This window comes from Salmo salar, chromosome 22 (assembly GCF_965601325.2).
Source record: "Salmo salar chromosome 22, fSalSal1, whole genome shotgun sequence".
Taxonomy (NCBI): Eukaryota; Metazoa; Chordata; class Actinopteri; order Salmoniformes; family Salmonidae; genus Salmo; species Salmo salar.
Genome location: NC_138312.1, coordinates 62,706,284 through 62,833,375, shown reverse-complemented (window position 1 = coordinate 62,833,375; position 127,092 = coordinate 62,706,284). Strand labels below are relative to the sequence as shown.

The 127,092-nt window shown below is 45.1% G+C and overlaps 3 protein-coding genes across 3 annotated transcripts; 1 reads left to right on the top strand and 2 right to left on the bottom strand.

Moving 5' to 3' along the window:
* Window positions 1–32,470: 32,470 nt before the first annotated feature.
* il10 (interleukin 10) lies at window positions 32,471–40,661 on the bottom strand. The gene is made up of 5 exons (XM_045705802.2): window positions 40,360–40,661; window positions 38,579–38,638; window positions 36,784–36,945; window positions 34,706–34,768; window positions 32,471–34,580 (listed from the first exon to the last, which is right to left on the bottom strand). The coding sequence occupies exons 1-5, from the start codon at window positions 40,531–40,533 to the stop codon at window positions 34,485–34,487; spliced, it is 555 nt and encodes a 184-aa protein (XP_045561758.2). The 5' UTR covers window positions 40,534–40,661; the 3' UTR covers window positions 32,471–34,484.
* A 19,596-nt stretch (window positions 40,662–60,257) lies between these two features.
* Window positions 60,258–64,296, top strand: pde12 (phosphodiesterase 12). Its single transcript, XM_014187083.3, has 3 exons — window positions 60,258–61,615; window positions 61,765–61,843; window positions 62,606–64,296. Exons 1-3 carry the CDS (start codon window positions 60,377–60,379, stop codon window positions 63,046–63,048), a joined length of 1,761 nt encoding a protein of 586 aa, XP_014042558.3. The 5' UTR covers window positions 60,258–60,376; the 3' UTR covers window positions 63,049–64,296.
* Window positions 64,297–77,538: 13,242 nt separating this feature from the next.
* On the bottom strand, window positions 77,539–117,106 carry dennd6a (DENN/MADD domain containing 6A). The gene is made up of 18 exons (XM_082967759.1): window positions 116,773–117,106; window positions 116,473–116,511; window positions 116,327–116,369; window positions 110,432–110,544; window positions 102,645–102,725; window positions 102,292–102,397; window positions 101,966–102,045; window positions 101,131–101,190; window positions 100,642–100,697; window positions 100,168–100,290; window positions 98,898–98,993; window positions 95,853–96,013; window positions 93,191–93,255; window positions 92,946–93,035; window positions 85,391–85,554; window positions 84,286–84,388; window positions 82,209–82,283; window positions 77,539–80,883 (listed from the first exon to the last, which is right to left on the bottom strand). The coding sequence occupies exons 1-18, from the start codon at window positions 116,995–116,997 to the stop codon at window positions 80,752–80,754; spliced, it is 1,812 nt and encodes a 603-aa protein (XP_082823885.1). The 5' UTR covers window positions 116,998–117,106; the 3' UTR covers window positions 77,539–80,751.
* Window positions 117,107–127,092: the final 9,986 nt, after the last annotated feature.

Sequence of the window (127,092 nt, the reverse complement as noted above, 5' to 3'; positions counted from 1 at the left end):
GAAACTCCTCTGGTTGGTTGGTCACACTGGGGGACAGGAAACTCCTCTGGTTGGTCACACTGGGGGACAGGAAACTCCTCTGGTTGGTCACACTGGGGGACAGGAAACTCCTCTGGTTGGTTGGTCACACTGGGGGACAGGAAACTCCTCTGGTTGGTCACACTGGGGGACAGGAAACTCCTCTGGTTGGTCACACTGGGGGACAGGAAACTCCTCTGGTTGGTCACACTGGGGGACAGGAAACTCCTCTGGTTGGTCACACTGGGGGACAGGAAACTCCTCTGGTTGGTCACACTGGGGGACAGAAAACTCCTCTGGTTGGTCACACTGGGGGACAGGAAACTCCTCTGGTTGGTTGGTCACACTGGGGGACAGGAAACTCCTCTGGTTGGTCACACTGGGGGACAGGAAACTCCTCTGGTTGGTCACACTGGGGGACAGGAAACTCCTCTGGTTGGTTGGTCACACTGGGGGACAGGAAACTCCTCTGGTTGGTTGGTCACACTGGGGGACAGGAAACTCCTCTGGTTGGTTGGTCACACTGGGGGACAGGAAACTCCTCTGGTTGGTCACACTGGGGGACAGGAAACTCCTCTGGTTGGTCACACTGGGGGACAGGAAACTCCTCTGGTTGGTCACACTGGGGGACAGGAAACTCCTCTGGTTGGTCACACTGGGGGACAGGAAACTCCTCTGGTTGGTTGGTCACACTGGGGGACAGGAAACTCCTCTGGTTGGTCACACTGGGGGACAGGAAACTCCTCTGGTTGGTCACACTGGGGGACAGGAAACTCCTCTGGTTGGTCACACTGGGGGACAGGAAACTCCTCTGGTTGGTCACACTGGGGGACAGGAAACTCCTCTGGTTGGTCACACTGGGGGACAGGAAACTCCTCTGGTTGGTCACACTGGGGGACAGGAAACTCGTCTGGTTGGTCACACTGGGGGACAGGAAACTCGTCTGGTTGGTCACACTGGGGGACAGGAAACTCCTCTGGTTGGTCACACTGGGGGACAGGAAACTCCTCTGGTTGGTCACACTGGGGGACAGGAAACTCCTCTGGTTGGTCACACTGGGGGACAGGAAACTCCTCTGGTTGGTTGGTCACACTGGGGGACAGGAAACTCCTCTGGTTGGTCACACTGGGGGACAGGAAACTCCTCTGGTTGGTCACACTGGGGGACAGGAAACTCCTCTGGTTGGTCACACTGGGGGACAGGAAACTCCTCTGGTTGGTTGGTCACACTGGGGGACAGGAAACTCCTCCGGTTGGTCACACTGGGGGACAGGAAACTCCTCTGGTTGGTCACACTGGGGGACAGGAAACTCCTCTGGTTGGTCACACTGGGGGACAGGAAACTCCTCTGGTTGGTCACACTGGGGGACAGGAAACTCCTCTGGTTGGTCACACTGGGGGACAGGAAACTCCTCTGGTTGGTCACACTGGGGGACAGGAAACTTCTCTGGTTGGTTGGTCACACTGGGGGACAGGAAACTCCTCTGGTTGGTCACACTGGGGGACAGGAAACTCCTCTGGTTGGTTGGTCACACTGGGGGACAGGAAACTCCTCTGGTTGGTCACACTGGGGGACAGGAAACTCCTCTGGTTGGTCACACTGGGGGACAGGAAACTCCTCTGGTTGGTCACACTGGGGGACAGGAAACTCCTCTGGTTGGTTGGTCACACTGGGGGACAGGAAACTCCTCTGGTTGGTCACACTGGGGGACAGGAAACTCCTCTGGTTGGTTGGTCACACTGGGGGACAGGAAACTCCTCTGGTTGGTCACACTGGGGGACAGGAAACTCCTCTGGTTGGTCACACTGGGGGACAGGAAACTCCTCTGGTTGGTCACACTGGGGGACAGGAAACTCCTCTGGTTGGTCACACTGGGGGACAGGAAACTCCTCTGGTTGGTCACACTGGGGGACAGGAAACTCCTCTGGTTGGTCACACTGGGGGACAGGAAACTCCTCTGGTTGGTCACACTGGGGGACAGGAAACTCCTCTGGTTGGTTGGTCACACTGGGGGACAGGAAACTCCTCTGGTTGGTTGGTCACACTGGGGGACAGGAAACTCCTCTGGTTGGTCACACTGGGGGACAGGAAACTCCTCTGGTTGGTTGGTCACACTGGGGGACAGGAAACTCCTCTGGTTGGTCACACTGGGGGACAGGAAACTCCTCTGGTTGGTCACACTGGGGGACAGGAAACTCCTCTGGTTGGTTGGTCACACTGGGGGACAGGAAACTCGTCTGGTTGGTCACACTGGGGGACAGGAAACTCGTCTGGTTGGTCACACTGGGGGACAGGAAACTCCTCTGGTTGGTCACACTGGGGGACAGGAAACTCCTCTGGTTGGTCACACTGGGGGACAGGAAACTCCTCTGGTTGGTTGGTCACACTGGGGGACAGGAAACTCCTCTGGTTGGTTGGTCACACTGGGGGACAGGAAACTCCTCTGGTTGGTCACACTGGGGGACAGGAAACTCCTCTGGTTGGTCACACTGGGGGACAGGAAACTCCTCTGGTTGGTCACACTGGGGGACAGGAAACTCCTCTGGTTGGTTGGTCACACTGGGGGACAGGAAACTCCTCTGGTTGGTCACACTGGGGGACAGGAAACTCCTCTGGTTGGTTGGTCACACTGGGGGACAGGAAACTCCTCTGGTTGGTCACACTGGGGGACAGGAAACTCCTCTGGTTGGTCACACTGGGGGACAGGAAACTCCTCTGGTTGGTCACACTGGGGGACAGGAAACTCCTCTGGTTGGTCACACTGGGGGACAGGAAACTCCTCTGGTTGGTCACACTGGGGGACAGGAAACTCCTCTGGTTGGTCACACTGGGGGACAGGAAACTCCTCTGGTTGGTCACACTGGGGGACAGGAAACTCCTCTGGTTGGTCACACTGGGGGACAGGAAACTCCTCTGGTTGGTCACACTGGGGGACAGGAAACTCCTCTGGTTGGTTGGTCACACTGGGGGACAGGAAACTCCTCTGGTTGGTCACACTGGGGGACAGGAAACTCCTCTGGTTGGTCACACTGGGGGACAGGAAACTCCTCTGGTTGGTCACACTGGGGGACAGGAAACTCCTCTGGTTGGTCACACTGGGGGACAGGAAACTCCTCTGGTTGGTTGGTCACACTGGGGGACAGGAAACTCCTCTGGTTGGTCACACTGGGGGACAGGAAACTCCTCTGGTTGGTTGGTCACACTGGGGGACAGGAAACTCCTCTGGTTGGTCACACTGGGGGACAGGAAACTCCTCTGGTTGGTCACACTGGGGGACAGGAAACTCCTCTGGTTGGTCACACTGGGGGACAGGAAACTCCTCTGGTTGGTCACACTGGGGGACAGGAAACTCCTCTGGTTGGTCACACTGGGGGACAGGAAACTCCTCTGGTTGGTCACACTGGGGGACAGGAAACTCCTCTGGTTGGTCACACTGGGGGACAGGAAACTCCTCTGGTTGGTCACACTGGGGGACAGGAAACTCCTCTGGTTGGTTGGTCACACTGGGGGACAGGAAACTCCTCTGGTTGGTCACACTGGGGGACAGGAAACTCCTCTGGTTGGTCACACTGGGGGACAGGAAACTCCTCTGGTTGGTCACACTGGGGGACAGGAAACTCCTCTGGTTGGTTGGTCACACTGGGGGACAGGAAACTCCTCTGGTTGGTCACACTGGGGGACAGGAAACTCCTCTGGTTGGTTGGTCACACTGGGGGACAGGAAACTCCTCTGGTTGGTCACACTGGGGGACAGGAAACTCCTCTGGTTGGTCACACTGGGGGACAGGAAACTCCTCTGGTTGGTCACACTGGGGGACAGGAAACTCCTCTGGTTGGTCACACTGGGGGACAGGAAACTCCTCTGGTTGGTCACACTGGGGGACAGGAAACTCCTCTGGTTGGTCACACTGGGGGACAGGAAACTCCTCTGGTTGGTCACACTGGGGGACAGGAAACTCCTCTGGTTGGTCACACTGGGGGACAGGAAACTCCTCTGGTTGGTCACACTGGGGGACAGGAAACTCCTCTGGTTGGTTGGTCACACTGGGGGACAGGAAACTCCTCTGGTTGGTCACACTGGGGGACAGGAAACTCCTCTGGTTGGTCACACTGGGGGACAGGAAACTCCTCTGGTTGGTCACACTGGGGGACAGGAAACTCCTCTGGTTGGTCACACTGGGGGACAGGAAACTCCTCTGGTTGGTTGGTCACACTGGGGGACAGGAAACTCCTCTGGTTGGTCACACTGGGGGACAGGAAACTCCTCTGGTTGGTCACACTGGGGGACAGGAAACTCCTCTGGTTGGTTGGTCACACTGGGGGACAGGAAACTCCTCTGGTTGGTCACACTGGGGGACAGGAAACTCCTCTGGTTGGTCACACTGGGGGACAGGAAACTCCTCTGGTTGGTCACACTGGGGGACAGGAAACTCCTCTGGTTGGTCACACTGGGGGACAGGAAACTCCTCTGGTTGGTCACACTGGGGGACAGGAAACTCCTCTGGTTGGTTGGTCACACTGGGGGACAGGAAACTCCTCTGGTTGGTTGGTCACACTGGGGGACAGGAAACTCCTCTGGTTGGTCACACTGGGGGACAGGAAACTCCTCTGGTTGGTCACACTGGGGGACAGGAAACTCCTCTGGTTGGTTGGTCACACTGGGGGACAGGAAACTCCTCTGGTTGGTCACACTGGGGGACAGGAAACTCCTCTGGTTGGTCACACTGGGGGACAGGAAACTCCTCTGGTTGGTTGGTCACACTGGGGGACAGGAAACTCCTCTGGTTGGTTGGTCACACTGGGGGACAGGAAACTCCTCTGGTTGGTCACACTGGGGGACAGGAAACTCCTCTGGTTGGTCACACTGGGGGACAGGAAACTCCTCTGGTTGGTCACACTGGGGGACAGGAAACTCCTCTGGTTGGTCACACTGGGGGACAGGAAACTCCTCTGGTTGGTTGGTCACACTGGGGGACAGGAAACTCCTCTGGTTGGTCACACTGGGGGACAGGAAACTCCTCTGGTTGGTTGGTCACACTGGGGGACAGGAAACTCCTCTGGTTGGTCACACTGGGGGACAGGAAACTCCTCTGGTTGGTCACACTGGGGGACAGGAAACTCCTCTGGTTGGTCACACTGGGGGACAGGAAACTCCTCTGGTTGGTTGGTCACACTGGGGGACAGGAAACTCCTCTGGTTGGTCACACTGGGGGACAGGAAACTCCTCTGGTTGGTCACACTGGGGGACAGGAAACTCCTCTGGTTGGTTGGTCACACTGGGGGACAGGAAACTCCTCTGGTTGGTCACACTGGGGGACAGGAAACTCCTCTGGTTGGTCACACTGGGGGACAGGAAACTCCTCTGGTTGGTCACACTGGGGGACAGGAAACTCCTCTGGTTTGTCACACTGGGGGACAGGAAACTCCTCTGGTTGGTCACACTGGGGGACAGGAAACTCCTCTGGTTGGTCACACTGGGGGACAGGAAACTCCTCTGGTTGGTCACACTGGGGGACAGGAAACTCCTCTGGTTGGTCACACTGGGGGACAGGAAACTCCTCCGGTTGGTCACACTGGGGGACAGGAAACTCCTCTGGTTGGTTGGTCACACTGGGGGACAGGAAACTCCTCTGGTTGGTTGGTCACACTGGGGGACAGGAAACTCCTCCGGTTGGTTGTTACAGGTTGTAGGTTGAAATTACTTTGTAGCGCCAACACCTTGTTTGTTTACTGTGTGTATCAGTTGTGTTTACGGTTGTCTCACGGTAGAGATGATTATGTATCTTCACCTGTCCCAAATGGCACCCTATTCCCTAAATAGTGCACTACTATAGACCAGAGCCCTATTCCCTATATAGTGCACTACTTTAGACCAGGGCCCTATTCCCTATATAGTGCACTACTTTAGACCAGAGCCCTATTCCCTATATAGTGCACTACTTTAGACCAGGGCCCTATTCCCTATATAGTGCACTACTATAGACCAGAGCCCTATTCCCTATATAGTGCACTACTTTAGACCAGAGCCCTATTCCCTATATAGTGCACTACTTTAGACCAGAGCCCTATTCCCTATATAGTGCACTACTTTAGACCAGAGCCCTATTCCCTATATAGTGCACTACTTTAGACCAGGGCCCTATTCCCTATATAGTACACTACTTTAGACCAGGGCCCTATTCCCTATATAGTGCACTACTTTAGACCAGGGCCCTATTCCCTATATAGTGCACTACTTTAGACCAGAGCCCTATTCCCTATATAGTGCACTACTTTAGACCAGAGCCCTATTCCCTATATAGTGCACTACTTTAGACCAGAGCCCTATTCCCTATATAGTGGACTACTTTAGACCAGAGCCCTATTCCCTATATAGTGCACTACTTTAGACCAGAGCCCTATTCCCTATATAGTGCACTACTTTAGACCAGAGCCCTATTCCCTATATAGTGCACTACTTTAGACCAGAGCCCTATTCCCTATATAGTGCACTACTTTAGACCAGAGCCCTATTCCCTATATAGTGCACTACTTTAGACCAGAGCCCTATTCTCTATATAGTGCACTACTTTAGACCAGGGCCCTATTCCCTATATAGTGCACTTGTCACGTCCTGACCAGTAAAGAGGTTATTTGTTATTGTAATTTGGTCAGGACGAAGCAGGGGGTGTTTGTTTAATGTGTTTCGGGTTTTTTTGGTTAATGTTCTATGTTAGTCTATTTCTATGTCTGTGTCTAGTTATTCTATGTTTAGTTTATTGGGTTGACCTTCAATTGGAGGCAGCTGTTCCTCGTTGCCTCTAATTGAAGGTCCTATTTAGTAGGGGTGTATTCACATTCCCGCTGCGCCTTGGTCCCATCTTTACGATGAGCGTAACAGCACTACTTTTGACCAGGGCCATATTCCCTATGTAGTGCACTACTTTTGACCAGGGCCCTATGGGTAGTAGTGTACTATATAGGGAATAGAGTGCCTTGTGGGATATATGATATGTTTCATCACATTTATATTTCATCAATACAGTGCCTTTGGAAAGTATTCAGACCCCTTGACTTTTTCCAAATTTTGTTACGTTACAGCCTTATTCTAAAATGTATTTAGTAGTTTTTTGCCCCTCAAAACTACACACAATACCCCATAATGACAAAGCAAAAACAGGTTTTTAAAATGTTTTGTAATTTTTTTCAAAATAAAATACTGAAATAACACATTTACATAAATATTCAGACCTTTTGCTCAACAGAGATGTTTGAGTGGGTTCAAGTCCGGGCTCTGGCTGAGCCACTCAAGGACATTCAGAGACTTGTCCCGAAGCCACTCCTGCGTTGTCTTGGCTGTGTGCTTAGGGTTGTTGTCCTGTTGGAAGGTGAACCTTCACCCCAGTCTGAGATCCTGAGCGCTCTGGAGCAGGTTTTCATTAAGGATCTCTCTCTACTTTGCTTTGTTCACCTTTCTCTCGATCCTGACTAGTCTCCCAGTCCCTGCCGCTGATCCCCACAGCATGATGCCGCCACCACCATGCTTCACTGTAGGGATGGTGCCAGGTTTCCTCCAAACGTGATGCTTGGCATTCAGGCCAAAGAGTTCAATCTTGGTTTCATCAGACCAGTGAATTTTGTTTCTCATGGTCTGAGATTCTTCAGGTGCCTTTTTGCAAACTCCAAGTGGGCTGTCATGTGCCTCTTAGTGAGGAGTGGCTTCCCTCTGGCCACTTTACAATAAAGGCCTGATTGGTGGAGTGCTGCAGAGATGGTTGTCCTTCTGGACGTAACGGTTGTCGTAGGAAGTGGACCAAAATGCAGCGGGTACGTGAATGCTCATATTTATTTTATTACAAACTCCACACAAAAACAACAAAACGAAACCACGAACGACAGCTAACAGTTCTGCAGGCTAAACATAGCAGTGCACGAATACAACTTCCCACAAAGGGACAGGTGAAAAACAGGGCGACCTAAGTATGACTCTCAATCAGCAACAACGATGTACAGCCGTTCCTGATTGAGAGCCATACCAGGCCAACACAAAGAAATACACAACATAGATAGAACCTAGAATACGACACATAGAACATAACCCAAAAACCCCGGAATACTCAAACCAAACACCCCTCTACATAAACACACACCCCGAACCACATAAAACAAATACCCCCCTGCCACGTCCTGACCAAACTACAATAACAAATTACCCCTTTACTGGTCAGGACATTACACTGGAAGGTTCTCCCATCTCCACAGAGGAACTCTGGTCATCATCGGGTTCTTGGTCACTCCCCTGTCCAAGGCCCTTCTCCCCTGATTGCTCAGTTTGGCCGGACGGCCAGCTCTAGGAAGAGTCTTGGTAGTTCCAAACTTCTTTAAGAAGGGTTACTTCATTTAAGAATGATGGAGTCCACTGTGTTCTTGGGGATCTTCAATGCTGCAGACATTTTTTGGTACCCTTCACCAGATCTGTGCCTCGACACAATCCTGTCTCTAAGCTCTACGGACAATTCCTTCGAAATCATGGCTTGGTTTTTGCTCTGAAATGCACTGTCAACTGTGGGTCCTTTATATAGACAGACAGGTGTGTGCCTTTCCAAATCATGTCCAATCAATTGAATTTACCACAGGTGGACTCCAAGTTGTAGAAGCATCTCAAGGATGATCAATGGAAACGGGATGCACCTGAGCTCAATTTCAAGTCTCATAGCAAAGGTTCTGAATACTTATGTAAATAAGGTATTTCTGTTTTTTATTTTGAATGAATTTGCAAACATTTCTTAACTTTTTTTTCACTTTGTCATTATTGGGTATTGTGTGTAGATTGATGAAAAAAATAAATATATTTAATCCATTTTAGAATAAGGCTGTAACGTAACAAAATGTGTAAAAAGTCAAGAGGTCTGAATACTTTCCCAATGCACTGAATACACATGGTGCTCTGTTTTATCCAATATCTAACGGGCTCTGATTGTGTGTGTGTGTGTGTGTGTGTGTGTGTGTGTGTGTGTGTGTGTGTGTGTGTGTGTGTGTGTGTGTGTGTGTGTGTGTGTGTGTGTGTGTGTGTGTGTGTTTTAACCATGTTGGGGGTGTGAGAATGGGGTCAGAGGAGAGCCCTTGAACCAGACAATGAAACTCAGGCTCGAACCCTGTTTCTAATCACTGCTGCTGAACACACCGTAATGGAAACGGGGCAAATGTTTTGAGGGCGTTTTCACACACGCCCATCCTGAGAGAGTAGCAAGGCTGGGGTTGGGAGCATGTCATCTAGCTTTGATGTGGCGACAGCTAGCTAATCATCTCTCAGTGTGTGTGTGTGTGTGTGTGTGTGTGTGTGTGTGTGTGTGTGTGTGTGTGTGTGTGTGTGTGTGTTTTAACCATGTTGGGGGTGTGAGAATGGGGTCAGAGGAGAGCCCTTGAACCAGACAATGAAACTCAGGCTCGAACCCTGTTTCTAATCACTGCTGCTGAACACACCGTAATGGAAACGGGGCAAATGTTTTGAGGGCGTTTTCACACACGCCCATCCTGAGAGAGTAGCAAGGCTGGGGTTGGGAGCATGTCATCTAGCTTTGATGTGGCGACAGCTAGCTAATCATCTCTCAGTGTGTGTGTGTGTGTGTGTGTGTGTGTGTGTGTTTAGCACGTTGACATACAGCACATCTACTGTAGCATGTGTATAATGTAACATGTTGGAGGTGTGGGTATTGTACAACCTAGAACCAGACAGTGAAACAAAGACCCCCATCCTGACCCTTCCCTTCTAACCCTAACCTGCTCTTACTGAAACACTGACCCTTCCCTTCTAACCCTAACCTGCTCTTACTGAAACACTGACCCTTCCCTTCTGACCCTAACCTGCTCTTACTGAAACACTGACCCTTCCCTTCTAACCCTAACCTGCTCTTACTGAAACACTGACCCTTCCCTTCTAACCCTAACCTGCTCTTACTGAAACACTGACCCTTCCCTTCTAACCCTAACCTGCTCTTACTGAAACACTGACCCTTCCCTTCTAACCCTAACCTGCTCTTACTGAAACACTGACCCTTCCCTTCTAACCCTAACCTGCTCTTACTGAAACACTGACCCTTCCCTTCTAACCCTAACCTGCTCTTACTGAAACACTGACCCTTCCCTTCTAACCCTAACCTGCTCTTACTGAAACACTGACCCTTCCCTTCTAACCCTAACCTGCTCTTACTGAAACACTGACCCTTCCCTTCTAACCCTAACCTGCTCTTACTGAAACACTGACCCTTCCCTTCTAACCCTAACCTGCTCTTACTGAAACACTGACCCTTCCCTTCTAACCCTAACCTGCTCTTACTGAAACACTGACCCTTCCCTTCTAACCCTAACCTGCTCTTACTGAAACACTGACCCTTCCCTTCTAACCCTAACCTGCTCTTACTGAAACACTGACCCTTCCCTTCTAACCCTAACCTGCTCTTACTGAAACACTGACCCTTCCCTTCTAACCCTAACCTGCTCTTACTGAAACACTGACCCTTCCCTTCTAACCCTAACCTGCTCTTACTGAAACACTGACCCTTCCCTTCTAACCCTAACCTGCTCTTACTGAAACACTGACCCTTCCCTTCTAACCCTAACCTGCTCTTACTGAAACACTGACCCTTCCCTTCTAACCCTAACCTGCTCTTACTGAAACACTGACCCTTCCCCTAACCCTAACCTGCTCTTACTGAAACACTGACCCTTCCCTTCTAACCCTAACCTGCTCTTACTGAAACACTGACCCTTCCCTTCTAACCCTAACCTGCTCTTACTGAAACACTGACCCTTCCCTTCTAACCCTAACCTGCTCTTACTGAAACACTGACCCTTCCCTTCTAACCCTAACCTGCTCTTACTGAAACACTGACCCTTCCCTTCTAACCCTAACCTGCTCTTACTGAAACACTGACCCTTCCCTTCTAACCCTAACCTGCTCTTACTGAAACACTGACCCTTCCCTTCTAACCCTAACCTGCTCTTACTGAAACACTGACCCTTCCCTTCTAACCCTAACCTGCTCTTACTGAAACACTGACCCTTCCCTTCTAACCCTAACCTGCTCTTACTGAAACACTGACCCTTCCCTTCTAACCCTAACCTGCTCTTACTGAAACACTGACCCTTCCCTTCTAACCCTAACCTGCTCTTACTGAAACACTGACCCTTCCCTTCTAACCCTAACCTGCTCTTACTGAAACACTGACCCTTCCCTTCTAACCCTAACCTGCTCTTACTGAAACACTGACCCTTCCCTTCTAACCCTAACCTGCTCTTACTGAAACACTGACCCTTCCCTTCTAACCCTAACCTGCTCTTACTGAAACACTGACCCTTCCCTTCTAACCCTAACCTGCTCTTACTGAAACACTGACCCTTCCCTTCTAACCCTAACCTGCTCTTACTGAAACACTGACCCTTCCCTTCTAACCCTAACCTGCTCTTACTGAAACACTGACCCTTCCCTTCTAACCCTAACCTGCTCTTACTGAAACACTGACCCTTCCCTTCTAACCCTAACCTGCTCTTACTGAAACACTGACCCTTCCCTTCTAACCCTAACCTGCTCTTACTGAAACACTGACCCTTCCCTTCTAACCCTAACCTGCTCTTACTGAAACACTGACCCTTCCCTTCTAACCCTAACCTGCTCTTACTGAAACACTGACCCTTCCCTTCTAACCCTAACCTGCTCTTACTGAAACACTGACCCTTCCCTTCTAACCCTAACCTGCTCTTACTGAAACACTGACCCTTCCCTTCTAACCCTAACCTGCTCTTACTGAAACACTGACCCTTCCCTTCTAACCCTAACCTGCTCTTACTGAAACACTGACCCTTCCCTTCTAACCCTAACCTGCTCTTACTGAAACACTGACCCTTCCCTTCTAACCCTAACCTGCTCTTACTGAAACACTGACCCTTCCCTTCTAACCCTAACCTGCTCTTACTGAAACACTGACCCTTCCCTTCTAACCCTAACCTGCTCTTACTGAAACACTGACCCTTCCCTTCTAACCCTAACCTGCTCTTACTGAAACACTGACCCTTCCCTTCTAACCCTAACCTGCTCTTACTGAAACACTGACCCTTCCCTTCTAACCCTAACCTGCTCTTACTGAAACACTGACCCTTCCCTTCTAACCCTAACCTGCTCTTACTGAAACACTGACCCTTCCCTTCTAACCCTAACCTGCTCTTACTGAAACACTGACCCTTCCCTTCTAACCCTAACCTGCTCTTACTGAAACACTGACCCTTCCCTTCTAACCCTAACCTGCTCTTACTGAAACACTGACCCTTCCCTTCTAACCCTAACCTGCTCTTACTGAAACACTGACCCTTCCCTTCTAACCCTAACCTGCTCTTACTGAAACACTGACCCTTCCCTTCTAACCCTAACCTGCTCTTACTGAAACACTGACCCTTCCCTTCTAACCCTAACCTGCTCTTACTGAAACACTGACCCTTCCCTTCTAACCCTAACCTGCTCTTACTGAAACACTGACCCTTCCCTTCTAACCCTAACCTGCTCTTACTGAAACACTGACCCTTCCCTTCTAACCCTAACCTGCTCTTACTGAAACACTGACCCTTCCCTTCTAACCCTAACCTGCTCTTACTGAAACACTGACCCTTCCCTTCTAACCCTAACCTGCTCTTACTGAAACACTGACCCTTCCCTTCTAACCCTAACCTGCTCTTACTGAAACACTGACCCTTCCCTTCTAACCCTAACCTGCTCTTACTGAAACACTGACCCTTCCCTTCTAACCCTAACCTGCTCTTACTGAAACACTGACCCTTCCCTTCTAACCCTAACCTGCTCTTACTGAAACACTGACCCTTCCCTTCTAACCCTAACCTGCTCTTACTGAAACACTGACCCTTCCCTTCTAACCCTAACCTGCTCTTACTGAAACACTGACCCTTCCCTTCTAACCCTAACCTGCTCTTACTGAAACACTGACCCTTCCCTTCTAACCCTAACCTGCTCTTACTGAAACACTGACCCTTCCCTTCTAACCCTAACCTGCTCTTACTGAAACACTGACCCTTCCCTTCTAACCCTAACCTGCTCTTACTGAAACACTGACCCTTCCCTTCTAACCCTAACCTGCTCTTACTGAAACACTGACCCTTCCCTTCTAACCCTAACCTGCTCTTACTGAAACACTGACCCTTCCCTTCTAACCCTAACCTGCTCTTACTGAAACACTGACCCTTCCCTTCTAACCCTAACCTGCTCTTACTGAAACACTGACCCTTCCCTTCTAACCCTAACCTGCTCTTACTGAAACACTGACCCTTCCCTTCTAACCCTAACCTGCTCTTACTGAAACACTGACCCTTCCCTTCTAACCCTAACCTGCTCTTACTGAAACACTGACCCTTCCCTTCTAACCCTAACCTGCTCTTACTGAAACACTGACCCTTCCCTTCTAACCCTAACCTGCTCTTACTGAAACACTGACCCTTCCCTTCTAACCCTAACCTGCTCTTACTGAAACACTGACCCTTCCCTTCTAACCCTAACCTGCTCTTACTGAAACACTGACCCTTCCCTTCTAACCCTAACCTGCTCTTACTGAAACACTGACCCTTCCCTTCTAACCCTAACCTGCTCTTACTGAAACACTGACCCTTCCCTTCTAACCCTAACCTGCTCTTACTGAAACACTGACCCTTCCCTTCTAACCCTAACCTGCTCTTACTGAAACACTGACCCTTCCCTTCTAACCCTAACCTGCTCTTACTGAAACACTGACCCTTCCCTTCTAACCCTAACCTGCTCTTACTGAAACACTGACCCTTCCCTTCTAACCCTAACCTGCTCTTACTGAAACACTGACCCTTCCCTTCTAACCCTAACCTGCTCTTACTGAAACACTGACCCTTCCCTTCTAACCCTAACCTGCTCTTACTGAAACACTGACCCTTCCCTTCTAACCCTAACCTGCTCTTACTGAAACACTGACCCTTCCCTTCTAACCCTAACCTGCTCTTACTGAAACACTGACCCTTCCCTTCTAACCCTAACCTGCTCTTACTGAAACACTGACCCTTCCCTTCTAACCCTAACCTGCTCTTACTGAAACACTGACCCTTCCCTTCTAACCCTAACCTGCTCTTACTGAAACACTGACCCTTCCCTTCTAACCCTAACCTGCTCTTACTGAAACACTGACCCTTCCCTTCTAACCCTAACCTGCTCTTACTGAAACACTGACCCTTCCCTTCTAACCCTAACCTGCTCTTACTGAAACACTGACCCTTCCCTTCTAACCCTAACCTGCTCTTACTGAAACACTGACCCTTCCCTTCTAACCCTAACCTGCTCTTACTGAAACACTGACCCTTCCCTTCTAACCCTAACCTGCTCTTACTGAAACACTGACCCTTCCCTTCTAACCCTAACCTGCTCTTACTGAAACACTGACCCTTCCCTTCTAACCCTAACCTGCTCTTACTGAAACACTGACCCTTCCCTTCTAACCCTAACCTGCTCTTACTGAAACACTGACCCTTCCCTTCTAACCCTAACCTGCTCTTACTGAAACACTGACCCTTCCCTTCTAACCCTAACCTGCTCTTACTGAAACACTGACCCTTCCCTTCTAACCCTAACCTGCTCTTACTGAAACACTGACCCTTCCCTTCTAACCCTAACCTGCTCTTACTGAAACACTGACCCTTCCCTTCTAACCCTAACCTGCTCTTACTGAAACACTGACCCTTCCCTTCTAACCCTAACCTGCTCTTACTGAAACACTGACCCTTCCCTTCTAACCCTAACCTGCTCTTACTGAAACACTGACCCTTCCCTTCTAACCCTAACCTGCTCTTACTGAAACACTGACCCTTCCCTTCTAACCCTAACCTGCTCTTACTGAAACACTGACCCTTCCCTTCTAACCCTAACCTGCTCTTACTGAAACACTGACCCTTCCCTTCTAACCCTAACCTGCTCTTACTGAAACACTGACCCTTCCCTTCTAACCCTAACCTGCTCTTACTGAAACACTGACCCTTCCCTTCTAACCCTAACCTGCTCTTACTGAAACACTGACCCTTCCCTTCTAACCCTAACCTGCTCTTACTGAAACACTGACCCTTCCCTTCTAACCCTAACCTGCTCTTACTGAAACACTGACCCTTCCCTTCTAACCCTAACCTGCTCTTACTGAAACACTGACCCTTCCCTTCTAACCCTAACCTGCTCTTACTGAAACACTGACCCTTCCCTTCTAACCCTAACCTGCTCTTACTGAAACACTGACCCTTCCCTTCTAACCCTAACCTGCTCTTACTGAAACACTGACCCTTCCCTTCTAACCCTAACCTGCTCTTACTGAAACACTGACCCTTCCCTTCTAACCCTAACCTGCTCTTACTGAAACACTGACCCTTCCCTTCTAACCCTAACCTGCTCTTACTGAAACACTGACCCTTCCCTTCTAACCCTAACCTGCTCTTACTGAAACACTGACCCTTCCCTTCTAACCCTAACCTGCTCTTACTGAAACACTGACCCTTCCCTTCTAACCCTAACCTGCTCTTACTGAAACACTGACCCTTCCCTTCTAACCCTAACCTGCTCTTACTGAAACACTGACCCTTCCCTTCTAACCCTAACCTGCTCTTACTGAAACACTGACCCTTCCCTTCTAACCCTAACCTGCTCTTACTGAAACACTGACCCTTCCCTTCTAACCCTAACCTGCTCTTACTGAAACACTGACCCTTCCCTTCTAACCCTAACCTGCTCTTACTGAAACACTGACCCTTCCCTTCTAACCCTAACCTGCTCTTACTGAAACACTGACCCTTCCCTTCTAACCCTAACCTGCTCTTACTGAAACACTGACCCTTCCCTTCTAACCCTAACCTGCTCTTACTGAAACACTGACCCTTCCCTTCTAACCCTAACCTGCTCTTACTGAAACACTGACCCTTCCCTTCTAACCCTAACCTGCTCTTACTGAAACACTGACCCTTCCCTTCTAACCCTAACCTGCTCTTACTGAAACACTGACCCTTCCCTTCTAACCCTAACCTGCTCTTACTGAAACACTGACCCTTCCCTTCTAACCCTAACCTGCTCTTACTGAAACACTGACCCTTCCCTTCTAACCCTAACCTGCTCTTACTGAAACACTGACCCTTCCCTTCTAACCCTAACCTGCTCTTACTGAAACACTGACCCTTCCCTTCTAACCCTAACCTGCTCTTACTGAAACACTGACCCTTCCCTTCTAACCCTAACCTGCTCTTACTGAAACACTGACCCTTCCCTTCTAACCCTAACCTGCTCTTACTGAAACACTGACCCTTCCCTTCTAACCCTAACCTGCTCTTACTGAAACACTGACCCTTCCCTTCTAACCCTAACCTGCTCTTACTGAAACACTGACCCTTCCCTTCTAACCCTAACCTGCTCTTACTGAAACACTGACCCTTCCCTTCTAACCCTAACCTGCTCTTACTGAAACACTGACCCTTCCCTTCTAACCCTAACCTGCTCTTACTGAAACACTGACCCTTCCCTTCTAACCCTAACCTGCTCTTACTGAAACACTGACCCTTCCCTTCTAACCCTAACCTGCTCTTACTGAAACACTGACCCTTCCCTTCTAACCCTAACCTGCTCTTACTGAAACACTGACCCTTCCCTTCTAACCCTAACCTGCTCTTACTGAAACACTGACCCTTCCCTTCTAACCCTAACCTGCTCTTACTGAAACACTGACCCTTCCCTTCTAACCCTAACCTGCTCTTACTGAAACACTGACCCTTCCCTTCTAACCCTAACCTGCTCTTACTGAAACACTGACCCTTCCCTTCTAACCCTAACCTGCTCTTACTGAAACACTGACCCTTCCCTTCTAACCCTAACCTGCTCTTACTGAAACACTGACCCTTCCCTTCTAACCCTAACCTGCTCTTACTGAAACACTGACCCTTCCCTTCTAACCCTAACCTGCTCTTACTGAAACACTGACCCTTCCCTTCTAACCCTAACCTGCTCTTACTGAAACACTGACCCTTCCCTTCTAACCCTAACCTGCTCTTACTGAAACACTGACCCTTCCCTTCTAACCCTAACCTGCTCTTACTGAAACACTGACCCTTCCCTTCTAACCCTAACCTGCTCTTACTGAAACACTGACCCTTCCCTTCTAACCCTAACCTGCTCTTACTGAAACACTGACCCTTCCCTTCTAACCCTAACCTGCTCTTACTGAAACACTGACCCTTCCCTTCTAACCCTAACCTGCTCTTACTGAAACACTGACCCTTCCCTTCTAACCCTAACCTGCTCTTACTGAAACACTGACCCTTCCCTTCTAACCCTAACCTGCTCTTACTGAAACACTGACCCTTCCCTTCTAACCCTAACCTGCTCTTACTGAAACACTGACCCTTCCCTTCTAACCCTAACCTGCTCTTACTGAAACACTGACCCTTCCCTTCTAACCCTAACCTGCTCTTACTGAAACACTGACCCTTCCCTTCTAACCCTAACCTGCTCTTACTGAAACACTGACCCTTCCCTTCTAACCCTAACCTGCTCTTACTGAAACACTGACCCTTCCCTTCTAACCCTAACCTGCTCTTACTGAAACACTGACCCTTCCCTTCTAACCCTAACCTGCTCTTACTGAAACACTGACCCTTCCCTTCTAACCCTAACCTGCTCTTACTGAAACACTGACCCTTCCCTTCTAACCCTAACCTGCTCTTACTGAAACACTGACCCTTCCCTTCTAACCCTAACCTGCTCTTACTGAAACACTGACCCTTCCCTTCTAACCCTAACCTGCTCTTACTGAAACACTGACCCTTCCCTTCTAACCCTAACCTGCTCTTACTGAAACACTGACCCTTCCCTTCTAACCCTAACCTGCTCTTACTGAAACACTGACCCTTCCCTTCTAACCCTAACCTGCTCTTACTGAAACACTGACCCTTCCCTTCTAACCCTAACCTGCTCTTACTGAAACACTGACCCTTCCCTTCTAACCCTAACCTGCTCTTACTGAAACACTGACCCTTCCCTTCTAACCCTAACCTGCTCTTACTGAAACACTGACCCTTCCCTTCTAACCCTAACCTGCTCTTACTGAAACACTGACCCTTCCCTTCTAACCCTAACCTGCTCTTACTGAAACACTGACCCTTCCCTTCTAACCCTAACCTGCTCTTACTGAAACACTGACCCTTCCCTTCTAACCCTAACCTGCTCTTACTGAAACACTGACCCTTCCCTTCTAACCCTAACCTGCTCTTACTGAAACACTGACCCTTCCCTTCTAACCCTAACCTGCTCTTACTGAAACACTGACCCTTCCCTTCTAACCCTAACCTGCTCTTACTGAAACACTGACCCTTCCCTTCTAACCCTAACCTGCTCTTACTGAAACACTGACCCTTCCCTTCTAACCCTAACCTGCTCTTACTGAAACACTGACCCTTCCCTTCTAACCCTAACCTGCTCTTACTGAAACACTGACCCTTCCCTTCTAACCCTAACCTGCTCTTACTGAAACACTGACCCTTCCCTTCTAACCCTAACCTGCTCTTACTGAAACACTGACCCTTCCCTTCTAACCCTAACCTGCTCTTACTGAAACACTGACCCTTCCCTTCTGACCCTAACCTGCTCTTACTGAAACACTGACCCTTCCCTTCTGACCCTAACCTGCTCTTACTGAAACACTGACCCTTCCCTTCTAACCCTAACCTGCTCTTACTGAAACACTGACCCTTCCCTTCTGACCCTAACCTGCTCTTACTGAAACACTGACCCTTCCCTTCTAACCCTAACCTGCTCTTACTGAAACACTGACCCTTCCCTTCTAACCCTAACCTGCTCTTACTGAAACACAGACCGCTGACCCTAACCTATGTTACTGAGGGGATTTCTGTCTCTCTCTCTGACAGCCACTGAGAGGAAATCCTCCTGATCTTCACATCACAGCGTGTTGCTTACTCTCTGGGTGTTAAAGTCTGTTTGTGTTATGGCTACTTTGTTTTCTGTAAGATGTGATGTAATTTCTCTCATTCTCTGTTGTCTTCCACTTATTACAGGTGTGTTAGCTCTGGGGTAAAGTTTCCACTGATTACAGGTGTGTTAGCTCTGGGGTAAAGTTTCCACTTATTACAGGTGTGTTAGCTCTGGGGTAAAGTTTCCACTTATTACAGGTGTGTTAGCTCTGGGGTAAAGTTTCCACTTATTACAGGTGTGTTAGCTCTGGGGTAAAGTTTCCACTTATTACAGGTGTGTTAGCTCTGGGGTAAAGTTTCCACTTATTACAGGTGTGTTAACTCTGGGGTAAAGTTTCCACTTATTACAGGTGTGTTAGCTCTGGGGTAAAGTTTCCACTTATTACAGGTGTGTTAGCTCTGGGGTAAAGTTTCCACTTATTACAGTTGTGTTACCACTAGGTACAGATCTAGGTTCAGCTTTCCCCCACCCAATCCTAACCTTAAAGGGATGCTTGTATAATCAAATCAAATCAAATTTATTTATATAGCCCTTCGTACATCAGCTGATATCTCAAAGTGCTGTACAGAAACCCAGCCTAAAACCCCAAACAGCAAGCAATGCATGTGAAAGAAGCACGGTGGCTAGGAAAAACTCCCTAGGAAAAACTCCCTAGAAAGGCCAAAAACCTAGGAAGAAACCTAGAGAGGAACCAGGCTATGAGGGGTGGCCAGTCATCTTCTGGCTGTGCAGGGTGGATATTATAACAGAACATGGTCAAGATGTTAAAATGTTCATAAATGACCAGCATGGTCAAATAATAATAATCATAGTAGTTGTCGAGGGTGCAACAAGCACGTCCGGTGAACAGGTCAGGGTTCCATAGCCGCAGGCAGAACAGTTGAAACTGGAGCAGCAGCACGGCCAGGTGGACTGGGGACAGCAAGGAGTCATCATACCAGGTAGTCCCGAGGCATGGTCCTCAGGACTACCATTTGTATGTCTCTGGAACCAGTATGAAAGGTACTTTTGGTCATGTAGTGTATGTGGACACCTGCTCATTGAACATCCCATTCCAAAATCATGGGCATTAATATGGATAGCCTGAGTGCACTGATTTCTCATTTGCCTGAATGAGAGCCAGTCAGGCTGAGTATGCGTGTGCTGAGCCTTTCGCCAAATGCAATTCTTGAGGTGGAGTAACACTGCCAGATCACGGTCAAAATATCACTGAAGATATCAAAAAAGGTCAAAGCTTCTTCGACAGAGGGGCTCAAGCAGCAGAAGAAGGAGCAGAGGGAATTCGAGTTGGACTGGCGGGAGAAGTGGACCTGGGAGGAAGTTCTGGACGGGGCCGGACCTTGGCACCAGGCTGGGGAGTATCGCCGCCCGCAGTGGGAAATTGAGGCAGCCAAGGCAGAGAGGCGTAGGTACGAGGCCATGGACGCGCTGAGGGAGAAGCACGAGAGGCACCCCCAATAATTTTTTTGGGGGGGGCACACGGGTAGTTTGGCTAGGCGTAAGAAGAGCCGGAAGCCAGCTACCCGTGGTTATATGGAGGAGCGTATGGGGTGGAGAGCGCTATGTTTCGCTGAGGAGCGCACTATCTCACCCATACGCACGCACAGTCCGGTGCGCGTTATTCCAGCCCCTCGCAGGTGCCGTGCTAGAGCGGGCATCCAGCCTGGTAGGAGGATGCCTGCGCAGCGCATCTGGTCGCCGGTACGCCTCCGAGGACCAGGCTACCCAACTCCCGCTCTACGCACGGCTACCATCAGGCCCCTGCACAGCCCAGTCTGCCCTGTACGAGCACCCCGCTCGTACAGGGCTACTAGTTCCATCCAGCCAAGGCGGGTTGTGCAGGAGGTAAGATCTAGACCGACTGTGCGCCTCCATAGCCCTGGGTTTCCAGCTCCTGTCTCTCGTGCGGACCCGGAAGTGCGTCAACCCAGTCCGACTCGTCCTGTTCCCGCTACCCGCACTAGCCTGGAGGTGCGTGTTCATAATCTGGTAAGCCCAGTACCAGCACCACGCACCAGGCTACAAGTGCGTCAACCCAGCCACGCCAGTCAACAGTCACCAGAGCTGCCCGCCAGTCAACAGTCGCCATCAGAGCTGCCCGCCAGTCAACAGTCGTCATCAGAGCTGCCCGCCAGTCAACAGTCGTCATCAGAGCTGCCCGCCAGTCAACAGTCTTCGTCAGAGCTGCCCGCCAGTCAACAGTCGTCAGAGCTGCCCGCCAGTCAACAGTCGTCAGAGCTGCCCGCCAGTCAATAGTCGCCAGAGAGGTCAGACTGCGCTGAACTGCCGGAGTGGCCAGACTGCGCTGAACTGCCGGAGTGGCCGGACTGCGCTGAACTGCCGGAGTGGCCGGACTGCGCTGAACTGCCGGAGTGGCCGGACTGCGCTGAACTGCCGGAGTGGCCGGACTGCGCTGAACTGCCGGAGTGGCCGGACTGCGCTGAACTGCCGGAGTGGCCGGACTGCCCTGAACTGCCGGAGTGGCCGGACTGCCCTGAACTGCCGGAGTGGCCGGACTGCCCTGAACTGCCGGAGTGGCCGGACTGCCCTGAACTGCCGGAGTGGCCGGACTGCCCTGAACTGCCGGAGTGGCCTGACTGCCCAGACTGCCCAGACTGTCCCGAGTTGCCAGACTGCCCAGACTGTCCCGAGTTGCCAGACTGCCCAGACTGTCCCGAGTTGCCAGACTGCCCAGACTGTCCCGAGTTGCCAGACTGCCCAGACTGTCCCGAGTTGCCAGACTGCCCAGACTGTCCCGAGTTGCCAGACTGCCCAGACTGTCCCGAGATGCCAGAGTGGCCCGACAGCCTGGAACGGCCGGAACCAGAGCCACCTCCAGATATAGGTGGGTTGGGGAGGGGGGGTGTAGCACAGTGCCGTCGTTGACGGCAGCCACCCTCCCTTCCCTCCCTTTAGTTTAGGGGGAATTATGGTTTTGTTGTTTGGGGTTGTTGTTTTTTGTTTTTTCGTTTTAAGGTGCTTCCGGGGTTAGCACCTTTAAGGGGGGGGTACTGTCACGTCCTGGCCAGTATAAAGGTTAATTAGTATTGTAGTTTGGTCAGGACGTGGCAGAGGGTATTTGTTTTATGTGGTTCAGGGTGGTGTGTTTTGTAAAAAGGGTGTTTGATTTAGTAATTCCGGGTTTTGGTTTATGTTTAGGTATTTCTATGTGGAGTCTAGTGAGTGTATGTCTATGTTTGATTAATTGGGGTTGGGACTCTCAGTTGAAGGCAGGTGTTGTCTAGCTGCCTTTGATTGAGAGTCCCATATAGTAGGGTGTGTTTGTGTTTGCTTTTGTGGGTGATTGTTCTGTGTTTAGCCTAGTGCCTTACCAGACTGGCAGTTTGTCAATCGTTCGTGTTCCTGTTTGTTGTTTTTGTGTTCGTTTTGAAGTGAATAAATGTTCAAAATGAACAATCACATACCTGCTGCGTATTGGTCTACCTTTTCCGACCATGATTTCGTTATATCGTCAGAAGACGAAGAAATCCCTGACACTCAAGCTGATCATATACCAATTTACAGAGGCCAGTTCATGAAGGAAGACTTACTCATTAAAGTTTTTTAAGCAAGCATCTATGACAAATCAGGACAGGTCGTTTCACTGAGCAGCCAATACAAACACAGGCTGTAAAACAGAGATCATTAACATAACATCATCAAACAGGTCATTACAGAAAACACCAGACTGAAACCTGTCAGGATTATTAGTGAGGATAACACCACAGAGAGTAGTCTTTTCTGGGTGTTTGGAGTCATACCTTGTGGGATTGGTGATAATCTGAGAAAGATTTAGGGAGTCCCATTGCTTTAGGACTTGGTCAGGTGGTTTAAGCATGTCCCAGTTTAGATCACCTAGCAGGACAAATTCAGACTTAGTGTAAGGGGCCAGGAGAGAGCTTAGGGCAGGTAGGGTACAGGCCAGTGCTGATGGAGGACGATAGCACCCAGCAACAGTCAACAAAGAGCTATTTGAAAGTTTAATACTTAAAACCAGCAAATCAAATTGTTTGGGGACAGACTTGGTGGAGACAACTGAGCACTGAAGGTGATCCTTGGTAAAGATTGCCACTCCACCACCTTTGGAAGATCTGTCTTGCTGAAAAAGGTTATAACCAGAAAGGTTAACATCAGTATTCAAAACACTCTTCCTTAACCAGGTGTCAGTAATGACCAACACATCTGGATTGGAGCTGTGAACCCACACTTTCCATTGATCCATTTTAGGTAATAAGCTTTTAGAGTTAACCAGCAGAAAACCCATGCTTTTACGAGAGCAGAAATCAGTGAAGCAGATATCAGAGCACAAAGTCAGAATTGGTGCCAGCAACAGTAGATGTGCCAGGGTGTTCATGCACATTTCCAGATATCATCAGCAGTAATACAATCAGGGCACGGCAGAGGACAGGGAAAGCTCTGCAGTGCTGATTTATGATGTCTGAATGTGCACCAGATGGCAGCAAGATCATATTGTACAGCAATTTCATCAGGTAACATGAATACAAAGCCAGTGAGAGGTAGGAAGACAACCAGAGAAGACGGTGAAAAGATCACCAGGTGGATCCAAGCAGCAGTGCAGCAGTGCAACGGGAATAGGTGTCACACCCACTTGGGAGAAGCTTTTATTTCTGGAGGCAGATTTCTTGTAGACAATGCCAGTGGATGGACTGAACAGCAGGAGGGGGCTTCAAGGCCTCTGGATCTGGGTGGGGTTGCCTGTCCATTTGTTGGGCTCAAAGGCTTCGACACCTTTCGCTTCACACGTCAGTGCTAATTGAAGTTGTATCTCTTTGTCTTAGCATAGCTTGGTAGCCTTAGCATTCAGTCCTTCTAAAGTAAAATATATCATTGTAATGTATTTTTCTTCTTAGCTTTTGAAAGTAATAAAAAAAAAAGAGCTTTAGACTAAACATTACTCACTCAGGTCCAGGTTGTTTTCAGGTTTCGGTTTGTTTCCCAGAGCATTTGCTGCATAGCTTCGGAAGAAAAATCCTTGGGTGTAGGAAACATTCTTGGTAATTCCGTCCATAATCAGGTTGTAGGTTTGTAGTTTTGCTTTGGAGTGAAGGTTATGTTGTAGAGGGTAGCATCCTGTATATGTCCTGGTGACATAGTGAAGGTTATGTTGTGGAGGGTAGTATCCTGTATATGTCCTGGTGACATAGTGTTGTAGAGGGTAGTATCCTGTATATGTCCTGGTGACATAGTGAAGGTTATGTTGTGGAGGGTAGTATCCTGTATATGTCCTGGTGACATAGTGTTGTGGAGGGTAGCATCCTGTATATGTCCTGGTGACATAGTGTTGTAGAGGGTAGTATCCTGTATATGTCCTGGTGACATAGTGAAGGTTATGTTGTGGAGGGTAGTATCCTGTATATGTCCTCGTGACATAGTGTTGTGGAGGGTAGCATCCTGTATATGTCCTGGTGACATAGTGTTGTAGAGGGTAGCATCCTGTTTATGTCCTGGTGACATAGTGTTGTAGAGGGTAGCATCCTGTATATGTCCTGGTGGCATAGTGTTGTGGAGGGTAGCATCCTGTATATGTCCTGGTGACATAGTGAAGGTTATGTTGTGGAGGGTAGTATCCTGTATATGTCCTGGTGACATAGTGTTGTAGAGGGTAGCATCCTGTATATGTCCTGGTGACATAGTGTTGTAGAGGGTAGTATCCTGTATATGTCCTGGTGACATAGTGAAGGTTATGTTGTGGAGGGTAGTATCCTGTATATGTCCTGGTGACATAGCGTTGTAGAGGGTAGCATCCTGTATATGTCCTGGTGACACAGTGTTGTGGAGGGTAGTATCCTGTATATGTCCTGGTGACATAGTGTTGTGGAGGGCAGTATCCTGTATATGTCCTGGTGACATAGTGAAGGTTGTGTTGTAGAGGGTAGTATCCTATATATGTCCTGGTGACATAGTGAAGGTTGTGTTGTAGAGGGTAGTATCCTGTATATGTCCTGGTGACATAGTGTTGTAGAGGGTAGCATCCTGTTTATGTCCTGGTGTCATAGTGTTGTAGAGGGTAGCATCCTGTATATGTCCTGGTGACATAGTGTTGTGGAGGGTAGAATCCTGTATATGTCCTGGTGACATAGTGAAGGTTATGTTGTGGAGGGTAGTATCCTGTATATGTCCTGGTGACATAGTGTTGTAGAGGGTAGAATCCTGTATATGTCCTGGTGACATAGTGTTGTAGAGGGTAGTATCCTGTATATGTCCTGGTGACATAGTGAAGGTTATGTTGTGGAGGGTAGCATCCTGTATATGTCATGGTGACATAGTGTTGTAGAGGGTAGCATCTGCATATGTCATGGTGACATAGTGTTGTAGAGGGTAGTATCCTGTATATGTCCTGGTGACATAGTCAAGGTTATGTTGTGGAGGGTAGAATCCTGTATATGTCCTGGTGACATAGTGTTGTAGAGGGTAGCATCCTGTATATGTCCTGGTGACATAGTGAAGGTTATGTTGTGGAGGGTAGCATCCTGTGTATGTCCTGGTGACGTAGTGAAGGTTAAGATGTGGAGGGTAGCGTCCTGTATATGTCCTGGTGACATAGTGTTGTAGAGGGTAGCATACTGTATATGTCCTGGTGACATAGTGTTGTGGAGGGTAGTATCCTGTATATGTCCTGGTGACATAGTGTTGTGGAGGGTAGTATCCTGTATATGTCCTGGTGACATAGTGAAGGTTATGTTGTGGAGGGTAGCATCCTGTATATGTCCTGGTGACATAGTGTTGTAGAGGGTAGCATCCTGTATATGTCCTGGTGACATAGTGAAGGTTATGTTGTGGAGGGTAGCATCCTGTATATGTCCTGGTGACGTAGTGAAGGTTAAGTTGTGGAGGGTAGCGTCCTGTATATGTCCTGGTGACATAGTGTTGTAGAGGGTAGCATCCTGTATATGTCCTGATGACATAGTGTTGTAGAGGGTAGAATCCTGTAAATGTCCTGGTGACATAGTGTTGAAGAGGGTAGTATCCTGTATATGTCCTGATGACATAGTGTTGTAGAGGGTAGCATCCTGTATATGTCCTGGTGACATAGTGTTGTGGAGAGTAGTATCATGTATATGTCCTGGTGACATAGTGTTGTGGAGGGTAGTATCCTGTATATGTCCTGGTGACATAGTGTTGTGGAGGGTAGTATCCTGTATATGTCCTGTTGACATAGTGTTGTAGAGGGTAGAATCCTGTAAATGTCCTGGTGACATAGTGTTGTAGAGGGTAGCATCCTGTATATGTCCTGGTGACATAGTGAAGGTTATGTTGTGGAGGGTAGCAACCTGTATATGTCCTGGTGACATAGTGTTGTAGAGGGTAGCATCTGTATATGTCATTGTGACATAGTGTTGTAGAGGGTAGTATCCTGTATATGTCCTGGTGACATAGTGTTGTGGAGGGTAGTATCCTGTATATGTCCTGGTGACATAGTGTTGTAGAGGGGAGTATCCTGTATATGTCCTGGTGACATAGTGAAGGTTATGTTGTGGAGGGTAGCATCCTGTATATGTCCTGGTGACATAGTGAAGGTTATGTTTTGGAGGGTAGTATCCTGTATATGTCCTGGTGACATAGTGTTGTAGAGGGTAGCATCCTGTATATGTCCTGGTGACGTAGTGAAGGTTATGTTTTGGAGGGTAGTATCCTGTATATGTCCTGGTGACATAGTGTTGTAGAGGGTAGTATCCTGTATATGTCCTGGTGACATAGTGTTGTAGAGTGTAGCATCCTGTATATGTCCTGGTGACATAGTGTTTTGGAGGGTAGCATCCTGTATATGTCCTGGTGACATAGTGTTGTAGAGGGTAGCATCTGTATATGTCCTGATGACATAGTGTTGTAGAGGGTAGCATCCTGTAAATGTCCTGGTGACATAGTGTTGAAGAGGGTAGTATCCTGTATATGTCCTGATGACATAGTGTTGTGGAGGGTAGCATCCTGTATATGTCCTGGTGACATAGTGTTGTGGAGGGTAGTATCCTGTATATGTCCTGGTGACATAGTGTTGTGGAGGGTAGCATCCTGTATATGTCCTGGTGACATAGTGTTGTGGAGGGTAGTATCCTGTATATACCCTGGTGACATAGTGTTGTGGAGGGTAGTATCCTGTATATGTCCCTGCCAAAACAATTAAGTTTGTCTAACTCTAAATGATAACTCTCTCTCTCTCTCTCTTTCTCGCTCTCTCTGTCTCTCTCTCTCTGCTCTCTCTCTCTCTCTGTCTGTATCTCTCTGTCTGTATCTCTCTCTCTCTCTGTCTACTCTGGGTCAGTAGATAAAGGACCTCATCTGACTCTGGGTCAGTAGATAAAGGGCCTCATCTGACTCTGGGTCAGTAGATAAAGGAGTTAATCTGACTCTGGGTCAGTAGATAAAGGACCTCATCTGACTCTGGGTCAGTAGATAAAGGGCCTCATCTGACTCTGGGTCAGTAGATAAAGGACCTCATCTGACTCTGGGTCAGTAGATAAAGGACCTCATCTGACTCTGGGTCAGTAGATAAAGGACCTCATCTGACTCTGGGTCAGTAGATAAAGGGCCTCATCTGACTCTGGGTCAGTAGATAAAGGGACCTCATCTGACTCTGGGTCAGTAGATAAAGGACCTCATCTGACTCTGGGTCAGTAGATAAAGGGCCTCATCTGACTCTGGGTCAGTAGATAAAGGGCTTTATTGCCAAAATCCAAAAGTATCACAGGTTTTATCACAAGACGATCACTGTTCACACTTCAGCTGTATTGACACAGACATTTTGTGGACCTCGTCAACTGAATTCCTAGATAACAGAATACTGTGTATATCTTTGGAACAACCAGTGTCGTTGTCAGAGTATGAGACTGTTTTGTTTCTCATACCGGATTGTGAAACAAAACACACTGAAAGTACAGCCGTTTGCAGCCGCATCACTTTCCATGGTTTTTAGTGTCACACCTGTTGACGTCAAGTCATGCACAAAAACGCATAAACATGGAAAGTGAAAGCCTAATGTGACATATTTTAGGTTGGCACCTTTCTCAGCTGTTGACTTGTTATGGTGGTGAAGAATAATCTTTCCCCTCTGTTGGCTGCTTCAAAGAAACATACTAAATTTGTCTTCATCATTTTAACCTTCATATTACAGGGACTCTCCAGAGCTTTTATATACTGAACGAAAATATAACTAAAACATAAAAACAATTTCATTAGATTTTTACTGAGTTAGAGTTTACATATAAGGAAATCAGTCAATTGAAATACATTCATTAAGGCCCTAATCTATGGATTTTAACATGACTGGGAATACAGATATGCTTCTGTTGGTTACAGATACCTTAAAAAAAAACAATGGGCCTTACAATGAGCCTCAGGATCTCGTCACGGTATCTCTGTGCATTCAAATCGCCATCGATAAAATGCAATTATGTTCGTTGTCCGTAACTTATGCCTGCCCCATACCATAGCCCTAACCTCCACCATGGGGCCCATACCATAACCCCACCTCCACCATGGGGCCCATACACATAACCCCAACCTCCACCATGGGGCCCATACCATAACCCCACCTCCACCATGGGGCCCATACCATAACCCCACCACCACCATGGGGCCCATACCATAACCCCACCTCCACCATGGGGCCCATACCATAACCCCACCTCCACCATGGGGCCCATACCATAACCCCACCTCCACCATGGGGCCCATACCATAACCCCACCTCCACCATGGGGCCCATACCATAACCCCACCACCACCATGGGGCCCATACCATAACCCCACCTCCACCATGGGGCCCATACCATAACCCCACCACCACCATGGGGCCCATACCATAACCCCACCTCCACCATGGGGCCCATACCATAACCCAACCACCACCATGGGGTCCATACCATAACCCCACCTCCACCATGGGGCCCATACCATAACCCCACCTCCACCATGGGGCCCATACCATAGCCCTAACCTCCACCATGGGGCCCATACCATAACCCCACCTCCACCATGGGGGCCCATACCATAACCCCACCTCCACCATGGGGCCCATACCATAACCCCACCTCCACCATGGGGCCCATACCATAACCCCACCTCCACCATGGGGCCCATACCATAACCCCACCTCCGCCATGGGGCCCATACCATAACCCCACCTCCACCATGGGGCCCATACCATAACCCCACCTCCACCATGGGGCCCATACCATAACCCCACCTCCACCATGGGGCCCATACCATAACCCCACCTCCACCATGGGGCCCATACCATAACCCCACCTCCACCATGGGGCCCATACCATAACCCCACCTCCACCATGGGGCCCATACCATAACCCCACCACCACCACCACCACTCTCTTCAGCCATTCCTTTTGAAAGTAGTCAAAACAGGTCCCCGTTTTTTTTTTTTTTTGTGTACTACATCATCAAAGTGTTTATTATGTCAACCATTTTGTGTGATATTCAATGTCCTGCAATTTTGTTTAATTTTTTTATTATTCTTTTTAGAAGAAACAAAAAAAAATTTGCAATTCTATTTGTACTATATTTTATTTGTTATGTTTAATATCCTGTAGACTATCTTTAATATTACTACTGTATTACCGTCTCCTGTGTGCAATCTGAATTTTTAGAACATAGAATTCCGGAAAGGAACAATAAGGTTGAATTAGCATCCCAATGGTTAAAACACTAACCTGGGTTTGGTGTGTTGATGTGGCTTTAAATATATATATATATATATATATATATATATATATATATATATATATATATATATATATATATATATATAAGATCTGCATCATTTCCCCGACCAGAAACAAAGTCAGTCATCTGTCACCTATTGACATGATACAGACAGACGAACATTAGTCAGTTTTCCAGACAGACAGACAGTCTGAAGAGAGGAAGGCCTGGCACCTCGTGAAACTGAAAAACACCCCCCCCCCCCCCCCCCATCATCCACCATCATCCATCATCCATCATCACTGCAGTGTGATTCAATTATTCAAGGTCAAGTTAGATAGTATGAAGTGAAAGAAGGCAATGTAACCTTAATCTCAATGCACTACATTGAAAGAGTTTGACATGTTTATATTATCTAAAGATATGTGTTTAAGACCTGTAGCTGTTTATCGGGGTGTTTCTGTTGCCGTGACAGAGAACAGCTCCTTACGGTTACAGCAGGGTTTCTCAAACAACGGTCCTTTTTTGTTTTTTACCCATAACAACTACACAGCTGATTCAAATGATCAAAGCTCGATGATTCGTTGATTATTTGAATCAGCTGTGTAGTGTGAAAACCACGGGTTTTTTTTCTCTAAAAAGCTAATTTACAGGCTATGTCCCAAATGGCACCCTATTTAGTGCACTACTTTTAGTCCAGGGTTCCCTATTTAGTGCACTCCTTTAGACCAGGGTTCCCTATTTAGTGCATTACTTTAGACCAGGGACCATAGGGCTCATAGTGCATTATTTAGGGAATACGGTGCCATTTGGGATGCAGCTGCATTTCTCCTGACAACCATGCAGACCAGCACACTGATTAGTAACCCTCACCCTGTACCCTGTACCCTGGATCAGTCATCACCTTTTAACCCTGTACCCTGGATCAGTCATCACCTTTTAACCCTGTACCCTGTATCCTGGACTAGTCAACACCTTTTTAACCCTGTACCCTGTACCCTGTACCCTAGATTAGTCATCACCTTTTAACCCTGTACCCTAGATTAGTCAACACCTTTTTAACCCTGTACCCTGTACCCTAGATTAGTCATCACCTTTTTAACCCTGTACCCTGTACCCTAGATTAGTCATCACCTTTTTAACCCTGTACCCTGTACCCTGTACCCTAGATTAGTCATCACCTTTTAACCCTGTACCCTAGATTAGTCAACACCTTTTAACCCTGTACCCTGTACCCTAGATTAGTCATCACCTTTTTAACCCTGTACCCTGTACCCTAGATTAGTCAACACCTTTTTAACCCTGTACCCTGTGACAATGTGTATGTGAATGACTCTCGTTGGAGATTTAGATAAGATGCAAGCATAATCCATTACTGAGGTGTCACCGGTCACGATATCCTCATCAGACACTCATAATGCACCTGTTTGTCTATCTTAAATAAGCCTGCACACTAGATTAGTCAACACCTTCTAATCTTCAGGTGATGCTCTCGGCAAGATAGCGTTTATGAATTGCTTGGTGGTTTAAACAGAGCGTGAGTACTTGGTGGTTTAAGTACTATTCTGACTATTACTGTTTCACTGCTGCCTTTTGATGCACGTTCAAAGATTAGAGTTACACGTCTATTTCCTCTTAACAAATCTCTGACTAGTTTCAGTGCTTACAAGAATACACACACACACACACACACACACACACACACACACACACACACACACACACACACACACACACACACACACACACACACACACACACACACACACACACACACACACACGTCTCTCTCTCTCTCTCTCACTCTCTCTCTGCAGAAATGCATCAGCATCTCCCTCGGATGAAAAAACCACAGATAGAGAATCGTCTCAGTCAGACGAAATATGCAGACTAAGGTTTCGTTTCAACACGTTTTTCCTTTCAAATTGTCTCATTTTGTATATTCAAACAAGGTGAGGCCAGAAGGGTTTTCGTTCCAGTAAAGGTGTGCTGCCTGCTGGTAAGTGCTCTGGTGCAGGGCTGCCTGCTGGTAAGTCTTCTATGTGGGTCATGTTTGCGGTTAAGAGTGTGGACACCAGTAGCTTAACGTCTGCTGTTATGGTTTAGTGCATGGTGTCAAGCCTCGAGTCAGTTAGTGTTAGAAACATGGTATCTAATGTAGAAAAATAATCTGTACTCACCGAAACGGTCTTTACATTTTAATGTTATTTAGCAGAGGTCAAAGAATCATATGTGTTTCAGAGTTCAAATCAAAAGTGTATTTGTCACGTGCGCCGAATACAACAGGTGTAGTAGACCTCACAGTGAAATGCTGAATACAACAGGTGTAGTAGACCTCACAGTGAAATGCTGAATACAACAGGTGTAGTAGACCTCACAGTGAAATGCTGAATACAACAGGTGTAGTAGACTTCACAGTGAAATGCTGAATACAACAGGTGTAGTAGACCTTACTGTGAAATGCTGAATACAACAGGTGTAGTAGACTTCACAGTGAAATGCTGAATACAACAGGTGTAGTAGACCTTACTGTGAAATGCTGAATAGAACAGGTGTAGTAGACCTCACAGTGAAATGCTGAATACAACAGGTGTAGTAGACCTTAACAGTGAAATGCTTAACCAATAGTGCAAAAAAGGTATTAGGTGAACAATAGGTAAGTAAAGAAATAAAACAACAGTAAAAAGACAGGCTATAAAAGTAGCGAGGCTACATACAGACACCGGTTAGTCAGGCTGATTGAGGTAGTATGTACATGTAGATATGGTGAAAGTGACTATGCATATATGATGAACAGAGAGTAGCAGTAGCGTAAAAAGAGGGGTTGGCGGGTGGTGAGTTTGTACTGTATGCCTCTTTGGAATCCAACACCCAAAGACATCTCATTCAAATTTGCTGTTCTGCTATTTCAGAAGAAGAAGAAGCAGCACATGATGAGATCAGATTCAGAAGGTTTTTATTTGTGTCGTCGCTGAGGCATTACAACAGAATGTGGAACACTTAAAAAGGCTTTACATTTTAAAGTTTAAAAGAAGAACTGAGGTAAAAAACTAAAAACGTTCCAAAGTAGAACATTTTATTTTAAAACTGCAGAGCAGAGAAAGTAAAAAAATAAAAATAAAATCATAAATAAATACAAAAAACATTGTAGCTAAAACACCCGTTTGTTAAAATCTCTTGAAAAAGAGATATGGAAAAGTTGATTTTTATCTCAACTAGACTAACCTGGCTAAATGAAGGTTAAATGAAAATACACTCTACCTCACAAATGTTTTAGAACACCTACTCATTCCAGGGTTTTTCTTTATTTTTACTATTTTCTACATTGTAGAATAATAGTGAAGACATCAACACTATGAAATAACACATATGGAATCATGTAGTAACCAAAAAAGTGTTTAAAAAAATACAAATACATTTTACATTTGAGATTCTTCAAAGTAGCCATCCTTTGCCTTGATGACAGCTTTGCACATTCTGGGCTTTTCTCTTGGAAACCCTCTAAGTTATTGTCAATGTTGTTGGAAAATGGTCGAAGTAGCTGATTTCTGTTAAAAGTTACATTGTTTATTGTGAATAGAATGTTGGGAGTTTTCAACCACGGAAGCTTTAGAATTTCGAGGAAATCCCATGAAAGTGGATGAAGTTTAATAAGTTCAATACAAGTTTTTAATAGTTTTAAAAAGTATAAATAGTTTTTAAAAAGTTGTCTGAAATAATAATGTCAGAAATAATTCGTATAGCCACACTTTTTCACAAGCCACACTAATAAACATTTTGATGCGTTCCACTTATATTCACGGACGGTTTTAATTTAAATCAATACTGATATTGGTAGTAAATATACTGTAAGAGCGTTGGACTAGTAACCGAAAGGTTGCAAGTTCGAATCCCCGAGCTGATAAGGTACAAAATCTGTCGTTCTGCACCCTGAACAAGGCAGTTAACCCACTGTTCCTAGGCTGTCATTGAAAATAAGAATTTGTTCTTAACTGACTTGACTAGTTAAATAAAGGTAAAAAAATTAAAATATATATTTTTTAAAAGCAGTCAATGATCACATATTAAAACATGTTAAAGGTACATTCTCTGTCACACTGGTAAATGTATAGCCTAGATTTCCATTCTCACTGGTTTTTACACATTTATAATAACACATGATTCCTTATTCCACATGGTGGCTAGTTTAACGTTGTGACGATACCATAGGGAAGGAAGGAAGGAAGGAAGGAAGGAAGGTGCAGAAAGTCAATCCTAAAAAAAAAATTTAAAAAAATGCTACACATTTGATGCAATACTTTACAGCAGAATGTTTCAGTCAATATGACTCAGTAATAAACGTTTTGATTAACCTGAGACTAAATGTGGTTCAGGGACTTTTTAAAGAAAAGGTCCTGTGTGCCTTAGAGCGTGACGCTTGCAAGCTCAGCCAAGGTCAGAAACAGGGGTTTGCTTCCCACTGGGACTACCACCCATACAAACAAAAATGTATGAAAAGCAGTACTCTCAGTCACTTTGGATAAAAGTTAAATGCCACATATTATATTGTAATGATGAAGTCCTCAGAAGTAATTCTTGAAGGTGTTCTTTCAGAACTAAAGAGTAGGACCAGAGACTAGACTAGTAACGTAGAGAGCAGGTCCTCAGGACCCATAAACTTTAGTCTCACGGTCTTCCACAATGACACAGTCCCAGATATTTGGGCTTTGGAGGTTATTAGAGGTTAGGGTTAGTCACAGAACTCTGGCAAATTCTGATTGGTCCAGGCTCAGGGTCATGGGTCAGTGTTTGCGCCTCTTAGAGACCAGGTACTCCTCGATGTAGTTGAAGAGCAGGTCCAGCTCTCCCATTGCCTTATACAGGCCCTTATCCTGCATCTAGACACACAGGAAACAGACACTCAGGTTAGAGGAACCACACACACACACACGCGCCATATGTGCGCACACACACACACACACACTCATTCAACTCACTCCCTGAGAGGCTGAAGGAGACTTACCTTCTTATACGAGGAGATGAACTCGTTGATGTCAAACGGTTTCTTACAGGAGAAGTAGTTCCTCTGTAGAGCGAGAGAGAGAGAGAGAGAGAGAGAGGGGAGAGAGAGAGAGAGAGAGAGAGAGAGAGGGGAGAGGGGGGGAGAGAGAGAGAGAGAGGGGAGAGGGGGGGAGAGAGAGAGAGAGAGAGAGAGAGAGAGAGAGAGGAGAGAGAGAGAGAGAGAGGAGAGAGAGAGAGGAGAGAGTGAGAGAGAGAGAGAGAGAGAGAGAGAGGGGAGAGGGGGGGGAGAGAGAGAGAGAGGGGAGAGGGGGGGAGAGGGAGAGAGAGAGAGAGAGAGAGAGAGGGAGAGGGAGGGAGAGAGAGAGAGAGAGAGAGAGAGAGAGAGAGAGAGAGAGAGAGAGAGAGAGAGAGAGAGAGAGAGAGAGAGAGAGAGAGAGAGAGATTAGGATTGTTATAGTAGTAGACTGTTGCACCACGCAGCAGTATTGGATGCAGAGTGCTGGCTGCTGCAAAAGTATACTGGGAACACAAAACACACATTCTCTCGTTCTCTCTCTCACTGTCTGTCTGTCTGTCTGTCTGTCTGTCTGTCTGTCTGTCTGTCTGTCTGTCTGTCTGTCTGTCTCTTTCTCTCTCTCTCGTTCTCTCACTGTCTGTCTGTCTGTCTGTCTGTCTGTCTGTCTGTCTGTCTGTCTGTCTGTCTGTCTGTCTGTCTGTCTGTCTGTCTGTCTGTCTGTCTGTCTGTCTGTCTGTCTGTCTGTCTGTCTGTCTGTCTGTCTGTCTGTCTCTCTCTCTCTGTCTGTCTGTCTGTCTGTCTGTCTGTCTGTCTGTCTGTAGCGTGGGAACAGTAGGTTTGTTGGATGCTGTGTACGTTAGGAAGTAGCCGTGTTGTGTGTTTTGGGGTTTAGACCGCCAGCTGGCTCCTAAATCGGATGTTTCTGACGAGGCTTGTATATTACTACTATGTCATACAACCTGACAGAGCTTTAATGACATGAAACACAACCATGGAAATATCATCTCAACAATATCCCTGTGACCTTAACCAAACCACATCATGACACTTTCACATCATACACTCAGAACGCTTTCACAGGATATAGGACCAGGCTATATAGGACCAGCTTATATAGGACCAGATTATATAGGACCAGATTATATAGGACCAGATTATATAGGACCAGGCTATATAGGACCAGATTATATAGGACCAGGCTATATAGGACCAGGCTATATAGGACCAGATTATATAGGACCAGGCTATATAGGACCAGATTATATAGGACCAGATTATATAGGACCAGATTATATAGGACCAGACAATATAGGACTATATAGGACCAGATTATATAGGACCAGATTATATAGGACTATATAGCACCAGATTATATAGGACTATATAGGACCAGACTATATAGGACCAGATTATATAGGACTATATAGGACCAGATTATATAGGACCAGATTATATACAGTGCCTTCAGAAAGTATTCACATTTTGTTGCGTTACAAAGTGGGATTTAAAATGCATTGCATTGTCATTTTTTGTTAGTGGAAGATACATTTTAAAATGTATAAAAAAAAAAAAATGCATGAAAAATACAACACATATCTTGATTAGATAAGCATAGAACCCCCTAACAGCAGAGAATGTATGGCCAGTCTATATATCGGTCCAGTCTACATATCGGTCCAGTCTACATATCGGTCCAGTCTACATATCGGTCCAGGCTACGTATCGGTCCAGTCTACATATCGGTCCAGTCTACTTATCGGTCCAGGCTACGTATCGGTCCAGTCTACATATCGGTCCAGTCTACATATCGGTCCAGTCTACGTATCGGTCCAGTCTACATATCGGTCCAGTCTACATATCGGTCCAGTCTACTTATCGGTCCAGGCTACGTATCGGTCCAGTCTACATATCGGTCCAGTCTACATATCGGTCCAGTCTACGTATCGGTCCAGTCTACATATCGGTCCAGTCTACATATCGGTCCAGTCTACGTATCGGTCCAGTCTACATATCGGTCCAGTCTACATATCGGTCCAGTCTACGTATCGGTCCAGTCTACTTACGCATAGGACGATCTCTTTCTTCAGCTCGTGGAAGATGTTTCCGATGGAGTCGATGGGAGATTTAAAGTGGTTGTTCTGCGTTCTGTTGTTCATGGCGGTGGGCAACACCGTGTCGAGGTAGAACTTCAGGATGCTGTCCATAGCGTGACACCCCACCGGGCTCTGAAGAGGAAACAAACCTCATTAATATCACACCGACAGGGAGAGGAAGAGTAACTAACTAACTAACACTAACTGAAGAGAAGGACATTTATACTGAGGAAACTATCCAGCAACTCTTGGAGTACATTGGAAGTTGATTTCAAAAATTACATCTCTGTTAATAAAATCAACACAAATTGGCATGGAAATACTACAGTAGAACTAGTATAACCATCAATATAACCAGTATAACTAGTATAGCCATCAATATAACCAGTATAACTAGTATAGCCATCAATATAACCAGTAGAACTAGCATAGCCATCAGTATAACTAGTATAACCATCAATATAACCAGTATAACTAGTATAGCCATCAGTATAACCAGTATAACTAGTATAGCCATCAATATAACCAGTATAACTAGTATAGCCATCAGTATAACCAGTAGAACTAGTATAGCCATCAGTATAACCAGTAGAACTAGTATAGCCATCAGTATAACCAGTAGAACTAGTATAGCCATCAGTATAACCAGTAGAACTAGCATAGCCATCAGTATAACCAGTAGAACTAGCATAGCCATCAGTATAACCAGTAGAACTAGTATAACCATCAGTATAACCAGTAGAACTAGTATAGCCATCAGTATAACCATCAGTATAACTAGTATAACCATCAGTATAACTAGTATAACCATCAGTATAACCATCAGTATAACTAGTATAGCCATCAGTATAACCAGTAGAACTAGTATAGCCATCAGTATAACCAGTAGAACTAGCATAGCCATCAGTATAACCAGTATAACTAGTATAACCAGTAGAACTAGTATAGCCATCAGTATAACCAGTATAACCAGTATAACTAGTATAACCATCAATATAACCAGTATAACTAGTATAACCAGTATAACCATCAGTATAACCAGTATAACTAGTATAGCCATCAGTATAACCAGTAGAACTAGTATAGCCATCAGTATAACCAGTAGAACTAGTATAGCCATCAGTATAACCAGTAGAACTAGCATAGCCATCAGTATAACCAGTAGAACTAGTATAGCCATCAGTATAACCAGTAGAACTAGTATAGCCATCAGTATAACCAGTATAACTAGCATAGCCATCAGTATAACCAGTAGAACCAGTATAGCCATCAGTATAACTAGTAGAACTAGTATAGCCATCAGTATAACCAGTAGAACCAGTATAGCCATCAGTAAAACCAGTAGAACTAGTATAGCCATCAGTATAACCATCAGTATAACTAGTATAGCCATCAGTATAACCAGTAGAACTAGTATAGCCATCAGTATAACCATCAGTATAACTAGTATAACCATCAGTATAACTAGTATAACCATCAGTATAACCATCAGTATAACTAGTATAACCATCAGTAGAACTAGTATAGCCATCAGTATAACCAGTATAACTAGTATAGCCATCAGTATAACCAGTATAACTAGCATAGCCATCAGTATAACCAGTAGAACCAGTATAGCCATCAGTATAACTAGTAGAACCAGTATAGCCATCAGTATAACCAGTATAACTAGCATAGCCATCAGTATAACCAGTATAGCCATCACTATAACTAGTATAGAAAACTCTATCCTGCTGTTAGAATAGACAGAATAATGTGAACTCACCTTCAAGTGGTGTAGAATGCCTTCGTCCAACAGGGAAGTCTCCAGCTCGTCATTAGCCTCCTGTAGACAACAAACAGCCCAGTTTTTAGACTCTGTTCCCTGACGCTTGTTTTGTCTCAAATCAAAGTTTGTTCATCACGTGCACAGGATATAGTGAGTGTAAACGGTACAGTGAAATGCTTACTGAAGGCTAATATATCTATGTTTCTTCCACAATATGCATCAAGTCTCTCTGGCGTCGTGGTTAGTTGCCTTACTATCAATTCCTTATTTTTTTTCCTCTCTTTTTTTTTTTTTTTTTGCTGTCAAAAACTGAAACTGAAGTCATTATTTAGGACAGAAGCGTCTACTTTTACTAAACAAATAGTTTGAACAACAATGTAATATGTCTTGCTGGGATTTGACCCAATTAGCTGTCGTCAGCGAGTGTTCTGGTCCCCGAGATCTTCTCTCTACCCGTTGAGCTACTGTTCAGGTGACGTTTAGAGGTCGGCGTTTCGAAAGGAACTTGGAATCAAAGTTAGCGCTCGAACACACAGCGAAAATCAATGGGATTTTGTAAACCACGTGATCAAACGAAGCTCCGGACGATCATTGATCAAGCGGTAATGTTACTTTGAAACTAGTTATCGGGAGCTCCGGTATCAATCGTCCCATCGATTACCAAGTGCTATAACAAAACAGATGCTGCCTGCATTCTGATTTTCATTTGGTTGTCATGGCAGGGGTCAGAGACAGTCAGTAGAGAGAGAGAGAGAGGGAGAGAGACCACTGCCCATGTTGAGGCACAGGGCGAGGATCAACAGGTCATCAGAGTTACAAGGCAGTCTGGTAAAGCAATTTACCGCAATTTACATCATCTTGGCTCGACTGTAGCCTGACTGTAACAAACGTCGTTGGCTGCGTTCTGATTTAATTTGGTTGTCGTGGAGATTGAAGGCATGGCTGCGCTCAACAATTGATACAAAGCAGTTTGAACCATGTTGCTGTCTGTCATATCCACCAGGACAAAACCCGCTTCCCAGAGATAGAAAAACAATATGCCTCAATAGGTATTTGGTGCATTTAAGTGAATTGAGACTAAAAATCTGAGCCCTCTCTACCATATATACACACAAAGACCCATCTTTGTATAAAGTTGCAACCGGTTATTGACTGTTATTGAATATGTATGTTTTTTTTTTTTAAAACCTTTTTAACAATAACTTTCGGCATGTATAAATTAAAAATCTCTAGGAATAATATTGACTGAGGTGTCCCTTTTTGGAAAACGAAAAAAATAATTCCTGGCAGGGCCTAGTTTTATAGTTTTATTTTAAGGAGGTGGAGTTTTTTTAAATTGTGAATGACAATGATTTGTTGCTATGTGTTTCTGAAGTCTTTTGTTTGAGCTTGTTGGTGACTTTCTGAACTGTTAAGAGTAAGAACACAGTTTAAAATAATAAGAAAAATATTAAAGTGTTTCAGTTGTGATATTGACAAAATTATCAGAATTTTTTTTTTTTTTTGGGGGGGGGGGATGTATTTTCCCTTAAATTCACCAGATATAACCATTTCATAGCTATTTGTGTGTATGTATATATATATATATTTCTCACGGGGGGCATGGCCCCGGACCCCCCTAAAGAGAATTCACACTGGAACCAAGTGACCCTGACCCCCCCCCCCCCCCCCTCCCCAATATCCAACACAAAGTTATGCCCTTGACTTACGTAGTAGTATAGTATATATGTAGTACTTACATATGTAGTATAGTGTACAGAGAGAGAGAGAGAACTTACATAGTAATCTCTGATGGTGGAGAAGGATGTGCGGAGTTCCTTCAGTCTGACGGGGAAGCCCTCTATAAAGGAGCAGCAACGGTCGGAGCACGGTGCACGTCTGCACTGGGCATGCTCACACTGCAGCGCTGCAACCAGCAGCACGGATAGGAGGAGAGAGGAGTAGGAAGGCATCCTGGAGTCTACTGGTGCTGCAGTCTATTGTTACCACAGTCAACTGGGTACTACACTCTACTTCTGGTTCTGGTGTCTGTCTCCTGGTAAGTGGAGTGCGCCGGGTCGTGGTTGTCCTCTTGAAGAGTAGACAGGAGAGTATGTGTAACTCTGGCCTAAAACCCCTCATCATTTATACCCTGAGAAACGCCTCAAACTGTTTCCTCCTGTGATGCGAACACAGTCGGTCATGTGATCTGGTGATGGGGGTTAGAGGGAGGGAGTTCCTGGCAGCACTAGGGTTAAAACATCTCACACTTGATGTTTTATGATGCAACATATTCAGTCATTTACATGTTTATTGCGTTAGGGAAAGTTCTGTGTGTGTAATGAGAGACAACTCACTCCTCCCTCCCTTCCTTCTCATTTCATATTCACTCATGTTCTTTAAGAACCTTGGACAGAAATAGAGAGATGGAATAGATATTTATACATGAATCATTAACAAAAAAAAATTCAAAAAAACTTGCATCTTCTGTTAAATTTGCTTTGTAAGTGTTTCTGTCCGTCACGGCAGCGTTCTGGTTTCTTAGGGTTAATAATGTCAAGGATGCAGCTACACTGAGTGGACAAAACATTATGAACACCTGCTCTTTCTGTGACAAAGACTGACCCAGGTGAATCCAGGTGAAAAGCTATGATCCCTTATTGATGTCACCTTGTAAAATCCACTTTAATCAGTGTAGATGAAGGGGGAGGAGGTATGATTAAATAAGGATTTTTAAAGAAAATTGATACATGGATTGTGTGCCATTCAGAGGGTGAACGGGAAAGACAAAATATTTAAGTGCCTTTGAACGGGGTATGGTAGTAGGTACCAGTCGCACCGGTTTGTGTCAAGAACTGCAATGTTGCTGGGTTTTTCCACGCTCAACAGTTTTTCCGTGTGTATCAAGAATGTTCCACCACCCAAAGGACATCCAGCCAACTGGACACAACTGTGGGAAGCATTGGGGTCAACATGGGCCAGCATCCTTGAGGAACACTTTCGACACTTTGTAGAGTCCATGTCCCCGACGAATTGAGGCTGTTCTGAGGGCAAAAGGGGGTGACACAATATTAGGAAATTCCTAATGTTTTGTCCACTCAATATATTTTAATTGTTATGTCTTCATATGACTAGCACTAAGGAGATTATTGTGGACTACAGGAAAAGGAGGACCGAGCGCGCCCCCATTCACATCGACGGGACTGTAGTGGAGCAGGTTGAGAGCTTCAAGTTCCTTGGTGTCCACATCAACAACAAACTAGAATGGTCCAAACACACCAAGACAGTCGTGAAGAGGGCACGACAAAGCCTATTCCCACACAGGAAACTAAAAAGATTTGGCATGGGTCCTGAGATCCTCAAAAGGTTCTACAGCTGTAACATCGAGAGCATCCTGACTGGTTGCATCACTGTCTGGTACGGCAATTGCTCGGCCTCTGACCGCAAGGCACTACAGAGGGTAGTGCATACGGCCCAGTACATCACTGGGGCTAAGCTGCCTGCCATCCAGGATCTCTACACCAGGTGGTGTCAGAGGAAGCCCCTGAAAATTGTCAAAGACCCCAGCCACCCCAGTCATAGACTGTTCTCTCTACTACCGCATGGCAAGCGGTACCGGAGTGCCAAGTCTAGGACAAAAAGGCTTCTCAACAGTTTTTACCCCCCAAGCCATAAGACTCCTGAACAGGTAACCAAATGGTTACCCAGACTATTTGCATTGTGTGCCTCCCAACCCCTCTTTTTACGCTGCTGCTACTCTCTGTTTATCATATATGCATAGTCACTTTAACCATACATTCATGTACATACTACCTCAATTGGGCCGACCAACCAGTGCTCCCGCACATTGGCTAACCGGGCTATCTGCATTGTGTCCCACCAACCACCACCCATCAACCCCTCTTTTTACGCTACTGCTACTCTCTGTTCATCATATATGCATAGTCACTTTCACCATATCTACATGTACATACTACCTCAATCAGCCTGACTAACCGGTGTCTGTATATAGCCTTGCTACTGTTATTTTCAAATGTCTTTTTACTGTTGTTTTATTTCTTTACTTACCTACACACACACACACACACACACACATACCTTTTTTTTTTCTCGCATTATTGGTTAGAGCCTGTAAGTAAAGCATTTCACTGTAAGGTCTACACCTGCATCAATTCAATTCATTCAAACGGCTTTATTTATCCCCCTGGGGATCATTCTAACATTACGTTATTTAATGCAGGGTCGGCAACAGACTGATTAAAAATAAGTGATTTCAAATAATAATAATTAAAGATTTTTGGGGTTTTTTTGTTTGAAAAAGACTGTAAAATCCCCAAGAATTCGGCCAAAAAAAAAGTTCTGTTCCCAAAAGTATTCCCACAAATAAAAAGAGAAGCTGTATGTGATTGTGTCTCAATGTAATCTAGGTATGAAATTATTGTTATTTTCAAAATACAATCTCTTTTTTTGGGGGGGGGGGCTTGCTTGTGGTCAATTTGCAGTGAATCTAGTGGCCTACCACTGATTTAAACGCTGCTGTCTAGGTTTGTTGAGCTCTCTGTGTGTAATATTATATGTTTCTGATAAATTATCTCACGTTCACTACAGTTTAATAACTAATAAACATATTCAGACATTTTCTACAGTGTTTCTGATTAAAGTCCTCAAATGTCTTTTTTTGTTTACAAATATTGGGATGTTTAGATTATTTGCTGGATTGCGACAAGGTTGGATTAGACAGTGAGTGACACAGTGGGGAGAAGCATCAAATATTTGAAATAACCGAAATGTATTTTACTTTTTGCCCTTGCACTACACAGCTGAGAGAGAGAGAGAGAGAGACAGACAGACAGACAGAGAGACAGACCCAGAGACAGACCCAGAGAGAGAGACAGAGAGACAGACAGACAGACAGACAGACAGACAGACAGAGAGACAGACCCAGAGACAGACCCAGAGAGACAGAGAGAGAGGGGGAGTCAGAAAGATGAGAGAGACTCAATGAGGATAGACTTGCTATTGAGAAAGGCTGTTGTTGGCAGACCTGATTCTCAAGAGAAGACAGGCAAAGTGCACACTGCACTGTATATCGTCATAATATGGCATTTGAAATGTCTTTATTCCTATTGGAACTTTTGTAAGTGCAATGTTTATTGTTTAATTCACTTTTATTTCTTATCTATTTCACTTGCTTTGGCAATGTTAACATATGTGTCCAATGCCAATAAAGCCCATTGAAAAGAGAGAGAGAGAAAGAGAGAGAGAGAGAGAGAGAGAGAGAGAGAGACAAAGTGATGTCTTCTCTTGTTCTTCTCTCCATCTTATCTTCTCTCCATCTTATCTTCTCTCCATCTTATCTTCTCTCCATCTGTCAGAGCCGATCTTGTTCTTATAATGTTCAGTGGTAAGTGATGACGGCTATTGCTGGATTATCTATAGGTCAGAGTTGTAGGTGAGAAGAACACATGACACCGTTATGATTAAGCATTTCTGATCAACAAGCTAATGACGTAAAATGCTTATGTTAAACCACACACACACACACACACGCACGCACACAGTGTGCAATAAAGAGTCGAGTGATAAATGCTGAGCAAGCCTGAGTATGTCTGTATACCTGAGCTTGTAACACATTCTCTATCATAAGACCTGTTCACTGAGGCACAAACATGGCCTCCAACATCAAATCAAATCTAATTGTATTTGTCACATGCACCGAATACAACAGGTGTAATAGACCTTACAGTGAAATGCTTTACTTTACAAGCCTTTAACCAACAATGCAATTTTAAGAAAAATAAGTGTTAAGTCAAAAATAGATAAGTAAAAATGTTTAAATAATTAAAGAGCAGAAGTAAAATAACAATAGCGAGGCTATATACAGGGGGGTACCGGTACAGAGTCAATGTGCAGGGGCACCGGTTAGTTGAGGTAATATGTACATGTAGGTAGAGTTAAAGTGACTGCATAGATAATATACAGAGAGTAGCAGCAGCATAAAGGGGGGAGGGGGGGGGACAATGCAAATAGTCTGGGTAGCCATTTGATTAGATGTTCAGGAGTCTTATGGCTTGGGGGTAGAAGCTGTTTAGAAGCCTCTTGGACCTAGACTTGGCGCTCCGGTACCGCTTGCCGTGCGGTAGCAGAGAGAACAGTCTATGACTAGGGTGGCTGGAGTCTTTGACAATTTTTAGGGCCTTCCTCTGACACCGCCTGGTATAGAGGTCCTGGATGGCAGGAAGCTTTGCCCCAGTGATGTACTGGGCCGTACACACTACCCTCTGTAGTGCCTTGTGGTCGGAGGCCGAGCAGTTGCCATACCAGGCAGTGATGCAACCAGTCAGGATGCTCTCGATGGTGCAGCTGTAAAACTTTTTGAGGATCTGAGGACCCATGCCAAATCTTTTCAGTCTCCTGAGGGGGAATAGGTTTTGTCATGTCCATTTCACAACTGTCATGGTGTGCTTGGACCATGTTAGTTTGTTGGTGTTGTGGACACCAATGAACTTGAAGCTCTCAACCTGCTCCACTACAGCCCCGTCGATGAGAATGGGGGCGTGTTCGGTCCTCCTTTTCCTGTAGTCCACAATCATCTCCCTCTGACCTCCTCCCTACAGGCTGTCTCATCGTTGTCGGTGATCAGGCCTACCACTGTTGTGTCGTCTGCAAACTTAATGATGGTGTTGGAGTCGTGCCTGGCTGTGCAGTCACGACTGAACAGGGAGTACAGGAGGGGACTGAGCACGCACCCCTGAGGGGCCCCTGTGTTGACTGCCTCCCTCTGTCTGTTAAATCTATTGTCTTGTCCGTTCACCTTCTGAATGACACACGTACACAATCCATGTCTCAATTGTCTCAAGGCTTAAACACACAAAACATGTTCCTCTATTCAACATTTGAAATGAATTAAAAGACACTCTTATCCATCATATTTTTCTCCATACTGGTCCCCCATTGGAAGCGAACCCGCAACCTTTGCGTTGAAAGTACCATGTTCTACCAACTGAGCCACACAGAATTGACAGCCGACCCCGTGGTGGTGACGGTGGTGGTGGTGGCTGTGGTGGTCGTGGTGGTGGTGGTGGTGGTGGCTGTGGTGGTGGTGGTGGTGGTGGTGGTGGTGGTGGCCGTGGTGGTGGTGGTGGTGGTAGTAGTGGTGGTCGTGGTGGCTGTGGTGGTCGTGGTGGTGGTGGTGGTGGCTGTGGTGGTCGTGGTGGTGGTAGTAGTGGTGGTGGTGGTGGTGGTGGTGGCCGTGGTGGTGGTGGTGGTGGTGGTGGTGGTGGCCGTGGTGGTGGTGGTGGTGGTGGTGGTAGTGGTGGTGGTCGTGGTGGTGGTCGTGGTGGTCGTGGTGGTGGCTGTGGTGGTTGTGGTGGTGGTCGTGGTGGTCGTGGTGGTGGCTGTGGTGGTTGTGGTGGTGGTGGTGGTGGTGGTGGTGGCCGTGGTGGTGGTGGTGGTGGTGGTGGCCGTAGTGGTGGTGGCTGTGGTGGTCGTGGTGGTGGCCGTGGTGGTGGTGGTGGTGGTGGTGGTGGTGGTGGTGGTGGCCGTGGTGGTGGCGGTGGCCGTGGCGGCGGCAGTGGTGGCGGTGGCGGTGGCGGTGGCAGTGGTAGTGGTGGCGGCGGCGGCGGTGGCAGTGGTGGTGGTGGTAGTGGTGGTGGTGGTGGTGGCGGTGGTGGCCGTGTGCTTACCGACCAGCAGGAGTGGGCCGTGGTGGAAATGGTGAGGGCCAGGAATGACATACAGCTGTCCAAACTAAAGCAGGTCATTGAGGAGAACGATGACAACTTTGCCAATGTGGCATCCATCAGCCTTCCAATAACTGAAGAGGTAGTAGGTATCTATGAAACACATTTACATGGTGCCTTTGGAGAGAAACAACAGAAACACAACTAGCAAAACTGAAACCTACTGACTTGTGTCATGGCTGACTTGGCTGGTCTTTCAGCAGGTGTTTCAGTCTTTCAACAGGTGTTTTATTCATTACCAGGTGTTTTATTCATTACCAGGTGTTTCAGTCTTTCAGCAGGTGTTTTATTCATTACCAGATGTTTTATTCATTACCAGGTGTTTTATTCATGACCAGGTGTTTCAGTCTTTCAGCAGGTGTTTTATTCATTACCAGGTGATTCAGTCTTTCAGCAGGTGTTATATTCATTACCAGGTATTTTATTCATTACCAGGTGTTTTATTCTTCACCAGGTGTTTCAGTCTTTCAGCAGGTGTTTTATTCATTACCAGGTGTTTTATTCATGACCAGGTGTTTCAGTCTTTCAGCAGGTGTTTTATTCATGACCAGGTGTTTCATTCTTTCAGCAGGTGTTTTATTCATTACCAGGTGTTTTATTCATTACCAGGTGTTTCAGTCGTTTAGCAGGTGTGTTATTCATTACCATGTGTTTTATTCATTACCAGGTATTTTATTCTTCACCAGGTGTTTCAGTCTTTCAGCAGGTGTTTCAGTCTTTCAGCAGGTGTTTTATTCATTACCAGGTGATTTATTCATGACCAGGTGTTTCAGTCTTTCAGCAGGTGTTTCAGTCTTTCAGCAGGTGTTTTATTCATTACCAGGTGTTTCAGTCTTTCAGCAGGTGTTTTATTCATTACCAGGTGTTTTATTCATGACCAGGTGTTTTATTCATTACCAGGTGATTCAGTCTTTCAGCAGGTGTTTTATTCATGACCAGGTGTTTCAGTCTTTCAGCAGGTGTTTTATTCATTACCAGGTGTTTTATTCATGACCAGGTGTTTCAGTCGTTCAGCAGGTGTCTCAGTAGAAACTGTTACACTATATCTGAAGTTATCACGGAGATACTGAGTCAGAGGATTCTTATATATTAGAGAAATGATAACGGATCTGATTGTGTGTGTTGTGTGTGTCCTAGTCGTTAAGAGCATTGGGCCCAGTACATGGAAGGTAAGCTGATTCAAATCCCTGAGCTGACTAGGTGATTTTTATCATAATTCCTCTTGTAAGTGGATAAGAATAGCTGATTAATGACATGTGTACTATACATCAAATAATGTGAGGTCCTCTGCTCAGAATTGAAGTGGGTTTTTTTTTTAGATGTACTTTATAACCTATTTATAAAACTCACAGGATGCCAACACGCACAAACTGTTCTTAACCCTCACGTTGTTGGGGTTGTGACAAGGGTTAGGTTTAGGGGATTTACGGTATTGCAGCAGATGTGATGGACAAAAGTACAATCCCAGATTTGAGAGAGAGAGAGAGAGAGAGAGAGAGAGAGAGAGAGAGAGAGAGAGAGAGAGAGAGACATTGAGTTTCTGTTGGGCAACAGTTTCAGTTGAGATCAATCATGAGGAAAAGCTGTGACTCTGCTTACTCACATATGATGAAGGATCTTCATTTGAGCCATTTTTGCTACAGCAGGAAAATAATCCTGCATTAACAGAAAATGTCAATTATTATGTGGATTATAATTAATGGATGTTTTTTGTTGGGGTTGATAAAAAAAATAAAAAATAAAGTGTAAGGGAAAATCAAGTCTGAAATTTGTGGAAATTCCAAACTTCCAAAACCTTTTTAAACCTCAAATACACTACAACTTTTCCTGAAAGTTCTCCGGCACCATGGGGATCAAATGAAGATCCTATATCTGTGTTTGCAGCAACAGGAGGGACACTTCTCCTCTCTTTTCCTCCCTCCTTTCGTCTCCTATCTCTCCTCTCCACTGCTCTTCTCTATAGTTATTTCCTATTATAACATCAAATATAGCCCGTGTCTGTAGATGTCACATGGGCTGGTGATATAATAGAATGAGGAATTTGACAGAATGTTATTTTAATTCCCAGTGTTCTAGAATCGGAAAGGAGTTCTCTCTGTTCTCTTCTTCCTGGTTTTGGTTGGTTAATATAAGACTGTCTATTTAGCATATCTCAAGCCACAACTATGACTATCCAACATTCTTATGGCTCTTCACTCCACACAAGGTTATTTTGCAATGTGGTATTTTATTAGGATCCTCCAGTAGCTGTTGTGAAAGCAGCAGCTACTCATCCTGGGGTTCCACACAAAACATGAAACGTGACATAATACAGAACATCAATAGACAAGGACACCTCTAGGACAGAACTGTAAAAAGGGCAGCTTGAATTGCCTCCAACCGAGTCATCAAATCGGTAACTTTTCGGTGGCGAAGCTGGCTAAACTTTATCGGAGTCTCGAGTGTGTTCGCGAGACATAGGAGCGAAATCTAGGGTCTGTGCGGAAGGAAGATTTACTGAAGCAAGCAGTGCTGTGTTGCATGCTACCACCAACAACTGAACTGTATCAACCTGTATGTGACTCTGCAGGAAGCTGTCATCATTCTACGTTGACCTTCTTCCTTCCTCCTTGAAAAGTACAGAAACAAACGGGTTAGTGTTACTGTGTGTCAACATGGGATACATTTCACTGTTCTCCCCAGACACACACACACACACACACACACACACACACACACACACACACACACACACACACACACACACACACACACACACACACACACACACACACACACACACACACACACACACTACACACACACACACACTACACACACACACACACACACACACACACACACTTCTCTGATCTGGAATCAGTTTACTCTATGTCATAAAGTGGAGATTCTTGACCCATCCCATTCCTAAATTGCAGTCTTCCACCATAAGCTTCCTAACCCTGTTAACACTGCAGATCTTTGTAATGTTTAGGTATTGGAACAATCTAATCAATGCATTCGGAAAGATGTTTTTCATGGTTCGGGCTAGGCCCCTTAGTTCCAGTGAAGGGAAATCTTAACACTACTGCATACAATGGCATTGTAGAATATTCTGTGCTTCTGACTTTGTGGCAACAGTTTGGGGGAAGGCCCTTTCCTGTTTCAGCATGACAATGCCCCCATGCACAAAGCAAGGTCCATACAGAAATGGTTTGTCGAGATCTGTATCGGTGTGGAAGAACTTGACTGGCCTGCACAGATCCCTGACCTCAACTCCATGCAACCCCTTTGGGATGAATTGGAACGCCGACTGCGAGCCAGACCTAATCACACAACATCAGTGCCCGACCTAAATAATGCTCTTGTGGCTGAATGGGAAGCAAGTCCCCACAGCAATGTTCCAACATCTAGTGGAAAGTCTTCCCAGAAGAGTGGAGGGCTGTTATAGCAGCAATGTTCCAACATCTAGTGGAAAGTCTTCCCAGAAGAGTGGAGGCTGTTATAGCAGCAATGTTCCAACATCTAGTGGAAAGCCTTCCCAGAAGAGTGGAGGCTGTTATAGCAGCAATGTTCCAACATCTAGTGGAAAGTCTTCCCAGAAGAGTGGAGGCTGTTATAGCAGCAATGTTCCAACATCTAGTGGAAAGTCTTCCCAGAAGAGTGGAGGGCTGTTATAGCAGCAATGTTCCAACATCTAGTGGAAAGTCTTCCCAGAAGAGTGGAGGCTGTTATAGCAGCGAAGCCTGATCACTACAGTAGTCAAGTTCTTCCACACCGATCTATTGTAGTGATCAGGCCTTATAGAAACACATCAGTGGGTTTGTTTATGTACACTACATGACCAAAAGTATATAGACATCTGCAAGTCGAATATCTCATTCTAAAATCAAGGGCATTAATATGGAGATGCCCCCCCCCCCTTGCTGCTATAACAGCCTGATCTTAGGCTTGTCCGCGGCTGCTCAGCAAAGGAAACCCATTTAATTAAGCTCACGGTGAACAGTTTTTGTGCTGACGTTTCTTCCAGAGGAAGCTTGGAGATGTCTTTGTGACCAAATATATATATATATATATATACTGTATTTAATTAATTCCTTATTTGTTTTGAGTTGAAAACAGGGTCAAATAAATAGATAATCCACGTGGTTACAGTTTGCAAGCATTTATCTTTCTTATCAAATCTTCAGAGGCATTTTAGTGAAATGAAACTGATTCCCTCAGCATTTCATTTTTACTTTCTGAGTTTCTGCTGAACGTGGTGAACCACACCCCCATTCAAGGTGACATGTTCTATTTTCCGATAATTTGCTAAAATCAGGATGCTGAGTAAAGCAGAAGAAAAGAAACACAGTTTCAAAATGACACATAGAATTAAGAACCACACATTTTATACAAAATTGGCAGATTTCATTCATGTTTCTACCTCTGTGACTAGAGTAGAATGTCCAGGTCAAGTTTCACTCAGCCACTGAGTTCAGTGTGTGTTTCTGTATCAGTGGTTGTGAGTGAAATGATTTCCCAATCGTTTCACTTTTAACAAAACTATTATTTTTTTTTTATTCATTCCGTTCCATTCTGTTCCGACCAGCAAAATAAAGTTCTGAACCGGTTCGAACCAAACAAAAGTTACAGTTTTATATCATTCCTTTCTGTTCCTTTTTAAACCTTATTTTGTATTTTTTTTAAACATTTAGCTAGACATTAAATCCACTTGTTATGGTGGATATGTGGGTGTATAATGCAAGCATCTAGCAACCTAAAGGTTGTGAGTTCAAATCTCATCACAAACTATTCTAGCTAATTAGCAACTTTTCTACTACTTAGCATGTTAGCTAACCTTAACCCTTTAACCTAACCTTAACCCGTTAACCTAACCTTAACCCGTTAACCTAACCTTAACCCGTTAACCTAACCTTAACCCGTTAACCTAACCCTAACCTCAACCCGTTAACCTAACCTTAACCCTTTAACTCCTAACCTTAACCCTTTAACTCCTAACCTTAACCCGGTAACCTAACTCCTAACCTTAACCCGGTAACCTAACTCCTAACCTTAACCCGTTAACTCCTAACCTTAACCCTAACCCAAACCCCGTTAGCCACCTAGCTAGAATTCTTAACATATAGTACGTTTTGTAAATTCGTAACATCTTGTACATTTGCAGATTCATAACATAAAATACAAAATGGATGACGTTGTACATATCATATGGGGCGGCAGGATAGCCTAGTGGTTAGAGTGGAGGGGGGGCAGGTAGCCTAGTGGTTATAGTGTAGAGGCGACAGGTAGCCTAGTGGTTAGAGTGGAGGGGCGGCAGGATAGAATAGTGGTTAGAGTGGCGGGGCGGCAGGATAGCCTAGTGGTTAGAGTGGCGGGGCGGCAGGATAGCCTAGTGGTTAGAGTGGAGGGGAGGCAGGTAGCCTAGTGGTTAGAGTGGAGGGGCGGCAGGTAGCCTAGTGGTTAGAGTGTAGGGGGGGCAGGTAGCCTAGTGGTTAGAGTGGAGGGGCGGCAGGTAGCCTAGTGGTTAGAGTGGAGGGGCGGCAGGGTAGCCTAGTGGTTAGAGTGGAGGGGAGGCAGGGTAGCCTAGTGGTTAGAGTGGAGGGGCGGCAGGGTAGCCTAGTGGTTAGAGTGGAGGGGCGGCAGGTAGCCTAGGGGTTAGAGTGGAGGGGCGGCAGGATAGCCTAGTGGTTAGAGTGGAGGGGCGGCAGGATAGCCTAGTGGTTAGAGTGGAGGGGCGGCAGGTAGCCTAGTGGTTAGAGTGGAGGGGCGGCAGGTAGCCTAGTGGTTAGAGTGGAGGGGCGGCAGGATAGCCTAGTGGTTAGAGTGGAGGGGCGGCAGGTAGCCTAGTGGTTAGAGTGGAGGGGAGGCAGGGTAGCCTAGTGGTTAGAGTGGAGGGGCGGCAGGTAGCCTAGTGGTTAGAGTGGTGGGGCGGCAGGATAGCCTAGTGGTTAGAGTGGAGGGGCGGCAGGATAGCCTAGTGGTTAGAGTGGAGGGGCAGCAGGTAGCCTAGTGGTTAGAGCGTTGGACTAGTAACCGAAAGGTTGCAAGATCGAATCCCCCGAGCTGACAAGGTTCAAATCTGTCATTCTGCCCCTGAACAAGGCAGTTAACCCACTGTTCCTAGGCTGTCATTGTTAATAAGAATTTGTTCTTAGCTGACTTGCCTAGTTAAATAAAGGTAAAAAATTGACATTTACTTACGGAATAATAAGAAATGCTCTGAGACCAGGTTGGACAGATGGGTGCGAGATGCGACTTACATTTTGCTGGTGGAGGGAGAGAGGGTGTAGGAGGAGGCTTGGCTTGAAGCGCTGGGCCTCTTGGCCTCTTGGCTTCTATCAAGGAACTTTTGAATGTCTTTGAACTTCAGAGAGTTGGCTTCACATTAGAGCAGCTAGCTAGCTAGCTAGCTAACAAGCTTATGATTGCAGAACAGCACCAGAATAAAACATTTAAAACGTCTTACCTTTTTGTAGTTAATAAATTCAATATGAAACATGATAACTATAGTATCCTTAACTAGCGTTGAAAAAGTTAATCCACTCTTCTGTAATTAAAATCTCTCTCCCTAATTTCTGAATCATGATTTTAATGTCAGTAGGCTACTAGACTATGTAGTAAGGGTTTTGCATAGAAGCTTTGTTGCGTTTTTTTTGGGGGGGGGGGGGGGGACGGGACATGCACCTGCATTCCCCCTGCAGGAAGTACAAACTATTTCCCATCCAGGACTTATAAACTATTTCCCATCCGTACCTGTGCATATGTTTAAGCAACAATAATAATATACCGTATGTCTATGCTCTTGACCTATGCAAATCTACAAAACCACTGTAGAGGCCTATAATGGATTTGACAAGACAGAATCGGGTTAACACTGCCATCTGCTGGTCATGTGGTGGTACTGTCCTTCACTTATATTGAACGCCACTCAGTAGAACGTCATATCAGCCGCCACCACCAGAGACGGAAGAGGAAGCGAGACAATCCCACGCTCCTTTTTCCTGGTTCAGTCAAATTAACAATACTGCACCCATGTTTCCCTAGCTGGTCCCATAATAGTCCAAATTGACATTTGTGGTGCATTTAATAACCATTTTGCCTCAGCTGGCAACCTTTTTGAAAAAATAGTTTCAGAAAAATCCAGCAAAAAGAACGAATCATTCGTAGATTTTTTTCAGATACACAGCCTTTATCTTCATTTCAACAATTTTATATCTATGATGTACTAAGTACCTTGCTAAAAATCAATGTAAAAAAATCCACAGGGGTTGATTATCTTGATCCCTTCTTACTGCAGCTTTCTGCCCCACTTATTGCAGAATCATTGATCATATATTTTTTACTTGAAATTTGTTTCTGGTGTTATCCCTAAGATCTAGAAAGTGGCACATGTCCTCCCCTACAAAAAGGAGGAGATCCTTCGGACTTAGATAACTACCGTTCCAATTTCCAAGTCATCTTGCCTTTCCAAAGTTTTAGAATCTCTGGCTAAGAACTTTGTAAACTTCTCATTCTATTCTAAATGTGTACCAGTCTGGTTTTAGGACCAGGACATAGTACAGTTTCAGCCAGTCTGGTTTAAGACCTGGACATAGTACAGTTTCATCCAGTCTGGTTTTAGGACCAGGACATAGTACAGTTTCAGCCAGTCTGGTTTAAGACCAGGACATAGTACAGTTTCAGCCAGTCTGGTTTTAGGACCAGGACATAGTACAGTTTCAGCCAGTCTGGTTTAAGACCAGGACATAGTACAGTTTCAGCCAGTCTGGTTTTAGGACCAGGACATAGTACAGTTTCAGCCAGTCTGGTTTAAGACCAGGACATAGTACAGTTTCAGCCAGTCTGGTTTTAGGACCAGGACATAGTACAGTTTCAGCCAGTCTGGTTTTAGGACCAGGACATAGTACAGTTTCAGCCAGTCTGGTTTTAGGACCAGGACATAGTACAGTTTCAGCCAGTCTGGTTTTAGGACCAGGACATAGTACAGTTTCAGCCAGTCTGGTTTTAGGACCAGGACATAGTACAGTTTCAGCCAGTCTAGTTTTAGGACCAGGACATAGTACAGTTTCAGCCAGTCTGGTTTTAGGACCAGGACATAGTACAGTTTCAGCCAGTCTGGTTTAAGACCTGGACATAGTACAGTTTCATCCAGTCTGGTTTTAGGACCAGGACATAGTACAGTTTCAGCCAGTCTGGTTTAAGACCAGGACATAGTACAGTTTCAGCCAGTCTGGTTTTAGGACCAGGACATAGTACAGTTTCAGCCAGTCTGGTTTAAGACCAGGACATAGTACAGTTTCAGCCAGTCTGGTTTTAGGACCAGGACATAGTACAGTTTCAGCCAGTCTGGTTTTAGGACCAGGACATAGTACAGTTTCAGCCAGTCTGGTTTTAGGACCAGGACATAGTACAGTTTCAGCCATAGTACAGTTTCAGCTGCTAAGCTTGTTTTAGATGATGTGTTAAATTGCTTAGATCATAAATATCATTGTGCCGCTTTATTTATAGACCTTTCCAAGGCCTTCGGGCACTGTCAACCATTCCCTACTCATTCAAAGGTTGTCTGAAATGGGCCTGGATCAGGCATCTTTGCAAGTGGTTTGAGAATTATCTGTCAGATAGGACACAATGCATGATTTCTGCATTTTGTCAAGTCTAGTTTCCTCAATTTCAGCCAGTCTGGTTTTAGGACCAGGACATAGTACAGTTTCAGCCAGTCTGTTTGTCAAGTCTAGTTTCCTCAATATTACAAAAGGTGTACCACACGGGTGGGTACTGGGACCGGTTGTCTTTACTAATTCTATAAATAATATTAGTCGATCTGTTAAAACGTGTAATATTCATCTGTATTCAGATGATCCTGTTATATTCGCCATTGTCCCAACTGTTGACCAGGCGTTGTTAGAGCTGCAATCGGACCATGTTACCTTACGGAAATCCCTGGTTGGTTTAAAACCTGTACTTAATGTGGGCAAAACTAAATACATGTTATTCTCTAATTCTCACAACAACAACAACAAATGCTTCAGATGGACTTCATTGGATGGTTCTCCCATCAATCGGGTTCCCGCCTATAAATATCTGAGCTTTTGGATTGACAAGTATGTAACATTTAAAAAAAAATATCTACTGATGAACTACTTCAAAACAGTTTAACACTTCAAAACAGTTTAACAGTACAAAACAGTTTAACACTTCAAAACAGTTTAACAGTTCAAAGAAATCCTTGAGGATGACACATGAAATGTAAAACATTGTAATGAACCTGAAATCTGAAATCCGTTTATACCTCATTCCTACCAGGATGTCACCTGTGTAACTACAGGCGAAACTCTACCCTCCTGATTCAGACTTACTTGCAAAAACTCAAAACAGGAAGTACCAGTGACGCACTCAATACAGAAGTGGTCCAATGAAGCGGATGCTAAGCTACAGGACTGTTTATCTAGCACAGACTGGAATATGTTCTGGGATTCATCAGATAACATTGGAGTTTACCAGATCAGTCACCGGCTTCATCAATAAGTGCGTCCCCACAGTCATCTCTACAGTGACCGACACGTACAGTGTCTTCAGAAAGTGTTCACACCTCGTAACTTTTCCCACATTTTGTTGTGTTACAGCCTGTAGTTCAAATGTATTCAATTATGATTGTGTGTCACTGGCCTACACACAGTACCCCATAATGTCAAAGTGGAATTATGTTTATTTATTATTTTTAAGGTTTACAAATTAATAAAAAATGTAAAGCTGAAATGTCTTGAGTCAATAAGTATTCAACCCCTTTGTTATGGTAAACCTAAATACATTCAGGAGTAAAAATGTGCTGAACAAGTCACATAATAAGTTGCATGGACTCAGTGTGAAATAATAGTGTTTAACATGATTTTTGAATCTCTGTACCCCACAAATACAATTATATGGAAGGTTCCTCAGTCGAGCAGTGAATTTCAAACACAGATTCACAAACACAAATTCACAAAGACCAGGGAGGTTTTCCAATGCTTTGCAAAGAAGGGCACCTATTGGTAGATGGGTACAAATAAAAAAGCAGACATTGAATATCTCTTTGAGCATAAAGTTATTAAAAGAGTTACAGAGTTTAATGGCTGTGATGGGAGAAAACTGAGGATGGATCAACAACATTGTAGTTACTCCACAATACTAACCTAAATGACAGAGTGAAAAGAAGGAAGCCTCTACAGAATAAAAAATATTCCAAAACATGCATCCTGTTTGCAATAAGGCACTAAAGTAATACTGCAAAAAATGTGACAGAGCTTGAAGAATTAAATATAGTAATATTGTACAATCCAGGTGTGCAAAGCTTTTAAAGACCTAACCGGAAAGACTCACAGCTGTAATCACTGCCAAGGAGATTCTAACATGTATTGACTCAGGGGTGTGAATACTTATGTAAATGAGATATTTCTGTATTTCATTTTCAATACATTTGAAAATAATTCAAAAAATATGTTTTCACTTTGTCATTATGGGTTATTGTGTGTAGATGGGTGTGATTTATTTCTTTTTTATGCATTTTTAATTCAGGCTGTAACACAACAAAATGTAGAATCATTTAAGGGTTATGAATACTTTCTGAAGGCACTGTACATATCCCAATCAGAAGTCATGGATTACAATCAACATCTGCACTGAGCTAAAGGCTAGAGCTGCCGCTTTCAAGGAGCGGGACATTAATCCAGACGCATAAGAAATCCCGCTTCGCCCTCGACGAACCATCGAACAGGCAAAGCCTCAATAAAGGACCAAGATTGAATCATACTACACCGGCTCTGATGCTTGTCGGATGTGACGGGGCCTGCAAACTATCACGCATTACAAAGGGAAACCCAGCCGCGAGCTGTCCAGTGACGCGAGCCAACCTGACGAGTTAAATACCTTCTATGCTGGTTTGAGGCAAACAACACTGAACCACGCATGAGAGCACCAGCTGTTCTGGACGACTGTGTGACCACACTGTCCGTAGCCGATGTGAGTAAGACCTTTAAACAGGTTAACATTCCTAAGGCCGCAGGATTACCAGGACGTGTACTGAGAGCATGCGCTGACCAGCTGGCAAGTGTCTTCCCTGACATTTTCAACCTCTCCCTGTAATACCAACATGTTTCAAGCAGACCACCATAGTCCCTGTGCCCAAGAACACTAAGGTAACCTGCCTAAATGACTGTACCCTCTGCTACCGCACGGCAAGCGGTACCGGAGCTCCAAGTCTGGGACAAAAATGCTTCTGAAAAGCTTCTACCCCCAAGTCATAAGACTGCTGAACAATTCATCAAATGGTTACCCGGACTATTTGCATTGACCCCCCTTTTTTTATGCACTGTCTCTATCGACACTCACTGGGCTCTACCCACACACACTACACTGACATTCCTACACACACATACACACACATGCGTATTGACGCCACACATACACATACACACACATACACACACATGCGTATCGACGCCACACACACACACACACACACACACACACACACACACACACACACACACACACACACACACACACACACACACACACACACACACACACACACATACACATGTAACCGATGTGAAATGGCTAGTTAGTTAGCGGTGGTGCGCGCTAATAGCATTTTAATCAGCGACGTCACTCGCTCTGAGACTTGAAGTAGGGTTTCCCCTTGCGTTGCAAGGGCCACGGCTTTTGTGGCGCGATGGGTAACGATGCTTTGTGGGGTGTCAGTTGTTGATGTGTGCAGAGGGTCTCTGGTTCGAGCCCGGGTTGGGGCGAAGAGAGGGACGGAACCTACACTGTTACACACACATACACACACACATGCGTATTGATGCCACACACACACATTCACACATAGACACACTTTCACACTCTTCACATACGCTGCTGCTACACTGTTTATTATCTATCCTGATTGCCTAGTCACTTTTACCCCTACCCATCTACCTCATTACTACCTGGTACTCCTTGTATATAGCCTCATTACTACCTGGTACCCCTGCACATTGATTCAGTACTGGAACCCCCTGTATATAGGCTCATTATTGTTTTTTATTCTGTTAATATACTGAACAAAAATATAAACGTAACATATAAAGTGTTGGTCCCGTGTTTCATGAGCTGAAATAAAAGATCTCAGAAATGTTCCATACGCACAAAAAGCTTATTTCTCTCAAATGTTTATTTATTTACATCCCTTTTAGTGACATTGATACTTTGCCAAAATAATCCATCCACCTGACAGGCATATCAAGAAGCTGATTAAACAGCACGATCATTACACAGGTGCACCTTGTGCTGGGGACAACAACAAGCCACTAAAATGTGCAGTTTTGTTACACAACACAATGCTACAGATGTCTCAAGTTTTGAGGGAGTGTGGAATTGGCATGCTGACTGCAGGAATGTCCACCAGAGCTGTTGCCACAGAATATAATGTTCATTTCTCTACCATAAGCCGCCTTCAACGTTGTTTTAGAGAATTTGGCAGTACGTCCAACCAGCCTTACAAACGCAGACCACGTGTAACCACGCCAGCCCAGGATCTCCACATTCAGCTTCTTCACCTGCAGGATCGTCTGAGACCAGCCACCTGGACAGCTGATGAAACTGAGATGTATTTCTGTCTTTTGTGGGGGAAAAACTCTGATTGGCTGGGCCTGGCTCCCCAGTGGGTGGGCCTGGTTCCCAAATAGGTGGGCCTTTGCCCTCCCAGGCCACCCATGGCTGTGCCTCTGCCCAGTCATGTGAAATCCATAGATTAGGGCCTAATTCATTTATTTCAATTGACTGATTTCCTAATATAAACTGTAACTCCTTAAAACCGTTGAAATTGCTGCATGTTACGTTTATATTTTTGTTCAGTAAATATCCCCTTTTTTTTTGCTTATCTTCTCTTACTTTTTAACTCTGCATTGTTGGTTAAGGGGTCGTCAGTCAGCATTTCATGGCAAAATCTACGCCTGTTGTATTCGGCGCATGTGACAGATAACATTTGATTTGATTTGGCCTGTTTGGTTCCTCTCCCAAAAATTGTACAACATAATGGAACAGTTTAATTTTATTTAACAAGTCAGTTAAGAACAAATTCTTATTTACAATGACAGCCTAGGAACAGTGGAGTTAAATACCTTGTTCTGGGGCAGGACGACAGATTCTTACCTCGTCAGCTCTGGGGATTCGATCTTGCAACCTTCCGGTTACTAGTCCAACGCTCTAAACCACGAGGCTACCCTGCCGCCCCAGTGGACCAGTGGATACCAGGGTTCGAGACCCACAAGGCGTGTGACATTGTTGCAATTCGCAATAAAATCACCAAGTTATAACACACTTTACACATAGGAAGAGTATTACCTGTGTCGACTCTGACAGGTGGTGGGTGGAGTTCAGGGAGATGTCTGTCTGTCTGTCTGTGTGAATGAGACAGGACTTTCTACTCATTGTTTTGGCAGATGAAGTAGTAGACAAAACACTGTAATCAAATAAATAACTGAGCCTATCCCATAATAAGAGGTTAGTGTCTGGGAATGGGGGAGGGTGGAGAGGAAGCGTTGGCGTTAGCGTATCTGCTAGCTACTAGAGTTTACTCCCAACGCCACTTTCATTACGGCTGGGGTGTGTTTGTCTACAATTCTAGCTGCCAAAAAAATGTGTCCACGATATGTCAAAGAAACCCCCCCCCCCCCCCCAGAACAGGTTTGGAGAACACCCCTAGTCTACACTAGGTGGCAGTATGTGCCATATGTTAGAAGAGGTTTACCATTGAGTTAAAAAGAAGAAGAAGTTGTTGAGGAAAAACAGTGAGTACTATCGTGGAAATGATCGAAATACGCGATAAAGTCGTGGTAAAGAATGAGATAGTATTTTTTTTTTTAAATGATAATAATTACCATGTTCAGCCCTATTTAACGTTCATAGTAAAGTTTATGCAATAAACATAATCGAATCTGCTACTCTGAAAACGGAAGCTACTGTTTACTTGGTTGGTGAATTAGACGTTTCACGTTTCAGATCACCGCTTTCGCTCCACTAGCTAGCTATTCACACAGCGGACTATTTGTCCACTCATGCGCTAGGCCCTATGTTAAACTATTTGACAACCGCTTCCAGATTATTTCTCCGAAACACCGTGCCCATCTCGTCGAGGTGTAACTACAACATAATTTGTCGGTTTTACAGGAGAATGGATCGAGCCGTGGTAAGATGTGTCCCGTGGGAATCCAAACTCACTATTTCTTTCGTCCTTGATGGAAGCAATAAACACATGCTCAGGGACCAAACGGAGGAGCTAGGCAAAGCACTGGCACGGATCGCAAACAGTATCATCAAGGGCCAGGGCAAAGCTAAAAAATCAAAGAAAAACAAAGGCGCGTCCACAGACGCCCAGGAGCCCTCTGCACCCGTGAGGCTGTACTACAACGGAGACTTTGTAGCAGAAGATGCTATAAACTCAGATGCCTGGCAGGATGGGGCCATTTTACACGTGGGTGACAGTAAGTACACAGTGGAGAGAAACCCACCCACATTCATCACGGCAGAGCTGCCCGTATCTCTACTGGCCGGGTTCCCCGTTTGCCCGAAACTCAAGGTAGAATTCGGGGATTTAAAAGACTGTCGATTTAAATGGTTCAAGGAGAACAAGTCCGGTGCCGGTGATGAGGAGCTTCGAGGAGAGAATAGTTGGACCGAGACGGGGAGCGAACGGGTGTTTATCCCCTCAAATATGGATATTGGCTCCAAGCTTAAACTGACATGTACCCCGGGTGACGGCGAACGGTGTGGGATGGACAAGGAGTTAGTAACCACCGGTACGGTCGAAGCAGGGCCCGGTTCATGTACTTTTGACAACAGACACATGTACACCAACAAGGTCACAGATGACATGACCATCAGAGTAGTGTCATACAATATCTTAGCTGACGTTTACGCACAAACGGACCTCTCCAAAACCGTCCTGTACCCTTATTGTACTCCCTACGCGTTGGAACTGGACTACAGACAAAGTCTGATTAAAAAAGAACTGTCAGGTTATAACGCTGACCTCATCTGCCTTCAGGAGGTGGACAAGAACGTGTTCTCCGACAGTCTGTCTCCGGCCCTGGATGCGTTCGGCTTCGACGGGGTCTTCAGGATTAAGGAGAAGCAACACGAAGGTTTGGCCACCTACTACAGGAGGTCAAAGTTTAAACTTCTCAGTCAACACGACATCATGTTGAGTGAAGCTCTGACGTCAGACCCAATCCATGAAGAACTGTTGGACAGAGTGAACAGCAACCCTGCCATGAAGGAGAAGGTGACGCAGAGATCTACCACACTACAGGTACAGTAATATGGTGTGTGTTGGCTTGGGATTCGAGGCCCTAAAGGATCTAGCTACAATCGGAGCTAGGTGTGTGTGTGTGTGTGTGTGTGTGTGTGTGTGTGTGTGTGTTGCTCTGCTTGGCTAAGATCTTATGTTCTCCTCTCTAGGTGAGTGTTCTGAACGATCTGAACGATCCATCCAAGAAGATCTGTGTCGCCAACACCCACCTCTACTGGCATCCCAAAGGTAAAGTGTTATTGTATCAGAAGTACATTACAACACTAGTTACAGCCTAGCTTATTACAGGAGTCCAGAGGTGTTTCTCATCAAGTAACAGGGTGAGATAAAACACAGTTAAAACTCTGGGCCTGAGCTATTTATTAACCTTTATTTAACCAGGTAGGCCTGTTGAGAACAAGTCCTTTATTTAACCAGGTAGACCTGTTGAGAACAAGTCCTTTATTTAACCAGGTAGGCCTGTTGAGAACAAGTCCTTTATTTAACCAGGTAGACCTGTTGAGAACAAGTCCTTTATTTAACCAGGTAGACCTGTTGAGAACAAGTCCTTTATTTAACCAGGTAGGCTAGTTGAGAACAAGTCCTTTATTTAAAAAAGAAGGGGTTGTGCTGCATAGCACGACATGGGGTGGCAGGTAGCCTAGTGGTTTAGAGCGTTGGACTAGTATCCGGAAGGTTGCAAGATCGAATCCCCCGAGCTGACAAGGTAAAAATCTGTTGTACTGCCCCTGAACAAGGCAGTTAACCCACTGTTCCTAGGCCGTCATTGTAAATAAGAATTTGTTCTTAACTGACTAGTTAAATAAAGGACTTGTTCTCAACAGGCCTACCTGGTTAAATAAAGGACTTGTTCTCAACAGGCCTACCTGGTTAAATAAAGGTGGAATAAGTAAATATCACAGTTTGAGTTATCACCCTAGTGTGAATCAAGTCCATATTCCAGCCATAAACATATTACATCGTAATAACAGTTCTATGTCCTCACCACAGGTGGGAATGTCCGTCTAGTCCAGATGTCAGTAGCTCTGAGACACCTGCAGCAGGTGATCACCCAGAGTTACCCCGACGCCTCGCTCATCTTCTGCGGTGACTTCAACAGCACCCCGTCCTCGGGGGTCTTCCAGCTGGTGAACCAGGGGGTTCTGCACACCGCCCACCCGGACTGGAACTCCAACGGAGCGGACGAGCTCTGTCCCATGGAGGTCGTCCACCCTTTCCAGCTGAGTAGCGCCTGCGGGGAGCCGGCCTATACTAACTATGTAGGGGGATTCCACGGCTGTCTGGACTATATCTTCATGGACCCACGGGTGCTGAGGGTAGATCAGATGATCCCTCTGCCCAGCCACCAGGAGGTCATTACCTGTCAGGCCCTTCCCAGCGTCTCACACCCCTCTGACCACATAGCGCTGGTCTGTGACCTCAGGTGGAAGTGAAGTAAATCTCTCTCCCCCCCCCCCCCCCTCTATACAGCAGTCTGTCTCTGTACCAGGGCCCCTTACAGTGTGTCTCTGTTCCATGTCTGTCTCTGTACCAGGGCCCCTACAGTCTGTCTCTAAACCATCTGTCTCTGTACCAGGGCCCCTACAGTGTGTCTCTGTACCAGGGCCCCTACAGTCTGTCTCTAAACCATCTGTCTCTGTACCAGGGCCCCTACAGTGTGTCTCTGTACCAGGGCCCCTACAGTCTGTCTCTAAACCATCTGTCTCTGTACCAGGGCCCCTACAGTGTGTCTCTGTACCAGGGCCCCTACAGTGTGTCTCTGTTCCATGTCTGTCTCTGTACCAGGGCCCCTACAGTGTGTCTCTGTACCAGGGCCCCTACAGTGTGTCTCTGTTCCATGTCTGTCTCTGTACCAGGGCCCCTACAGTGTGTCTCTGTACCAGGGCCCCTACAGTCGGTCTCTAAACCATCTGTCTCTGTACCAGGGCCCCTACAGTCTGTCTCTAAACCATCTGTCTCTGTACCAGGGCCCCCTACAGTGTGTCTCTACCATGTCTGTCTCTGTACCAGGGCCCCCTACAATGTGTCTCTGTACCAGGGCCCCCTACAGTGTGTCTCTGTACCAGGGCCCCCTACAGTGTGTCTCTGTACCATGTCTGTCTCTAAATCATGTCTGTCTCTGTACCAGGGCCCCTATCCATAAAGCATCTCAGAGTAGGATTATTATTATTATTATTCTGATTATATACTGTATGGACAGGGGTGGGGCTGATCCTGGATCTGTATTCCCCTGAGATGCTTTCTGAATACGTGCCCAGTGATTGAGAAACATGAATCGAGTCAAATCCATAAACAATGGGATGTGGAGGATCAGTTTAGTAACAGTTTGAGTAAATGAAATGGTTTCTTCTTCATTATATCTTCCCGTGTGGCTCAGTTGGTAGAGCATGGTGTTTGCAACGCCAGGGTTATGGGTTCGATTCCCACGGGGGACCAGTACAAAGAAATACATGAGATGAAATGTATGCATTCGCTACTGTAAGTCGCTCTGGATAAGAGTGTCTGCTAAATGACTAAAATGTAAAAATGTAAAATGATATCCTTCAACCAACAAGTTAATCCATGTACGACTGTTTATCAGACAGGACCTTCTCCTTTTGTCATTATTCAGTTGTAATTTAATTGAATAAAGATGCGTTTCGCTATCCATCACACAAAACCCTTCAGTGATGGAAACACTTGTTTTGTTGCTTCTGAATTGAGTTACACTTTCCATCTGCACTGTGATCGTTGTGTACCCGCAAAGAATACCGCTGCAGATACATTTAATCGTTTGTGCTTTATTGCTAACGTTCATTGAGTGAATAAACAGATACTACTTTTCATTCTACAATATCACAGTGTAATACAGAGGGCATTAGAATACAAATATTATGTACAGTAGGGGGGGAAAAGTATTTGATCCCCTGCTGATTTTGTACGTTTGCCCACTGATAAAGAAAGGATCAGTCTATAATTTTAATGGTAGGTTTATTTGAATAGTGAGAGAGAGAATAATAACAAAAATATCCAGAAAAACGCATGTAAAAATTTTTTATAAATTGATTTGTATTTTAATGAGGGAAATAAGTATTTGACCCCTCTCAATCAGAAAGATTTCTGGCTCCCAGGTGTCTTTTATACAGGTAACGAGCTGAGATTAGGAGCACACTCTTAAAGGGAGTGCTCCTAATCTCAGTTTGTTACCTGTATAAAAGACACCTGTCCACAGAAGCAATCAATCAATCAGATTCCAAACTCTCCACCATGGCCAAGACCAAAGAGCTCTCCAAGGATGTCAGGGACAAGATTGTAGACCTACACAAGGCTGGAATGGGCTACAAGACCATCGCCAAGCAGCTTGGTGAGAAGGTGACAACAGTTGGTGCGATTATTTGCAAATGGAAGAAACACAAAAGAACTGTCAATATCCCTCGGCCTGGGGCTCCATGCAAGATCTCACCTCGTGGAGTTGCAATGATCATGAGAACGGTGAGGAATCAGCCCAGAACTACACGGGAGGATCTTGTCAATGATCTCAAGGCAGCTGGGACCATAGTCACCAACAAAACAATTGGTAACACACTACGCCGTGAAGGACTGAAATCCTGCAGCGCCCGCAAGATCCCCCTGCTCAAGAATACATATACATGCCCGTCTGAAGTTTGCCAATGAACATCTGCATGATTCAGAGGACAACTGGTGAAAGTGTTGTGGTCAGATGAGACCAAAATGGAGCTCTTTGGCATCAACTCAACTCGCCGTGTTTGGAGGAGGAGGAATGCTGCCTATGACCCCAAGAACACCATCGTCAAACATGGAGGTGGAAACATTATGCTTTGGGGGTGTTTTTCTGCTAAGGGGACAGGAGAACTTCACCGCATCAAAGGGACGATGGACGGGGCCATGTACCGTCAAATCTTGGGTGAGAACCTCCTTCCCTCAGCCAGGGCATTGAAAATGGGTCGTGGATGGGTATTCCAGCATGACAATGACCCAAAACACACGGCCAAGACAAAAAAGGAGTGGCTGAAGAAGAAGCACATTAAGGTCCTGGAGTGGCCTAGTCAGTCTCCAGACCTTAATCCCATAGAAAATCTGTGGAGGGAGCTGAAGGTTCGAGTTGCCAAACGTCAGCCTCGAAACCTTAATGACTTGGAGAAGACCTGCAAAGAGGAGTGGGACAAAATCCCTCCTGAGATGTGTGCAAACCTGGTGGCAAACTACAAGAAACGTCTGACCTCTGTGATTGCCAACAAGGGTTTTGCCACCAAGTACTAAGTCATGTTTTGCAGAGGGGTCAAATACTTATTTCCCTCAGTAAAATGCAAATCAGTTTATAACATTTTTGACATGCGTTTTTCTGGATTTTTTTGTTGTTATTCTGTCTCTCACTGTTCAAATAAACCTACTATTAAAATTATAGACTGATCATTTCTTTGTCAGTGGGCAAACGTACAAAATCAGCAGGGGATCAAATTATTTTTTCCCCTCACTGTATGTAATATAAGATACCATGAAACAGATGGGACTAACCAGGGTTAGCAGACCCTATAGCAGACCAAGTTAAGAAAACTTCCATTCATTCCAATGGAAGTGGCTCAATGGCGCTTCAGAGTAAACCTAGCCTCCTTTTCGTACATAAGCAGGAAGCTCAGCTAGTTACAGTATTTATTGAAGAGCTGGTCAGAGAGACAGTCCATCCTCCTCTGTCAGAGCTGGTCAGAGAGACAGTCCATCTCCTCTGTCAGAGCTGGTCAGAGAGACAGTCCATCTCCTCTATTGAAGAGCTGGTCAGAGAGACAGTCCATCTCCTCTATCAGAGCTGGTCAGAGAGACAGTCCATCTCCTGTATCAGAGCTGGTCAGAGAGACAGTCCATCTCCTCTGTCAGAGCTGGTCAGAGAGACAGTCCATCTCCTCTATCAGAGCTGGTCAGAGAGACAGTCCATCTCCTCTGTCAGAGCTGGTCAGAGAGACAGTCCATCTCCTCTATCAGAGCTGGTCAGAGAGACAGTCCATCTCCTCTATCAGAGCTGGTCAGAGAGACAGTCCATCTCCTCTATTGAAGAGCTGGTCAGAGAGACAGTCCATCGCCTCTGTCAGAGCTGGTCAGAGAGACAGTCCATCTCCTCTGTCAGAGCTGGTCAGAGAGACAGTCCATCGCCTCTGTCAGAGCTGGTCAGAGAGACAGTCCATCTCCTGTATCAGAGCTGGTCAGAGAGACAGTCCATCTCCTCTATCAGAGCTGGTCAGAGAGACAGTCCATCTTCCTCTATTGAAGAGCTGGTCAGAGAGACAGTCCATCTCCTCTATTGAAGAGCTGGTCAGAGAGACAGTCCATCCTCCTCTATTGAAGAGCTGGTCAGAGAGACAGTCCATCTCCTCTATCAGAGCTGGTCAGAGAGACAGTCCATCTCCTCTATTGAAGAGCTGGTCAGAGAGACAGTCCATCTCCTCTATCAGAGCTGGTCAGAGAGACAGTCCATCTCCTCTATTGAAGAGCTGGTCAGAGAGACAGTCCATCTCCTCTGTCAGAGCTGGTCAGAGAGACAGTCCATCCTCCTCTATCAGAGCTGGTCAGAGAGACAGTCCATCTCCTCTATTGAAGAGCTGGTCAGAGAGACAGTCCATCTCCTCTGTCAGAGCTGGTCAGAGAGACAGTCCATCGCCTCTGTCAGAGCTGGTCAGGGAGACAGTCCATCCTCCTCTATTGAAGAGCTGGTCAGAGAGACAGTCCATCTCCTCTATCAGAGCTGGTCAGAGAGACAGTCCATCTTCCTCTATTGAAGAGCTGGTCAGAGAGACAGTCCATCTCCTCTATCAGAGCTGGTCAGAGAGACAGTCCATCTCCTCTATCAGAGCTGGTCAGAGAGACAGTCCATCTCCTCTATCAGAGCTGGTCAGAGAGACAGTCCATCTTCCTCTATTGAAGAGCTGGTCAGAGAGACAGTCCATCTCCTCTATCAGAGCTGGTCAGAGAGACAGTCCATCCTCCTCTGTCAGAGCTGGTCAGAGAGACAGTCCATCTCCTCTATCAGAGCAGACCAAGAGGCCTGGACAAACCATTGGAGATGGGAGCGCATTACAATACTTTTGAAGGTAATTTGAATTTGGGCCGACATGCGCAGTGTTTACAGGGAATGCAATCTCTACGAACGTCTGGGAAAATGCTTTTAAAAAGGCAGCTGTCTCTATAACACGTTTCGAACTCCTTCCACGGAGGACTGAGTGTCTGTGGGTTTTTCTCTCCACCCTTGTACTTGATCAATGAATTAAGATCACTGATTAGTAAGGAACTCCCCTCACCTGGTTGTCCAGGTCTCAGTAAGGAACTCCCCTCACCTGGTTGTCTAGGTCTCAGTAAGGACCTCCCCTCACCTGGTTGTCTAGGTCTCAGTAAGGAACTCCCCTCACCTGGTTGTCTAGGTCTCAATAAGGACCTCTCCTCACCTGGTTGTCTAGGTCTCAGTAAGGAACTCCCCTCACCTGGTTGTCTAGGTCTCAGTAAGGAACTCCCCTCACCTGGTTGTCTAGGTCTCAGTAAGGACCTCCCCTCACCTGGTTGTCTAGGTCTCAGTAAGGAACTCCCCTCACCTGGTTGTCTAGGTCTCAGTAAGGAACTCCCCTCACCTGGTTGTCTAGGTCTCAGTAAGGAACTCCCCTCACCTGGTTGTCTAGGTCTCAGTCAGGAACTCTCCTCACCTGGTTGTCTAGGTCTCAGTAAGGAACTCCCCTCACCTGGTTGTCTAGGTCTCAGTAAGGAACTCTCCTCACCTGGTTGTCTAGGTCTCAGTAAGGACCTCCCCTCACCTGGTTGTCTAGGTCTCAGTAAGGACCTCCCCTCACCTGGTTGTCTAGGTCTCAGTAAGGAACTCTCCTCACCTGGTTGTCTAGGTCTCAGTAAGGAACTCTCCTCACCTGGTTGTCTAGGTCTCAGTAAGGAACTCTCCTCACCTGGTTGTCTAGGTCTCAGTAAGGACCTCCCCTCACCTGGTTGTCTAGGTCTCAGTCAGGAACTCTCCTCACCTGGTTGTCTAGGTCTCAGTAAGGAACTCCCCTCACCTGGTTGTCTAGGTCTCAATAAGGACCTCCCCTCACCTGGTTGTCTAGGTCTCAGTAAGGACCTCCCCTCACCTGGTTGTCCAGGTCTCAGTAAGGACCTCCCCTCACCTGGTTGTCTAGGACCTTAAAGCTAGCTATTCGGCAGCGTAGGTGGAAACACTTCAGGCTTCGGCGTGAGTTTCCCAGATCCATCTGCTATAAAACGCCTCCTCCAGTAGGGTGGGGGGGGGGGACTTTGAGTTTGGTGTCATTCAAGCTAAGCACGGACTCCCATCCAACAATTTTCCAGTCATACTTACAGTGGTCCAGAGCAGAAGCGTCCCCAGTCCCAGTTTATCTGTGATGTGACTGACAGACATGACGTTGGGTAGGTCATGTTTATTGGGGAACGCCAGCGGAGCTACTTCTCTCAGCTGGTCCTCCTGGATCTGTGTGGTGTTGCCCTCTTTGGACACAGCGAGCACCATCCCCCCCTACCTCTGCACCATCTCTCTCTGTCTCCTACACCCAGGCTGCTGTGGTCAGAGAGGTCGTAAATTCCTGGAGGAGATTATCTCCTCATGGCCACAGTATATAGAGAGAGTGAGTTTTCATAGAGAGAACAAAGGAATTTCTTCCACCTCACAGAACTTGAGGTCCGAACAATATTTATGTTCTGGAGAATGTATAAAAGATCGGTGAAGAATCCAGCTACGAACTGGTCCGTTTGGCACAAGTTTGTGAAACTCATGAGAGACAATACCGCCACATTACCATAACCCTGTTTATACAATAGCCTCAGTTACATCTAATTGTTGTATAAAATGAATGAGTAAAGATGAAACTATTTGTGAAATGATGTGATGCTATGTAATGATGTTAATGTGAGAGAATTGTATTTCTGTTTAAAGTTTCACTAAGTCATTGGCACGCCCCCCAGGGGCACAGACAGGACCCGGCGTCATGAGACAGGCCCTTTTCTATGCTCCGAACAAAACCCCCACCTAGGTTTTCTATCAGCAGATCATCTTACCTCGATAACAAGAGGGCCAAGGTTTGAGACCAGACCAGTACCTCTATCACAGAGGGAAATAAGGATTAAGTAGATTGCTGAATCTTTTAACCATCCCACGTGGTTAAACTCTTAAGACTATCGATACCGACAGAAATAAGAACAAGTCTTTGATATTAATTACTAGTCTGCAGCTAGGAATTCGGTATCATTGAACGCGAAGACCGACAACCACCGAAACATCTATTCTATAACGACATGAATGAATGTCACTCTGAACTATTCTAACCGAGAGAGAGGGCGGACAAACTCTCCAACAGAAACAAACTTTTCAACAGAGATCCCAACGACACACTGAGCGTAAATATATATATTGATTGCAATTGTTCCCGAATGCTTCAGCGTTCATGTGCAAAGGATTAGCATTTCAATTGTTATAATTATCAACTTTATAGTGTCTCTTATCTTTCGCGCCCTTATCAGTCCCTCTGTCTACCAAGCCGCCATGCCGGTTTAGCCCACTAGGGCACATCCTCCTATCATTCCCTTGTAACCATATCTACTTGTTTGTTTATGCATTTCTGTGAGTACTTAGTTAGTAAATAAATGATTTTAAGACAATTGATGTATGGATGACTCATAGTGAAGACTGGGTTCGTGCAGATAACCAACAATTTACGACGTTTGGAATGAGAGACTAACGTGAGGTAAATAATAATTCATTAATCAGAAGACTAAGTGATCAGATATTAAAATATCTGAAAGTTATATTAGGAAAATTATAACTTTGTAAATTTAATATTTTCCTTGGTGCCCCGACTTCCTAGTTAATTACAGTTACATGATTAAGTAGTTAAATTACATTATAATAATTACAGAGAATTCTTTCTAAAGATTAATCTTCAGTTTAATGATGCCAAAGACACGACAGTGACAGTGGCGGTTCTAGACCATTTCCACTGGGGGGGGCCAAGCTGGGGCCAGTTGTACTGTTAGAGGGGCCAGTTACATTAGATGTTATTGTTGTCATATCGTTTTCTTCACTGCCATTAGCAGGTAAAAGACCATGTTCATAATCATTAGTGTTCCGCGTTGCCACTGTCTAATAACGGATGTAAAAAAAAAGAACGATAGCGAAAATTAGTTATGTAAAAATTATTTCATAATCAACATTTAGGGGGGGCCACAAGGGGGTCCCAAAATGGTTGTCACAGGGGCACTGGACAGTGGGGATTATTAACAAACACGCACAGTACTTCTCTCATGTTGGTGGCCAACGTGAGCGCAGACGAAAGGCTGGGGTGTGTACAGTAGCTAAGGACAGATGAAAGGCTGGGGTGTGTACAGTAGCAGAGGACAGATGAAAGGCTGGGGTGTGTACAGTAGCTAAGGACAGATGAAAGGCTGGGGTGTGTACAGTAGCTAAGGACAGATGAAAGGCTGGGGTGTGTACAGTAGCTAAGGACAGATGAAAGGCTGGGGTGTGTACAGTAGCTAAGGACAGATGAAAGGCTGGGGTGTGTACAGTAGCTAAGGACAGATGAAAGGCTGGGGTGTGTACAGTAGCTAAGGACAGATGAAAGGCTGGGGTGTGTACAGTAGCAGAGGACAGATGAAAGGCTGGGGTGTGTACAGTAGCAGAGGACAGATGAAAGGCTGGGGTGTGTACAGTAGCTAAGGACAGATGAAAGGCTGGGGTGTGTACAGTAGCAGAGGACAGATGAAAAGCTGGGGTGTGTACAGTAGCAGAGGACAGATGAAAGGCTGGGGTGTGTACAGTAGCTAAGGACAGATGAAAGGCTGGGGTGTGTACAGTAGCAGAGGACAGATGAAAGGCTGGGGTGTGTACAGTAGCAGAGGAGAGATGAAAGGCTGGGGTGTGTACAGTAGCTAAGGACAGATGAAAGGCTGGGGTGTGTACAGTAGCTAAGGACAGATAAAAAGCTGGGGTGTGTACAGTAGCAGAGGACAGATGAAAGGCTGGGGTGTGTACAGTAGCTAAGGACAGATGAAAGGCTGGGGTGTGTACAGTAGCAGAGGACAGATGAAAGGCTGGGGTGTGTACAGTAGCAGAGGACAGATGAAAGGCTGGGGTGTGTACAGTAGCAGAGGACAGATGAAAGGCTGGGGTGTGTACAGTAGCAGAGGAGAGATGAAAGGCTGGGGTGTGTACAGTAGCTAAGGACAGATGAAAGGCTGGGGTGTGTACAGTAGCTAAGGACAGATGAAAAGCTGGGGTGTGTACAGTAGCAGAGGACAGATGAAAGGCTGGGGTGTGTACAGTAGCTAAGGACAGATGAAAGGCTGGGGTGTGTACAGTAGCTAAGGACAGATGAAAGGCTGGGGTGTGTACAGTAGCAGAGGACAGATGAAAGGCTGTGGTGTGTACAGTATCTAAGGACAGATGAAAAGCTGGGGTGTGTACAGTAGCAGAGGACAGATGAAAGGCTGGGGTGTGTACAGTAGCTAAGGACAGATGAAAGGCTGGGGTGTGTACAGTAGCTAAGGACAGATGAAAGGCTGGGGTGTGTACAGTAGCAGAGGACAGATGAAAGGCTGTGGTGTGTACAGTAGCAGAGGACAGATGAAAGGCTGTGGTGTGTACAGTAGCTAAGGACAGATGAAAGGCTGGGGTGTGTACAGTAGCAGAGGACAGATGAAAGGCTGGGGTGTGTACAGTAGCAGAGGACAGATGAAAGGGTGGGGTGTGTACAGTAGCAGAGGACAGATGAAAGGCTGGGGTGTGTACAGTAGCAGAGGACAGATGAAAGGCTGGGGTGTGTACAGTAGCAGAGGACAGATGAAAGGCTGGGGTGTGTACAGTAGCAGAGGACAGATGAAAGGCTGGGGTGTGTACAGTAGCAGAGGACAGATGAAAGGCTGTGGTGTGTACAGTAGCTAAGGACAGATGAAAGGCTGGGGTGTGTACAGTAGCAGAGGAGAGATGAAAGGCTGTGGTGTGTACAGTAGCAGAGGACAGATGAAAGGCTGGGGTGTGTACAGTAGCAGAGGACAGATGAAAGGCTGGGGTGTGTACAGTAGCAGAGGACAGATGAAAGGCTGGGGTGTGTACAGTAGCAGAGGACAGATGAAAGGCTGGGGTGTGTACAGTAGCTAAGGACAGATGAAAGGCTGGGGTGTGTACAGTATCTAAGGACAGATGAAAGGCTGGGGTGTGTACAGTAGCAGAGGACAGATGAAAGGCTGTGGTGTGTACAGTAGCAGAGGACAGATGAAAGGCTGGGGTGTGTACAGTAGCTAAGGACAGATGAAAGGCTGAGGTGTGTACAGTAGCAGAGGACAGATGAAAGGCTGGGGTGTGTACAGTAGCAGAGGACAGATGAAAGGCTGTGGTGTGTACAGTAGCAGAGGACAGATGAAAGGCTGGGGTGTGTACAGTAGCAGAGGACAGATGAAAGGCTGTGGTGTGTACAGTAGCTAAGGAAGGATGAAAGGCTGTGGTGTGTACAGTAGCAGAGGACAGATGAAAGGCTGGGGTGTGTACAGTAGCAGAGGACAGATGAAAGGCTGGGGTGTGTACAGTAGCAGAGGACAGATGAAAGGCTGGGGTGTGTACAGTAGCAGAGGACAGATGAAAGGCTGGGGTGTGTACAGTATCTAAGGACAGATGACACATCATATTCTGTAACATCCTTTTAACCTGTCAAGGATCACTGCTGTCCACCACGAAGGCCCTGGATGATCACGTCACAAGACATGCCATTTCAGTCCAATAGGTCGGAGTAGGCCTGTGCCTTACAGATGCAATACACTCACACAGATCTTTAGTACTCTGTTGGAACACAGACAAGCTTTGAAAGGAGGAAAATTGGAATTTCAGTATATCTTCTGAATTGAATATTGGTCCATTAGTTTAGGCCGTTAGGGTTATATACTGCATCTCTATGTTCCTGGGGTTAGGACTAGGTGTGTGTAAATATAAACTCAGCAACAACAAAAAAAAGTCTGTTTTTCAGGACCCTGTCTTTCAAAGATAACTCGTAAAAATACAAATAACTTCACAGATCTTCATTGTTAAGGCTTTAAACACTGTTTCCCTAGGATAGGCTAATTGATACAGGCTACTAGGATAGGCTAATTGATACAGGCTACTGCACATTAAGCACGACAGAAAAACATAAAAGCCCATAGCTGAACTCAGCAAAAAAAAGAAGCGTGCCTTTTTCAGGACCCTGTCTTTCAAAGATAATTCGTAAAAATCCAAATAACTTCACAGATCTTCATTGTAAAGGGTTTAAACACTGTTTCCCATGCTTGTTCAATGAACCATAAACAATTAATGAACATGCACCTGTGGAACGGTCGTTAAGACACTAACAGCTTGCAGACGGTAGGCAATTAAGGTCACAGTTATGAAAACTTAGGACACTAAAGAGGCCTTTCTACTGACTCTGAAAAACACCAAAAGAAAGATGCCCAGGGTCCCTGCTCATCTGCGTGAATGTGCCTTAAGCATGCTGCAAGGAGGCATGAGGACTGCAGATGTGGCCAGGGAAATAAATTGCAATGTCCGTACTGTGAGACGCCTAAGACAGCGCTACAGGGAGACAGGACGGACAGCTGATCGTCCTCGCAGTGGCAGACCACGTGTAACAACACCTGCACAGGATCGGTACATCCGAACATCACACCTGCGGGACAGGTACAGGATGGCAACAACAACTGCACGAGTTACACCAGGAACGCACAATCCCTCCATCAGTGCTCAGACTGTCCTCAATTGGCTGAGAGAGGCTGGACTGAGGGCTTGTAGGCCTGTTGTAAGGCAGGTCCTCACCAGACATCACTGGCAACAACGTCGCCTATGGGCACAAACCCACCGTCGCTGGACCAGACAGGACTGGCAAAAAGTGCTCTTCACTGACGAGTCGCGGTTTTGTCTCACCAGGGGTGATGGTCGGATTCGCGTTTATCGTCGAAGGAATGAGCGTTACACCGAGGCCTGTACTCTGGAGCGGGATTGATTTGGAGGTGGAGGGTCCGTCATGGTCTGGGGCGGTGTGTCACAGCATCATCGGACTGAGCTTGTTGTCATTGCAGGCAATCTCAACGCTGTGCGTTACAGGGAAGACATCCTCCTCCCTCATGTGGTACCCGTCCTGCAGGCTCATCCTGACATGACCCTCCAGCATGACAATGCCACCAGCCATACTGCTCGTTCTGTGCGTGATTTCCTGCAAGACAGGAATGTCAATGTTCTGTCATGGCCAGCGAAGAGCCCGGATCTCAATCCCATTGAGCACATCTGGGACCTGTTGGATCGGAGGGTGAGGGCTAGGGCCATTACCCCCAGAAATATCTGGGAACTTACAGGTGCCTTGGTGGAAGAGTGGGGTAACATCTCACAGCAAGAACTGGCAAATCTGGTGCAGTCCACGAGGAGGAGATGCACTGCAGTACTTAATGCAGCTGGTGGCCACACCAGATACTGACTGTTACTTTTGATTTTGACCCCCCCCCTTTGTTCAGGGACACATTATTCAATTTCTGTTAGTCACATGTCTGTGGAACTTGTTCAGTTTATGTCTCAGTTGTTGAATCTTGTTATATTCATACAAATATTTACACGTTAAGTTTACTGAAAATAAACGCAGTTGACAGTGAGAGGACTTTCCTTTTTTTACTACCGTTCAAAAAGTTTGGGGTCACTTAGAAATTCTTGTTTTTGAAAGAAAAGCACATTTATGTCCATTAAAATAACATCAAATTGATCAGAAATACAGTGTAGACATTGTTAATGTTGTAAATTACTATTGTAGCTGGAAACGGCAGATTTTTTATGGAATATCTACATAGGCGAACAGAGGCCCATTATCAGCAACCATCACTCCTGTGTTCCAATGGCACGTTGTGTTAGCTAATCCGAGTTTATCATTTTAAAAGGCTAATTGATCATTAGAAAACCATTTTGCAATTATGTGAGCACAGCTGAAAACTGTTGTTCTGATTAAAGAAGCAATAAAACTGGCCAAGGGTTTTTCCTTATTTTGACTATTTTCTACATTGTAGAATAATGGGGAAGACAAACTATTAAATAACACATATGGAATCATGTAGTAACCAAAGAAGTGTTAAACAAATATATTTTATATTTGAGATTATTCAAAGTAGCCGCCCTTTGCCTTGATGACAGCTTTGCACACTCTATTGGCATCCATATTCTGAGGTCTTGGCTGATTTCTTTTGATTTTTCCCATGACGTCAAGCAAAGAGGCAGTGAGTTTGAAGGTAGGCCTTGAAATACATACACAGGTACACCTCCAATTGACTCAAATGATGTCAATTAGCCTATCAAAAGCTTCTAAAGCCATGTCATAATTTTCTGGAATTTTCCAAGCTGTTTAAAGGCACAGTCAACTTAGTGTATGTAAACTTCTGACACAGTGAATTATAAGTGAAATAATCTGTCTGTAAACAATTGTTGGAAAAATTACTTGTGTCATGCACAAAGTAGATGTCCTAACCGACTTGCCAAAACTATAGTTTGTTAACAAGAAATTTGTGGAGTGGTTGAAAAACGAGTTTTAATGACTCCAAGCTAAGTGTATGTAAACTTCCCACTGTATATCTTTATGTTCCTGGGGTTTGGACTAGGAACAAACACCTTGTCCTGTAGAGATTTACATGGTTATCAAAATGTCACACCAGAGTAAACCAACACGAAACACAGCCTTTATTTTAAGTGTTTCTAAAATCCCCTATGGGAAACAATGTTGGAAAAACAATTGGAACCATTTCCTTGTTTGACCGCTAGGTTTTATGGGTATTATGACTCATACTGTGGTACTCTATAGTTCCAAAATATAGATTTTCGCTTTTTCAAAAGAACCCAAAAATGAGCAAAATGTCAACATCTTCAGCAACCAATCTCGCTCTTTTCTCCAGGGGGTAGACAGGCTGCGGCATGCACCGATGTTTCTGCCCCGCTTGCACTGCGCTGCTTATACAGTAGTGTGGAGAGTAGTAGCAAGACAGGTGACCAACTCAGTGGCCTTGTCCTTAAGAGAGTGTCCGCCCTTAGATTGGTAGGTTGGGAGTTCCATCCCCATACAGAAGACTGATCCTGTTTTTACAATGCTTGGCACTCAACATTAAGGAGATAGACTAGTGTCCTGTCCAGGGGGTGTCCTGGTACATCAAGCTGACTCACTACAGAAACAGGAGATGGACTAGTGTCCTGTCCAGGGGGTGTCCTGGTACACCAAGCTGCCTCACTACAGAAACAGGAGATGGACTAGTGTCCTGTCCAGGGGGTGTCCTGGTACACCAAGCTGTCTCACTACAGAAACAGGATATAGACTAGTGTCCTGTCCAGGGGGTGTCCTGGTACATCAAGCTGCCTCACTACAGAAACAGGAGATCAGGGGGTGTCCTGGTACATCAAGCTGCCTCACTACAGAAACAGGAGATAGACTAGTGTCCTGTCCAGGGGGTGTCCTGGTACACCAAGCTGCCTCACTACAGAAACAGGAGATAGACTAGTGTCCTGTCCAGGGGGTGTCCTGGTACACCAAGCTGCCTCACGCTAAACAAAACAGGAGATCGGCTTCTACGAGCCGTTCCGCCTCACACAAGCCAAGGCTACTTATTAGATAGTCGACACCCGTCAGGCGCCACCCGCTGGTGACTGCAGCGATCTCTCATTTCCTCCACGTTACTTTCCCTTCGTTGGAGTCATGAAAGACAATGTTATAAAACGCTCTTATGAAGAGATAGCAGCCTTGTGGACCAATCAGATTCTATTTCCTACACTGTAATTCTAAATGCTGTGTGAAGTGTGTGTGTGTGTGTGTGTTTATACTGTATGTATTTTACAATGCTCCCTATTAAAACAAAACAAATTTAAAAAAAAAGAAAATACAAAACCATTTATTTGTGAGATCCTAGAGGTTCGTTTATTCACGTTAAAATACTTCCGCTCACTGAAAGCCATTGTCTGAAAGCATTAAGAGTGGTTCTCCTCAGTAGTTCTATTAAAAAGGCATCAATAGTGGTTCCTCAGTACTTATTATATTAAGGCTTCAATACAAAAAAAAACAATCAAAACATCACAAATGTAAAAATACTGAGTTCCCCAAAGCAATATGATGCAGTATATTAATAATAATAAATTATTAATAATAATTAATACCATCCTTATTCTATTTCTTTAACATCTAACCAGCCACTTTGGAAGATCTTACAAATGTATAGTATTCCATGTCAGTCATTTCTATATTTAGTAAAATAATCATTGTAATATAATGAATATCATCATCATCATCAATGGTGATGGCTGGGTATTTCAACACATGTACAAAACTTCACTTTTTTAGATTGTTATATGAGAATAGCCCTTTATACAAAATTCTCTTGTTAAAATAAGTATTTTCAAAATATAAAACCGATCACAGGTGTGTACCAATCAATATTACATTTAACTAAAATGTTCCCTCAGAGGACAGACCGTTCCAAACGGAATTCTGATGGGTTCCAAACGGAATTCTGATGGGTTCCAAACGGAATTCTGATGGGTTCCAACAGTTCCAACAGAATGATGGAGTTCCATGGTGTTTTGAAGCAGATGAGAATATGACAGGTTACTGAGTAAGTGAGCCACTACTGTAGATATCAGAAGTTATTATTAGCCTACTACACAGTCACAGTTCGATATTTAACCTAAAAAACAGTCCGTCTTTGGTTCTGTTTTTCCTAACCAGCATCCCTTAAGGCACACCCTATGATAAAAGCTGATCAAGAAAAATACATGTATTCTGTAACATCAAAATATTCAACAAATCAAAAAAAAAAAAATCGGTTTTCAAAATGTAAGATGTAAAACCCATAGGTAGTCCAAAGTCTGACAGCAAAATCTGTGTTTAGAAAAACCATCCTCTGCAGTAATGTTGTTCAGCATATATGTAGATATGTTTAAGAGATCAGTGGAAGAACATATGATGGTTAAGCACACCACACATGGAATACGCTCCAAACAAAACCACTACTCAAAGCATAAAAATAAAAAGTCAACTTTCTTCATTAAAAACAGCATGAACACAAAAAAAAAACATAAACATCCTAGCCTGGGGACCAGTCTGTTTAGCCAACATGCCACTCATATGCCAAATACAAGGAGTGGAACGATAGCTAAAACAGACCGGTACCCAGGCTATCAACAACCATTACGATCAGTAAAATGTGTTTTTCTGGACGATACAGTTGGATGTGAACCAAATCAATGACATGGAGGACAGAGACAGTGGCTGGGTGCCACATGAAATCCACACAGTGGGGCAGTGGACTGGTAGGAAACCCCCAAACTCTGGTTTAGCTAGCCGCTAGAAAGCCCTGGTCTGGCCTACACAGATGAATAATGAGGTACAAGGGGTTGTGGTCTGGCCTACACAGATGAATAAATGTGGTACAACTCCCCAAAAATCAGGTCCAAATCAATATGACGTCAGGACAATGTGTCAGTCAGTTAGTTTTAGTCAGTTGCCCATTTTAACATGATGTCGAACGAATGCGTCCCAAACAGCACCCTATTCCCTACGCAGAATACGCATTTAGAGCAGAAGCAGCGCTACAATCTAAGGACTAGGGTTAGTGAAGGTCTGTCCTTTATGTTCTTCTAATAGTGAATAGAAATTATATACAAGTTCATTCCTATTGGTCTAAAATAGCAACAGCACTCTGCTATTTTATTCCAACACACCACACACACACACACAGAGCAACCTCCAACAAGGGTGCAATTCATTAGGGCACAATGTAACCAACCAAAAAACATTTTGCAAACGCAACCCATTTTATTGCACAAGCTTTTAGGTTCCTTCTTGTTTCAATCTGTTTTGTGCCTCATGAAGACCACCCCGACGTCGTCTCCTCCTCCTCAACCACTATACATAGGTGGACAAAACATTAAGGACACCTGCTCTTTCCATGACATAGACTGACCAGGTGAATCCAGGTGAAAAGCTATGATCCCTTATTGATGTCACCTTGTTAAATCCACTTCACATCAGTGTAGATGAAGGGGGAGGAGGTATGATTAAAGAAGGATTTTTAAGCCTTGAGACAATTGAGACATGGATTGTGTTTGTGTGCCATTCAGAGGGTGAAGGGGCAAGACAACAGATTTAAGTGCCTTTGAACGGGGTATGGTAGTCAGTGCCAAGTGCACCGGTTTGTGTCAAGAACCGCAACGCTGCCGGGGTTTTTCCACACTCAACAGTGTCCCGTGTGTATCAAGAATGTTCCACCACCCAAAGGACATCCAGCCAACTGGACACAACTGTGGGGAAGCATTGGAGTCAACATGGACCAGCATCCCTGTGGAACGCTTTCAACACCTTGTAGAGTCCATGCCCTGATGACTTGAGGCTGTTCTGAGGGGCAAAAGGAGGTGCAACTCAATATTAGGAAAGTGTTCTTAATGTTTTGTCCACTAAGTGTATAGTGACGCTATACATTATAGTTCTTCATGTCTTCAACATTTATACAACAGCACAGCGACCTTTCATATAACGTACAAGTACTGTTGACAATTAAACCTTATATTACAACCCGTCGTTAGTTTATTGTAACTGCAGTTTAAGTGATCAGCGCAGCATAGAATCCTAAAAAAACGAGGCTGTTTTATTAAACAGCGTAGACCAAAAGGGTCAGTTTCCCAGACACAGATGAAGGTGTTTTAGTAATCTGTTAACCTTTCCCCTTTACGGACAAGATACAGACGTTCTCTCTGAGGAATCAACCACTTATTGGCTCGTCTTCTTATTTCTGACTGGTTGCATAATCAATAAAATCATCAGTGGAATATTTCGGGGCAATGCCAGCATTGCACATGAAGGTGGAGAGAGGTTGAAGATGGCATATTCACACAGATATTAAAAGGGTGAAGTGCACTTAAAAAAAAAAATTAAAAAAAAAATAAGAAAAAAAATAAAAATAAAAGTCTGTTAAAAATCCATAATGAGACTGGAGCAGTCCTTCCTTGGGCCTCCCTTCCTCCTCCTCCTCCTCCCCTCCCCCAAGGGGTTATAGGTCAATGATTAGTGGTCAGGGGTTAAAGGTCAGAAGTCAGGGAGAGGGTCATAAGGTCAGGGTGTGGAGGGCTTGTGCAGGATTCCCTGTAGATCGTCAGGTAAAGACAGGATGACAGAGTCGATGTGGGCTTGTAGTTTAGTCAGCGTCCCAGGCCTCAGAGGAAGCTGCTCTCTCTGTGCCTGAGTCTAGAACATACAGGAAGAACAGGTCAGCAACACATAACAAAGCATCAAATGATTCTTTATAAATACTTTGTGTTTACTAACATAAATCAAGTTAAATTTAGCATACACTGAACATACAAGTGGCCAAAAAGTATGTGGACACCCTTTCAAATAAGTGGATTCGGCTATTTCAGCTGACAAGTATATAAAATTGAGCGCACAGCCATGCAATCTCCATAGACAAACATTGACAGTAAAATGACCCGTACTGAAGAGCTCAGTGACTTTCAAGGTGGCACCGTCATAGGATGCCACCTTTCCAACAAGTCAGTTCGTCAAGTTTCCGCCCTGCTAGAGCTTCCCCCCGGTCAACTGTATGTGCTGTTATTGTGAAGTGGAAACGTCTAGGAGCAACAACGGCTCAGCCGCGAAGTGGTAGGCCACACAAGCTCACAGAACGGGACCGCTGAAGTGCGTAAAAATCATCCGTCATCGGTTACAACACTCCAAATTGCCTCCGGGAGCAAAGGAACGGTTCGTCAGGAGCTTCATGAAATGGGTTTCCATGGCCGACCACAAGCCTAAGATCACCATGCGTAATGCCAAGTGTCGGCTGGAGTGCTGTAAAGCTCACCTTCATTGGACTCTGGAGCAGTGGAAACGCGTTCTCTGGAGTGATGAATCACGCTTCACCATCTGGCAGTCTGACGGATGAATCTGGGTTTGGTGGATGCCACGAGAATGCTACCTGCCCCAACGCATAGTTCCCAACTGTAAGGAGGACTAATGGTCTGGGGCTGTCTTTTCATGGTTTGGGCCCCTTAGACGATTCTGTACTTCCAACTTTGTGGCAACAGTTTGGGGGAAGGCCCTTTCCTGTTTCAGCATGACAATGTCCCCGTGCACAAATCGAGGTCAATACAGAAATGGTTTGTCGAGATCGATGTGGAAGAACCCGACTGGCCTGCACAAAGCCCTCACCTCAACCCCATCAAACACCTTTGTGATGAATTGGAAACGCCGACTGCGAGCCAGGGCCTAATCACTCAACATCAGCGCCCGACCTCACTAATGCTCTTGTGGCTGAATGGAAGCAAGTCCCCACAGCAATGTTCCAACATCTAGTGGAAATCCTTCCCAGAAGAGTGGAGGCTGTTATAGCAGCAAAAGGAGGGACCAACTCCATAATAAATGTCCATGATTATGAAATGAGATGTTTTGACGAACAGTTGTCCACATACTTTTGGCCATGTAGTGTACAGGAACCCTACTGTTACATGTTCTATCACTAACGAGCAGAAGGAAGTCCATGTCTATCTGTTACAACGAAACAACCGCATACTGACCAGTTTGTCTTTGAGTTTGAGAACCAGGTCCACGGTCTCCACCTCCGTGTGTTGCTGGACACGCACCTGTAGATCCTACATGAAAGAATAGAAATGGAGAGAGAGGTGAATAGGTCAATGGTCTGGCTGTATAACCGATTGGCAAATGTACTGAAAAATTGAGAAATCATGTGACTAAACTGTATTTAAAAAGAAGAAACTATACTATGAAACAAAAGATAAATGATATAAAGAATGATGGTAAAAAACTTTGGAGCACCTCAAATAAAATTTTGGGCAAAAAGGCAAACTCAGCTCCTTCATTCATTGAATCAGATGGCTCATTCATCACAAAACCCACTGATATTACCAACTACTTAAATACTTTAAGTGGCAAGATAAGCTAATTTATGCATAACATGCCAGCAACAAATGCTGACACTACACATCCAAGTATATCTGATCTAATTATGAAAAGACAAGAATTGTAATTTTGAATTCCGTAAAGTGAGTGTGGAAGAGGCGACAAAATGATGGTTGTCTATCAACAATGACAAGCCACCGGGGTCTGACAACTTGGATGGAAAATTACGGAGGATTATATTGCCACTTATATTGGCCATATTGTCAATTTCATCCTACTAGAGAGTGTGTGTCCTCAGGCCTGGAGGGAAGCTAAAGTCATTCCGCTACCCAAGAATAGTAAAGCCCCCTTTACTGCCTCAAATAGCCGACCAATCAGCCTGTTACCAACCCTCAGTAAACCTTTGGGGGGAAAAAAAAATTGTGTTTGACCAGATACAATGCTATTTTACAGTAAACAAATTGACAACAGACTTTCAGCACGTTTATAGGGAAGGACATTCAACAAGCACAGCACTTACACAAATTACTGATGAGACTCCTGAACAGCTAATCAAATGGCTACCCAGAGTATTTGCATTGCACCCCGCTCTTCTTCGCCGCTGCTACTCTCTGTTATTATCTATGTCATCATAGTCACTTTAATAACTACCTACAAGGAAGAAAATTCAACAAGCACAGCACTTACAAATGACTGATGATTGGCTGAGAGAAATCGATGATAAAATGATAGTGGGGGTTGTCTTGTTAGATTTCAGTGCAGCTTTTGACATTACCGATCATAGTCTGCTGCTGGAAAAACGTATGTGTTATGGCTTTACACCCCCTGCTATAATGGCTTTACACCCCCTGCTATAATGTGGATAAAGAGTTACCTGTCTAACAGAACACAGAGGGTCTTATTTAATGGAAGCCTCTCCAACATAATCCAGGTAGAATCAGGAATTCCCCAGGGCAGCTGTCTAGGCCCCTTACTTTTTAAAATCTTTACTAACATCATGCCACTGGCTTTGAGTAAAGCCAGTGTGTCTACGTATGCGGATGACTCAACACAAAACACGTCAGATACTACAGCGACTGAAATGACAGCAACAAAGAGTTGCAGTTAGTTTCAGAATAGGCACACAGTACTACATAGAGCCATGACTACATGGAACTCTATTCCACATCAAGTAACTGACTCAAGCAGTAGAATTATATTCATAAAACAGATAAATACTCCCTATAGAACAGCAGGGACTGTGAAGCAACACAAACACAGACACATACACCCACGATACACATGGATTGTGTTGTAGATATGTGGTAGTAGAGGCCTAAGGGCACACACAATATATGTTGTGAAATCTGTTATGAATGTATTGTAAATGTTCTTAAAATGTATGAACTGCCTTAATTTTGCTGGACTCCACAAAGAGTAGCTGCTGACTTGACAGGAACTAATGGGGATCCATAATAAACCCCAGGAAGAGTAGCTGCTGCCTTGGCAGGAACTAGTGGGGATCCATAATAAACACCAGGAAGAGTAGCTGCTGCCTTGGCAGGAAGTAATGGGGATCCGTAATAAACCCCAGGAAGAGTAGCCGCTGCCTGGGCAGGAAGTAATGGGGATCCATAATAAACCCCAGGAAGAGTAGCTGCTGCCTTGGCAGGAAGTAATGGGGATCCATAATAAACCCCAGGAAGAGTAGCCGCTGCCTCGGCAGGAAGTAATGGGGATCCATAATAAATATACCTCCTCACAGACGGCCTCTAGGTGAAGGGCCTCTAGTTTCTTCATCATCTCTCTCCTGCGATTCCTGAACCATCCGTCAAAGTTAGGACACCTGAGGAACTGTCTGGATAAGAAAAACACACACCAAGAGGCTTTTAGGATGCATAGACCATGTCACATTCACAAAGTCTGCAAACAGGAAATACACACACTGTCATTATATATTACATTATAATAGACTTTAGACGTTTCCTGGTAAACAGACAGAAAATAAATAAAGCTCAATTTTTTTTAATTTTTTTTTTAAAAGCATGTCGAGTTAAGATTAAGAACACAAATACATACAAAAAAATATTGGGCTTCTCTTATAGGAATAGGCAATGTCTTTCAATAGATAGCAGAAAACAAAATCATCCAGTCGACATTCATCTCAGCTTTCGACTGTGGCAATGCCGTCGACATGAATGCAGCTCCCACTGTATTGAAGTCATTGGACACAGTTTTTCATAACACACTACGCTTTACTACGGGAGATAGGTACAGTCACATCACTGCATTCTACATCAGAAAGTAGGCCCTCTCTTTAGTCTCAAAGATCAATGCACTACTCTCTCGTTTCGTTTATAAAGAAAGCGATTTTACCAAAACTACCGCTGCACCTAACATCATTAATAACTGTTAGATGTCCTGTACAAGTCGCCCCGGTCTCAAGGACAGTCAATACCGGAAACTTCTTCGTCAAGTTTCCCCCGGTCTCAGGGATAGCTAACACCGGAAACTCCTTTGTCAAGTCGCCCCGGTCTCAGGGATAGCTAACACCGGAAACTCCTTCAGTCTCCATATAGTTCGGCAAATCAGCTTTATTTTTTTGCACCTTATTTATGGAATAATCTCAAAAACAGTTTAAAATTGGATGCATCTTGGGAAATTCAGAAAACTGATTGAGAAGCTTATTACTGATGTGTCCGTTTCCTATGGCTGCCGTTGTTCATGTTTTCCATATTTGATGTGTGTGTTTGTCATTCAGGGATCATCTGTAAAACAGACCTCTCAGTAGGACTCCCTGGTTAAATAAAAAGGTTAACGACACGTGGAACCAGGCTATCCCGCGTGTGGACGTCAGTACCTGTAGAGTCCCATCCAGTCTCCTTTGAGTGGTGAGGTGAGCTGAGGACCAGCCTTCTCCAGTGTCTTCATAAAGACATCCTGGAGGAAAGGCCTCAGCTGTGGAGGACTCTTCCATGGACAAATGTTCTTCTGTAGAGGCATCAGACTGGCCACATAGCGCTCCTGTGAGATGGAGAAAGGGAATGGAAGACTTAGTGTGTTAGTGTAGTTTTCATTAAAGCCCTTCTTCACGACAACTGTTGAAGTTCTCAGCACAGTGATGTATATTTGGTTTTAGATAGAACATGGCGGTCCGCCCGCCTGTGGAGGAAAAACAACCTGTGTTTAACCGAGGTGATCCCATTGACTGACAGCAAAAACTTCACCTTTTTCAAAACGCACATTTCTTGTCGTCTGCTTGTTTTAGTCAATAACAAAACCTTCATTCAAGAAAAGTACAGGTCTAAAGAGGACTTTACAACACGGCCTGCGTTCTCACTACTTAGAAACACGTCATAATGTAGGGCTTCCCTCAAGCCTCTTGTCATTACGGCGCTAGCAGCCAGTGTGTGAGTGCTAGCTAGCTACTGACTGGAACATTAAGCTAGCCAAGACCAACAACACAAACAGACTATACAGCTACAAGTAGTGAGTGGAGTTACTAACAGACTATACAAGTAGTGAGTGGAGTTACTAATGTAATATACTGCTCAAAAAAATAAAGGGAACACTTAAACAACACATCCTAGATCTGAATGAAAGAAATAATGTTATTAAATACTTTTTTCTTTACATAGTTGAATGTGCTGACAACAAAATCACACAAAAATAATCAATGGAAATCCAATTTATCAACCCATGGAGGTCTGGATTTGGAGTCACACTCAAAATTAAAGTGGAAAACCACACTACAGGCTGATCCAACTTTGATGTAATGTCCTTAAAACAAGTCAAAATGAGGCTCAGTAGTGTGTGTGGCCTCCACGTGCCTGTATGACCTCCCTACAACGCCTGGGCATGCTCCTGATGAGGTGGCGGATGGTCTCCTGAGGGATCTCCTCCCAGACCTGGACTAAAGCATCCGCCAACTCCTGGACAGTCTGTGGTGCAACGTGGCGTTGGTGGATGGAGCGAGACATGATGTCCCAGATGTGCTCAATTGGATTCAGGTCTGGGGAACGGGCGGGCCAGTCTATAGCATCAATGCCTTCCTCTTGCAGGAACTGCTGACACACTCCAGCCACATGAGGTCTAGCATTGTCTTGCATTAGGAGGAACCTAGGGCCAACCGCACCAGCATATGGTCTCACAAGGGGTCTGAGGATCTCATCTCGGTACCTAATGGCAGTCAGGCTACCTCTGGCGAGTACATGGAGGGCTGTGCGGCCCCCCAAAGAAATGCCACCCCACACCATGACTGACCCACCGCCAAACCGGTCATGCTGGAGGATGTTGCAGGCAGCAGAACGTTCTCCACGGTGTCTCCAGACTCTGTCACGTCTGTCATGTGCTCAGTGTGAACCTGCTTTCATCTGTGAAGAGCACAGGGCGCCAGTGGTGAATTTGCCAATCTTGGTCTTCTCTGGCAAATGCCAAACGTCCTGCACGGTGTTGGGCTGTAAGCACAACCCCCACCTGTGGATGTCGGGCCGTCATACCACCCTCATGGAGTCTGTTTCTGACCGTTTGAGCAGACACATGCACATTTGTGGCCTGCTGGAGGTCATTTTGGTAGGGCTCTGGCAGTGCTTCTCCTGCTCCTCCTTGCACAAAGGCGGAGGTAGCGGTCCTGCTGCTGGGTTGTTGCCCTCCTACGGCCTCCTCCACGTCTCCTGATGTACTGGCCTGTCTCCTGGTAGCGCCTCCGTGCTCTGGACACTACGCTGACAGACACAGCAAACCTTCTTGCCACAGCTCGCATTGATGTGCCATCCTGGATGAGCTGCACTACCTGAGCCACTTGTGTGGGTTGTAGACTCCGTCTCATGCTACCAATAGAGTGAATGCACCGCCAGCATTCAAAAGTGACCAAAACATCAGCCAGGAAGCATAGGAACTGAGAAGTGGTCTGTGGTCACCACCTGCAGAACCACTCCTTTATTGGGGGTGTCTTGCTAATTGCCTATAATTTCCACCTGTTGTCTATTCCATTTGCACAACAGCATGTGAAATTTATTGTCAATCAGTGTTGCTTCCTAAGTGGACAGTTTGATTTCACAGAAGTGTGATTGACTTGGAGTTACATTGTGTTGTTTAAGTGTTCCCTTTATTTTTTTGAGCAGTGTATATTAAACAAGTTAAATGTCTTCACTGTGATCAAGAAATGTGACTGTTCCTGGTGCTAAAACAACATCCCATCACAAAGCTCGAGTAAATGACATGACTAAACAGCTCCTGAATGTATTACGTCAGGACAGACGATACAGCGACAAGGACATTGATTCTATCGTAGTCCGTGTGGGTTTTAAATGAGATTATGAAGAGCAGCTCTTTTAAAGAGCTGATTGACACTAATAAAAAGAGACCCTTCATATATCTGGCCCTGTGCCGTCTCTGAATCGTGGCATTCAACACTTCAGCAGGATTCTCTCTCTTCATAACTGGCTATGTGATTACTGCAGCTCAACGGGTGTTAACTTTTGTGGACAATTTCAATACCTTTTGGAAACAAAAACACGTTTTATAAAAAGGAGGATGGGATCCACCCAAATCATTTCACAGCATTGTAAGTCTGCGTTAAGACATTGAGCCAAGCCCAGCTCAGTTTATACCAAGGACGTTGGTAGACAATGTAAGTCATCTAAGTCTCTCTAACCGCGCTGAATACCTCTGCTGATCTTACAGCTATTGTATGCAGTAATAATGTGCCTATGAACCAGAGTTATACTGTTAGCACTGAGGCGGTGTGCCCCTTGTAGGAAGTCCACTGTGTGCAGCTCACCCTGCACTAACATCAATCACATCAGCACATCTACTGCTGCTAAGCTTCCCAGTAAAGCAATGAAAACAAGCAAGCATCCCAGAAAAGTGCTCAAAATAGCACACGTTAACATACGTAGTTTAAGATACAAGGTTCATGAAATCAATTTTGCTAGTAACAAATAACATTAATCTCTGGAACTCACCCAGAAGCTTATAAGAAATCCTGCTATGCCCGCCGACTAACCATCAAACAATTGTACTATACCGGCTCCGACGATCGTCGGATGTGGCAGGGCTTGCAAACTATTACAGACAACAAAAGGGGAAGCACAGACGCGAGCTGCCCATTGACACGAGCCTACCAGACGAGCTAAATCACTTCTATGCTCGCTTCGAGGCAAGCAACACTGAGGCATGCATGAGAGCGTCAGCTGTTCCGGACGACTGTGTGATCTCGCTCTCCGTAGCCGATGTGAGTAAGACCTTTAAACAGGTCAACATTCACAAGGCCGCTGGGCCAGACGGATTACCAGGACATGTGCTCCGGGCATGTGCTGACCAACTGGCAGGTGTCTTCCCTGACATTTTCAACATGTCCCTGATTGAGTCTATAATACCAACATGTTTCAAGCAGACCACCATAGTCCCTGTGCCCAAGAGCAATAAGGTAACCTGCCTAAATGACTACAGACCCATAGCACTCACGTACTCCCTGGCCATGCACGACTCCAACACCATCATTAAGTTTGCTGATGACAACAGTGGTAGGCCTGATCACCGACAACGATGAGACAGTCTATAAGGAGAAGGTCAGAGACCTGGCCGGGTGGTGCCAGAATAACAACTTATCCCTCGACATAATCAAGACAAAAAGAGATGATTGTGGACTACAGGAAAAGGAGGACCGAACACGCCCCCATTCTCATCGAAGGGGCTGCAGTGGAGCAGGTTGAGAGCTTCAAGTTCCTTGGTGTCCACGTCACCAACAAACTAGAACGGTCCAAACACACCAACAGTCGTGAAGAGGGCACGACAAAACCTTTTCCCCCCTCAGGAGACTGAAAAGATTTGGCAGGGGTCCTCAGAAGTTTCTACAGCTGCAACAGAGAGCATCTTGACTGGTTGCATCACTGCCTGGTATGGCAACTGCTTGGCCTCCGACTGCAAGACACTACAGAGGGTAGTGCATACGGCCCAGTACATCACCGGGGCCAAGCTTCCTGCCATCCAGGACCTCTACACCAGGTAGTGTCAGAAAAAGGCCCTAAAAATAGTCAAAGACCCCAGCCACCCCAGTCATAGATTGTTCTCTCTGCTACCGCACGGCAAGCGGTACCGGAGTGCCAAGTCTAGGACCAAGAGGCTTCTAAACCGCTTCTACCCCCAAGCCATAAGACAGGTAATCAAATGGCTACCCAGACTATTTGCATTGTGTCCCGCCACTCCCTCTTTTACACTGCTGCTACTCTCTGTTTATCTTATACGCATACTCACTTTAACTATACATTCATGTACATATTACCTCAAATAGCCCAACTAACCGGTGCCCCCGCACATTGACTCGTTACCACCTGTATATGTTATTTTCACTGTTTTCTTGACTTACTTAAAATTGCACTGCTGGTTAAGGGCTCGTAAGTAAGCATTTCACTGTAAGGTCTACACCTGTTGTATTCGGCGCACGTGACAAATAAACTTTGATTTGATTTTGAGATAATACCTTTGATGATACAGTGGTAGCAATACATGGTTATAACTTTTACAGAAAAGCCAATGGTGGAGGTGCTGCTGTTTATATTCAGTACCACATTCCTGTAAAGCTTAGAGAGGATCTCATGTTAAATACTGTTGAAGTAATATGGCTACAGGTTCATCTGCCTCACCTGAAGCCCATTCTGGTGGGAAGCTGCTATAGACCACCAAGTGCTAACAGTCAGTATCTGGATAACATGTGTGAAATGCTTGATAATGTATGTGATATCAACAGAGAGGTATATTTCCTGGGTGATTGACTGGCTTTCATCAAGCTGCCCACTCAATAAAAAGCTTTAAACTGTAACCAATCGCTGCAACCTGATTCAGGTTATCAGTCAACAAACAGAACAGGAATGAAATCATCAACATGTATTGATCACATCTTTACTAACGCTGCAGAAATGTGTTTGAAAGCAGTATCCAAATCCATGGGATGTAGTGATCACAATATAGCAGCCATATCTAGGAAAACCAAAGTTCCAAAGGCTAATATAGTGTATAAGAGGTCATACAATAAGTTTTGTAGTGATTCATATGTCGATGATGTAAATAATATTTGTTGGTCCGTGGTGTGTAATGAGAAGCAACCAGACACTGCACTGGACACATTAATGGAATGTCTTACTCCAGTTAGTAATAAGAACGCACCCATTAAGAAAACGACTGTAAAACACCCATTAAGAAAACGACTGTAAAACACCCATTAAGAAAACGACTGTAAAACACCCATTAAGAAAACGACTGTAAAACACCCATTAAGAAAACGACTGTAAAACACCCATTAAGAAAACGACTGTAAAACACCCATTAAGAAAACGACTGTAAAACACCCATTAAGAAAACGACTGTAAAACACCCATTAAGAAAATGACTGTAAAACCAGTTAAATCCCCGTGGATTGATGAGGAATTGAAACATTGTATGGTTGAGACGGATGAAGCAAAAGAAATGGCAAATAAGTCTGGCAACCCAACCTATTGGCAAATGTATTGCAAATACTGAATAAAAAGAAGAAACTACACTATGAAACGAAGATAAATGACAAATAATGAGAGTAAAAAGCTTTGTAGCACCTTCAATGAAATGTTGGACTAAAAAAGGCAAACTCAGCTCCATCACTCATTGAATCTGATGGCTCATTCATCACAAAACCCACTGATATTACCAACTACTTTAATGATTTTTTTATTGGCTAGATTAGCTAATTTAAGCATGACATGCCAGCAATATGCCGATCCTACACATCCAAGTATATCTGACCAAATTATGAAAAGACAAGAATTGTCATTTTGAATTCCGTAAAGTGAGTGTGGAAGAGGTGAGATTTTTTTTTGTCTATCAACAATGACAAGCCACTGGGGTCTGACAATCTGGATGGAAAATGACTGAGGATAATAGCGGACAATATTGCCACTCCTATTGGCCACATCTTCAATTTCATCCTACTAGAGAGTGTGTGTCCTCAGGCCTGGAGGGAAGCTAAAGTCATTCCGCTACCCAAGAATAGTAAAGCCCCCTTTACTGGCTCAAATAGCCGACCAATCAGCCTGTTACCAACACTTAGTAAACTTTTGGGGGGGAAACAAATTGTGTTTGACCAGACACAATGCTATTTTACAGTAAACAAATTGACCTCAGACTTTCAGCACGCTTATAGGGAAGGACATTCAATAAGCACAGCACTTACACAAATTACTGATGAGACTCCTGAATAGCTAATGAAATGGCTACCCAGAGTATTTGGATTAACCCTGGATTATAAACTGTCATGGTCAAAACACATTGATACAACAGTAGCTAAGATGGGGAGAAGTCTGTCCATAATAAAGCAATGTTCTGCCTTCTTAACAACACTATCAACAAGGCAGGTCCTACAGGCCCTAGTTTCTACCTTCTTAACAACACTATCAACAAGGCAGGTCCTACAGGCCCTAGTTTCTACCTTCTTAACAGCACTAACAACAAGGCAGGTCCTACAGGCCCTAGTTTCTACCTTCTTAACAACACTATCAACAAGGCAGGTCCTACAGGCCCTAGTTTCTACCTTCTTAACAACACTATCAACAAGGCAGGTCCTACAGGCCCTAGTTTCTACCTTCTTAACAACACTATCAACAAGGCAGGTCCTACAGGCCCTAGTTTCTACCTTCTTTACAACACTATCAACAAGGCAGGTCCTACAGGCCCTAGTTTCTACCTTCTTAACAACACTATCAACAAGGCAGGTCCTACAGACCCTAGTTTTATCACACCTGGACTACTGTTCAGTCGTGTTGTCAGGTACCACAAAAAGGGACCTAGGCTCAGAACAGGACAGCACGGCACGGCTGGCCCTTGGATGTACAAAGAGCGCTAACATGAATAATATGCATGTCAATCTCTCCTGATTCAAAATGGAGGAGAGATTGACTTCATCACTACTTGTATTTATGAGAGGTATTGATATGTTGAATGAACCAAGCAGTCTGTTTGAACTACTGGCGCACAACTTGTACACCCATCCATACCCCACAAGACATGCCACCAGAGGTCTCTTCACAGTCCCCAAGTCCAGAACAGACTATGGGAGGAGCACAGTACTACATAGAGCCATGACTACATGGAACTCTATTCCACATCAGGTAACGGATTCAAGCAATAGAATCAGATTACATTTTTTTAAATACACCTTATGGAACAGCGGGGACTGTTAAACAACAAACATAGGCACATGAATACACAAACACACACGATACACATGGATGTTGTGTTGTAGATATGTGGTAGTGGTGAAGTTGGGGCCTGAGGACACACAGTGTGTGGTGAAATCTGAATGTATTGTAATGTTTTAAAAATTCTAAGCTTCCAAGATTCCCAGGTTCTAAGATTCCCAGGTTCTAAGGTTCCCAGGTTCTCACCAGTGGAATGATGAAGCTCTGCGTCAGCTCCAGGAAGTACCGTCGCAGGATGGCATTCTGTGCCGCCGAGGGACGTTTCTGTTGGACACCCTGAGGGGAGGACACAATACGAACATCAGTTTACACAGCAGGCATAGTCAGTCCCAAATGGCTCCATATTGCCAATACACCCCCCCCATTACTTCCTGTAGTTCCCTAGTTCCCCCCCCCATTACTTCCTGTAGTTCCCTAGTTCCCCCGCTTACCTTCTGTAGTTGTTTAATGATATCCTCATCTTTGTTGAGGAAGGGCTTGTACGCGCTGTAGACACCTGCCATGGAACACACACACTAGTTTCACAGTGAAGGGGCAATGCGGATATGAAAACACTAGTTTCACACAGTGAAGGGGCTATGCGGATATGAAAACACTAGCTTCACACAGTGAATGGGCAATGTGGAAATGAAAACACTAGCTTCACACAGTGAAGGGGCAATGTGGATATGAAAACACTAGTTTCACCCAGTGAAGGGGCAATGTGGATATGAAAACACTAGCTTCACACAGTGAAGGGGAAATGTGGATATGAAAACACTAGCTTCACACAGTGAATGGGCAATGTGGAAATGAAAACACTAGCTTCACACAGTGAAGGGGCAATGTGGATATGAAAACACTAGCTTCACACAGTGAAGGGGCAATGTGGATATGAAAACACTAGCTTCACCCAGTGAAGGGGCAATGTGGATATGAAAACACTAGTTTCACACAGTGAAGGGGAAATGCGGATATGAAAACACTAGTTTCACACAGTGAAGGGGAAATGCGGATATGAAAACACTAGCTTCACACAGTGAATGGGCAATGTGGATATGAAAACACTAGTTTCACACAGTGAAGGGGAAATGCGGATATGAAAACACTAGTTTCACCCAGTGAAGGGGCAATGTGGATATGAAAACACTAGCTTCACACAGTGAAGGGGAAATGTGGATATGAAAACACTAGCTTCACACAGTGAAGGGGCAATATGGATATGAAAACACTAGCTTCACACAGTGAAGGGGAAATGTGGATATGAAAACACTAGCTTCACACAGTGAAGGGGAAATGTGGATATGAAAACACTAGCTTCACACAGTGAAGGGGCAATGTGGATATGAAAACACTAGCTTCACACAGTGAAGGGGCAGTGTCGGTCCTGGACGTTTAAGATCAGGGAAGACAATTCTTTTTTTTTTGTGTGTGCATGGCCTTATTTCTATTACAGCATATTGGATGACTGCAATTCATATTCCGTTCACCCAGTTCAATGTAACATCGACATGTTAAGGCTACTAAAATGTTTCCTCATGAGGTTGCTACAAAATAGCATAGGAATTAAAGTTTATAAAGTAGGTGCACAAGTCGGGAGACATGTCGGCGTAATCAAGGTGACAGACAATACCCGCTTTGCACACTTTTGATCTAAGGTGTAATCATTAGTCCAAACAAGAGTTTCAATTGGACAAATTCAGCTAGGTTTATCCCCGTTTCGTTCCGTTCCGTTTAAGAAACACTTTTCAACAGAAACCAATGAAATGAATACACCCCTGGTCACCCACACAAACAGCATGATCCCTTTCATAGCAGCCACATACAAACAGCATGATCCCTTTCATAGCAGCCACATACAAACAGCATGATCACTTTCATAGCAGCCCCATACAAACAGCATGATCACTTTCATAGCAGCCACATACAAACAGCATGATCACTTTCATAGCAGCCCCATACAAACAGCATGATCCCTTTCATAGCAGCCACATACAAACAGCATGATCACCTTCATAGCAGCCCCATACAAACAGCATGATCACCTTCATAGCAGCCCCATACAAAGAGCATGATCCCTTTCATAGCAGCCCCATACAAACAGCATGATCACCTTCATAGCAGCCCCATACAAACAGCATGATCACCTTCATAGCAGCCCCATACAAACAGCATGATCCCTTTCATAGCAGCCACGTACAAACAGCATGATCCCTTTCATAGCAGCCACATACAAACAGCATGATCCCTTTCATAGCAGCCACATACAAACAGCATGATCACCTTCATAGCAGCCACATACAAACAGCATGATCCCTTTCATAGCAGCCACATACAAACAGCATGATCACTTTGCTCGTTGTATAATTCCTTCTCACATCTACGTGCTCTCCTCCTCTCACTTTCGCTTGTGGACTTCAGTATATAGCTCCCTCTCCGCTGCCTCCCCATTTTTGAAAGAATGTATTTGTTCAAAATTGTTCAACTATTGTCTTTGAGTCAACTACTCACCACATTTTACACACTGCAATGCTAGCTAGCTGAAGCTTAAGGTTTCAGTACTAGATAAATTATCTGATCCTTTGATTGGGCGGACAACGTGTCAGTTAATGCTGCAAGAGCTCTGATAGGTTGAAGCACGTCCTCTGGAAGTTGTCATAAATATTGTGTAAGTCTATGGAAGGAGGTGAGAACCATGAGCCTCCTAGGTTTTGTATTGAAGTCAATGTAGCCAGAGGAGGATGGAAGCTAGCTGTCCTCCGGCTACACCACGGTGCTACCCCTACAGAGTGCTGTTGAGGCTACTGTAGACCTTCATTGCAAAACAGTGTGTTACTAAATGATTGTGATGTGAGAACATGTTACATAAATATATAAAAAAGGATAACTTTAAATGTTTTGCTATTTTTATGAAATTCACTGAGTAAGTGAATCCTCCCATTTCTCCTCTGAGGAGCCTCCATTGGTGAAGGGGGGGATGTGGATATTAAAAAAACACCAACAGCCATCAGTCAAGTGTAGGGGTGTAAAACTCCAGAAACTCCAGTTTTTCAGAAATCCCAGAAACAAGCATTTTTTGGAATCATGTGAGAGTAAAAGCCTCCGGTCAATCACCTGGTTTAGAGTCAAGGGTCTTGAGGTTTTTCAGCTTCTTGACCTTCATCTGCTTGACCGTCTCTCCAGCCTGCTTCATGTCTCCAATACGGATGATGTGAGGCCAGTGTTGGAGGGTCTTCGCAAAGAACGGGTTGGTCACGCCAAGAATCACAGATGGCCTGAGAGACAGACATAAGACGGGCACGAATACAGACACGTGTTAATAAATCATAGTAGCTCTACTTGTCAACAAAAGCATGTCTGACTGGCTTCTGTGTTCCATATGTACCCTAAAAAAAACTCATAGCTAGCATGTCCATACTCCATAGCTAGACAAATCAAATGTGAATTATAAAAGAGATTGGTATTCCTCCTGTTACTCACGGGGCCTGTGTAGATAACTAGCTTGAGAGTAGAGATCAGGCCAGAGCGGTATACTACAATGCAGGATCAAGGAGTTAGCTAGCCAATTTACCTAAATACTTGGAAATGTATAAACTCAGCAACAACATAAAAAAGAAACGTCCATTTTTCAGGTCACTGTCTTTCAAAGAATTTGTAATAACTTCACAGATCTTCATCGTAAAGGGTTAAAAACACTGTTTCCCATGCTTGTTCAATGAACCATAAACAATGAATGAACATGCACCTGTGGAACAGTCGTTAAGACACTAACAGGTTCCGAACATCACACCTGCGGGACAGGTACAGGATGGCAACAACAACGGCCCGAGTTACACCAGGAACGCACAATCCCTCCATCAGTGCTCAGACTGTCCGCAATAGGCTGAGAGAGGCTGGACTGAGGGCTTGTAGGCCTGTTGTAAGGCAGGTCCTCACCAGACATCACCAGCAACAATGTCGCCTACGGGCACAAACCCACCGTCGCTGGACCAGACAGGACTGGCATTGACGACTGGCATTGTCTTCATTTACGAGTCGTGGTTTTGTCCCACCAGGGGTGATGGTCGGATTCGCGTTTATCGTGGAAGGAATGAGTGTTACACTGAGGCCTGTACTCTGCAGCGGGATCGATTTGGAGGTGGAGGGTCCGTCATGGTCTGGGGCAGTGTGTCACAGCATCATCGGACTGAGCTTGTTGTCATTGCAGGCAATCTCAACGCTGTACGTTACAGGGAAGACATCCTCCTCCCTCATGTGGTACCCTTCCTGAAGGCTCATCCTGACATGACCCTCCAGCATGACAATGTCACCAGCCATACTGCTCGTTCTGTGCGTGATTTCCTACAAGACAGGAATGTCAGTGTTCTACCATGGCCAGCGAAGAGCCCGGATCTCAAACCCATTGAGCACGTCTGGGACCTGTTGGATCGGAGGGTGAGGGCTAGGGCCATTCCCCCTCAGAAATGTCCGGGAACATGCAGGTGCCTTGGTGGAAGAGTTGGGTAACATCTCACATCAAGAACTGGCAAATCTGGTGCAGTCCATGAGGAGGAGATGCACTGCAGTACTTAATGCAGCTGGTGGCCACACCAGATACTGACTGTTACTTTTGATTTTGACCCCCCCTTTGTTCAGGGACACATTATTCCATTTCTGTTAGTCACATGTCTGTGGAACTTGTTCAGTTTGCTGAAAATAAACACAGTTGACAGTGAGAGGACTTTCCTTTTTTTTGTTGCTGAGATATAGATATATATTTTAAGATAAGCTTGAAATGGGTATCCTCTAATTGATTCAACAAACAAAAACATATCTAAGTCTCGCTTTTTTTTATGAATAAGTAAATCCATAGTTATGTTTGCTTTGATGTATACCCCTCAGAGTATAAGGTGTTTTCAGTGGTGCCAGTTACTCAGGGGAGGCCTGTGTTCTGGTGGTGTACTCCTAATATACTATAGTGTTACTCAGGGGAGGGTGTACTCCTACTATACTATAGTGTTACTCAGGGGAGGGTGTACTCCTACTATAGTGTTACTCAGGGGAGGGTGTACTCCTACTATACTATAGTGTTACTCAGGGGAGGGTGTACTCCTAATATACTATAGAGTTACTCAGGGGAGGGTGTACTCCTAATATACTATAGAGTTACTCAGGGGAGGGTGTACTCCTAATATACTATAGTGTTACTCAGGGGAGGGTGTACTCCTACTATACTATAGAGTTACTCAGGGGAGGGTGTACTCCTACTATAGTGTTACTCAGGGGAGGGTGTACTCCTAATATACTATAGTGTTACTCAGGGGAGGGTGTACTCCTACTATACTATAGTGTTACTCAGGGGAGGGTGTACTCCTACTATACTATAGTGTTACTCAGGGGAGGGTGTACTCCTACTATACTATAGTGTTACTCAGGGGAGGGTGTACTCCTACTATACTATAGTGTTACTCAGGGGAGGGTGTACTCCTACTATAGTGTTACTCAGGGGAGGGTGTACTCCTACTATACTATAGTGTTACTCAGGGGAGGGTGTACTCCTACTATACTATAGTGTTACTCAGGGGAGGGTGTACTCCTACTATACTATAGTGTTACTCAGGGGAGGGTGTACTCCTAATATACTATAGTGTTACTCAGGGGAGGGTGTACTCCTAATATACTATAGTGTTACTCAGGGGAGGGTGTACTCCTACTATACTATAGTGTTACTCAGGGGAGGGTGTACTCCTACTATACTATAGTGTTACTCAGGGGAGGGTGTACTCCTACTATACTATAGTGTTACTCAGGGGAGGGTGTACTCCTAATATACTATAGTGTTACTCAGGGGAGGGTGTACTCCTACTATACTATAGTGTTACTCAGGGGAGGGTGTACTCCTAATATACTATAGTGTTACTCAGGGGAGGGTGTACTCCTAATATACTATAGTGTTACTCAGGGGAGGGTGTACTCCTACTATAGTGTTACTCAGGGGAGGGTGTACTCCTACTATACTATAGTGTTACTCAGGGGAGGGTGTACTCCTAATATACTATAGTGTTACTCAGGGGAGGGTGTACTCCTAATATAGAGTTACTCAGGGGAGGGTGTACTCCTACTATACTATAGTGTTACTCAGGGGAGGGTGTACTCCTAATATACTATAGAGTTACTCACGGGGCCTGTGTTCTGGTAGTGTACTCCTTAAACTCGCTGTCGTGGATGGTGAAGTACGGTCTGAAGTCACTGCAGTAGCGCAGTGGAGAGATGCAGCTGTACACACACACACACCCCTAATTAGTGATTGAACTCCAGACACACAGATAATCTTCTTAAAGGGGTTGTGTCTATTATTCTGAGACGGCAGACTGCTGGTGGCTGCCGGGGGCAGACTACCGGGGGCAGACTACCGGGGGCAGACTACCGGGGGCAGACTACCGGGGGCAGACTACCGGGGGCAGACTACCGGGGGCAGACTACCGGGGGCAGACTACCGGGGGCAGACTACCGGGAAAAAGTAATCACCCCCCTTTTTGATTTTCTCTATTTTTCCATGTATTTCTTTAGTAATATATCTTCAAACAAAACCTAATATTAGATAAACGGTATGTGAGTGAACAAATAACTTGCCAATTATTTATTTAATAAACCAAGTAATGCAACACACAACGCCCCTGTGTGAATTAGTATTTACCCCCCTTATACTCACTAACTGGTTGTTCCACCTTCAGCTGCAACGACTCCAACCAAACACTTCCTGTAGTTGATGATCAGTCTCTCACATCGCTGTGGAAGAATTTTTAGCCCACTCTTCCATGCAGAACGGGGTCATTTGTGGGTTTTCAAGCAGGAACTGCTCGTTTCAGGACCTGCCACAACATCTCAAAAATCGGGATGGCTGAAAAGCAACTAATTTAATATTTTGGAATGGCCTGGTCAAAGTCCAGACCTAAAACCGATTGAGATGTTGTGGCAGGACTTGAACTGAGCAGCTCGTGCTCGAAAAAAAACCACACAGATGTCGCTGAGTTACAGCAGTTCTGCATGGAAGAGTGGGCTAAAATTCCTCCACAGTGATGTGAGAGACTGATCATCAACGACAGGAAGTGTTTAGTTGGAGTCGTTGCAGCTGAAGGTGGAACAACCAGTTAGTGAGTATAAGGGGGGTAAATACTAATTCACACAGGGGCGTTGTGTGTTGCATAACTTGGTTTATTAAATAAATAATTGGCAAGTTATTTGTTCACTCACATACCGTTTATCTAATATTAGGTTTTGAGTGAAGATATAAAAAACATTTAGGTGTCAAAAATATGCAAAGAGACAATTGTAAAAGGTGAACATACTTTTTCACAGCACTATATATACACTTTTACTTTATAGCTGTGTACTTAAAAAAATAAAAAACGGTATGTTAATCTTCCTAGCCACACCCTCTTCGTCTCACCTGACCAATGCCAGAACGGTATCGGAAGATTCCGCCGGTGACGGTGCCATGACAACCAGAGCCTCTCCTAGCAACACCAGCTCCCATAACATCTGAATGTGGAAAAACACTGGGTGGAAACACCTGTAGAAGTAGAAGAAGAAGAAGAGATGGAACTGTATCGGCTCTCCACTTCCCCTCCTGGGTGGATTCTCTACGGAAACCCGACGTTACCGTGGCAACCAGTCACTTGCGTCGACAACAGGAAGCAGCCAAGTGTCCTTCCTTCCTGGTTAGAGTCAACCTGCACTACTACTCCCAACCAATGGGTGGCATCAGAGAGCTGGGGTGGTCGTACAACAACCCTTCAATAGTCCAGCACCCCTATTCCCTATATAGTGCACTATTTTTTTGCAGGCCTTGGTCATAAGTAGTGTACGCTATAGGGAATAGTGTGCCATTTGTGATTGAACACCACTACTAACATGTACTCACGTGAACAAGTCTACCTCGTGGACTGTGGGGAGGATTATGGACACGAGGTTGTCATTCTGTAATAAAAACAGTCATCGGGTTTAAATAATTAGGGTTACATGGTTTGGGACCTTTTTTTCATTTGACATTTGAGTCATTTTAGCAGACGCTCTTATCCAGAGCGACTTACAGTAGTGAATACATACATTTCATACATTTTTTATTTTCTTCCCCCCTTCCCTTTTTCGTACTGGCCCCCCCGTGGGAATCGAACCAACAACCCTGGCGTTGCAAACACCAACTGAGCCACACGGGGGGCTTCCAGGCTTGTCGTAACATGTCGGGATCCGAAGCTAGAAAAACAGGCTACCAGCGGTGAATCAGAATGACGTGGTAGGAGTCTGAAACGGCATCCTATTCTCCATTATGGTGCACCGGTCAAACGGAGTCCACCATAGGGAACAGGGGGCCATTTTGTAGTGTTGTTCGTAGCATAATTCTCATCCTCACCTGTGTTGACTGAACCAGCTGAGAGGTTCCAGGCTTGTCGTAACATGTCGGGATCCGAACCTAGAAAAAAAAAAAAAATAAACTGAAATATTACTGATCGAGTTGTTTAACACCAGAATCATTACTGAAAAAGACAGTGTTAAAAAAAATTCTATCATTTATAAATATTTGATTGATTGGTAATCGTAGAAAAGGAATATATAAATATTTAGCTGTAGCGTTTTCCCTGGGTTAGCCGTACCTTCATCACTGTACCCATTATAGAGGGTTAGTATTTTCCCTGGGTTAGCCGTACCTTCATCACTGTACCCATTATAGAGGGTTAGTATTTTCCCTGGGTTAGCCGTACCTTCATCACTGTACCCATTATAGAGGGTTAGTATTTTCCCTGGGTTAGACGTACCTTCATCACTGTACCCATTATAGAGGGTTAGTATTTTCCCTGGGTTAGCCGTACCTTCATCACTGTACCCATTATAGAGGGTTAGTATTTTCCCTGGGTTAGACGTACCTTCATCACTGTACCCATTATAGAGGGTTAGTATTTTCCCTGGGTTAGCCGTACCTTCATCACTGTACCCATTATAGAGGGTTAGTATTTTCCCTGGGTTAGACGTACCTTCATCACTGTACCCATTATAGAGGGTTAGTATTTTCCCTGGGTTAGCCGTACCTTCATCACTGTACCCATTATAGAGGGTTAGTATTTTCCCTGGGTTAGCCGTACCTTCATCACTGTACCCATTATAGAGGGTTAGTATTTTCCCTGGGTTAGCCGTACCTTCATCACTGTACCCATTATAGAGGGTTAGTATTTTCCCTGGGTTAGCCGTACCTTCATCACTGTACCCATTATAGGGAGGACCAATATTTTTCCTGGGTGAGGAGTGGGCCAGCGGTCGATGTCGTTGCAGGCTGTCAACACACAGAAACAAGCCACATGAAAACACACAGACAGACAACAGGGTTCACCGGGCCGATAATAGTTGTTACGACTAAACACAAAACACCAGCAATATAACAGGAAAGAGATAGATCAAAAAAAGGAGGACCACAGACTAGCCCCTCTACTAAAAATCAGTCCCTCCCAGGTTTCAGACGATGTTTCCCCATTGGAACAGGATGAAATTAGGAGAACCCTTTATATTTTGAATTACCCACCGGCCTCTAGACATGGCTCCTGCTTCTCAAAGTACTCTGGAGCGATGAGCTTCAGCAGGGAGTGGAAGAACATGACGTAGGGTAGCTTGCTGATGAGGACCAGGGACTGGAACGAACACACACACACACACACACACACACACACACACACACACACACACCACACACACACACACACACACACACACACACACACACACACACACACACACACACACACACACACACACACGGTTTAAAAAATTCATACTGCAATAAGATCAGGGAGTTTTAGGAAAAACTAAAAATGTGGCCTGAATAAAGAGTGTGCTAAAATGTAGTGTCCTATCTGGTGCTGAACGGCGTTAACTCACCTTCTGAAAGTAGCCCCTCTTCAAGGACTTGTCCCGGACTTGTCTGAAGTAGACGTAGCCGTAGTAATGGCCTTGGTCCCTCTACACACACACACACACACACACACACACACACACACACACACACACACACACACACACACACACACACACACACACACACACACACACACGCTCACATTTAGTATGGACACACACGTACAATAAAACACACACACACTATATTTCATTAGCCATTGATTTAAGCCTAAACACTGCATGGTTGGAAGTGAACATTTGACAAGTGAATTGAGGCAGTGGAGAATACTGACATCACACCAGCTCCTCCTCTATAGGACAGGTTATATACTGACATCACACCAGCTCCTTCTCTATAGGACAGGTTATATACGGACATCACACCAGCTCCTCTATAGGACAGGTTATATACTGACATCACACCAGCTCCTCCTCTATAGGACAGGTTATATACTGACATCACACCAGCTCCTCCTCTATAGGACAGGTTATATACTGACATCACACCAGCTCCTCCTCTATAGGACAGGTTATATACTGACATCACACCAGCTCCTTCTCTATAGGACAGGTTATATACTGACATCACACCAGCTCCTCCTCTATAGGACAGGTTATATACTGACATCACACCAGCTCCTCCTCTATAGGACAGGTTATATACTGACATCACACCAGCTCCTCCTCTATAGGACAGGTTATATACTGACATCACACCAGCTCCTTCTCTATAGGACAGGTTATATACGGACATCACACCAGCTCCTCTATAGGACAGGTTATATACTGACATCACACCAGCTCCTCTATAGGACAGGTTATATACTGACATCACACCAGCTCCTTCTCTATAGGACAGGTTATATACGGACATCACACCAGCTCCTCTATAGGACAGGTTATATACTGACATCACACCAGCTCCTCCTCTATAGGACAGGTTATATACTGACATCACACCAGCTCCTTCTCTATAGGACAGGTTATATACTGACATCACACCAGCTCCTCCTCTATAGGACAGGTTATATACTGACATCACACCAGCTCCTCCTCTATAGGACAGGTTATATACTGACATCACACCAGCTCCTCCTCTATAGGACAGGTTATATACTGACATCACACCAGCTCCTCCTCTATAGGACAGGTTATATATACTGACATCACACCAGCTCCTCCTCTATAGGACAGGTTATATACTGACATCACACCAGCTCCTCCTCTATAGGACAGGTTATATACTGACATCACACCAGCTCCGCCTCTATAGGACAGGTTATATACGGACATTACACCAGCTCCTCCTCTATAGGACAGGTTATATACTGACATCACACCAGCTCCGCCTCTATAGGACAGGTTATATACTGACATCACACCAGCTCCTCCTCTATAGGACAGGTTATATACTGACATCACACCAGCTCCTCCTCTATAGGACAGGTTATATACTGACATCACACCAGCTCCTCTATAGGACAGGTTATATACTGACATCACACCAGCTCCTCTATAGGACAGGTTATATACTGACATCAAACCAGCTCCTCCTCTATAGGACAGGTTATATACTGACATCACACCAGCTCCTCCTCTATAGGACAGGTTATATACTGACATCACACCAGCTCCTCCTCTATAGGACAGGTTATATACTGACATCACACCAGCTCCTTCTCTATAGGACAGGTTATATACTGACATCACACCAGCTCCTCCTCTATAGGACAGGTTATATACTGACATCACACCAGCTCCTCCTCTATAGGACAGGTTATATACTGACATCACACCAGCTCCTTCTCTATAGGACAGGTTATATACTGACATCACACCAGCTCCTCCTCTATAGGACAGGTTATATACTGACATCACACCAGCTCCTCCTCTATAGGACAGGTTATATACTGACATCACACCAGCTCCTCCTCTATAGGACAGGTTATATACTGACATCACACCAGCTCCTCCTCTATAGGACAGGTTATATACTGACATCACACCAGCTCCTCCTCTATAGGACAGGTTATATACTGACATCACACCAGCTCCTCCTCTATAGGACAGGTTATATACTGACATCACACCAGCTCCTCCTCTATAGGACAGGTTATATACTGACATCACACCAGCTCCTTCTCTATAGGACAGGTTATATACGGACATCACACCAGCTCCTCTATAGGACAGGTTATATACTGACATCACACCAGCTCCTCTATAGGACAGGTTATATACTGACATCACACCAGCTCCTTCTCTATAGGACAGGTTATATACGGACATCACACCAGCTCCTCTATAGGACAGGTTATATACTGACATCACACCAGCTCCTCCTCTATAGGACAGGTTATATACTGACATCACACCAGCTCCTTCTCTATAGGACAGGTTATATACTGACATCACACCAGCTCCTCCTCTATAGGACAGGTTATATACTGACATCACACCAGCTCCTCCTCTATAGGACAGGTTATATACTGACATCACACCAGCTCCTCCTCTATAGGACAGGTTATATACTGACATCACACCAGCTCCTCCTCTATAGGACAGGTTATATATACTGACATCACACCAGCTCCTCCTCTATAGGACAGGTTATATACTGACATCACACCAGCTCCTCCTCTATAGGACAGGTTATATACTGACATCACACCAGCTCCGCCTCTATAGGACAGGTTATATACGGACATTACACCAGCTCCTCCTCTATAGGACAGGTTATATACTGACATCACACCAGCTCCGCCTCTATAGGACAGGTTATATACTGACATCACACCAGCTCCTCCTCTATAGGACAGGTTATATACTGACATCACACCAGCTCCTCCTCTATAGGACAGGTTATATACTGACATCACACCAGCTCCTCTATAGGACAGGTTATATACTGACATCACACCAGCTCCTCTATAGGACAGGTTATATACTGACATCAAACCAGCTCCTCCTCTATAGGACAGGTTATATACTGACATCACACCAGCTCCTCCTCTATAGGACAGGTTGAATACTGACATCACACCAGCTCCTCCTCTATAGGACAGGTTATATACTGACATCACACCAGCTCCTTCTCTATAGGACAGGTTATATACTGACATCACACCAGCTCCTCCTCTATAGGACAGGTTATATACTGACATCACACCAGCTCCTCCTCTATAGGACAGGTTATATACGGACATTACACCAGCTCCTCCTCTATAGGACAGGTTATATACTGACATCACACCAGCTCCTCCTCTATAGGACAGGTTATATACTGACATCACACCAGCTCCTCTATAGGACAGGTTATATACTGACATCACACCAGCTCCTCTATAGGACAGGTTATATACTGACATCACACCAGCTCCTCCTCTATAGGACAGGTTACATCACACCAGCTCCTCTATAGGACAGGTTATATACGGACATCACACCAGCTCCTCTATAGGACAGGTTATATACTGACATCACACCAGCTCCTCTATAGGACAGGTTATATACTGACATCACACCAGCTCCTCTATAGGACAGGTTATATACGGACATCACACCAGCTCCTCTATAGGACAGGTTATATACTGACATCACACCAGCTCCTCTATAGGACAGGTTATATACTGACATTACACCAGCTCCTCCTCTATAGGACAGGTTATATAGTGACATCACACCAGCTCCGCCTCTATAGGACAGGTTATATACGGACATCACACCAGCTCCTCCTCTATAGGACAGGTTATATACTGACATCACACCAGCTCCTCCTCTATAGGACAGGTTATATACTGACATCACACCAGCTCCTCCTCTATAGGACAGGTTATATACTGACATCACACCAGCTCCTTCTCTATAGGACAGGTTATATACTGACTTCACACCAGCTCCTCTATAGGACAGGTTATATACTGACATCACACCAGCTCCTCTATAGGACAGGTTATATACGGACATCACACCAGCTCCTCTATAGGACAGGTTATATACTGACATCACACCAGCTCCTCTATAGGACAGGTTATATACTGACATCACACCAGCTCCTCTATAGGACAGGTTATATACTGACATCACACCAGCTCCTCTATAGGACAGGTTATATACTGACATCACACCAGCTCCTCCTCTATAGGACAGGTTATATACTGACATCACACCAGCTCCTCCTCTATAGGACAGGTTATATACTGACATCACACCAGCTCCTCTATAGGACAGGTTATATACGGACATCACACCAGCTCCTCCTCTGTAGGACAGGTTATATACTGACATCACACCAGCTCCTTCTCTATAGGACAGGTTATATACTGACATCACACCAGCTCCTCCTCTATAGGACAGGTTATATACTGACATCACACCAGCTCCTCCTCTATAGGACAGGTTATATACGGACATCACACCAGCTCCTCCTCTATAGGACAGGTTATATACTGACATCACACCAGCTCCTCCTCTATAGGACAGGTTAAATACTGACATCACAGCAGCTTCTCTATAGGACAGGTTATATACTGACATCACAGCAGCTTCTCTATAGGACAGGTTATATACTGACATCACACCAGCTCCTCCTCTATAGGACAGGTTATATACTGACATCACACCAGCTCCTCCTCTATAGGACAGGTTATATACTGACATCACACCAGCTCCTCCTCTATAGGACAGGTTATATACTGACATCACACCAGCTCCTCCTCTATAGGACAGGTTATATACTGACATCACACCAGCTCCTCCTCTATAGGACAGGTTATATACTGACATCACACCAGCTTCTCTATAGGACAGGTTATATACTGACATCACACCAGCTTCTCTATAGGACAGGTTATATACTGACATCACACCAGCTCCTCCTCTATAGGACAGGTTATATACTGACATCACACCAGCTCCTCCTCTATAGGACAGGTTATATAATGACATCACACCAGCTCCTCCTCTATAGGACAGGTTATATACTGACATCATACCAGCTCCTTCTCTATAGGACAGGTTAAAAACTGACATCACACCAGCTCCTCCTCTATAGGACAGGTTAAAAACTGACATCACACCAGCTCCTCCTCTATAGGACAGGTTATATACTGACATCACACCAGCTCCTCCTCTATAGGACAGGTTATATACTGACATCACACCAGCTCCTCCTCTATAGGACAGGTTATATACTGACATCACACCAGCTTCTCTATAGGACAGGTTATATACTGACATCACACCAGCTTCTCTATAGGACAGGTTATATACTGACATCACACCAGCTCCTCCTCTATAGGACAGGTTATATACTGACATCACACCAGCTCCTCCTCTATAGGACAGGTTATATAATGACATCACACCAGCTCCTCCTCTATAGGACAGGTTATATACTGACATCATACCAGCTCCTTCTCTATAGGACAGGTTAAAAACTGACATCACACCAGCTCCTCCTCTATAGGACAGGTTAAAAACTGACATCACACCAGCTCCTCCTCTATAGGACAGGTTATATACTGACATCACACCAGCTCCTCCTCTATAGGACAGGTTATATACTGACATCACACCAGCTCCTCCTCTATAGGACAGGTTATATACTGACATCACACCAGCTCCTCCTCTATAGGACAGGTTATATACTGACATCACACCAGCTCCTCCTCTATAGGACAGGTTATATACTGACATCACACCAGCTCCTCCTCTATAGGACAGGTTATATACTGACATCACACCAGCTCCTCCTCTATAGGACAGGTTATATACTGACATCACACCAGCTCCTCCTCTATAGGACAGGTTATATACTGACATCACACCAGCTCCTCCTCTATAGGACAGGTTATATACTGACACCCAGACGTCACTCCAGTGTGTGACCAGAGCTGGTATGATTGGTGACTGGCTGAGGAGTGTAATGGCTGATTGGTGACTGGCTGAGGTGTGTAATGGCTGATTGGTGACTGGCTGAGGAGTGTAATGGCTGATTGGTGATTGGCTGAGACTGTGTGGCTCTCAGAGATTCTCATCTCTCAGGAGTCAATGTTTACCTGTAGAGTCATGAGGAGTTTCCCCTTAGTGGACATAAAGCTCTATCCATTCTAACCCAGCCCCCTATCCATCCTAACCCAGCCGGCCCTATCCATCCTAACCCAGCCGGCTCTATCCATCCTAACCCAGCCGGCCCTATCCATCCTAACCCAGCCGGCTCTATCCATCCTAACCCAGCCGGCTCCATATCCATCCTAACCCAGCCGGCTCTATCCATCCTAACCCAGCCGGCTCTATCCATCCTAACCCAGCCGGCTCTATCCATCCTAACCCAGCCGGCCCTATCCATTCTAACCCAGCCGGCTCTATCCATCCTAACCCAGCCCCCTATCCATCCTAACCCAGCCGGCCCTATCCATCCTAACCCAGCCGGCCCTATCCATCCTAACCCAGCCGGCTCTATCCATCCTAACCCAGCCGGCTCTATCCATCCTAACCCAGCCGGCTCTATCCATCCTAACCCAGCCGGCTCTATCCATCCTAACCCAGCCGGCTCTATCCATCCTAACCCAGCCGGCCTATCCATCCTAACCCAGCCGGCTCTATCCATCCTAACCCAGCCGGCTCTATCCATCCTAACCCAGCCGGCTCTATCCATCCTAACCCAGCCGGCTCTATCCATCCTAACCCAGCCCCCTATCCATTGTAACCCAGCCGGCTCCATATCCATCCTAACCCAGCCATGCCCATTCTAACCCAGCCATGCCCATTCTAACCCAGCCATGCCCATTCTAACCCAGCCATGCCCATTCTAACCCAGCCATGCCCATTCTAACCCAGCCATGCCCATTCTAACCCAGCCATGCCCATTCTCACCCAGCCATGCCCATTCTCACCCAGCCATACCCATTCTCACCCAGCCATACCCATTCTAACCCAGCCATCCCTATATCCATTCTAACCCAGCCATCCCTATATCCCATTCTAACCCAGCCAGCCCTATATCCCATTCTAACCCAGCCAGCCCTATATCCATTCTAACCCAGCCAGCCCTATATCCATTCTAACCCAGCCAGCCCTATATCCATTCTAACCCAGCCAGCCCTATATCCATTCTAACCCAGCCAGCCCTATATCCATTCTAACCCAGCCAGCCCTATATCCATTCTAACCCAGCCAGCCCTATATCCATTCTAACCCAGCCAGCCCTATATCCATTCTAACCCAGCCAGCCCTATATCCATTCTAACCCAGCCAGCCCTTTTCAGCGTGGTCCTCAGGTTTGATAGAGCAAAAATATTTTCACATAACCCTCCCCTTGTACTGTCAAATAAATTGCAGACCACCCCCCCATAGAATTAACTCAAAAACAATGTTTACGACCACAATTAACAACAACTGCAGCCACCCCCGCGTTGCTGCAGCCCGCCCCCCCGCGTTGCTGCAGCTCGCCCCCCGTGTTGCTGCAGCTCGCCCCCCCCCCGTGTTGCTGCAGCTCGCCCCCCCCCCCGTGTTGCTGCAGCCCGCCCCCCCCGTGTTGCTGCAGCCCGCCCCCCCCCCCGTGTTGCTGCAGCCCGCCCCCCCCGTGTTGCTGCAGCCCGCCCCCCCCCCGTGTTGCTGCAGCCCGCCCCCGTGTTGCTGCAGCCCGCCCCCCCGTGTTGCTGCAGCCCGCCCCCCCGTGTTGCTGCAGCCCGCCCCCCCGTGTTGCTGCAGCCCGCCCCCCCGTGTTGCAGCCAGAAACATGTAGAAGTCCCTGAACACATTTTTACCTTGAGGCAGACTGGGGCGTCACGGTCAAACTGGTCCAGAAAACATCCCAGAGAAGACTTCCTGCCTGAGGCCTGGCGGAAACGGAAGCAGAACTGTGTGTCCCCTAGACAACCTGCCAAACAGGAAGAGGAAACGCATGTAGGTTATTCTCCTCCATGTTCCAGCTCTTTCCTCTAAAGCTGGATGGAATTCCAGCACTGAGCTGGGGAAGTGGGCAGGGGAGGAATGCTGTGATATCCCATGTAGCTCAGTTGGTAGAGCATGGTGTTCGCAACGCCAGGGTATAGATCCGAATCTCTGTGAATCATTTAAAACATTTCACTTCAGAATGTTATTATTATTATTATTATTATTATTATTATTATTTTATTTTTTTAACAGTTCAGTGAGAATTATCCAGTGTAAACTACCAGTATTTTTTAACAGTTCAGTGAGAATTATCCAGTGTAAACTACCAGTGACATGCTCACTTACAGGCCCTTCCCAACAATGAAGAGAGAAAGAATAGAAAAATAACAGGTGAAATAAATCCAATGAGTAAAAAAAATAACATGGCTGTATACACAGGGTACCAGTGTACATATAAGTAGGGCTAGTAACTAGGCAACAGCATAGGTAATAAAACAACAAGCTGTAGCGTATGTGAGGTCAAAAGACTTGATGTCTTTAGACGTCTTGGGACTTCAAACTAAAATATCTTGTTGTGCCATTTGTCACACTGTTGTTTCTATGACGAGTCAGGCCGGGTAAATCATTTGATCTGATTGGCAAAAAAAACTAACCAAATATCATGTTTTTAAGATGAGATTCACCCAATAAAAAATGTTACATTGCTTTTAGTCATTATCAAATGAGCACGTGAACATAACCCATCTCAACATTATTTTATTGCATAGTCCCAGTCGTTATCCGACAGAACGGTGGGGGGGATGTGTGGTTACCTAGGTTACCCCCATTGGCTCACAGCAAATCTCAAAAATAAATCCCCCCCCCCCCCCCCCCAAACAGAAGTTCTCTTGTCTGTTTGCTGTAGTCAATTACAAAACTAAATGTAAGTAAAAACACAATGTCTAAAAGGTTCCTTACCAACCTGGCCTGGTACGGACCTCCAGGCCGTATGACTGGTGAACGGGTCATCCAACGACTACACAGACCATTTGGATTGACAACCGTTTTATGTTGAATTGACATTATGCACTCACTGGACTCTAGCCCCACACACTGGACTCTAGCCCCACACACTGGACTCTAGCCCCACACACTGGACTCTAGCCACCCACCCACACACCCACCGGACTCTACCCACACACCCACACACTGGACTCTAGCCCCACACACTGGACTCTAGCCCCACACACTGGACTCTAGCCCCACACACTGGACTCTAGCCCCACACACTGGACTCTAGCCCCACACACTGGACTCTAGCCCCACACACTGGACTCTAGCCCCACACACTGGACTCTAGCCACCCACCCACACACTGGACTCTAGCCACCCACCCACACACCCTCCGGACTCTACCCACACACCCACCGGACTCTACCCACACACCCACCGGACTCTACCCACCGGACTCTACCCACACCCACCGGACTCTACCCACCGGACTCTACCCACACCCACCGGACTCTACCCACCCACACACACACACACCGGACTCTACCCACACCCACCGGACTCTACCCACCCACACACACCGGACTCTACCCACACACACACACACACACACACACACCGGACTCTACCCACACACACACACACACACACACCGGACTCTACCCACACACACACACCGGACTCTACCCACACACACACACACACCGGACTCTACCCACACACACACACACACACCGGACTCTACCCACACACACACACACACACCGGACTCTACCCACACACACACACACACCGGACTCTACCCACACACACACACACACCGGACTCTACCCACACACACACACACACCGGACTCTACCCACACACACACACACACCGGACTCTACCCACACACACACACACACCGGACTCTACCCACACACACACACACACCGGACTCTACCCACACACACACACACACCGGACTCTACCCACACACACACACACACCGGACTCTACCCACACACACACACACACCGGACTCTACCACACACACACACACACCGGACTCTACCCACACACACACACCGGACTCTACCCACACACACCGGACTCTACCCACACACACACACCGGACTCTACCCACACACACACCGGACTCTACCCACACACACACCGGACTCTACCCACACACACACCGGACTCTACCCACACACACACCGGACTCTACCCACACACACACCGGACTCTACCCACACACACACCGGACTCTACCCACACACACACCGGACTCTACCCACACCGGACTCTACCCACACACACACACACACACACACACACACACACACACACACACACACACCGGACTCTACCCACACACACACCGGACTCTACCCACACACACACACACACCGGACTCTACCCACACACACACACACACCGGACTCTACCCACACACACACACACACACCGGACTCTACCCACACACACACCGGACTCTACCCACACTCACACACAGGACTCTACCCACACTCACACACAGGACTCTACCCACACTCACACACCGGACTCTACCCACACCCACCGGACTCTACCCACCCACACACACCGGACTCTACCCACACACACACACCGGACTCTACCCACACACACACACCGGACTCTACCCACACACACACACACACACCGGACTCTACCCACACACACACACACAGCGGACTCTACCCACACACACACACACACCGGACTCTACCCACACACACACACACAGCGGACTCTACCCACACACACACACCGGACTCTACCCACACACACACACACACCGGACTCTACCCACACACACACACACACCGGACTCTACCCACACACACACACCGGACTCTACCCACACACACACACCGGACTCTACCCACACACACACACCGGACTCTACCCACACACACCGGACTCTACCCACACACACACACACACACACACACCGGACTCTACCCACACACACACACACCGGACTCTACCCACACACACACCGGACTCTACCCACACACACCGGACTCTACCCACACACACCGGACTCTACCCACACACACACCGGACTCTACCCACACACACACCGGACTCTACCCACACACACACCGGACTCTACCCACACACACACCGGACTCTACCCACACACACACACACACACACACACACACACACACACACACCGGACTCTACCCACACACACACCGGACTCTCACCCACACCGGACCACCCACACACACCGGACTCTACCCACACACACACACACACCGGACTCTACCCACACACACACACACACACCGGACTCTACCCACACACACACCGGACTCTACCCACACTCACACACAGGACTCTACCCACACTCACACACAGGACTCTACCCACACTCACACACAGGACTCTACCCACACTCACACACAGGACTCTACCCACACTCACACACCGGACTCTACCCACACTCACACACCGGACTCTACCCACACTCACACACCGGACTCTACCCACACTCACACACCGGACTCTACCCACACTCACACACCGGACTCTACCCACACTCACACACCGGACTCTACCCACACTCACACACCGGACTCTACCCACACTCACACACCGGACTCTACCCACACTCACACACCGGACTCTACCCACACTCACACACCGGACTCTACCCACACTCACACACCGGACTCTACCCACACTCACACACACACACACCCTCCGGACTCTACCCACACACATATATTGATGTCACAGACTCGCTACTGCTACTCTGTTAAATGTCTATCCTGATTGTCTAGTCACTCTATCCACATGTACATATTACCTTAATTAACTCCACTACGCATATAGCCTCGTTATTGTTATTTCCTTATTTAGTCTTGGTGATTGTTCTTACAGTTTACTCTGCATGGAGTGTGCCAAGCTGTCATCAAGGCAAAGGGTGGCTACTTTGAAGAATATAAAATATATTTTCATTTGTTTAACACTTTTTTGGTTACTACATAATTCCATATGTGTTATTTCATAGTGTTGATGTCTTCACTATTATTCTACAATGTAAAAAAATAAACTCTTGAATGAGTAGGTGTGTCCAAACGTTTGACTGGTACTCTAAGTGTGTGTGTACTTACTACTTAGAAAAGTGGGATAGTCCAGAGAAAATATTTGAACAGCTTTATATATATATATATATATATATATATATATATATATATATATATATATATATATACACATATACTCAGCTATTGCCTGACACCCAATCAGCTGTGGAGAAAATGACTGACTCAGTGTCTGGTGCAGGGTGTCAGGGGCGTGTCTAACGCGGGTGGGACTGCAGGGTGTCAGGGGCGTGTCTAACACGGGTGGGACTGCAAGCGTGTCAGAGAAATGTGGCGCCGGACATTAGACCAGCAGCATTTAAACTTATCGTACATTTGAGAAATGTACCGGACCCATATCCATTTGGGTGTGTAACCTGATTAGAGCGTCCACCCACGGTGCTCAGAATAACAGAAATCGGATTTAGATTATGGTAATTCATATTAACAGAACACGCAAGTTGAGGCTGCAACGGTATGCGTTCTTCTTACCGAATTCCAGCGCACACTTTGAAGATGTTACAATAACTGTCCACATTTACCTTTTCCTCAGCCAACAAGACAAGTAACAAACAGCAAAATCACTAGTCTATGTCAATCTACTATCCCCCACAGTAGAAACATTTATCGATTATATTGGCCAGTTTGTCAAGAAAAATAAGGGGGAAAAAAAAGACCTATTCCAAACAAGACTTTGGGACGATAAATCACTAATTCATACAACCAGTAGGCCTAGGCAACACAAACACATTAAAAAGCAATGAGGCTGACGAAACAGATCAGAAGGTTCAGTTGAAAACATTTTAAGAGCAGAAATGTGCACAAGGCAGTAGACTATGTATGAATGTTTGTTCCATAATGCAATTAGCTGGAAAACACTGGTCGCCAAAAGCGGTGAAAATAACCGTTACAAATGTGTTAAGGAGGAGATCTAAAGATGCAACAACTAGCATGGGATTAATACGACTAGGATTATCGTCAACTAGCATGGGTTGATAATATGACTAGGATTATCGTCAACTAGCATGGGTTGATAATATGACTTGGATCATCATCAACTAGCATGGGTTGATAATATGACTTGGATTATCATCAACTAGCATGGGTTGATAATGTGACTTGGATTATCATCAACTAGCATGGGTTGATAATATGACAAGGATTGTGCCTTTGGCTGATGGACAATTAAAGTTGATTTGAAAACCAATAGAACAGGAGAGAAAGTGGTTTCAATGACATATGGTCGGATTTTACTCTGAAGCAAGTTAAGACGTGCCTTCAAACAAAAAGGCCTATATGTTTTCAAAACGCATATACTGCCTCCAGCTCATTGTCTGATGCAATGAAGGCTACCAACTGTCGCCTATATCCACTTGCATGGCGAAACGGAAGCGTGTTTCAATTACCAGCTAAGGGAGAAAAAAAATATGCTATTTTTAAAATCATGGGCATCAAAACTGCATTCAACTTTATTTAGACCTTTTTTTTGGAAGTACATACCTGCCGTGGGGGCAGATATGACGATAGATACTCATCGAGACGAACGTATGTTGACATTATTAAACTGGTGAATTACAAGTGAATGACCGCTTCCTCGGTTTAAAAGGTTATATTCAACAGTTAAGTGTAAACCCAGATTCTGGTTCATGAGAGACTATGAAGGAAAGAGTTTACCTGAGTTGGAGTCTGGGAATGACAAGTAGCAGATACTTGTTTTCTGTAACAAAAATAAAGTGGATCGTTTGTTTGATTGAGACATTTCAATACAAAAAGACAGTCAGTGTCATACATGAGGTTACTTTTGAAAAACATCAACTTGCCTCTTTCTCGGATAGTTTGGAATGGTGTGGGTAGATGACCTGCAAGAGAGAGAGAGAGAGAGAGAGAGAGAACAACAGTTGGCTAACTAACGTAGCGGATAGCTCACTGGTTAGCTAGCTAACTAAATGCTAACTAAATGCTAACTAAATGCTAACTGTATTACGTTACTTTTAAATTCCAATAGCTTGCTAAAAAAAAAAACGTTATAGTTAGCTACACCATTAGCTAGTTAGCCAGCTAAGTTAGCTATCTATCTAACGAAGTGACAACAAGTAGAGGAAAAAGGTATTTGACTGCACCTCCACAGCCTGGCCGAGTTCTAGATCAAACCCGACGACACAGATGCAGTGTAGCCAGGCAGAGAAGCGATCCCACGGCAGGAGAAGCGAATCCGTGTCCTCCTCTCTTCCAGGCCCGACGTTTAACGTTATTTCTTCCGCTGGAGATATGCTCACATCCTCGTCTCCAATTTCTTCAGGCTCTGCGAGTTGCTCCTCTATCTCCTCAGAGCCCTGCAAAGCCATCACGATATCCAACGGTGGAAAATGCTTCCTTTCGTTAACTTTTATACTGGTCACTTTATCCTTCGATAGCAAGCTAACCAACGTCACCCCACCACAGGAGAGAGGAAAAAAATAATACATACACAGAAAACGTAGGCTGGCGTGGCTACGCTACGTAAGTACGTAACGTTCCAACCGGAAATGCAGTAGCGGCACTAGCCCACTAGTCTGCGCTACAATCATGGGCGTTTAAAAAAAAAAATGTTTTTATAAAAACCATTTTTATTAACAAATATCAACAAACAAAAGAGGAATAGTCACATGTAAACAAGCATACAAACAAACTATTTACATTGCCAGGAATCCTAAACAAACAAATCATATTCATTAATAATACAATAAGTTTTAATTGCCTTTTTGTTTTCATTTTAGTTCATTAAAGTAGTGTCATACTGTTTAAATTCATTTATAAAGTGAAAAAAAGTTAGGTTTTTGAATTAGACCATTTGCATTTGTGAATATGAAATTTACCTAGTATTATTAGCAGTTGAATTAAATATACTACATCTTTATCTATGTCAGCATTTCTGAAATAAATCATTATATCAAAACAATTAAATACATTTACATTTTAGTCATTTAGCAGACGCTCTTATCCAGAGTGAGTGCATACATTTCATACATTATTTTTTTTCTTCTTCATACTGGTCCCCCATGGGAATCAAACCCACAACCCTGGCATTGCAAACACCATGCTCTACCAACTGAGCCACACGGGACCGAAATAGTACAACAGGTCCTATTTTTTTTGTAACAAAATTCTGTATGTCAATCCAAAAAATTCTGCTATAAATACAGGCAAAAAAACAAATGCAAAATGGTATCCTTCTCTATTCCACAGAAATCACATTTATAGTCAATATTCAGCTTGATTCTTTCCAAATCATATTTCACAGGATAAATTCTATGTAACATTTTAAATGAAACTTCCTTTACTTTATTACTGATACAATATTAGTTAGCAATTTTCCATGCTTTCCCCCATTGTATATCACCATAGATATTTGACCAAAAGAATCTTGCTGAGGGAATTGTAGTTTAACAAACAATATTCCTAATCTGTTTATTACTACATGTATCTTTGATGTTACTATTGCCAATGAATATATTGTCATATACATCTATGTTACTTACATCAACCACAGAGCAATTTAAAAGAGATACAAACCCCCTTGGAATCGCATCAAAAACAATTGCATATTCTTTCAGGGTTATTGGAATTTTAAACTTATCAAGAAATTCCCCATATGAGAGTAGATATCCATCCTCATTCAGTAACTGACCAACCAAAATAATTTTATTATCAGACCAGTTACGAATTTTTTTTAAATGTTTTAATCGTATATCTTTGGTGTCCCATATAAAGTATCTGTGAGGGGAAAAATTGTGTTTATACGTTAACATCCAAGCTAAAATTGCCTGCTTATGGAATTTGGCCAATTTTACTGGGATTTTATCAATATCAAAATGACATCGAAGCAAAAATCCTAAACCACCAACAGAGTGAAATAAATACTTAGGGAAGACATTCCAAAAACTGTTCTGGTTCTTAACATACTTCAGAATCCAATTTATTTTAAAAGTATTATTTAGAGTATTGAAATCTAAAACCTCAAGACCTCCTTGTTCTTGGGTATTCTTGAGAATATCTTTTCGTAGATAGTGAGGTTTGTTCCTCCAAATAAAATGATAAAGAATCTTATCTAAGTCCTTTACAATTTTAGGTGGTAAGTCAAGTGATAACGATACATAAACCGATCTGGATAACCCTTCAGCTTTGGATAATAAAACCCGACCGTGTAACGAAATATCTCTCATCAACCAGAGGTTCAATTTCTTCTTTGTTTTCTCAATAATGGGGGTTAAAGTTCAATTCACTCCTTTGTTTTTCATCCTTGCATATAACAATTCCAAGATAAGTAACCTTATCTTTAATTGGGATACCATATACTTCCTGTAAAACACTGTCCTTGAGTGGAAATAAGACTGACTTATTGATATTAATTTTCAAACCTGAAACTAAGGAAAAGTCTTCAATACAGGAAACTGCTTTAGAAACCTATTTCCTGTCTCTTAAAAATATGGTGGTGGTGGTCATCAGCCAGTTGACATAGTTTAAATTCATTGCCAAGTGCTGAAACACCTTGAAAATTCCCTTTCTTGATATGAAGAGCCATAATTTGAGTGACCAATACAAATAAAAATGGACTAATTGGGCAGCCCTGCCGAATGCCACGGCCAATATCAAATCTTTGGGATGTCCCGTGAGCTAATTTTACAGAGCTAGTACAACCACTATATAAAGTTTGGACTGCTTTCAACAACAAAAAGTCACCAAACCCCACAAAAAGTATTGCTTTGAACATAAACTCATGTTTTACAATGTCAAAAGCTTTATAAAAATCAACAAACATAAGAAAACTATCATCAAGGATGAGGTCATTATAGTCAATCATATCTAAGATCAACCTGATGTTATTACTAATGTGTCGCCCGTGCATAAAACCAGATTGTTCTTCATCAATTATATGATGCAAGCCTTGTTTCAACCTCTTAGCAAATACAAGGGCAAATACACTTACATTTACGTCATTTAGCAGACGCTCTTATCCAGAGCGACTTACAAATTGGTGCATTCACCTTATGATATCCAGTGGAACAACCACTTTACAATAGTACATCTATATCTTTTTTGGGGGGGTGGTTAGAAGGATTACTTTATCCTATCCCAGGTATTCCTTAAAGAGGTGGGGTTTCAGGTGTCTCCGGAAGATGGTGATTGACTCCGCTGTCCTGGCGTCGTGAGGGAGCTTGTTCCACCATTGGGGTGCCAGAGAAGCGAACAGTTTTGACTGGGCTGAGCGGGAACTGTGCTTCCGCAGAGGTAGGGGGGGGGGGGGGGGGGGGGGGGGGGCAGCAGGCCAGAGGTGGATGAACGCAGTGCCCTTCTTTGGGTGTAGGGACTGATCAGAGCTTGAAGGTACGGGGGTGCCGTTCCCCTCACAGCTCCGTAGGCAAGCACCATGGTCTTGTAGCATTTCCCCATCATTATTCAACAGGCTAACGGGTCTCCAGTTGTCTATATAAAGAGTATCCTTATTAGGTTTGGGAATCAAAGTAATTACACCTTGCTTTAAGGAAGCCGGTAACTCCCCTTTTTTCTATTGATTCTTGAAACATAGCAACAATGAAAGGAATCAATTGATCATTGAATGCTTTATAAAACTCGCTTATTTAACCATTATTTCCAGGGGACCTATTGTCCTTAAAGCTTTTAATCCATTCTTTTATCTCAATTTCAGATAACTCATCATCACAAAAATCCCTGAAATCATTATCTATCTTCTTAGCAATGTTTGCTACATTGTCTAAGAAAATATCCATATTGGCAGTTGGCTGAGCTGACGTATACAGATTCTGATAAAACTGGGCAACATGCTGAGAGATTTCTTTTAGATTTTCATTGGGAGTATTATTATTCATTAATTTACATATGGAAGTCTTTTCGCCTGCCCTTTTTTTTCTAAATTAAAGAAATATTTTGTATTTTTCTTTCCCTCTTCCATCCATTTTCGTCTTGATCTTACAAACGCTCCCCGAGCCTTTTCCTCGTAGATACAGTATAACTGCATTTGCTATGATGATAGCTCCAGTAATTCCTGATTAATTAGTTCAGTTTTTTTTTGTATAATCCATTATTCCCTTTATGATGTCATATCCTTTCTCTCTCTTGGCACGAGCAATTTTTTCCCCCATTGAAATAGCCAAAAGCCTTTTATCAAATTTAATTTGCTCCCAGTAACTTCCAAACGTATTCATAACACAGGCACAATTCCAGTATTTATCAATAATTCCTGCTACTTCCTTCTTAAATACTTCATTCTCTAGTAAAGTCTTGTTCATTTTCCAGTAACCTTTACTAACTTTTTTGTTGTTGACAAACCATGCATATTTATCTTTATTGAGATCCCTTTGTGGTCTGTTAAAATTGATGGTTCAATCGACACTGTATCAACCTTGTCAGCCATATCTTCAGATATCAGACAGAAATCAATACGGGATCGTGTAGATAAATCTTTAGTACTCCATGTAAACATAATCTAATCTGGGTTCTTATGTCTCCAAATATCTAGAACACCTAATCGTAGACATATATTCCTTATCTCACAAACAGAATTGCTATCCGAATTGCAAACCCCACTATCCCGGCACTGCCACCAATGTAGAGATTCAAGAACAAGCATGGTCTGGCTCTTCCCCCTTAGTCAAAACCAAATGTTAAAAACTCACATTTCGGATAGTGGCTTCGGTGGCAACTACTGCCTTATCTTTCATTTAATTGTATTTAATTTGTTGAAATAAAAATTTTAAGAAATCCTATAATTGCAAAATACTGAATCATGTTGGTCGAACACCGCATCAAAACACAAAACCATGTTTTGTGACATCATGAGATTCATCATCATAATCTAAAGGGCAAATCCTTTAATTCCTCTATTAGCCAAAACACTGACAAAACAATGAGATTACAGAGAGGGAGGGGGTCCAAGACCCTGGTGAACCCCAGAACAGCTGTTGTCCATTCCCCAAAGTCATCCCAGTCTTTATTTTGGAGGTTTTTGTGAGAGATTTAGGGCCAGGAAATGTGCTATGTGGTTTACTTAAGGCCATGAGTTTTTCCTAGCTACTTTATGGCTCTAGCTATCACCCACTAAATGTATATGTGTTTCCCTCCTTAGACATGTCACTGACCTGGTGTAACTACTATGCAAAGTACTCTCAAGTTCAAGTTTGTTCATTTGTCATATAAACATGATATACACTGAGTGTACAAAACATTAGGAACACCTTCCTAATATTGAGTCAGTCTGTCATGGAAAGAGCAGGTGTTCTTAATGTTTTATACACTCAATGTAGCTGGAGTATACAGTGAAATAAAACGCTTCCTTGCAGGTTCACCTCTCAACAATGCAACTCACAATGGAATCGTACTACAAAATAAAAGCTCAAATTAATTAAAATAGGCTATAATGTTTTTCAGAAATATAATACAAGAAGTAGGATATTTAGACATGTGCAGGGGAATTAAGAAATAGATTGTTCAGTGGCAGCGTAGCCTAGTGGTTGGAGCGTTGGACTAGTAACCGAAAGGCTGCAAGATCGAGCTGTCGTTCTGTCGTTCTGCCCCCTGAACAAGGCAGTTAACCCACTGTTCCCCGGTAGGCCGTCATTGTAAATAAGAATTTGTTCTTAACTGACTTGCCTAGTTAAATAAAGGTCAAATTAAAAATAATAATAATAATAATAAATAAACATTGTGTAGTGGTAATAAATACCAGTCCAGTAGCAGTCGTGTGTGTGTGTGTGTGTGTGTGAGAGAGAGAGAGAGACTAGGAGGACAATGGAAGTTGAGTTGAAATCTTCATTGTAAAAAAACAAAAACAATGTTTGTCATAGGCCTAAAGCCTTGATCAGAGAGCCCCTTAATGGTGACTAGAGGTACAGAGGCACCGACCACGTTTACATGCACACAATATTCCTCGTAGTAGCTCATTTCCCACTTAAGGTCTCATTCGGGACAAGATGTTTACATTTTCCTTTGATATCCCGCTCATGAGTGTCCCTGTTTCCATGAATGAAGAAAATATTCCTAATTTATGTATATGGGTTAAATGGAATAGCAACTGAAATGTGGATACTGACTGTAAGCCTATAACCTCCCATATATAACAAAATATAGTATTAAAACCTGCAGAATTCTGCATTTCTTGCAGTGAAATAATACAACAAGTGTTTATTTTGTCTTGGGAACAGGATTGGAAAAATAAGATTTATTTCCTTCAACATCTCTTGAGAAAATGCATGTGTAATGTGTATTTCAATCACATACAATATGTACCCAAGATGAACTGAAGACTTAACAGAAAAGTGTTTCATTGTTTTCTCAGCTTTTCATTTCCTTAAAACCGGTCAAACGGATGACATTTCGACCAGGAGTAATCTTTCCACTGTTTTGAAGTTCATTCCGTTTTCTTCCCGCCCAGTCCCCTAAACGAAAACTAGATGACTAATGCATTAATTTTATCAATGTAAGTCATTATTCTGATGAGGACTACTTTATTTAGTATTCTGGGGAAACAAGTTCATCGCAGAAAAGAAACTGCATGTAGGCTTATCAAACTACTTGACAAACAAATGGCCTACCAAATGTCGGAAATTATTAGCAGAAACGTGTCTAAATTAGAGGTGTAAGTATCCAGTAGTAAATTAATTACACCAGGCTAAATTACTATGGTGGATCAAACTGTCACAGGTAGTCTACTTGTTGACATGTTTTGTTTGACGATCAGATGAAAACATCACACAACATCCATGATATCATATCATATATCAAATCAAATTGTATTTGCGCCATATACAACAGTGAAATGTTTACTTACAAGCCTTTAATCAACAACGCAGTTCTAAGAAAAATAAGTGTTAAGTAAAAATAGATATATAAACAATAAAATAACAAATAAAATAACAAATAATTAAAGAGAAGAAGTAAAATAAGAGTAGCAAGGCTATTTCCAGGGGGTACCGGTACAGAGTCAATGTGGAGACTATATACAGGGGGTACCGGTACAGAGTCAATGTGGAGACTATATACAGGGGGTACCGGTACAGAGTCAATGTGGAGACTATATACAGGGGGTACCGGTACAGAGTCAATGTGGAGACTATATACAGGGGGTACCGGTACAGAGTCAATGTGGAGGCTATATACAGGGGGTACCGGTACAGAGTCAATGTGGAGGCTATATACAGGGGGTACCGGTACAGAGTCAATGTGGAGGTTATATACAGGGGGTACCGGTACAGAGTCAATGTGGAGGTTATATACAGGGGGTACCGGTACAGAGTCAATGTGGAGGCTATATACAGGGGGTACCGGTACAGAGTCAATGTGGAGGCTATATACAGGGGGTACCGGTACAGAGTCAATGTGGAGGCTATATACAGGGGGTACCGGTACAGAGTCAATGTGGAGGTTATATACAGGGGGTACCGGTACAGAGTCAATGTGGAGGCTATATACAGGGGGTACCGGTACAGAGTCAATGTGGAGGCTATATACAGGGGGTACCGGTACAGAGTCAATGTGGAGGCTATATACAGGGGGTACCGGTACAGAGTCAATGTGGAGGCTATATACAGGGGGTACCGGTACAGAGTCAATGTGGAGGCTATATACAGGGGGTACCGGTACAGAGTCAATGTGGAGGCTATATACAGGGGGTACCGGTACAGAGTCAATGTGGAGGCTATATACAGGGGGTACCGGTACAGAGTCAATGTGGAGGCTATATACAGGGGGTACCGGTACAGAGTCAATGTGGAGGCTATATACAGGGGGTACCGGTACAGAGTCAATGTGGAGGCTATATACAGGGGGTACCGGTACTGAGTCAATGTGGAGGCTATATACAGGGGGTACCGGTACAGAGTCAATGTGGAGGCTAAATACAGGGGGTACCGGTACAGAGTCAATGTGGAGGCTATATACAGGGTATTACAGTACAGAGTCAATGTGGAGGCTATATACAGGGGGTACCGGTACAGAGTCAATGTGGAGGCTATATACAGGGGGTACCGGTACAGAGTCAATGTGGAGACTATATACAGGGGGTACCGGTACAGAGTCAATGTGGAGGCTATATACAGGGGGTACCGGTACTGAATCAATGTGGAGGCTATATACAGGGGGGTACCGGTACAGAGTCAATGTGGAGGCTATATACAGGGGGTACCGGTACAGAGTCAATGTGCGGGGGCACAGGTTAGTTGAGGTAATTAAGGTAATATGTACATGTAGATAGAGTTGAAGTGACTATGCAAAGATAATAACAGAGAGTAGCAGCAGCATAAAAGAGGGGTCAATGCAAATAGTCTGGGTAGCCAGTTGATTACCTGTTCAGGAGTCTTATGGCTTGGGGGTAGAAGCTGGAAGCCTTTTGGACCTAGACTTGGCGCTCCGGTACCGCTTGCCCTGCAGTAGCAGACAGAACAGTCTATGACAAGGGGGGGCTGAAGTCGTTGACAATTTTTAGGGCCTTCCTCTGACACCGCCTGGTATAGAGATCCTGGATGGCAGGAAGCTTGGCCCCAGTGATGTACTGGGCTGTATGCACTAACCGTTGTTGTGCCTTATGGTCGGAGGCCGAGCAGTTGCCGTACCAGGCAGTGATGCAACCGGTCAGGATGATCTCGATGGTGCAGCTGTAGAACTTTGTGAGGATCCGAGGACCCATGCCAAATCTTTTCAGTCTCCTGAGGGGGAATAGTTTTTGTCGTGCTCTCTTCACGACTGTCTTGGTGTGTTTGGACCATGATCGTTTGTTGGTGATGTGGACACCAAGGAACTTGAGGCTCTCAACCTGCTCCACTACAGCCCCGTCGATGAGAATGGGGGTGTGCTCGGTCCTCCTTTTCCTGAAGTCCACAATCAACTCCTTTGTCTTGATCACGTTGAGGGAGAGGTTGTTGTCCTGGCACCACACGGCCAGGTCTCTGACCTCCTCCCTACAGGCTGTGTCATCGTTGTCGGTGATCAGGCCTGCGACTGTTGTGTCGTCAGCAAACTTAATGATAGTGTTGGAGTCGTGCCTGGCCGTGCAGTCATGACTGAACAGGGAGTACAGGAGGGGACTGAGCACGCACCCCTGAGGGGCCTCTGTGTTGAGGATCAGCGTGGCAGATGTGTTGTTACCTACCCTCACCACCTGGGGGTGGCTCGTCAGGAAGTCCAGGATCCAGTTGCAGAGGGAGGCGTTTAGTCCCAGGATCCTTAGCTTAGTGATGAGCCTTGAGCTTTGATATGTGAAACTGAGCCTGCGAAGACTGCAAAAACATCAGTTATCGGGATAAGATGTTAACATGCCACAGTATCCCATCTTAGATTAGCATATCCCAGGCATATTATCCGGGTTTCTCATAACCGGGATACAAGTTTTTTCGGGTTATTGAAAACGGGATATTATGTTTATACGCTCAACTCAAAAAACGGAATACTTGAGTATCCCGAATAATAACAGGATATCGGTGCGCATGTAAACATGGTCACAGAGGTGGAAACATTGGCTAGAAACCTAATGTTGAACTGCATTGAATTCTAAGTCGGACAGAAATGCGCGTTTGAAACAGGTAAGTTTCCTCACATGAACTCTCCAAGTCAGAATGTTGAATAAAATTATATTTTAGCTTCCTTTACTGGTTGTCTGTGCGGTTGGACCTTTTGCAGGTAGGATTGTGAGAGAAAACTTGAAAATAAGGGAGGCTATATACATTCTAGGAGCTCAGATGCAAAAATGTATTATCCAACGTTTCCACAGCCAGGCCGTCTTCACCAGGCTATGATAATTAACACAGCCATACCCTGATGAAGACAGCTTGGCTGTAGAAACGTTGGATATGAAACATTTTTTACATCTGAGCTCCTAGAGTGTGCGGCTCTCCCTTATTTTCTAGTTTTCTACTCCGCTTGGCCAGCACCTCGCCTTTAATAGCTGTGCATTTCTTTTTCTTCAGGATTGTGAGAAGAAGAAAATATATCCACAACAAAGTATGATTCCATAAACTTTTCAAAGTGCATTCAGATTTGTGTCCAGATGTCTATCACCTGAATCATGTAGACACATGCAGGTGCTCGGCGAGTACGCATGTGTCTCGTGCATGTATTTTCTTCTTCTTCAGGTGATATAAATCTGAGCACATTACCAGCTATTTGAAAAGTTGAACCAATTATTCTTTCCTGTTGATATAGTGAGGAAACTTAACATGCTGTCGACAAGGCAAAACGCGTGCGTCCACGTGCACATGTTGATGTGATCATGAGACGCAGGTTAAACAATTAAAAACAACTGTATTAATTAAGGGGTGGGGGGGGGGGGGGGGGGCAGGTAGAAACACACGTGAAACATTCAATGACATTTAGCTAGCTTGTCCTGGGAGATAAACATTGGGTTGTTATTTTATATATGTATATAATGTAATGTATATAATAATATTATTATA

Bases quoted from the DNA above. Each gene is read 5' to 3' on its own strand.
- dennd6a (XM_082967759.1), bottom strand. From the start codon at position 116,997: ATGGCTTTGCAGGGCTCTGAGGAGATAGAGGAGCAACTCGCAGAGCCT. The intron at 102,046-102,291 runs GTGGGTAATTCA...GTGTGTTGACAG, and splicing joins GGAGCCATGTCTAGAGGCCG to CCTGCAACGACATCGACCGC. The intron at 93,036-93,190 runs GTAAGCGGGGGA...TCCTCCCCTCAG, and splicing joins TCATTAAACAACTACAGAAG to GGTGTCCAACAGAAACGTCC.
- pde12 (XM_014187083.3), top strand. From the start codon at position 60,377: ATGTTAAACTATTTGACAACCGCTTCCAGATTATTTCTCCGAAACACC. The intron at 61,616-61,764 runs GTACAGTAATAT...TCTCCTCTCTAG, and splicing joins AGAGATCTACCACACTACAG to GTGAGTGTTCTGAACGATCT. The intron at 61,844-62,605 runs GTAAAGTGTTAT...TCCTCACCACAG, and splicing joins CCTCTACTGGCATCCCAAAG to GTGGGAATGTCCGTCTAGTC.
- il10 (XM_045705802.2), bottom strand. From the start codon at position 40,533: ATGCCTTCCTACTCCTCTCTCCTCCTATCCGTGCTGCTGGTTGCAGCG. The intron at 36,946-38,578 runs GTGAGTTCACAT...TTTCCTCTTCAG, and splicing joins GCATTCTACACCACTTGAAG to AGCCCGGTGGGGTGTCACGC. The intron at 34,769-36,783 runs GTAAGTAGACTG...CTCGCTCTACAG, and splicing joins AGAAAGAGATCGTCCTATGC to AGGAACTACTTCTCCTGTAA.